Source organism: Dendrobates tinctorius, unplaced genomic scaffold (genome assembly GCF_039654945.1).
Source record: "Dendrobates tinctorius isolate UK_male_01 unplaced genomic scaffold, ASM3965494v1 ptg000095l, whole genome shotgun sequence".
NCBI lineage: Eukaryota > Metazoa > Chordata > Amphibia > Anura > Dendrobatidae > Dendrobates > Dendrobates tinctorius.
The window spans coordinates 1918522-2062700 of record NW_027361763.1 but is presented as its reverse complement, the minus strand read 5'-3'; positions in this window follow the sequence as shown (position 1 = coordinate 2062700).

Below are 144179 nucleotides of genomic sequence, written 5' to 3'. Positions count from 1 at the left end.
TGCTCATCTACACAAATTATTTATATACATGTGGTGTTTTACGGAAATGAAAAATCGCTGGTCAGCTGTAAACCCTTTTATCTTCCTAATAAAAAAAATAGGTTTCAAAAATTGTGCTGATATAAAGTAGACATGTGGGAAATGTTATTTAGTAACTATTTTGTGTGACATCACTTTCTGATTTAAAATAAGGACATACAAATAAAATTTTGAAAACAGCAAAATGCTCAAAATTTTCACCAAATATCTGATATTTTCACAAATAAACGCGAGACATCAAAGAAATGCCACCACTGTCAAGAAGTACAATATGTCACGAAAAAGCAAATCTCAGAATCACAGGATCGGTTGAAGTGTACCACATTTATAACCACATAAAGTGACAGTGGTCAGAATGGTAAAATTTGGCCTGGTCAGGAAGGTGAAAACAGATTTGGGGATGAAGGGGTTAATTTTTTGTTTGTTTTTTTCTGAAAACGGAATGTCTATAAAAACCCTTTATGGATGAGAAATAATACTATACGGATTACTAGTATGGTAAATGAACTCAACTAAAGGGATAATGGGACTAAAACTTGACTTTTATAGTAATGAATATGGTGTAACAGATAAAGATTCCGATACCTCTGGGGGTCTCGCTGTGCAGCATTGCTTTGTGACTCCTCTCTGGGATCTCACTCTCCTAACGCTAATATATCTCCTACCTAGATTAATGGCTGCAGTCCACTAGCCTGGAGAGATTTTCTCAGGACAGTTATAGATGTCAGTCCAGTTTCAGCAGCAGCGTCACTAGAGGAGATTAACATTCACTCATATCCTCCCCGACATGTTTCGCCATGACTGGCTTCATCAGTGTTATTCATGATTTTCATCATCGTGTTCTCATTGTCCATGTGTCATCACTGGCTGATCCTGACAATCCCACCCTTTCCTCCTCTTCCCTTGGATCTGACACTTTTCTTTAGGTTCATTATATTTTACATATGAAACTAAATGTGCGTTTTTTTTATGTTCATGTTCTACAGACGCCCTTGATAATGACCATTTATTGGGCGAAACCCTGGTCGGGATCTGTTTTTCCTTTCTTGCCGGATCCAAATAAAAATATATATTTGCAGCAAAAAATTGTCTCCTTGTGTCTCCTTTGGTGCCGAGGTCTTGGTTACACCACTCCGCACTATGTGACTTACTCTATTGTGACCCGCTGATTGGGAGTTTGGGGGGTCTGGCAGGTGCAGGAGCCCCCGATGGCTTCTCCTCAGTCTCTAGTTGATTTTCTCCCATAATCCTGACGGTATCTATAACAGATATTCGGAGAGATCAGTGATGTGTCTGTGATCCTATACCAGGCCGTCACTTACAGGTTATTCCTAACTTATATGTAACCTGTGAAGACGCCGCACAGATATCAGGTCACACAAAACCGCGATCCTGATGACTGGTGGATTAGCTCATGTGTTTATAGAGAGGAATGGTGAATTCTGCTGATTTTAGAAACAGATATTTATTTCCTCTGAATACAGAACAATATTTCATGAATATTTATATACAGATGGAGCCAAGCTAAACCTGATCATAAAAACCTATAACCATGGAAATTACAATTAATTATTAAAATACTCTTCTTTTTTTCTTAGATTTCATACAAGTGACATTAATTCTCCTCTAGGAGGAGACGCCGCCGAGCTCCGGTCTCTATTACACACCAGTAACCGTCACATTATAACCACAGAATTTACATGTCCCCAGTATTTCCATACACAGTCTCTGGGGTCTCCTGTGTCCCCCGTCACTCTCTATATAGATCTCATTGTACAGATTGTCTCATCTTATAGTTTCTCTCTGACGCTCCAGACACATCAGGATGGTTTCTCGCAGTTATCTGCTGGCTGTGATCTTCATCTCTATTCAGGGTGAGAGATTCGGATCCTTCCATGATTGTGTGTAGAGAAATCTCTACAGTGGATCCCTCATCAGATCAGGATTTCTAGGAAGATCCCGACATTTATCAGTAATGAATCTGTCTCTTCTAATCCTCAGGATCCTGTGGAGAGATTGTGATGACCCAGACTCCAGATTATGTCTCTGTGTCCCCCGGAGATACAGTCACCATCTCATGTACGGCCAGTGCTGGTATAAGTAACAATTTACACTGGTACCAACAGAAATCAGGAGAACGACCAAAGCTTCTTATCTCTTATGCAACCACCCGATATACAGGAGTCCCAGACCGGTTCTCTGGATCTGGATCTGGAACTGCTTTCACTCTTACAATCCGAGGAGCGACAGAGGACGATGCAGCAGATTATTACTGTCAGCAGTATCAGAGCTATCCTCTCACACAGTGATACAGAGCCGTACAAAAACCTCCTCCTCATCCCCCATGATGTCGCTGTATTACAATGTTGTGTAGATGAAGGTGCAGAGAATTAGCAGAGCGCTCAGTGATGATTTCTGTCTTCTCTTCTTCCTCTGGGAATAGATTCTTTCTGTACAGATCATTGTATAAACCAGTCAGGTATAAACCAGCGCTGACATAATGATTACAGACTATAGGAACATCTGCACCGGAGGAGAAACTCTGAATGTGGCCGGACAGCGGAGCGAGCTGATGAGAAACAGCTTCCCCTCCGGTTCTCCTCCCACAGAGTATTCATTGCATAACAGTAATAAAACATTTATAAATTATATAAGTTTGGTATTGCTATAATCACACTTTCTCGCAGAACGAAGCTGACACTTTATTTCTACAGCACATGAAGAGCAGAAAAGGGAAAGGTGAAAACCCTGATGGAATACACCTTAAAGGGAATCTGTCCCCCCATTTTTGAGATATCATATAATGAGATCATTCAGTTGTGTGTCACATAAGGATTCTCTTAGTACTTTTGCTTCCCCCTGACCCCGCGCCTTTCATGCATAAATACCTTGCTTATATCGGTTCAGATGTATGTAAACTGCATTTGTCCGGTCCGCTGGGCGGGGCTTATTCACCTGCTCCACCCCTCCTTGTCTTGCTCTACGCTTGCTCTTGTCTTGCTCTACGCAAGACAAGGAGGGAGGGAGCAGGTGAATAAGCCCCGCCCAGCGGACCGGACAGCGGCAGTTTACATACATCTGAACCAATATAAACAAGGTATTTCTGCATGAAAGGTGCGGGGTCAGGGGGAAGCAAAAGTACTAAGAGAATCCTTATGTGACACACAATTGAATGATCTCATTATATGATATCTCAAAAAAGGGGCGACAGATTCCTTTTAATAAGTTGTAATATTCTCACAGAACTCGGAAGTTGTGACATTTACTGTTTACAGTCCGGTCTTGGCAGTGACGCCAAATGGTGGGATCATAGAATGAGCTATGTCCACCCACCAAAGTCAAGAAAAGATAGTCAAGAAATATTCTCCAGTCACTTCAGCCCATTTCTCGATCGACAGATGACAAGAGTTGCACCTATTTATTTAGGGGACGAGCACCTCTTAATGAATTAGGCAAATCATACTCCAGCGAGTTATTAACACTGACTAGCACAAAATCAGCCATAATGAATCACCCCATAGTGTCCTTCACAATAGTGTTACCCACTTACTGTCCAGACACAGTAGTGACTCCTCCTTAGTTAACCCTGTCCTCAAAATGATTGACCCCGATGCCATTGAGCATTGCACTTACACAAGCCATCCTGCAGGGGTCACTGTTCAGCATAATAAACTTTAATGCTCTATATTGCCATCTGGTGGATGAGAGAAGTAGTGCGTCACAAATTGTGGATGAAAAATGCAGCCTGACATGTAACAACACCCGATAATAACCATCATGGAGTGACTCCGCTCTGCTCTTCACCTGCTCATCTACACAAATTATTTATATACATGTGGTGTTTTACGGAAATGAAAAATCGCTGGTCAGCTGTAAACCCTTTTAGCTTCCTAATAAAAAAAATAGGTTTCAAAAATTGTGCTGATATAAAGTAGACATGTGGGAAATGTTATTTAGTAACTATTTTGTGTGACATCACTTTCTGATTTAAAATAAGGACATACAAATAAAATTTTGAAAACAGCAAAATGCTCAAAATTTTCACCAAATATCTGATATTTTCACAAATAAACGCGAGTCACATCAAAGAAATGCCACCACTGTCAAGAAGTACAATATGTCACGAAAAAGCAAATCTCAGAATCACAGGATCGGTTGAAGTGTACCACATTTATAACCACATAAAGTGACAGTGGTCAGAATGGTAAAATTTGGCCTGGTCAGGAAGGTGAAAACAGATTTGGGGATGAAGGGGTTAATTTTTTTGTTTGTTTTTTTTCTGAAAACGGAATGTCTATAAAAACCCTTTATGGATGAGAAATAATACTATACGGATTACTAGTATGGTAAATGAACTCAACTAAAGGGATAATGGGACTAATGGGACTAAAACTTGACTTTTATAGTAATGAATATGGTGTCACAGATAAAGATTCCGATACCTCAGGGGGTCTCGCTGTGCAGCATTGCTTTGTGACTCCTCTCTGGGATCTCACTCTCCTAAAGCTAATATATCTCCTACCTAGATTAATGGCTGCAGTCCACTAGCTAGGAGAGATTTTCTCAGGACAGTTATAGATGTCAGTCCAGTTTCAGCAGCAGCGTCACTAGAGGAGATTAACATTCACTCATATCCTCCCCGACATGTTTCGCCATCACTGGCTTCATCAGTGTTATTCATGATTTTCATCATCGTGTTCTCATTGTCCATGTGTCATCACTGGCTGATCCTGACAATCCCACCCTTTCCTCCTCTTCTCTTGGATCTGACACTTTTCTTTAGGTTCATTATATTTTACATATGAAACTAAATGTGCGGTTTTTTTTTATGTTCATGTTCTACAGACGCCCTTGATAAAGACCATTTATTGGGCGAAACCCTGGTCGGGATCTGTTTTTCCTTTCTTGCCGGATCCAAATAAAAATATATATTTGCAGCAAAAAATTGTCTCCTTGTGTCTCCTTTGGTGCCGAGGTCTTGGTTACACCACTCCGCACTATGTGACTTACTCTATTGTGACCCCTGATTGGGAGTTTGGGGGTGCAGGAGCCCCCGATGGCTTCTCCTCAGTCTCTAGTTGATTTTCTCCCATAATCCTGACGGTATCTATAACAGATATTCGGAGAGATCAGTGATGTGTCTGTGATCCTATACCAGGACGTCACTGACAGGTTATTTCTAACTTATATGTCCGCGGTGAAGACGCCGCACAGATATCAGGTCCTACAATACCGCGATCCTGGTGACTGGTGGATTCTCTCAGGCGGATTATAGAGAGGAATGGTGAATTCTGCTGATTATAGAAACAGACATTTATTTCCTCTGAATACAGAACAATATTTCAGGAATATTTATATAGAGATGGAGCCGAGCTAAACGTGATCATAAAAACCTATAACCATGGAAATTACAATTAATTATTAACAAACTCCAAATCTTTTCTTAGATTTCATACAAGTGACATTAATTCTCCTCTAGGAGGAGCCGCCGCCGAGCTCCGGTCTCTATTACACACCAGTAACCGTCACATTATAACCACAGAATTTACATGTCCCCAGTATTTCCATACACAGTCTCTGGGGTCTCCTGTGTCCCCCGTCACTCTCTATATAGATCTCATTGTACAGATTGTCTCATCTTATAGTTTCTCTCTGACGCTCCAGACACATCAGGATGGTTTCTCGCAGTTATCTGCTGGCTGTGATCTTCATCTCTATTCAGGGTGAGAGATTCGGATCCTTCCATGATTGTGTGTAGAGAAATCTCTACAGTGGATCCATCATCAGATCAGGATTTCTAGGAAGATCCCGACATTTATCAGTAATGAATCTGTCTCTTCTAATCCTCAGGATCCTGTGGAGAGATTGTGATGACCCAGACTCCAGATTATGTCTCTGTGTCCCCCGGAGATACAGTCACCATCTCATGTACGGCCAGTGCTGGTATAGGTAACTGGTTACACTGGTACCAACAGAAATCAGGAGAATGACCAAAGCTTCTTATCTATTATGCAACCACCCAATATACAGGAGTCCCAGACCGGTTCTCTGGATCTGGATCTGGAACTGCTTTCACTCTTACAATCCAAGGAGCAACAGAGGACGATGCAGCAGATTATTACTGTCAGCAGTATCAGAGCTTCCCTCTCACACAGTGATACAGAGCCGTAAAAAAACCTCCTCCTCATCCCCCATGATGTCGCTGTATTACAATGTTGTGTAGATGAAGGTGCAGAGAATTAGCAGAGCGCTCAGTGATGATTTCTGTCTTCTCTTCTTCCTCTGGGAATAGATTCTTTCTGTACAGATCATTGTATAAACCAGTCAGGTATGAACCAGCGCTGACATAATGATTACAGACTATAGGAACATCTGCACCGGAGGAGAAACTCTGAATGTGGCCGGACAGCGGAGCGAGCTGATGAGAAACAGCTTCCCCTCCGGTTCTCCCCCCACAGAGTATTCATTGTATAAAAGTAATAAATAGTGTTGAGCATTCCGATACCGCAAGTATCGGGTATCGGCCGATATTAGCGGTATCGGAATTCCGATACTTAATTCCGATACTTTTTTCATATCGGATTCCGGGATCGGAATAGGAAGTTCCCATCATGCTATGAGCCTGCTTGCTTTGATTAAGCCAATGGGAATCCTCCGAAGTGTGGGCACATCCTGTTAGGCATGTAGGCATGTTAACTATTGGCATGGCTGTGATTGGCTGCCGAAATGATGTCATGATGCACTATAAAAGCCACCGCAGCTGCCATTTCTGGTCACTCTGCTGTGAATTCAGTTAGGGACAGGCTGCTGTAGAAGACTGTGAGGGACAGTTAGAAATAGCGATTCCACCAAACATCTAGTGCTTTACCCAGGCTACATAAACCACCACTGTAGCCTTCTTTGCCCTAGCAGCAGTGTTCACAGCTGTCTGCAAGGGCTGTGTGAGTGCAGCTCACGCTGTGGAGTGGGTCCTGCAGCCACGTCAGGCTGTAGGCCACCCAGTGTGATCACTGCTGCCTCATACATCTTTTATTTTTTGAGCTGCATTTTTTACATAATTTCAATCTAGTGTGCTTCCATCCGTATCCATATACGTTGGTTGCAAACACTAGTAGTAGACAGCGGAGCCTTTCTGCAGCCTTTCAGTGCTAGTGTCCACTTTGCTGCACTGTTCACGGCTGTCTGAGAGGTCTCTGACTGTGTGTGAGTGCAGCTCACGCTGAGTAGTGTGTCCTGCAGCTACGTCTGGCTGTAGGACGCTCAGCGTGCGTCAGTGCCTCACACATATTTGTATTTGAGTGCAGCTCATTTTTTCTTCTATTAGTGTGCATCCATCCGTCTCCATCTACGGTGGTTGCAAACACTATATAGGAGTACACAGCGGAGCCTTTCTGCAGCCTGTCAGTGCCAGTGCCCACTTAGCTGCACTGTTGACGGCTGTCTGAGAGGTCTCTGACTGTGTGTGAGTGCAGCTCACGCTGAGTAGAGTGTCCTGCAGCTACGTCTGGTTGTAGGACGCTCAACGTGCGTCACTGCCTCACACATATTTGTCTTTGAGTGCAGCTCATTTTTTCTTCTCCTATTAGTGTGCATCCATCCGTATCCATCAACATTGGTTGGTTGCAAACACTATATAGGAGTAGATAGAGGAGCCTTTTTTTCTGGCTTGTGCCCTGCCGGCGCAGCCAGATTAGTATTACCCAATTTTTTGGGAGCCTCATCTTTTGCATTGTAGGTTACCTGCCTGCATTGTAATAGCTCCAAAAAGTTGGTGATACTATCAGTTTCAATTCTTTGTTCACATACTTTGAGTTTGTTTCAAACAAAGAAACCACATAAAAAGTTCACCAAACACTACATTTTGAACTTGTGTAGGCCACATCAGCTCCTATTAAAGTCTAGTCCACACACACACACTTCATAAAATTAGTGTTTCTTGTACCTGTAACCAGCTGTTCAGGAATAAGCACACTAAGGCCCCCCTTTGTACTTTTTTGCCTATCTTAAGCAGTCTTGCAAGATGAAGAAGGCAGGGAGTAAGGCGCGGGGGTGTGGGCGTGGGCGTGGAGTTTCAGCAGGGAGAGGACGTGGGGATTCTGCAGGGAGAGGACGTGGGGATTCTACAGGTAGAGGACGTGGGGATTCTGGGCCTGCTGCGGGCACCAGTGGATCAGCATCCCCCAGTTTTAGCAGGCAACAGTCCTTTATGCGCAGCTTTGTAGGACCTCAACGTACCCCACTGCTGCGGGAGGAACAAATTGAAGCCGTTGTCGGATGGATGGCAGCTAACGCATCGACTTCAATTACTTCCGCATCCTCTCAGGGTCAGAGCACCGAAGAGCAACCATCTGTCTCTTCACCACCTGCCAAAGTGCCCAGGCAGTCAGAGAGACATGGACAGGAGCCATCACAGTCTCTACTTCTGTTCTCGGAATCTGTTGGCTTGGAAAGAGGGGGCCAGCCAAGCAGCATTCCTGAATGTGAAGAAGAGGGAGTATGCAGTGATGCGCAACTTCTTTGTCCCTCTGAATCTGAAGAGGCGAGTGGGCCAGTGCCTATGGTCAGCACACCTCAGTACGCATCAGATGATGACGAGACTCAGTTGCCACTTTCTGGTGCGTACGGTGCTGGCGAGACAACCCCGGAGAACCAGCTGTTTGAAGAGGGGAGGGAAGATGATGAGGTCCTTGACCCATCATGGCGTGAGCAACAGGAAGGTGGTGGGAGCAGCTCTGAGGAAGAGATTCCCCTACCGGCCAAAACAGGAGGCAGAGGGAGGGGGAAGACTTGGTTGCCTGTACCCTCCACTTCGGCACCCGTTAGGAGCATTCCTCCTTCCAAAGGCAAACCGGGCGCTCACAAGAGTTGCAGTGCGTGGTCCTTTTTTGACACAGTTGCAGATGACATTTGCTTTGTCAAATGCAAGCTGTGTCATCAGAGAGTCAAAAGAGGGAGAAATGTCAGCAACCTCAATACCACAAATATGTGGAAACATGTGCGCACCAAGCACGAGTTGGAGTTGCAGAGACACCCTGAAGACGTAGGCCAACGTACAGCACCACCTACCACCTCTTCAGTTCGTGTTGGGCCCTCTTCCTCCAGCTCACACACTGCTGGTTCGGCTTCCTCACAGGATCGCCAAGGAAGAACCTCTGCCACTGTTGTCCGGAGACCCTGTCAGATTACACCCATAGCAGCACGTTCCCATCCATCACAGCCATCGGTAGCACAGGCATGGGATAAAAGGCGCCCTTACTCGGCAAACCATCCCCGAGCACAGTCTCTGAATGCTGGCATTGCCAAACTTCTGGCAGTTGAAATGCTGTCATTCAGGCTGGTGGACACTGACACCTTCCGGGACTTAATGGCATTGGCAGTCCCCCAATACAACGTGCCCAGCCGCTTTTATTTCAGCAGGCGAGCCGTCCCTGCCCTGCAGAAACATGTTGAGGGCAAAATAAAACATGCGCTACTAAACGCCGTTAGTAGCAAGGTCCACCTGACCACCGATGCGTGGACCAGTAACCATGGACAGGGACGATACCTTTCCCTCACTGCCCACTGGGTCAATGTTGTGGAGCCGGGTACCGATCTGGAGAGTGGCGCTGTACGTGTTCTTCCAACGCCACGGATTGCAGGACTCCAGTCTGTACACATAGACTCCTCCTCCTACTCAAGTTCCTCAGAAACAGCAGAGCAGGAGCCTGTTACGACCAATATGAGCACAGCCGTGGCCAAACGTCAACAGGCTGTACTCAAATTAATTTCTTTGGGGAATCGAAGCCACACAGCGCAGGAGCTCTGGAATGCTATCAAGCTGGAGAGCGATGTGTGGTTTGGGCCAGCGAATCTCCAGCCGGGCTTGGTAGTGTGTGACAATGGCCGAAATCTGGTGGCAGCTCTTGGCCTAGGCAACCTCACACACATCCCATGTCTGGCACATGTTCTTAACTTGGTCGTGCAGAGCTTTCTGAGGGACTATCCGGATCTTGCTGCACTGTTGCACAAGGTCCGCATAGAGTGCGCTCACTTGCGACGTTCCAGCACGGCAAGATCGCGCCTCGCTGCTCTGCAGCGACGATTTGGCCTTCCGGAACATCGCATCATATGTGACCTACCCACCCGGTGGAATTCAACGTTACATATGTTGGAGCGGTTGTGTGAGCAGCAGGCAGCAGTCATGGAGTACCAGCTGCATCAGGCGCAAACAAGTCGCACTGTGCGCCGTTCACACTTCAGCACCATTGAGTGGGCCTCTATGAAGGACATCTGCCTCGTTTTGCGTGCCTTCGATGAATCCACGCGGATGGCGAGTGCAGATGATGCACTAGTCAGCATGACTGTCCCCCTTATCTGCCTGCTTCAACAAACACTGCAAGCACTAAGGGATGAGGTTTCAGAAGAGGTGGAGGATGAGGAGTCCCAAATGCCATCTGCTTCTGGACAGTCTGCGCTACGTGTTTCCTTACAAAGGCCTAGGCAGGGGACACTTTGTGAGGAGGATGAGGAGGAGTCGATGGAGGAGGAAGACATCTCTCCAGAGGAGGGAGGTACACAAACCTCTACTCAGTATGTACAGCGAGGGTGGGGTGATGCAGAGCAGGCCGAGGTCACGCCTCAAACAGGGGACAGCGGTTCTTTGGCAGTTGGGAGTCTGCAGCACATGGTTGATTTCATGCTGCAGTGCCTGAGAAACGACCGCCGCATCGCCCACATTCTCGTCTCGGCTGATTATTGGGTGTACACCCTCCTAGATCCTCGCTACCGGGACAGCGTACAAAGGCTCATACCAACGTTGAACCGGGAGCGTAAAATGCGGGAGTACGAAGAGTCACTGGTGCAGTCCATAATGTTTTCCATTCCACCCGACAGCATTGTTGCTAGTGCTTTACAAAGCAGCTCTGTGCGTCGAGGCAGTGGAGGAAACTCTGCACAAAGAGGGAGCAGAGGCAGTGCCGCAGCACAAGGCAAGACCACTATGGCCCAAATGTGGCAACGTTTTGTGTGTCCACCACAATTGTCTACACCATCAGCGACGCCTCGAGTCAGCAGGAGGCAACGCTTCTGTCAGATGGTGTCAGACTACATGTCTTGCCCTGTCGCTGTACTCCCAGATGGCTCTTCCCCCTTCAAGTTTTGGGTCTCAAAGCTGGATACATGGCCAGAGCTTAGCCAGTATGCATTGGAGGTGCTGGCTTGCCCTGCTGCCAGTGTATTATCGGAACGTGTCTTTAGTGCCGCAGGTGGTGTACTAACAGACCGTCGCACGCGACTATCTTCCGATAATGTTGACCGGCTGACTTTTCTGAAAATGAACAAGGCCTGGATCTCCAAAGACTTTGCCATTCCTCTTACAGACTAAATTAGTGGTTGGCAACTGTATCCAGGTCTGCTGGTGTGTTCATTTTTCTACCACCTGAACTATAATCCCTGTGCTTCAACACAGCCAGTTGTCGCTCAGATGTGTCGTCTGCACAGAGAAACACACTAGCTCCTGTGTTAGTGGGGTTCAGTAATGCCAGCTGATCCCCTGCTGTGTGGACGGCAGAGTCACCAGCTCCATCAACATTCAAACCACTACTGATTTTTAACCGTGCCCAACTTAGGTCTCTGGCTCCACTGTCTCTACTATTTCCCCTGACCTCCAACCCCGCCATCTACATCTCTGAAGTGGCGTCAGCACAATCTACACTTGTTCCTGTGTTCCTGTGGCTCAGTCCCATCAGTTTATCCCCTGATGTGTGTCCGGCAAGGTCTCCTGCTCTGTCCACATTCCCATAACCAGTAGTGGGAATGAGGACAGAGCTGGCGAACTTGCCGGACAAACATCAGGGGATCAACTGATGGGACTGAGCACCAGTAACACAGGAACAAGTGTAGATTGTGCTGACGCCACTTCAGAGATGTAGCTGGCGGGGTTGGAGGCCAGGGTAAATAGTAGAGACAGTGGAGCCAGAGGCCTAAGTGGAGCATGGTTAGAATCAGTAGTAGTCCACAACCTCCATAAAAACCGCTGCCCATTGGCCTCTGCATGCGGCATGCGTAATCCTGGGCTCCAACAGCGTCAGTTGGTGTTCAGAAGTGTCGTCTCCACAGAGCCAAACACATTCGTTCAAGTGTTAGTGGGTTTCAGCACTGCCAGCTGTTCCCCTGCTGTGGAGATGGCAAGTCTCCTGCTGCCTTCACCTGCCAAAATCCAGTAGGCCCCAGCCTGCTCCTCGCCTAATCCTGGGCTCCAACAGCGTCAGTTGGTGTTCAGAAGTGTCGTCTCCACAGAGCCAAACACATTCGTTCAAGTGTTAGTGGGGTTCAGCACTGCCAGCTGTTCCCCTGCTGTGGAGATGGCAAGTCTCCTGCTGCCTTCACCTGCCAAAATCCAGTAGGCCCCAGCCTGCTCCTCGCCTAATCCTGGGCTCCAACAGCGTCAGTTGGTGTTCAGAAGTGTCGTCTCCACAGAGCCAAACACATTCGTTCAAGTGTTAGTGGGGTTCAGCACTGCCAGCTGTTCCCCTGCTGTGGAGATGGCAAGTCTCCTGCTGCCTTCACCTGCCAAAATCCAGTAGGCCCCAGCCTGCTCCTCGCCTAATCCTGGGCTCCAACAGCGTCAGTTGGTGTTCAGAAGTGTCGTCTCCACAGAGCCAAACACATTCGTTCAAGTGTTAGTGGGGTTCAGCACTGCCAGCTGTTCCCCTGCTGTGGAGATGGCAAGTCTCCTGCTGCCTTCACCTGCCAAAATCCAGTAGGCCCCAGCCTGCTCCTCGCCTAATCCTGGGCTCCAACAGCGTCAGTTGGTGTTCAGAAGTGTCGTCTCCACAGAGCCAAACACATTCGTTCAAGTGTTAGTGGGTTTCAGCACTGCCAGCTGTTCCCCTGCTGTGGAGATGGCAAGTCTCCTGCTGCCTTCACCTGCCAAAATCCAGTAGGCCCCAGCCTGCTCCTCGCCTAATCCTGGGCTCCAACAGCGTCAGTTGGTGTTCAGAAGTGTCGTCTCCACAGAGCCAAACACATTCGTTCAAGTGTTAGTGGGGTTCAGCACTGCCAGCTGTTCCCCTGCTGTGGAGATGGCAAGTCTCCTGCTGCCTTCACCTGCTAAAATCCAGTAGGCCCCAGCCTGCTCCTCGCCTAATCCTGGGCTCCAACAGCGTCAGTTGGTGTTCAGAAGTGTCGTCTCCACAGAGCCAAACACATTCGTTCAAGTGTTAGTGGGGTTCAGCACTGCCAGCTGTTCCCCTGCTGTGGAGATGGCAAGTCTCCTGCTGCCTTCACCTGCCAAAATCCAGTAGGCCCCAGCCTGCTCCTCGCCTAATCCTGGGCTCCAACAGCGTCAGTTGGTGTTCAGAAGTGTCGTCTCCACAGAGCCAAACACATTCGTTCAAGTGTTAGTGGGGTTCAGCACTGCCAGCTGTTCCCCTGCTGTGGAGATGGCAAGTCTCCTGCTGCCTTCACCTGCCAAAATCCAGTAGGCCCCAGCCTGCTCCTCGCCTAATCCTGGGCTCCAACAGCGTCAGTTGATGTTCAGAAGTGTCGTCTCCACAGAGCCAAACACATTCGTTCAAGTGTTAGTGGGGTTCAGCACTGCCAGCTGTTCCCCTGCTGTGGAGATGGCAGTCTCTCCTGCTGTCTCCGCATTACAAAGACAGTAGGCCTCTGCCTACACCCTCCTATTTCCTGGGCTTCAACACAGCCAGTTGTAGCTCGGAAGTGCCGTCCACACGGAAAGAGACACTTGCTCCCGTGTCTCAGTGGGGTTCAGTAACGTCAGCTGATCCCCTGCTGTGTGGATGGCAGTCTCTCCTGCTGTCTCCGCATTACAAAGACAGTAGGCCTCTGCCTACACCCTCCTATTTCCTGGGCTTCAACACAGCCAGTTGTAGCTCGGAAGTGCCGTCCACACGGAAAGAGACACTTGCTCCCGTGTCTCAGTGGGGTTCAGTAACGTCAGCTGATCCCCTGCTGTGTGGATGGCAGTCTCTCCTGCTGTCTCCGCATTACAAAGACAGTAGGCCTCTGCCTACACCCTCCTATTTCCTGGGCTTCAACACAGCCAGTTGTAGCTCGGAAGTGCCGTCCACACGGAAAGAGACACTTGCTCCCGTGTCTCAGTGGGGTTCAGTAACGTCAGCTGATCCCCTGCTGTGTGGATGGCAGTCTCTCCTGCTGTCTCCGCATTACAAAGACAGTAGGCCTCTGCCTACACCCTCCTATTTCCTGGGCTTCAACACAGCCAGTTGTAGCTCGGAAGTGCCGTCCACACGGAAAGAGACACTTGCTCCCGTGTCTCAGTGGGGTTCAGTAACGTCAGCTGATCCCCTGCTGTGTGGATGGCAGTCTCTCCTGCTGTCTCCGCATTACAAAGACAGTAGGCCTCTGCCTACACCCTCCTATTTCCTGGGCTTCAACACAGCCAGTTGTAGTTCGGAAGTGCCGTCCACACGGAAAGAGACACTTGCTCCCGTGTCTCAGTGGGGTTCAGTAACGTCAGCTGATCCCCTGCTGTGTGGATGGCAGTCTCTCCTGCTGTCACCTCATTCCAAATACAGTAGGCCACTGCCTACACCCTCCTATGTCCTGGGCTTCAACACAGCCAGTTGTAGTTCGGAAGTGCCGTCCACACGGAAAGAGATACTTGCTCCCGTGTCTCAGTGGGGTTCAGTAACGTCAGCTGATCCCCTGCTGTGTGGATGGCAGTCTCTCCTGCTGTCACCTCATTCAAAATACAGTAGCCCTCTGCCTACACCCTCCTATTTCCTGGGCTTCAACACAGCCAGTTGTAGTTCGGAAGTGCCGTTCACACGGAAAGAGACACTTGCTCCCGTGTCTCAGTGGGGTTCAGTAACGTCAGCTGATCCCCTGCTGTGTGGATGGCAGTCTCTCCTGCTGTCTCCGCATTTCAAAGACAGTAGGCCTCTGCCTACACCCTCCTATTTCCTGGGCTTCAACACAGCCAGTTGTAGTTCGGAAGTGCCGTCAACACGGAAAGAGACACTTGCTCCCGTGTCTCAGTGGGGTTCAGTAACGTCAGCTGATCCCCTGCTGTGTGGATGGCAGTCTATCCTGCTGTCACCTCATTCAAAATACAGTAGGCCACTGCCTACACCCTCCTATGTCCTGGGCTTCAACACAGCCAGTTGTAGCTCGGAAGTGCCGTCCACACGGAAAGAGACACTTGCTCCCGTGTCTCAGTGGGGTTCAGTAACGTCAGCTGATCCCCTGCTGTGTGGATGGCAGTCTCTCCTGCTGTCACCTCATTCAAAATACAGTAGCCCTCTGCCTACACCGTCCTATTTCCTGGGCTTCAACACAGCCAGTTGTAGCTCGGAAGTGCCGTCCACACGGAAAGAGACACTTGCTCCCGTGTCTCAGTGGGGTTCAGTAACGTCAGCTGATCCCCTGCTGTGTGGATGGCAGTCTCTCCTGCTGTCTCCGCATTACAAAGACAGTAGGCCTCTGCCTACACCCTCCTATTTCCTGGGCTTCAACACAGCCAGTTGTAGTTCGGAAGTGCCGTCAACACGGAAAGAGACACTTGCTCCCGTGTCTCAGTGGGGTTCAGTAACGTCAGCTGATCCCCTGCTGTGTGGATGGCAGTCTCTCCTGCTGTCACCTCATTCAAAATACAGTAGGCCACTGCCTACACCCTCCTATGTCCTGGGCTTCAACACAGCCAGTTGTAGTTCGGAAGTGCCGTCCACACGGAAAGAGATACTTGCTCCCGTGTCTCAGTGGGGTTCAGTAACGTCAGCTGATCCCCTGCTGTGTGGATGGCAGTCTCTCCTGCTGTCACCTCATTCAAAATACAGTAGCCCTCTGCCTACACCCTCCTATTTCCTGGGCTTCAACACAGCCAGTTGTAGCTCGGAAGTGCCGTCCACACGGAAAGAGACACTTGCTCCCGTGTCTCAGTGGGGTTCAGTAACGTCAGCTGATCCCCTGCTGTGTGGATGGCAGTCTCTCCTGCTGTCTCCGCATTACAAAGACAGTAGGCCTCTGCCTACACCCTCCTATTTCCTGGGCTTCAACACAGCCAGTTGTAGTTCGGAAGTGCCGTCAACACGGAAAGAGACACTTGCTCCCGTGTCTCAGTGGGGTTCAGTAACGTCAGCTGATCCCCTGCTGTGTGGATGGCAGTCTCTCCTGCTGTCACCTCATTCAAAATACAGTAGGCCACTGCCTACACCCTCCTATGTCCTGGGCTTCAGCACAGCCAGTTGTAGTTCGGAAGTGCCGTCCACACGGAAAGAGATACTTGCTCCCGTGTCTCAGTGGGGTTCAGTAACGTCAGCTGATCCCCTGCTGTGTGGATGGCAGTCTCTCCTGCTGTCACCTCATTCAAAATACAGTAGCCCTCTGCCTACACCCTCCTATTTCCTGGGCTTCAACACAGCCAGTTGTAGCTCGGAAGTGCCGTCCACACGGAAAGAGACACTTGCTCCCGTGTCTCAGTGGGGTTCAGTAACGTCAGCTGATCCCCTGCTGTGTGGATGGCAGTCTCTCCTGCTGTCTCCGCATTACAAAGACAGTAGGCCTCTGCCTACACCCTCCTATTTCCTGGGCTTCAACACAGCCAGTTGTAGTTCGGAAGTGCCGTCCACACGGAAAGAGATACTTGCTCCCGTGTCTCAGTGGGGTTCAGTAACGTCAGCTGATCCCCTGCTGTGTGGATGGCAGTCTCTCCTGCTGTCACCTCATTCAAAATACAGTAGGCCTCTGCCTACACCCTCCTATTTCCTGGGCTTCAACACAGCCAGTTGTAGTTCGGAAGTGCCGTCCACACGGAAAGAGACACTTGCTCCCGTGTCTCAGTGGGGTTCAGTAACGTCAGCTGATCCCCTGCTTTGTGGATGGCAGTCTCTCCTGCTGTCACCTCATTCAAAATACAGTAGGCCTCTGCCTACACCCTCCTATTTCCTGGGCTTCAACACAGCCAGTTGTAGTTCGGAAGTGCCGTCCACACGGAAAGAGACACTTGCTCCCGTGTCTCAGTGGGGTTCAGTAACGTCAGCTGATCCCCTGCTTTGTGGATGGCAGTCTCTCCTGCTGTCACCTCATTCAAAATACAGTAGGCCTCTGCCTACACCCTCCTATTTCCTGGGCTTCAACACAGGCAGTTGTAGTTCGGAAGTGCCGTCCACACGGAAAGAGTTACTTGCTCCCGTGTCTCAGTGGGGTTCAGTAACGTCAGCTGATCCCCTGCTTTGTGGATGGCAGTCTCTCCTGCTGTCACCTCATTCAAAATACAGTAGGCCTCTGCCTACACCCTCCTATTTCCTGGGCTTCAACACAGCCAGTTGTAGCTCGGAAGTGCCGTCCACACGGAAAGAGACACTTGCTCCCGTGTCTCAGTGGGGTTCAGTAACGTCAGCTGATCCCCTGCTGTGTAGATGGCAAAGTCTCCTGCTGCCTACACAGTCATACCACTACTGATTTTTAACCGTGCTCCAATTAGGCCTGTGGCTCCACTGTCTCTCGTATTTCCCCTGTCCTCCAACCCTGCCAGTTACAGCTCCGAAGTGGCGTCTGCACAATCCACACTTGTTCCTGTGTTACAGGTGTTCTGTCCGGTCAGTTAATCTCCTGATGTGTGTCCGGCAATGTCGCCTGCTCTGTCCACATTCCCATTATGGGAATGTGGACAGAGCAGGCGACATTGCCGGACACACATCAGGGGATTAACTGACCGGACTGAACACCTGTAACACAGGAACAAGTGTGGATTGTGCAGACGCCACTTCGGAGCTGTAACTGGCGGGGTTGGAGGACAGCTGAAATACGAAAATCAGTGAAGCCACAGGCCTAAGTGGAGCTTGGTTCAAATTAGTAGTCTACAACCGATCTTAAAATTTCTTCAATGCAGCCTCAGCCTGCTCCGTGCTTGTCCCTGGGCTTCAACACAGCCAGTTGTTGCTCGGAAGTGCCGTCTTCACAGAGTAAAACACTAGCTCCTGTGTTTGTGGGGTTCAGTAATGTCAGCTGTTCCCCTGCTGTTTTGATGGCAATCTGTCCTGCTGCCTCCAAATTGACAGCACATCAGGCCTCAGCCTGCTAAGTGCTTGTCCTGGGCTCCAACATCGCCAGTTGCTGCTCATAACTGACTTTGGCATGGGTACTCCCTCCTGCCCAGCTTGGTTCCAGCCCTGCCTGCTGTTTCCGGGAAGTGTCAATGTCAGTTTGCCACCCCAAGTTGCCATGTCGTGTTGCGGTTGGGTTAGCCGAGGCTAGGGTGCCAGCAGTTTAGGTGCTTCCTATGTGGACTGCGGGTTCTGGTAAGAAAGGCTTGTTCCATAGTGCCAGTAGGACAAGCACCCCCTGTAGGACTGTGTGATTCAGTAACTGCGGCCAGCTTGCGGCATGCCAACTTTGCTTTTCAGGGGTAACTTCTGATACCCCTCCGGGTTCCAGCACCGTCAGCTGGTTCTCGTCAGAGCCTTTGGCCTAGGTGCCTCCATCTCGGTATCCGAGTTCCGGCAACGTCTGCTGGTCCTTGGTAGTGCTTTGTAGCACAGGTACCTCCTGCTTAGTAACCGGGTTCCAGCACCGTCAGCTGGTCCTCGGTTGTGCCATTGGCTCTTATTCCTTCTGCTGCCCCTCCGGGTGCCAGCACTGTCAGCTGGTCCTCGCTATTTCCATTTGCTCTTGCAGCTTATGCTACCCCTCCGGGTTCCTGCACCGTCAGCTGGTTCTCGTCAGAGCCTTTGGCCTAGGTGCCTCCATCTCGGTATCCGAGTTCCGGCAACGTCTGCTGGTCCTTGGTAGTGCTTTGTAGCACAGGTACCTCCTGCTTAGTAACCGGGTTCCAGCACCGTCAGCTGGTCCTTGGTTGTGCCATTGGCTCTTATTCCTTCTGCTGCCCCTCCGGGTGCCAGCACTGTCAGATGGTCCTCGCTATTTCCATTTGCTCTTGCAGCTTATGCTACCCCTCCGGGTTCCAGCACCGTCAGCTGGTTCTCGTCAGAGCCTTTGGCCTAGGTGCCTCCATCTCGGTATCCGAGTTCCGGCAACGTCTGCTGGTCCTTGGTAGTGCTTTGTAGCACAGGTACCTCCTGCTTAGTAACCGGGTTCCAGCACCGTCAGCTGGTCCTCGGTAGTGCCATTGGCTCTTGTTCCTTCTGCTGCCCCTCCCGGTGCCAGTACCGTCAGCTGGTTCAAGAGGACAAAGAACAGGAAGACAACCACCAAGATGCAGAACAACAAGAGAGAGAAGACAAAGAAGCATAAAAAAAACAAAGCAGAAGAACATTAAGCATAAGACTAATACTCTGAGCAAATGATATTATCTTATTTATAAGCAGAAGAAGACTAAGCAGTGTATGGGGGTGAGTCCGTTCCTCCTCGTGGTGCCCCTGGAAAAGGCCTGCTGCTGCAGGCCAAACTGAACGCGGACAAATCCTGTTGTAAATCTTTTGTGACAGGCAGAACGGAAGGTGTAAACTTCTAACTTTTCCAGATAACAACTACAGGAATGCCTGACACAAACAAGAATATGATGAAGAAGAATAGGAAGAAGATGAAGAAGTTGAATATGTAGAATAATAATTGTTGAATAAGAAGAATATGAAGAATGTAAGAAAAGGAAGAAGAAGAAGAAGAATGTAAAAAAAGGAAGTAGAAGAATTTAAAAAAGGAAGAAGAAGAAGAATGTAAAAAAAGGAATAAGAAGAAGAATGTAAAAAAAGGAAGAAGAAGAAGAAGAATGTAAAAAAAGGAAGAAGAAGAATGTAAAAAAAGGAATAAGAAGAAGAAGAAGGTAAAAAAAGGAAGAAGAATAAGAAAGAAGAAGAAAGAAGAAGAAGACATACATGTCTGGCAAAATATAAATGAGGCTAACATAGTCAATATCTTTGTAACTCCTAACATCTTTAAAAAAAAAGTTTAATTCCTGCTATTCCATTTGATTGGGCTAAACCTCTATGGCTTTAAAGTCTCCTCCACCTCCCACAATACATTCTACATTATTCTTAGTTGTTTTTCTTCATGTAGAATTAACCTACAAGGAAAGAAAGGGTTTTTTTTAATTCCGATATTTTGGCCCCATTGACTTGCATTGGTTCCCGGTATCGGAATCGGCGATACCGATACTTTTTTTTAAGATCGGCCGATCCATTCCGATCCGACATTTTCAAGTATCGGCTGGTATCGCTCAACTCTAGTAATAAAACATTTATAAATTATATAAGTTTGGTATTCCTATAATCACACTTTCCCGCAGAATGAAGCTGACACTTTATTTCTACAGCACATGAAGAGAAGAAAAGGGAAAGGTCGAAGACACCTTAAGGCCGGCGTCACACTAGAGAGAAATACGGATGAGTGAGAGGCTCTAAATCCACGGATTGCACTCGGACCAATGTTTCTCTATGGGGCAGCTCCCATCAGCCGTATATTTCTCAGCCGTATTTAGCGGGCTGAGAAAATCTCAGCATCCTGCGATTGTCAGTGAATTCCTCCAAAAATATGCCAATGCAAGTCTATGGGGGGCAAGAAAAATACAGATTACACACGGCAAGACGTGTGACTTGCAGGAAATACGCAGCGGTGTTCTTTAACATAAGCCGGCAATTCATTTTGCGATACAGTAAAATCACACTGACTTGTTTAATAAAGAATAACAAGAATATATATAGACACATAGAATACATATATATATATATATATATATATATATCTGTATATAAAAGTGAATGTATGTATTTACTGTATGTTAGGGCAAATCCCTCAATGCTCTGATTCTAACCCCAGGGTTCATTGGTATGCAAGTAACAGCAAATCCACTCAGCGCTCTGGTTCTGACCCCAGGCCCCTCTTAAAGGGATCTCCGGTATGGAAGTTAGTGTAAATCCCTCAGCTCTCTGATTCTCACCCCAGGCTTCTATTAAATGGATCATTGGTATGGAAGTCAGGACAAATCCACTCAGTGCTCTGGTTCTCACCCCAGGCCTCTTTTAAAAGGATCCCCGGTATGGAAGTTAGGACCGTTTCACTCAGCTCTCTGGTTCTGACTCCAGGCTGACGGGACGATGTGGTATATTATGGGTAGTATTCCGGTGGCTCTGGCTGATGGGATGATGTGGGATATTATGGGTAGTATTCCGGTGGCTCTGGCTGATGGGATGATGTGGGATATTAGAGGTAATAGTCCGGTGGCTCTGGCTGACGGGATGATGTGGGATATTATAGTGAATGTGGCTATGCGGAGTGGGTCGGGGCTCTACTCTAAGCTTTATATATATAGATATAATCATAATTTGTTATAACTAACGGTAATTAGTTACTATGCCCGGGCAGCGCTGGGCTCTTCAAAAAGTATATATATTCATGTCATTGAGACACCTATATATATGTGGTGCCCCTGAGGGTTCTGTCGCCATAGAGGTACTGCGCCTCCTCCTGAGGTGTGGTACCCCACTATCCAGGTAAGGTGGAGACACCTGACCACACTCCAACACTCACATCCCACACACACACCAGTAGTGTAGCAGAGCAACTTTTGTGGCTCCCTGCTTGGAACACAAAGAGTGCTGGGAGGTGGGTGGAGCTTAGATTCCACAAGAGAGCGGGAAAATATTAGGAAAAGGTCAGTCTGTGAGAGAAGATCCCCTGAGAGGGATAGAGTGAAGGAAGTGCTGCAGCAGACTCCTGTGACCTGGAGCTGCTGGCACAGGAAAGAGCCATAGAAAGCCTGATTCTTCAGAAGGAAGATAGTTTAGTATGGAACGTAAAGAGAAGAGAACTAAGGACTAGGGTCAGAGCAGAGCCCTTCCTCAAGTTTGAAGCGCATGGCTGGGGTCCGGTCCCTGAGGTTGTATGGATACTGATGTTCCTGCAGCAGACACCGGAGGAATAGAAGTCATCACCACTTTATTCCCATCTAAGACTTGGGGGCACAACAGCAACGTGGGTGAGCCGGGACATGGTAGCAAGGAGTCCCCGAAGCAGGCTACAGTTGTCTGCCATACAAGTAGAGTTCTAAGTAACATCGAGAAGGAGGGACTTGAGTTTAATACGCAGCTACAAGTACTTCAGATTAGGCGCTAGTGTGGAGACGTTCAGAGAAGGCACATGTACAGGTGTACTTTACCTTGCCTGGGAGTTGGCTGAGCCCCTGACCTGGACGACATGGCATCGAAGTGGGCATCTGTGTGCACCAGACTGTGAGTAAAGCCTTGGAATTGCATGTCCTTGTGTCCTCCACTTATTCTTGCGCCTTACACCCGGCTCTGCTACATCTACTTCTTTACATCATCTCCCCACTTGCCAACCTCATCTACACTGCCCTGGGACTACAGGTCCACCTGTGGGGAGCTTCAACATCATTGCTGCACCACACCATCTGTCCCAGAGAAGCAACCCTGCAGCGCTGGTCAAACTGACCAGAAACCACAGGTGGCATCACGAATCATCTCAACAACTTTATCCCCATCACTCTACTCCTTTTACATTGACTGCCTGAGGCCACGGACCGGGTGACTGCCACTGTGACATCTCCCATTGTAATCAACGGGCCCGGCACCGAGTACCCCATGGCCTCTGGGGGCGAGTCATATATATATATATATATATATATATATATATCAAAAAAGGGCAGCACTACCAAAATTATACAATTGGTGCAAAACCTATTCAGCAGAGTCCAAACACCCAAGTTAATAAAAGTAAAAAAATAGGCGGCACACCATATTAAATGTGAAAAAAAAGTGGATACTTTACTGATCCTCAGGTGGCAACGTTTCAACGGTGACCATCTTTATCAAGCCTTTTTTTTCACATTTAATTTGGAGTGCTGCCTATTTTTTTTACTTTTATATATATATATTCAGACAATGTGAAAACCATATAGCCAGCTCACCATAAGGGAGTTCCTCTTGATGCAGTAATCGGTGTTCACCTTATGTTTTGCACAGATCCAGGCAGGGAGTATGCCCCGACAAATAGAAATATGAGAAAATTGGGATCCAGCAAAAGGATGAGAGTTCACCAGATTTGTAAAAACTTCTTCTTTATTAATCCATTATGTCATAAAAAGTATGAGGAACTCCAATCAATTAATAGCATTCCAGCAAGGGACTACATGTTTCAGCACTATGTGCCTTCCTCACGGTCCGTTAATATGGATGGTGAATAAGGATGGTTTCTCGCAGTTATCTGCTGGCTGTGATCTTCATTTCTATTCAGGGTGAGAGATTCGGATCCTTCCATGATTGTGTGTAGAGAAATCTCTACAGTGGATCCCTCATCAGATCAGGATTGTCACCATTATCTCTTCTCTTCTGCTCCCAGTTTCCTGTGGTGAGATTGTGATGACTCAGACTCCGGATTATCTGTCGGTGTCACCGGGAGACACAGTCACCGTCTCATGTAAATCCAGTCAAAGTGTCAATCATAGTGTAGTATTAAATGATCTCCTATCCTGGTACCAACAGAAACCCGGGCAGCCTCCCAAACTTCTCATCTATTGGGCAAACACAAGACAATCTGGTGTCCCAGAGAGATTCACTGGATCTGGAACTGATTTCACTCTTACAATCAGAGGAGTGACAGAGGACGATGCAGCAGATTATTACTGTCAGCAGGGTTATAGCGCTCCTCTCACACAGTGATACAGAGCCGTACAAAAACCTCCTCCTCATCCCCCATTACAATGTTGTGTAGATGAAGGTGCAGAGAATTAGCAGAGCGCTCAGTGATTATTTCTGTCTTCTCTTCTTCCTATGGGAATAGATTCTTTCTGTACAGATCATTGTATAAACCACTCAGGTATAAACCAGCGCTGACTTAATGATTACAGACTATATTTGTAGCAGAGTGCATCTTCTGAGAATCACCACCGGTACATAAGAGAACTTCACTGAGCAAGTTATCTTGAGTAAACAGTATTTACTTCATATGGGTAAACATGAGATAAGAACTCAGTAGAACACAGTCCGTGCTGCTGCCATAACATACTCAAAGCGAAAGTAAAAAATAACAACAATAGAAAACTTCCCTCTCCACAATACAGCAAACATATACTCATAACTTCACACTATCGCCATCTGCTGTCAGGCTAGTGAAAAGTCCTCCCTTCACTTACAATAAGTCCTGATCTGTTGCATATGTCAACACCCTGTTACGAGCTTGCGGAATTCACCAAATAATAAAGATGGAATAAAATGCGTTCGCAGCCCGGGATCCACCGTACAGAGATGACAAACTGCTGCTCGGTAACGGCGGACGCTATATGGAGTAGTACTAACACCGGCGGGCAACCACTGGCCCGGTGTGAAAGGAAGCGGACTCTGTTACCTCACAGAGCCGCACTACCACTCAACATAAATGCCGGAGCCTGTGAACCTCATAGGACTCGGAAAGGTGAACACTAGTTAAGAAACACAGGACTCTTCCCCAAGGACACAGGGTTAGAGTCCCTCTAGTCCCACTAGTGTAAGACACCGTAACTGCAATGCCAGAACTAATAATTTAATTGCATCAGTTCAGCGGATGCCACTAACCACCCTGAGCAGGGAGGTAAGCGCTTGACTTGTACACGGCGCCGCTGCGAGGAATGCTGCTGCTCTTGCGGTACAGTGGTGTTTTGTGCTGAATGGCACTATCTGGCGCTAATGCTCATGTGGAGATCGAGATGATCTGTGGCACGCAGCTTATGCTACTACTCGCGCTCACTCTATCACCCTAACCCTAACTCATACACAACCGAGGGTAGGGGTTTCATAATGAGTCAGTCACCAGTCTCATACATCTGTCATCACACACACACCTAGCCATCAGAGTCTATACTAGCACATGGACGAGCAGCCATGCGACTCTTTTATAGTGGCGTCTGTTGTGAATTCTCACTCTGGCTTCCCTTTGGTGATTACTGAAGATAGTGGAGCTGGTCAGATTGAGAGTTCTCTTTCTGGGCTCCCTCTGGTGGTTACTGGAGGTAGTGGAGCTGATCTGATTGACAGAGGCTGGTCACCTGATAATGAGGAAGACGATTGGAGATCTGGGGTTTCTGATTGGGATTTAAGACAGCTGACTCCCTCTATCCCTGCTGGTGGTTTTTTTTCCTGTGCCTCCTGAGGTCTGATGTCTCCGTCTCTTTCCCTGCATGTTCAGGTAAGTGTCCATTTGCTATTCTGTTAGCATTTGATCTGGTTTTGTTTATCTCTGCTTTGTGCCGGTCAGCTAGCTCCGGCTGGGGCTGTGCTGAATCACCATCCATATGTTACTGCATGTGCCAGTTTGTTTTGTCCCCTTTTATATTGGTTTCTTTTTGCTTTGCTTTGAGAATATACCAGAGTGCTGATATAGTGGGGGGGCGAAGTCGTGTGACTTCAGTGTTTTTTGCATCAGATGTGTTTTGCAGACTTTTGCAGGGTTGTTGCATGATTGCAGACAGTGCCTTTCCTTTCCTGTCCTGTCTAGTCATTGTGGGCCCAATCATTTGCTCAGTCTATTTTTCTGCCTGCATATGTGTTTTCATCTTGTCTCACTGACAATATATGTTTGGGGGCTATCTATTCCTTTGGGGTCTGCTCCGGGGCAGATTAGATTTCCCCTTTCTTTCTTTAGGCTTACTTAGCTCTCCGGCTGTGCCAAGGCTTCTAGGATCATCTTAGGTATGCTCCACGGCTACTGCTAGTTGTGTGGACAGGATCAGGGGTCTGCATCCGCTTAGTTACCAACCTCTCTGGTTATCTGTGGCTTAGCCTTGGCCTGCTATCCTCCTCGGTGACCCATTCATAACAGTCGTCCTTCCGGGACCTTCCCAGTGGACCAATCAGAGCAGGACCGAAACCTACGCATGTGACCTCCGACCTCCAATGAGAGGTCATTCCACAGGCATGCTCAGTAGGCAAAACAGAGGACTTAGTCCCTGGAGCATCTGCTTGCTGCTGACTCAAACATGGTGTTACAGCAGACCCTGAAGGAGCAACCAGATGCCTAGCATTAACCTGGGCAAGATGTCGGGACCGACGTCTCTGCTGAGCAGGAATCTTTGCGGCTGCAGAGCAATGGGAGACCGCAGAGGACATGGCTTCAGATTCCCCCTGTGCAGTGGGGAAAACTCGACGCCTAACATTACCCCCCTGAGCCTCGCTATGCTCAAAGGCCGGATCAAGTAGCGGAGCATGGATGTTCTCCACAGGCTCCCAGGTGCGATCCTCTGGGCCATGACCCTTCCAATCCACCAGATAATACTTTTTCCCACATATCATCCTGCACCCCATGATGGCATTCACCTCGAACTCATCCGAGAACAAGCCCGATGTCCCGCCAGATGACATGGAGAACCTGGACATGTGGACGGGCTTAAGGAGGGACACGTGGAACGTATTGGAGATACCCAGGTGTGGAGGAAGGGCCAGCCGGTAGACCACAGGGCTAACCTGTTCGAGGACCTTGAAAGGACCTATATAGCGAGGCGTGAACTTAGTGGACTCGACCCGCAGCCTGATGTTGCGAGCGGAGAGCCACACTAAGTCGCCAGGGGAGAAGGTCGGAGCAGGGCGCTGGTGTGCATCCGTGGAGACCCTCATTCTCTCCATGGAGGCCTGGATGGCATCCTGGGTGCGGTCCCAAATATCATGTGCCTCCACCGCCCAGTCCACCACCCTAGAGTCAGTGGAGGACACAGGTATGGGTACAGGGACGCGCGGATGCTGGCCATAATTAATGAAAAATGGGTTCTGACCGGTGGAGTCAGCCACAGCATTGTTCAAAGCAAACTCCGTCCACGGCAGCTAGGATGCCCAGTCATCCTACCTGGCCAAAACAAAATGTCATATGTATGTGACCAGGGTCTGGTTGGCCCTCTCTACCAATCCATTTGTCTCGGCATGATAGAGAGATTCAGCTCCATACTTAGCAAATGACAGAGCTCTCTCCAAAACCGAGACTCGAACTGAGGAACCCAGTCACTGACAACCTTGTCGGGTATGCCGTGTAGGCGGAAGACATGTTTGATGAACAGTGCTGCCAGGCCCTGTGCAGAAGGTATCCGAGAGAGAGGCACCAGGTGCACCATTTTAGAGAGATGGTCGGTGACGACCCAGATGACCGTGCTGCCACTGGACTTGGATAGGCCCACCACAAAGTCCATGCCGACCATTTCTCAAGGCCTGTCTGCCAGTGGCAGGGGGTAAAGCAGCCCAGCAGGCCGTTGCCGAGGACACCTATTCTTGGTGCAAGAGACACATGCGCGAATGTAGTTTCCAACATCACAGGCCATATGCAGCCACTAGTGCATCCTCGCCAGGAGCTCAGATGTCTGCTTTGTCCAAAAGTGTCCACCCACCCTGGACATGTGAGCCCAAGAGAGAACCTCCGGTCGTAGACGGGCAGGAACAAAAGTCTTGCCCGGAGGTACTGACTTGAGAGCGACCAGAGCCACGGTCCTCAGGCTCTCGGATGGGACAATTAGCCAAGGCTCTGTCTCCTCCGATGACACTACGGAGTGAGAGAGAGCATCGGCCCAGACATTGTTCTCCACCGAGAGAAAATGGAGGGTAAAGTGAAATCGGGAGAAGAACAGGGACCATCTTGCCTGGTGAGAGTTTAGCCGCTGGGCTGTCTGCAAGTACACCAGGTTTTTGTGGTCGGTATATACCTGAAAGGGGAACCGAGCCCCCTCCAGGAGATGTCTCCACTCTGAGAAGGCCAACTTCATTGCCAGCAACTCCCTGTCCCCGATGGAATAGTTCCTCTCCACTGGCGAAAAGGTCTAGGAGAAAAAGAAGCAGGGTTGCTTCCGACCTTGACTGTCCTTCTGGAAGAGGACCACTCCAGCACCAACAAAAGAGGCATCCACCTCTAAGATAAAGGGTTTGTCCACATCTGGACGACGTAGAATGTGACCGCTGGCAAAATAAGTTTTGATGGAGGAGAAGGCCTTGTGACCTGTTCCGACCCTGCCTTGGGATTGGCTCCCTTCTTGGTGAGGGCGACCAAGGGAGCCACCAAGGTGGAGAAGTGGGAATGAAGTGGTGATAGTAATTTACGAACCTCAAAAAGCGCTGCACCGCTTTAAGGGAATGCGGTTCTTGCTAGTCCATTACCGCCTGCGGTTTGGCAGGATCCATAGCCAAACCCTGGACCGAGATGATATAGCCCAGGAAAGGCAAGGACTCCTGCTCAAACAGACACTTCTCCAACTTGGCGTAGAGGAAGTTAGCTCGTAAGCGGGTGAATACTTTGCCAATCTCTGTCCGGTGGGAGTCCATATCTGTAGAGAAATTGAGAATGTCATCCAGATACACAACCACCGAGGTGGAGAGCTTTTCCCAAAGATCTCATTGGCAAAGTCCTTGAAGATGGCCGGAGCATTACAAAGGCCAAAGGGCATGACCAGATACTCATAAACGCCATCCCTGGTGTTAAATGCCATCTTCCATTCGTCCGCCTCACGGATGAGTATCAGGATATAAGCCCCCTGCAGATCTAATTTGGTGAAAACTCTCACTCCCCATAATCTATCAAACAGTTTCGATATCAGGGGCAGAGGATACTTATTCTTAACTGTGATAGCGTTAAGACCCCTGTAATCGATGCAGGGATGTAGTTCTCCATTCTTCTTTTGGACAAAGAAGAATCCTGCCCCTGCAGGTGACACTGACTTCCTAATGAATGCTCTTGCCAGATTCTCCCTGATATACTGGGACATGGCTTCTGTCTCCGGGAGAGATAAGGGATAGACTCGACCCTGGGGAGGCTCAGCACCAGGCAAGAGGTCAATAAGACAGTCATAGGGGCGATGAGGCGCAAGTGTCTCCGCCGCCTTCTTGGAGAACACGACTGAAAACTGGTGATAGTGTTTGGGGAGAGAGGAAAGATCTGCGGAAACCTCGGTGGAGGTAACCTGAATGTACTCCCTCAGACATCTACCCTCACAGGACTTACTCCATCCGAGAATTCTCCCCAAGGACCACTCTATATGGGGAGAGTGGCAACGCAACCAGGGGACCCCTAGGAGGACCTGGTCAATACCCTACCCTATACAGCAAGAGCCTCAGTGGAGCAGTCTGATGAGTAATTTGTGAGGGTAGTGTCGCACCGTTCACCACTCTGATAGTGACTGACTGAGGTAGCAAAACCTCGGGGATTGCATGCCATTGGGCGAAGGCTGATGACTAGAGATGAGCGACTTTGCCTTTTTTAGGGTCGAGTCGGGTTTCATGAAACACGACTTTCTCAAAAGTCGGGTCGAACGAAATCGGCCGATTATCGTGAAAAGTAGAAGGCCGACTGAAACACGAAACCCAATGCAAGTCAATGGGGAAGCAAAGTCGGCAGGGAGTGTAGGACATTAAACACACCTACAGTGCCCATTTGAATGCCAAAAACATAAATTTTTATTACTGAAGCTTGTCAATCTTAATTTACTTCATAGTAATAGTTACGCACTGAAAACTGGGGGTTATTTGGCTAAAGTTGTGGAGGGGAAGGGCTGGCTCCAGGTTTTCATGTGCCCTGGGCCAAAGAGCGCCCCTTCAACACATACCACAGCTCATGATGCTCCGATACGGCAGAGGAATAGCGGTTTAGTACAATGAAAAATACTTCACTTTTTACATCTCATGACTGATATCGATTTTAAATTCTCCAATAGCTCCAAAAACGGAGAGTATATAACTCCATACAGTATTATGGGCACCGCATAGTGCGCTATACAGAGTAATGAGGCCCATATATTTCTCCATACAGAATCATTGGTCCCATATAATGTTTGAAGCAGTATATGATGAGCTCCACGTAATGCTACAGTATATGCTGGTCCTCATGGGTGAAGCTCCACTGTCTTATGGGCCCAAATAATGCTCCATATATAATGGGCCCCATTTCTAATGCTCTAGTGTATAATGAGCCCTGTAAATGCTGCTCCAGTGTCTGATGTCCACCTTTGGAATGCTCCAGTGTACGGTGGGCCCCATATATCATTCTCCAGAGTATAGTGCTCCCCAAAAATTGCTGTCCCAATATTGAAAACAATTAAATAAGTCTCCTCACTAGGGAATCCCTGTACTAGTCTGGACTCCTCATTGTCCCCATCTTCCATCTCACTGCACATGGCTGTTTAGGCAGAGGGCGTACAGACGTGATGTCATTGCGCTCTCTGATCAGAATATCACTGTCAAGACACGCGGAAGACTTCATGGTGGTGGAGCAGGGAGAGGTAAATATTTCAACTTTGCAAGTGCTGTGATCCTGAGCAAGCAGGGGGGGCCCACTCGTTGATTACTGCACTGGCACAGGGCCCCTCATAGTACGGTGGTGTGTGTCGGTGTGTCTGAAGGCGGGTGGGGGTGGGCCCCTCCCCTCCCCACCCCTCCCCACCCCTCCCCCTCCCACTGGCAGAGACACTTTTGCGCACTATGAGTGGCCCTGTGCCAGTGCCGTCGCCCATGAGTAAGCCCCCCACCTGCTCAAGGAACCTGCACTTTCTTCTGCACCTTCCTCTTTGTCACCGTGTAAGGTGGTATACTATGCGTGAAGGGAACCTGAGTTACCTCAGGGTCAGATTCTGGCTGTGTAGAGTGTGAGGGGAATGTAGTGGTCTGGGTCAATGTACCAGCAGAATCATCTAGCAGTAGCTGGGCATCAGTGCACTTGTGGCGTCCCCAGGAGTACGGTCGCCACAGTGGCATTACCTTCCTCCTAGGGAGTGTGATGTCATGCTTTGGAGCAACGAAGGATCTCTCTAGCAGTTCAACCAACACACAACACATTTCCCACTCCAGGCCAGCAGGGAGACCTCTGAACCTGACTGCTGAGGAGCTACTCTCTGTGTTCCGGAGAAGGTAAGTTAGGGCACTCTGTGCAGGTTAAGGGGAAGTGTGTGGACGTGAGAAGGTGAGCTGGAGGATGAGCAGAGTTAAGGCTCACTCCTAGCTGGAGCGCATGGTCCGGATTCCGGTCTCTGAGTTTGTAGGGACACTGACGTCCCTGCAGCAGAAACCGGAGGAAGTAGCAGCTGTAAATGCTCTGTACCCAACTAAGGCTCGGAGGCCCCAGCATCAACGTGTGGGAGCCAGAAGGAAAAGGCTATGGCTGCCTGCCATACGAGAAAGATCCAAAAGAGAGTCAACAGGGGAACTTCATTGAACTCAGCACTGCGAGTACCTCAGATAAGCGCTAGAACGGAGGCCACATTACCTATCTGCAGAGAGAGAATTCCAAATTGGCTTCCAGGCTGACCAACTCCTTCTCCATCTGTACTCTGGGTCCTGGACGGCACGTACCAAGTACAGGTAAAGGAACTGCATGACTGTGTCTGTCATCTTTCTCCTGTGCCTAGCGCACGGCTCTGCTACATCCTGCACTGCACACCATCTACCAACTGTTTCATCTGCCCTGCGACTACGGCCCTACCTGTGCAGGGCTTCTACATCTTAGCTGCACCACAACATCTGTCCCAGAGAAGCGACACTGCAGCGCTGGTCAATCTAATCAGAAACCACAGGTGGCGTCACGTATCATTCACCTATAAACGTAATTCACCCCTTTGCATGGACGCCTAGGGCCACGGTCACCACCACCGTGACACATCCCTGTGAGACACCGGCCCGGTACCGATTAACCCCACTGCCCTGGCTGGCCACCCACACTCCATGTCAGATTCATCTTGGACTTGGGAATTCACGATTTGACTTGATAACCCAGGCATGGTATGATAGAAAGAGCTACATGGACTAATGTGAAGTGTGGCTTCTGCATCATTCACTTTTGGTGGGGGTGAAGGGCACAAGGAAAGGGGTTTTTCCTGACCAGGAGCCAGCACTTGATGACTCAGTGCTTGCATTTTTTGAAACTTCAGAAGAGGAGGGCATATTTGATGGAGTCTGTTTCGGCAATGTAAGCTAAAACCAGCTCCTCATGCTCCGCCTTTAAAAGCGGTTAACATACTCCCAGAAAAGGTAGCCTGCCAGGCGTTCTGGAGCCAGACCATGACGCAGGCTCAACAGCTCCTGCCTTAGCTACTATTGTGCTTTTGCCACTACCAGGAGATGCACCACCACCATCAGCACCAGCTGGCTCCCCCACTCCCACGTCCGCGGCCTCTTCCACCAAACTTCAAAATTTAGCAAAAAATAGACCCAAAATAACATCAGATATATGGCACTGTATCAGAAGCGTATAGCTCTATTCAGTCAAAGGATAATTGCCAATCTCCCTATATATTCCATCAGTCACACAGAGACGCTCACAGGCTCAGTATGGATTAGACAAGAATATAAAAAGTAGAAAAAGTGTACATTATCATCACATAGCAGGTATATATAGTATAGTTTAAACATTCTAAATCTCTGTAGATATTTGAGGAGGCACACACAGACACTCTCAGGCTCAGTATTGGATTACAACACAATCTAAAAAGCCGTAAAACGGTAATGGATCTTAAGAGTACAGCTGTACACAGTGTAGGTGTCATTGTTGTCAATCTCAGTATTTATTTCCACAGTCAGAAAATAACTCTCACTTGGTCAGTTTGGATTAGACCAGAATATAACAAGCAGTAAATGGGTAATGTATCACAAGTGTAGAGCTGTATACAGTGTTGGGGTAATTTTTAAATGTACTTCTAAATTGCAGGAGTAACCCATAGACACTCACATGCTCAGGATGGATCACACCACAATATAACAAGAAGATCCGCAAGAAATAATCACACATGTGGGACAATGTTCCAGGTGTCATAGAATCATAGAATCGTAGAGTTGGAAGGGACCTCCTGGGCCATCTGGTCCAACCCCCTGCTCAAAGCAGGATTCGCTAAATCATCCCAGTCAGATGTCTGTCCAGCCTCTGTTTGAAGACTTCCATTGAAGGAGAACTCACCACTTCTCATGGCAGCCTGTTCCACTCATTGATCACTCTAACTGTCAAAAAGTTTTTTCTAATATCTAATCTGTGTCCCCTCCCATTCAGTTTCATCCCATTGCTTCTAGTCTTTCCTTGTGCAAATGAGAATAAAGTTGATCCTTCTACAATGTGACAGCCCTTTAGATACTGTATTTGTAGACAGCTATTAAGTATCCTCTCAGTCTTCTCTTTTGCAAACTAAACATTCCCAAATCCTGCAACCTTTCCTCATAAGACAGGGTTTGCAGACCGGTCACCATTCTGGTCGCTCTTTTCTGAACTTGCTCCAGTTTGTTGATGTCTTTTTTAAAATGTGGTGCCCAAAACTGGACACAATATTCCAGATGAGGTCTGACCAAAGAGGAGTAGAGGGAAATAATGACTTCACGTGATCTAGACTGTATGCTTCTGTTAATACATCCTAGAATTGCATTTGCCTTTTTTTCTGCTGCATCACACTGTTGACTCATATTCAGTCTGTGATCTATTTGTATACCCAAGTCTTTTTCACATGTGCTGTCACTTAGCCCTATTCCTCCCATTCTATATATGCTTCTTTCATTTTTATTGCCCAGATGTAGTACTTTGCATTTCTCCCTGTTAAAAACCATTCTGTTAGTTGCTGCCCACTTCTCCAGTTTATTTAAATCTTTTTGAATCCTCTCTCTCTCTTCTCTAGTATTAGCTATCCCTCCTAGCTTTGTGTCATCAGCAAATTTAATCAGTTTACCCTCAATTCCTTCATCTAAATCGTTGATAAAGATGTTGAACAATACAGGGCCCAGGACAGAGCCCTGTGGTACCCCACTTGAGACATTCTTCCAACTGGATGTGCAGCCATTTACGACCACTCTTTGGGTCCGATCACTAAGCCAGTTATGAATCCACCTAACAGTTGCCTTGTCCATTCCATACTTAGTCATTTTTTCAATAAGGATTGTATGAGAGACTTTGTCAAATGCTTTGCTGAAGTCAAGATATACTATATCTACAGCATTTCCTTGATCCACCCAATCAGTGATACCGTCATAGAAGGAAATTAAGTTAGTCTGACATGACTTATTAGTTACAAACCCATGCTGACTCTGTTTAATCACTTCATTCTTATCCAGGTATTGACATACATGTTGTTTAATAATTTGTTCAAAGATCTTTTCTGGTATAGAAGTCAGACTCACCGGCCTATAGTTGCCTGGGTCCACCTTCTTCCCCTTTTTGAAGATAGGAACAACATTTGCTCTTCTCCAGTCTTCTGGCACTTCTCCTGTTCTCCAAGAATTTTCAAAGATTATGGAGAGGGGTTCAAAAATTTCTTCTGCTATCTCCTTCAGTACTCTGGGGTGTAATTCATCTGGACCTGGAGACTTGAATTCATTTAGGTTAGCTAAGTGTTTCCTCACTATCTTTCTGTTTATAGATATCCTGGATTCTTCTATTCCCTTAATAGGACAGTGAATAACAGTTGATGTTACATTTCCTTTCTGAGAGAAAACAGTTGCAAAATAGGAATTTAAAAGTTCAGCCTTCTCAACATCCTGTCTTACCATTTCATCATTTTCATCCTGTAAAAATCCTATAGCATCTTTGACTTTTCTTTTACTTTTGACATATCCCCAAAATCCTTTATTATTGCTTTTGACATATCTTGCAAGCCTCAATTCATTTTCAGCTTTAGATAATCTGATTTGTGCCCTGCAGGTTCTGCAGACAGCATTATATTCTTCTTTAGATATGCCTCCCTCTTTCCATTTTATAAACATTTTTTTCTTCCTTTTTAGCATGTGCTTAAGTTCTGTGTTCATCCATCCTGGTTTCCTTAAATGCTTCCTATTCTTCCCTCTTTTCGGAATTGTTAACAACTGTGCTTTGAGAATTTCATTTTTCAAGATTTCCCATCCCTCCTGGACATTTTTGTCTTTTAGGATATCCAGCCATTGGATCCCTCCAATTCTCTTTCTGAAGCCCTTAAAATCTGCCTTTCTGAAATCTAACCTTGACGTCTGAGTCTTCACAGGTCTTCCGCCTCTAGTTATCCAAAATTCTAAAATAGCATGGTCGCTACCTCCTAGGGTCCCAGCCACTTTTACCTCCTCAACCATTTCTTCCCTGTTTATAAGGATTAGATCCAAGGTAGTAGTTCCCCTTGTTTTCTCCCTTACCTTTTGGAAGATAAAGTTGTCAGCAAGAGAGGATAAGAATTTCCTTGACCTGTTAGTTTTGCCTAAGAGAGATTCCCAACAAATGTCTGGATAGTTGAAATCTCCTATGACAACTATGTCATATTTTTTGGAGAACTTGGCCATTTGATGCATAAAGAGTTCATCCATATCTTCAGCTTGCACAGGCGGCCTGTAGTAAATGCCTACAATGGTGTCCTTTCCATTGTTCTGTCCTTGTATTCTTACCCAAACAGTTTCCACAGAACTCCCAGTCTCTGAAGCTTCAATCTCTGTGCAGATATACGTGTTTCTAATATACAATGCGACACCCCCTCCTCGTTTATCAAGTCTGTTTCTTGCAAATAAGTTGTATCCTTCTAGTCTTGTATTCCAATCATGTGTATTGTCCCACCAAGTTTCAGTGATAACAATGACATCATATTTCTTTTCCTGTGTTAGTAGTTCCAATTCTCCTTGTTTGTTGCCCATGCTTTGTGCATTAGTATAGAAACATTTTAGTTTGTGATTGGTTTCTCTTTCTCCAATATTTTTATTAATTAGATTCTTTCGTCTTTGTTCTTAATGATACACTTAAGGCCCCGTCACACTAAGCGACTTACCAGCGATCCCGACACCGATATCAAGGTGTCAGGATCGCTAGTAAGTCGCTATGTGATCGCTGGTGAGCTGTCACACAGACAGCTTCATCAGCAATCAGCACAGCGATGCCAAGTGCCCGGCATCGCTTGCCACCGCTGTAAAAAATAGAATCAAAATAAAAAATATAGTTATTCTCACCTTCCGACGTCCCGTTCAGCCATCCTGCCTCCCTCCACGCTCCGGTCCCAGTGATCCTTTGCACGAATGACCGCGAGATGTCACGGTCTTGAGGGATAACAAAGTCTCGTGGTCATTCGTGCAAAGGATCACTGGGACCGGAGCGTGGAGAGAGGCAGGATGGCTGAACGGGACGTCGGAAGGTGAGAATAACTATATTTTTTATTTTTTTTATTATTTTTTACACCTGATCGCTGGTCTCCCGCCTGTCACACGCAGTGATGCGTGCTGGCCAGCGGGAGACCAGCGACCAAAGAAATGTCCAGAGGTTTCTTCCAGCGATCAGCGATACCGGCAGGGGGGCCGGTCGCTGATCGCTGTCACACACAGCGATCTCGCTGGTGAGATCGCTGTTACGTCACAAAAGTTGTGACTCAGCAGCGATCTCGCTACCGAGATCGCTTAGTGAGACGGGGCCTTTAGAGTGTTGGTTGGAGGAGGACTTCCTGGCAGAAAGGGTACAGTATCACCAGATACCAGGTATACATAGCATACTTTAAACATTAACAATGTACGTCTATATATCAGGAGTGGTGTTGAGCCACCCCGCTAGTGTTTTGGTTCGTCGCACAGGAGGCAAGTTCGTCGAATGTGGCAGGCAAACACAAACACATAGAAAACAATTACAAAACACCTTTAAAGGTGTCCCAAAGCAGACAAAATGCTCAGAAGACAAAAATAACATATGGAAAAGGGCAACTACATTTAGAAAAGAGATGGAGAAGTAAAAGGAGGAGGTGGAGGAGGTGGAGGAGACACAGATATAGGCTTGTCATGCCCTTATGAAGTCAAGAAAGGCTGGAATAAAAATGTAAAATACAAACCAAAAAAAAAAAATTCTGAAATCGAACACGATCGTATACCGTCGGACTTCCCACCAATAAATTATGCCAACAGCCGATGGGACGGCGTTATTCCCACGAACCTCCAAACTGCGTCCATGAAGGCAAAGTGTTTGGTTTCCGGGGGCTGTATGAAAGCAAAGCTGAACCTTAAAGGAATGTCCAAAAGGGCACCACCAGGAGTGGAGCCTGTGGCTTCACTGGACTCCACCCGGAAAACCACAACCATGCCACCTCAAAAATAGATGCACACATTGAAAGCTTTGTCGATTGTGTGTGTGTGGTGTGGTATGTCCGTTTGTAGTTGTGCTAGCGATTTGTCAGCTTTATTCCGTTAACGAATGAGACTCCGGCACGCCCATGCGATACGCGTAAAGCTTACTAGAGGGATACACGAGGCTCTGGCACGCACGATCGAGCAATAACAGGGCTATCATGGCCTTCCATGTCCAGGGCTACATGCGCGCTACACTGAAAGGACCATCTTTTGTCGCTTACAGGTGCAGATAACCCGCTGAACACTGTTTGTGATGGGGATCTGGGATTCCAATAATTCGCCGTGAACGATGATTTCCCAGTAAGTGCAGGTCAACCGCAATTACGGAATTAGGCCTAACCGCCATTCCTGACAAAATGAAAAAATTACGTGTCCAAACCACAGGTGCTGTAGCTTGCTTAACAGCTCGGCAGCCGTTCTCAGGCCCAGTATGGATTTGCCAACATTGTAGAAAGTTGATAAAGGGTACAGTTTCACCGGATTACAGGTATGTATAGCATAGTTTACACATTAAAAACCTATGTCTATAGATCAGGAGGCAGGCTCAGACGGTCTCAGGCCCAGTATGGATTTGACCAGATTGTACAAAGTTGAGAAAGGGTACATTATCACTGGATTGCAGGTATATATAGCATAGTTTAAACATTTAAAATCTCCGTGTTCTCAGTATGGATTAGACAAAAAGTAGAAAAAGGAAATGTATTTGAAGCGTACACCAGTATACACTTTTGGTGGTATTTTTAAATCTTCATATATATTTCTGTCTCAGTAAGACAGTCCAGCCTCTCCGCAATAGGAAATGAGATGCATACAATTACTGACATAAAGTCTGGTGATTGCAGAAATCTAGGAATTAATAATCACAGGAAAAACTTCCATCACAATTCTCAGAGGCGATGCTGACCCTCAATTAATTTGTGTGTGAAGACAGCAAAAACATTTCTTTGTGAAGAAAGTGTTGCTGTATCGCAGTACCATTGATCCCATCAGCGTTACTCATCTCCATCAAATTTTTATCACAGGGAGAGATGTAAACATGTTGCTCACTGCCTATCATGATCACGTAACTTTGGAGTGCAAAAGACAGAAGCCACAGGCCGTAGGTGATTCTATGGGATTGGCATGAGAGGGCACATTTAAAAATGGGCGCCGGAATGTCACACGTCTGTGAGTAGGAAAACTGTGAAAGCTGATGATAAACCACCACTGCAAGTCCCTGTGAGTCGACGTCCATAAGAAATGGAAGGCATTGATCATCTGAAGCTAGAGCCCCGCCAGCGGGACAGGGCATAGCTACGTCTTAATCATCATCTATCAGTTCAACAAAATTGTAGTGGCAGTCCCAGTGAAGGATTTGACAGCCCAGACTACACAGTGGAGGAGCAGGGAGAGGTAAACATTGCAAATGCTGTGGCCTTGCCCAAGCAAGGGGGGCACACTCGTGGGCGTCGGTACTAGCACTGGGCCACTCATAGTACGGCGATGTGTCTGACGGCAGGTGTGCACCCCCAACGTCAGAGACACTTGATTGCACTATGAGGGACCCTGTGCCAGTGCCCGCGCCCAAGAGTCGGTCTACCCACCTGTCCAGGGCAACGGCACTCACACGGTTGCATGCGCTGGCTGGTGAACCCGGCCATGGGGGGGAGGCAGCCCAGTTAGGGAGGTTTACAAAATGGCATATGTTGATGTGGGACATTCAGCTGCTGCTAAAGGCGAAATTGGTCAAGTCCGAGGAAGAGGAGGACCAAAGCAAGCCATTTTTCTGGCAACCTATGTGTCATCAGGGTAAGGTGGGATAAAATCCTTGGAAACCCATGCGTGGTTCATTTTAATGAAGGTTAGATCATCCACATTTTGGGTCAACAGACGGGTCCTTTTTTCTGTCAGGATCCAGCTGCACTGAAGACTCTTTCCGATAGCACACTTGCAGTTGGGCAAGTGAGTTCCTGTAAGGCATATTGTGCCAATTCAGGCCAGGTGTCCAGTTTAGCGGCCCAATAGTCAAATGGGAATGACCTGTGAGGGAGAACATTGATATGGGACGAGAAGTAGTTTGTAACCATAGTTGACAACTGCTGTCTCCTGTCACTTTCAATCGATGCAGTATTACCAGTTGTGTGAACGGGACTTGAAAAATCAGTCCACAACATGGTCATGAAACCCCTGTCTCCAATGCCACTTCTGATGTGTGCACCACGAACACCTCTTCCAAGCTGCCCCCGGCCCCTACGGCTTGTGTGAGAACCATCACCACTGCTGTGTGCTGGGAATGCCTCAACCAACCGGATTACAAGAGTTGCTTGTTTGTTAGCCAATATTAGGTCAAGGTTCTCCTGTGGCATTATGTTTTGGAATTTGCCTTTATAGCGTGGATCCAGGATGCTGGCCAACCAGTAGTCGTCATCGTTCATCATTTTGGCAATGCGGGGGTCCCTTTTTAGGATCTGCAAGGCATAATGTGACATGTGGGCCACTGCGAGTGCTGGGTGGAGGAGCACTTTCTGGCAAATCCACATCCCTCCAGTCACGCACAAAGCCTGTACCAGACCTTGCCACACCAACATTTTCTCTTGCCCCACGAGAAGCATCCTCCTCCCCTAAATAATCGTCCCCATCATCATCCTCCTCCTCCTCCTCTTCCTCTTCTTCCTCCACCTTGTCCAGGAGAGGTCCCGGAGCAGACAATGGCTGACTGTCATCAAGGCTTCCCTCCTCCTCAACCTCGCCTGCAGACGCCTGCTCCTTAATGTGCATCAAAGTTTGCATGAGCATATGCCTAAGTGGGATACTCATGCTTATGATGGCATTGTCTGCGCTTACCAGCCGTGTGCATTCCTCAAAACAATGAAGGACTTTACAGAGGTCTTTAAGCTTTGACCACTGCCCACCTGTCAACTCCATGTCTGCCCTCAAAGTGCCTGCCCGTGTATCCTCGCACAAATGCATTATGGCCTGCCTCTGTTCGCAAAGCCGCTCAACCATATGCAGGGTGGAGTTGCACCTTGTTGCAACGTCGATAATTAGGCAGTGCTTGGGTAGGTGGAGCAATCGCTGCAGCTTCTGCATACAACTGGAGTGAACCGGCGACCAGTGGATGTGCGAGCACAGTCTTCGAACCTTATGGAGCAGGCCTGTTAACTCCAGATAATTATTGAGGAAGCACTGCACCACCAGGTTCAAGGTGTGAGCCAAGCAAGGTATGTGTCTGTATTTTGAAAGGGCTATGCCTGCCTCAAAATTCCGGCCGTTATCACTAACTACCTTGCCTGCCTCAAGATGTAGACATCCCAGCCATGACTCAGTTTGTCGCTGAAAGTAGTCGGCCAGTACCTCCGCGGTGTGTCTGTCGCCCAAACACATCATCTTCAACACAGCCTGCTGACGCTTTGCACTAGCTGATCGATAGGGGGACACCTCGTGTGCAACACTGGCAGCTGCGGATGGAGTGCTCGTGCGACTGCGCTCTGTGGATGAGCTTTCGCTTCTGGAGGAGGAGGAGGAGGGCTGAATGCCTACAGCCAACTGTTTCCTATACCGTGGGCTAGGCAGCACAGTCCCACCACCGCTGTCCCCTGTGGACCCTGCATCCACCACATTAACCCAGTGCGCAGTGATGGACATGTAACGGCCCTGGCCATGCCTACTGGACCATGCATCAGTTGTGAGGTGAACCTTTCCACTCACTAATTGCTTGAGTGCATGGACAATGCGATCTTTCACATGAAGGTGAAGGGCTGGGATGGCTTTGCGAGAAAAGACGTGCCGACTGGGTAGGTCATAACGTAGTACTGCGTAGGCCATGAGTTTGCGGAAAGCTTCACTTTCAACCAACCGGTAGGGCATCATCTCTAACGAGATTAGCTTGGCAATGTGGGCGTTCAAACCCAGTGTACGCAGATGAGAGGATGAGTACTTTCTTGTCCTACTCATAGTCTCTGGTAGGGTGAGCTGGACTTGAGAGCTACATATGGTGGAACTAGCGGTGGACTTGGTGATGATGGAGATGGAGTTGTTGTTCTTTCTGATGGCCTAGATTCAGTCTTTCGTTGATATAACATTGCGATTCCCTGACTGTTTGGCCTTTCGATGACACCTCAATATTTGCTGCTGGTGGTGTGCTAAGCGGTAGGCTTACAGTGGGGGAAACAATGTAGCGTTGCTGACTACCTTCTTTGGGAGCAGTTGCACATGTGGTACATGAGGTTTGGTAGTCCGTCCACGCTTGCAAGTGCATGGTGGTTAAATGTCTAAGCATGCAACTGGTATTCAAATTTCTCAGATTTTTCCCTCGGCTAAAGGTCTTTGCACACTTCTTACAGATAACCTTTGCCTGATCATTAGGATTTTGTTCAAAAAAGTGCCACACTGCACTCTTCCTACTATGGAAGACATTTTGAGGCCTTGCACGCTGTGCTATTTTGACCATCTGGCCAAGCTGTCCTGCAACTCGTTTGGTTTTTGTAACCCGTTTTTGGACTGCTCTGGGCCTGCCAGATAACAGGTGTTGCAATGTCGATGCCTGCTGCGGATGCTCCTCCTCCTCTTCTTTGCTATTGGCAGCGGCACCCTCTGCCCCCAATGGATGCCAATCTGGGTCAACAACTGGGTCATCCATCACCTCCTCTTCAATGTCATGTGCACCTTCCTCTGTGTCACCGTGTATGGTGGTATAGTATGCGGGATGGGGCACCTGAGATTCATCAGGGTCAGATTCTGGCTCAGTACACGGCGAGGACAATGTTGAGCTCTGAGTGAATGTACCAGCAGATAAATCTAGCAGTGGCTGTGCATCAGTGCACTCCATGTTAGATTCATCTTGGCCTGGGGAATTCACGATTTGACTAGATAACCCAGGCATGGTATGAGAAAAGAGCTCCATGGAGTAATCTGTAATGTGGCCTGCCGCATCCTTCACTTTTGGTAAGGGTGAAGGACACAAGGAAAGGTGTTGTTCCTGACCAGGAGCCTCCACAGTGCTTTTATTTTTTGAAACTTCAGAAGAGGAGGCGATAGAGCTGGAGACTGTGTCAGCAATGTAAGACAAAGCTTGTTCCTGAAGCTCCGGCTTTAAAAGCGGTTTACCTACTCCCAGAAAATGTAGCCTACGAGGCCTTGTGGAGCCAGACAATGACGCAGGCTCACCACCTCCTGCCTTAGGTGCTATTGTGCTTTTGCCACAACCAGCAGAAGCACCACTACCAACACCACCGTCAGGACCAGCTGGCAACCTCCACCCATTTCCACGGCCTCTTTCACCATACTTCTTCATTTTTTTGAAAAAGGTAACGAAAATAACAACAGCTATATGGTACTGTAAAACAAGGTAGAGGGTCTATATAGTATTGGTGAGAATTTGAAGCTCACTGCAGATTGGAGGGCGCTGAACTATTGTCTCAGACCCAGTAGAGGTTATACCGCAATGTGATAGGCAGAAATTGGCTGGTGTATGAGAAGGCAGAAGCAGTATATAGTATTGGTGAGAATTTGAAGCTCACTGTAGATTGGAGGACGCTGAACTATTGTCTCAGGCCCAGGACAGATTACAACGCAATGTGACAGGCAGAAATTGGCTGGTGTATGAGAAGGCAGAAGCTGTATATAGTATTGGTGAGAATTTGAAGCTCACTGTAGATTGGAGGACGCTGAACTATTGTCTCAGGCCCAGTAGAGATTATACCGCAATGTGTCAGGCAGAAATTGGCTGGTGTATGAGAAGGCAGAAGCAGTATATAGTATTGGTGAGAATTTGAAGCTCACTGTAGATTGGAGGACGCTGAACTATTGTCTCAGGCCCAGGACAGATTACACAGCAATGTAACAGGAAGAAATTGGCTGGTGTATGACAAACTACAAGGTGTATATAGAATTGGGCAGAATTGGAATCTCCCTAGAGTGTAGGTCTGTAAGAAAGGGCAAACTCCTTGGCTTTTTCTTACAGAGTCACACACAGATAGCTTCATTTTGGCCGCTGACCTAGTATCAAGCGCAGTTGAGATTACACCGTAATGTCACAGGCAGAAATTGCCTAGTGTATGACAAACTACAAGGTGTATATAGAATTGGGCAGAATTGGAATCTCCCTAGAGTGTAGGTTTGTAAGAACGGACAAACTCCTCGGCTTTTTCTTACAGAGTCACACACAGATAGCTTCAATTTGGCCGTAATAACAGCCGGTACACGGTACTGTGTGAGGAGTGTACACCGCTGTACGGTGTGTCAAAAAAAGAACGCTCAGTAACTCACCAGGACAAACAATAAAATTTGGATTGCTTTGAAAAAAGCAGTTTGCTCAGTAGTGTGAAAACAGCAATGCAGCTATCAGGGAGCCTTAAAAGGCAGCCTAATAACCAACAGAGCTAATGCACCAAAATATAGCCTCCCCTTGCACTGCACAGTAACTGGTGTGTTGTACAGGCAAAATCGCTAGCAGCAGAAGCAGTTTTTGGTATCTTCTTCCCTTCCCAGCGCTCTCCCTACAGAATCAGCAGCAGCAGCTCTCCCTATTCTGAGATCAGCATAAGTAAGATGGCAGTCGGCGTGCACGCCCTTTTATACCCCCTGTGATGCCACACAAAGCAAGCCAATCACTTGCATGCCCTTCTCAAACATGGTGGTGACCGCTGCCTATGTCATCATGCTGCCCACAGTGTCCGTTCTTCCTGATTGGCTGAAAAAGGGTGCTAAAGCATCTTTTGAAACGTGACTTTGGTGCTAAAGTCGCCGACCTCGTGGACGACCTCACGCTAAAGTCGGGTTTCGTTTCATGAAACCCGACTTTGGCGAAAGTCGGCGACTTTTGAATTTTTTCGACCCGTTTCACTCAACTCTACTGATGACATAAAATTACCCTCCACCCTGGAGTCCATGCAAACCTCCACTGCCGAGTGGAAGAGCCGAACTCAAGTGTCCCCTTAAAGGACAGCTTGGAGGAAAACTTTGCAGTATCTAGTAAGCCTCCTCTCACAGCCACTAGACGCGAGCATTTCCCTGCCGCTTGTGGACACTTGTTTGCAAGGTGACCAGGCTGCCAGCAATGGTAGCAGACCACGGGTGCTCGAGCAGACCGAGATTTGGACCCTGCGCAAGACACCTCCATGGCCTCTTGGGAGTCAGACACCTGATCGGAAGGTTCCAGAGGTCTATGAAAAGTCGGTGCCAACCTAAAACTCTGGCCAGACTGGGACCACTCCATCCCTCGTTCCGTAAAACGAAGGTCTATACGGGTGGAGACGGTAATGAGCTCCTCCAGTGTGGCGGGATCCTCCTTGGTGGCCAGGGCATCCTTTACATGGTCAGCCAGCCCCCTTCAGAACACTGGAACAAGGACCTTGTTGGGCCACTTCTGTTCTGAGGCCAGTGTCCGGAACTGGATGGCATAATGACGGACCAAGGACGAGCCCTGTGTCAATGCCAGCAGCTGGAGCGTGGAGTCATGGGTGACCCGTGGTCCCAAAAAGACCTGCCTCAGAGAGCCCAGGAAGTGCGAGGCACTCTGAACCACATGATCTCCTCATTCCCCCAGCAGTGTGGCCCACTCCAAGGCCCTGCCCGACAGGAGGGAAATAACAAATTCCACCTTAGCCCGCTCGGAGGGGAATCGTGTAGCCACTAGCTCTAGCTGTATAATGCACTGGCTCACGAAACCCCTACAAGACGCACCATCACCCGAGAACTTCTCGGCAGTGGAAGGCAAGACAAAGGCGGGGCAGGGATAGCAGTGGACACACGGGATAAAGCCTCTGTGGCTGCCCGAGCAGCGACCACAGCAACATACACAGCTGAGGTTGAGCGATTGAGAGCCGCCAACCTGCTCTCCAGCTTCTGGATGTACCTCTGGAGACATTGCTCGCCCGCCATTACTAGCCAGACCCTGGCGCTAGTATAATGTTATGGGCTTGCGGAACGCACCAAATAATAAAGATGGAATAAGGTGCATTCGCAGCCTGGGGTCCACCGTGCAGACATGACAAACTGCTGCTCATAATGGCGGACGCAATATGGAGTAGCACTAACACCGGCCGGTAACCACTGGCCCGGTATGAAAGGAAGTAGACTCTGTTACCTCACAGAGCCGCACTACCACTCAACATAAATGTTAACCTGTTAACCTCACAGGACTCGGAAAGGTGAACACTCATTAAGAGACACAGGACTCTGCCCAAGGACACAGGGTTAGAGTCCCTCTAGTCCCATTAGCGTTTGACACCGTAACTGCGATATATCAACAAATTGGTGAGATCCCTCACCCGATAGATATCATAAGAGGATATTCATAATACAAATTGTTACACCTACACAGATAAATGAATAACCCCAAATACAAATACATATTTGTACAAATTACAAATTTATGTACAAGTACAAATGTACAAATTTATGTACAAGTACAAATTTATGACGAACTTTGACACTCTCAGTGCTGGAATGAATGTGTCGCATGGATTTATGTCTTTTTACATCAATTAAGGAATTTCCTTTTAAAACCTTGCGGGGCAACACAGAACTAGACCCCAATCAGAGGACCATAAAACATCCAGACTCCTTATCTATGAACTGGTCCAATGTTTATATTTATGTTTCTCCCTCTCCCATATTGATAGTTCTGCTTCATGTCACTTGTCTTATCTATTGCATTTTTTCTAGGCTGTATTGTGCATAAATATGTGACTTCAGATTTTGTATTAGTCTAGCCTGATGAAGAGACCTGAGTAGTCTCGAAAGCTTGCAATGTGTTACCATCTTTTCAGTTAGCCATTAAAAGGTATCAACTACTGAGGACTCTCAATCCTGAATATTTTTCTATCCACTGGCTAACACGGTACAAAGATATACATCTTTCCTGTAACCCCAAATACAAAACCAAATGAATGGAAATATTAAAATATTTTATTGAATACTCTTATTAAAAAGACAAAAGGAATTAAACCAGCAACAATGGACATATATAATACCATAAACATTAGGCGTTACATGGTGGACATGGGGCAGATATAATTAGATAACATAAAATCCTCATGGAACAAAGCATAAAGTGCAATATAGTGAACAGATACATCTGAAAAAAATGCATAATATGTAAACAAGGTATATATACCAGTATAAAGTGCCCAATGCCTCTCCAACTCCAACGTACGTTTCGCCTGATGTGGCTTTCTCAAGGAGTGAAGTGACAATGAATATGGGGAGGTTTGTATATGTTACACGGTCCAATGAAGAACAATAGTTCCCACATATTTAATTAATTAAACAAAACGTTTATAATTTTAGTGATCAGGTCCCAAATATAGAGTTGTACGCCCCAATGGAATGACGCAGTCAGAACAAACTGAAAAAAATATATATATTAACAAGACACACATCACATCCCATATGATGCGTTCCACAGTGGAACGCACGCCACCGCCGATATCGCGGGACCCGGAAGCCACGTCATATGCTGCAATAGCAGGAAACATGTAGCGCAGACAGGATCAATGTACCCAAAACCGGAAGTTACGTTTCACTATCGATGCATCCCGGGATGAAGTGTGCATCACCAATATCTCCCCCGGAGGCGGAAGTTGTGGATACCATAGCAACACTCCCACTTAATAAATACACTAATAGAACAAATTAGAGCCAATGTAAAATACTAATACCAACGGGGGACACTAGAAGTGCATAAAAGAGATTGGTAATAGAGAAAAAATAATGATTATTGTAATACCGATAGACGGGAAACCGGATATGACGTGTCGCAACTTTTCAATGGCAGATGAGCAGACATATTATATGACATCTGAAGAGAACATATCTCCTATACCACAATATAGACACAATAAACAGGAATAGTCTATCGTAATCGATAGTAGATGTCAATACCTCAAGCATCTAAAGTTTAGTCTCATATCAATATACAACGGTGAATCACCGATGACATATGAACTGAAACCAAAAACCAAAGAAAAAAACTAATAAAACAAAAAATAATAATACATCAAATATGTGGGACAAAAAAACATAGGAAAAGGAATACAATAAGGTGAAAAAATACATATATATATTAACACTAAAATACCTATAGAAAACAAAAGTGCAAAGTGTAGTGATCACACGTGCGCTCGAGTGAACTAAAGTGAACACAAAAGTGATACCAAATTTTATAATTATCAATAATTTATTAATTTAATGAATAATAAATAAATACATAATTAATTCGTGCAAGGTACAATATGATAAAGATGCATTCCTTTTCAAGAAGGTCCAAGAACCGGGTACGAGCTAAAGCAGTTCCCCCGTTGGTATTAGTATTTTACATTGGCTCTAATTTGTTTTATTAGTGTATTTATTAAGTGGGAGTGTTGCTATGGTATCCACAACTTCCACCTCCGGGGGAGATATTGGTGATGCACACTTCATCCCGGGATGCATCGATAGTGAAACGTAACTTCCGGTTTCGGGTACATTGATCCGGTCTGCGCTACATGTTTCCTGCTATTGCAGCATATGACGTGGCTTCCGGGTCCCGCGATATCGGCGGTGGCGTGCGTTCCACTGTGGAACGCATCATATGGGATGTGATGTGTGTCTTGTTAATATATATATTTTTTTCAGTTTGTTCTGACTGCGTCATTCCATTGGGGCGTACAACTCTATATTTGGGACCTGATCACTAAAATTATAAACGTTTTGTTTAATTAATTAAATATGTGGGAACTATTGTTCTTCATTGGACCGTGTAACATATAAAAACCTCCCCATATTCATTGTCACTTCACTCCTTGAGAAAGCCACATCAGGCGAAATGTAAGTTGGAGTTGGAGAGGCATTGGGCACTTTATACTGGTATATATACCTTGTTTACATATTATGCATTTTTTTCAGATGTATCTGTTCACTATATTGCACTTTATGCTTTGTTCCATGAGGAATTTATGTTATCTAATTATATCTGCCCCATGTCCACCATGTAACGCCTAATGTTTATGGTATTATATATGTCCATTGTTGCTGGTTTAATTCCTTTTGTCTTTTTAATAAGAGTATTCAATAAAATATTTTAATATTTCCATTCATTTGGTTTTGTATTTGGGGTTATTCATTTATCTGTGTAGGTGTAACAACCGTAACTGCGATGCCAGAACTAATAATTTAATTGCACCACGTACGCACTGCACCGGTTCGGCGGATGCCACTAACCATCCTGAGCAGGGAGACAAGCACTTGACTTGCGGACAGCGCCGCTGCGAGGAATGCTGCTGCTCTTGAGGTACAGTGGTGCCTTGTCTTGAATGGCACTATCTGGCGCTAACGCTAGTGTGGAGAGCGGGATGATCTGTAGCATATAGCTTATGCCACTACTGGCGCTGACTCTATCACCCTAAACCCTAACTCATACACAACTGAGGGTAGGGGTTTCATAATGAGTCAGTCACCAGTCTTATACATCCATCATAACACACACCTAGCCATCAGAGTCTATACTAGCGCATGGCTGAGCAGCCATGCGACTCTTTCATAGCGGCATCCTTCCCAGTGGACCAATCAGAGCAGGAACGGGACCTGCGCATGTGACCTCTGACCTCCAATGAGAGGTCGTCCCACGGGCTTGCTCAGTAGGCAAAATACAGGACTTAGTCCCTGGAGCGTCTGCTTGCCGCCGACTCAAGCATGGTGTTACAGCAGAGCCTGTAGGAGCAATCAGACGCCTAGCATTAGCCTGGGCAAGATGCCGAGACTGACGTCTCTGCTGAGCAGGAATCTTTGTGGCTGCAAAGGAATGGGAGATCGCAGAGGACAAGGCTTGAGATTCCCCCTGTGCAGTGGGGGAAACTCGATGCCTAACACACCCTTTCTCAACAGTAAGGACTTATTCAATCGAACCCAGCTTTTTATTAGTCTCTGGTGTTTATCAGCATTCAACGCCTTCGTGAAGATGTCATTTCTTCAGTAGGACAATATTTTAACTTCAAGACTCCTTGTTCCTGATGATCTCTCAAGAAATGATACTTCACATCAATAATGCTTGGTTCTTGGATTGACTCTTTCCATCTGAGCAAGAACAAGACATCCTTGATTGTCCTCTTTCAATTTTGTCAGTTCCAACTGTGGTTGTCCTAAGTCTGTCAACAATTGCCTTAACCACAGAATTTCTTGACTTGCATGTGCCGCGGCAACATACTCTGCTTCTGTTGAAGACAGTGTCACAATTGACTGTTTCTTACTTGTCCAACTTATTGGCCCACCTGAGAGGAAAAAAATATGTCCACTGGTAGATCTTCTGTTAGTTGGATCTCCAGCCTAATCTGCATCAACTTATCCTGTTAAAATACAATTATCACTTGTGGGTAGTTTGAGCTTAACGTTAATAGTTCCTTTCAAATAACGCATTACTCTCTTCACAGCATTCCAGTCAGCTTTATTTGGTTTTGACACCTTTCTACTCAGGATTCCTACTGCTGCGATTTCTGGCCTTGTAACAGTCGCTAGATACAGTAGTTTTCCTATTGCAATTCTGTACTCTTCATTATTTGGTAACATATTTTTCTCACTATACATCTCTTTAAGATAATTAGTTTCCATTGGAGACTTTACTGTTTTTGCATCCTTCAATCCAAATTTTTCTGCTATGTCTTCAATTATGTTATTTTTATTCAGTAGGATACTTCCATCTTCTTCTCTTTCTACCTTTATTCCTAGGAACTGTTTCACATTTCCCAAGTCTTTGATTTTGAAATGTCGCTTCAGGATTTTTAGAATGTTTCCGTTATCCCTTTCTTGTTCAGAACAAATCAAAATGTCGTCTACATATATGAGTACATAAATCCATCTATTCATCAGCCTTTTTGTATACAAGCATGGATCAGCTTTGCTTCTTTGAAATTTTTCATTTGTGAGCACTTCCGTGATTTTGTCATTCCGTGCTTTACCTGCTTGCTTTAAACCATATATGCTTTTCTGTAGTTTGCAAACTTTGATTGGGTTTCTTTCATCTTTGAATCCTGGAGGTTGTTCCATGTAAATGTCTTCTGGTAAATCTCCATTCAAAAATGCTGTCTTTACATCCAGATGTATCAGTTCCATCTGTTTCATTGCTGCAACTGTAAGTAAAGTTCTTATTGTAGTATGTTTTACAGCTGGAGCAAATGTCCCATCATAGTCTTCTCCATATTTTTGAGAATACCCTTTAGCTACGAGACTTGCTCGGTATCTTTCAGGTGTGCTATCTGTTTGGTATTTTACTTTAAAAATCCATTTACATCCTATGGCTTTTCTTCCTTGTGGTAAATAAGTCAGTGTCCATGTATTTGAGTCATGCATGGATTTCATTTCTGTTTCTGTTGCTTCTAGCCATTAATTATCTTCTTCTTTAGGGAGTTTAGATATGTCTTCCCAAGAGGTAGGTTCATAAATTTTACTTGTGCTTGTCTTGTATGAGAGACGTTTTGGTGGTTTACCTTTGTTTTCTCTCATTGAACGTCTTGGTTCTATGTCTGTTTGTAGTTGTATTTCTTCATTTTCAGTATTCTGTTCTTCATCAATTTCAACTACTTTCTCATCAGATATTGCTTCAGCTATGTCACTACTGTTTCTCTAATTTTTTGCGTCAACTGAAAACATGACATCTTTATTTAAGTCTTCAAAGTCCGTGACTTTATCTGTGTTGTTTTGGGATCTAGGATTCTGTATCCTTTGCAATTTTCACTATATCCAGCAAATATTCCCTCCATGGATCTGTTTTGAAGTTTGGAACGTTTTTCTGTTGGAATGAATGTAAAAACTTTACATCCAAAAACTTTTAAATGATTGACACTTGGTTTCATACCTTGCCACAGTTCATATGGAGTTTTCTTCAGTTTTCTGGAAAAAAAAGTCTGTTCTGTAGATATGTAGCTGTCATTGCTGCCTCACCCCAATATTTCTCTGGTTGTTTTGATTCTGTCAGCATACATCTCATCATTTCTGTCAGAGTTCTGTTTTTCCTTTCTGCTACTCCATTTTGTTCAGGTGTGTATGGAACAGTTTTCTGGTGTTCTATTCCATTCTGTCTTAACTAGTTTTCTATTTTGTGACCTGTAAATTCACCTCCAGTATTACTTCTGATGACAATTGGCTTCCTTTGAAATTTGTTACTCGACCTTGTTATGTAGTCTACAAGTTTATCAAAAACTTCACCTTTGTTCTTAATTAAGTATGTGACTGTGTATCTTTAGTATTCATCTATGAAAGTCACCATGTATCAATTTCCTCCTGATGTAGTCACTTTCATGGGTCCACATACTTCAGTATGCACCAAATCAAGTGGTCTTTTGCTTTTCATCACACTTTCTTTTGGAATAGATATTCTTGTGGCTTTAGATTTGATACAACATTCACATCTTAGGGTGATTGAGCAATCTGATATCTTTAGATCTTTTGTCAATTCTTTTCTTTGTAGTTCCCTTATACTGTCAGGGTGACTGTGTCTGAGACGTCTATGCCAAACGTGAATACAGTTCTTGTGATCATGTGTACATACCTTCATCTGTTCCTTTGGTGTGTCAAGATGATATAATTGCTCATCTGCCTTGACATTGGTTATCACCTTGTTTCCTGCTAGAATTGCACACTCATTGTCTTTGAATTTTACAGTAAGTCCATTGGCTGTTAAACGCTTCACAGATAACAATCCGCCTTCCAATATTGGAAAATAGAACACATCCTGTACAAGTATCTTTGAATCTTGTCCGAACTTGTTTGAATAGTTTAGCATACCTTGTCCGATACCTTCTGCGGTTATTTTACTTCCATCTGCAAGATAAATGGCTTCTTTCTTATCTAAATCAAGATCAGTGAAGAAATTCTTGTCACTTGTCATATGACTCGCTACTCCTGAATCAATAAACCAACCAAGTGATGATTTCTTGTCTGTTTCTTTAAATTTGCCATTCCAATTATTCTCACATGAATCAGAAATTGTGTTTTTCACTGTCTGTGTATGCTCTTTATGTTGTAATTTTTGTTGTTCTGCTTTCCATATGGTACAGTCTTTCTTTAAATTACCTTTTTCCTTACATCTGAAACATTCTCTTGTCTCTTTATTATAGATTTTTTTAAATTCTGCAGCTTTAAGAGCATTTCCACTGTCCTTTTCAGTAGAAGAATCATTTACTTGTTCTTTTCTTCTCTGATATTCATCTATTAGTCTTGTTTTCACAAAATCTAATGTGATGTCCGTTTCTGGTCTTGTCTCAAGGGCATTTATCAAGGCTGTATACGAATCTGGTAAACTACACAATAATATTGCTGCTACATGACTTTCTTTAATGTCTTCGCCAATAGACCTTAGCTGTGATATTATTTTCATCACTGACAATATGTGCTTCTGCATGTCGTCATTTGCACTCAATCTCATACTGCAAAGCTTTCTTAATAGAAATAACTTGTGATTTAAGCTGGGTCTTTCATGTAATTTTCTTAATGCTTCCCACATTCTTTTCGCTGTTTCTTCTTTTCTTATGTGTATTAATTGAGCATCATCCACTAATAAGCTAATGGTGGCTCTTGCTTTTCTATTTTTCTTATCCCATATCTGATTATCTTCATCAGGTCTCTCAGTAATGATTACGTCCCATAAATCATCCTTAGATAACAACATATCTACTTTGAATTTCCTTAACTGATAATTTTCACTGTTCAGCTTAGCTACTGTGAGCTTCAACTCAGTGCTCAACATCATTTTTAAATAGTCTTACTTGTTTTAGAGAGTTGTAGTGAAGATATTCTTCTTTCTTCTTGACAGTTCATGTATATCCAGTGTGTGTGGTTATTCTCTGTAATTATCTTATCTCCAGTGTGCGGGCCTCCAGTTCCTGGGATCATGAATTCCTTTGTCCCTCTGTATCTGGATTTTTTCAGCCTCCATTCACTGGGTTTTATCTCCTTCTGTTTACAGAGCTTATCTGGTTCTCTGGTGTCCTTGGTTATTGCCTGGGGCTATTGCCTGGGATTTTTTGTGCCTGGGCCCATAACCTGTGGCAGAGTGCATCTTCTGAGAATCACCACCGGTACATAAGAGAACTTCACTGAGCAAGTTATCTTAAGTTAACAGTATTTACTTCATATGGGTAAACATGAGATAGGAATTCAGTAGCACACAGTCCGTGCTGCTGCTATAACATACTCAAAGCAAAAGTAAAAAAAACAACAACAATAGAGAACTTCCCTCCCCACAATATAGCAAACATATAACTTCACACTATCGCCATCTGCTGTCAGGCTAGTGTAAAGTCCTCCCTTCACTTATAATAAGTCCTGATCTGTTGCATATGTCAACAATATGAACATCTGCACCGGAGGAGAAACTCTGAATGTATCCATACATCGGAGTGAGCTGATGATAAATAGCTTCCCCTTCTGTTCTCCTCCCACAGAGTATTCATTGTATAAAAGTAATAAAACATTTATTAATTATATAACTTTGGTATTGCTATAATCACACTTTCCCACAGAATGAAGCTGACACTTTATTTCTATAGCACATGAAGAGCAGAAAAGGGAAAGGTCAAAACACTGAAGTAAAACACTTATTCTCACAGAACTCGGAAGTTGCGACAGTCCGGTCTCGGCAGTGATGCCAGAATGATGGGATCATAGAATGAGCTATGTCCACCCACCCAAGTCAAGAAAATATAGTCAAGAAATTTTCTCCAGTCACTGACTTCAGACCATTTTTGATGTGGACAGATGACAATTGGGGGATGCGCCTATATCTTTATCGGACGAACACCTCTTAATGAATTAGGTGAATTGTACGCTCGTGATTCATTAACACCTAATACCAGTCGTAATGAATCACTCTATTGCTTCCTTCACAATGGTGTTACCCACTTACTATCCAGACACAGTAGTGACTCCTCCTTAGGTAATTCCGTACTAAAAATGATTGACATCTAGTGCCATGGAACAATGCACTTACACAAGCCATCTTGTAGGTGTCACTGTACAGGATTATGAAGTTTAAAGCTCCTTATTGCCACCTGGTGGATGAGAGAAGTAGTGCGTCACATGATATTGTGGATGGAAAATGCAGTCTGACATGTAACAACAGCAGATAATAACCATCATGGAGTGACACCGCTCTGCGCTTCACCTGCTCATCTACACCAATCATTAATATACATATGGTGTTTTACGCAAATGAGAAATCGCTGGTCAGCTGTAAACCCTTTTAGCTTACTAATAAAAAAGTATATATTTTAAAAATTGTGCCGATATAAAGTAGGCATGTGGGAAATGTTATTTATTAACTATTTTGTGTGACATCACTTTCTGATTTAAAATAAAGGGCATACAAATAAGTTTTTGAAAACAGCAAAATGCTCCAAATTTTCACCAAATTTCTGATATTTTCACAAGCACATGCGAGTCACATCAAAAAAATGTCACCACTGTCAAGAAGCACAATATGTCACAAAAAAAAACAATCTCAGAATCACCGGGATCCGTTGAAGTGTTCCAGATTTATAACCACATAAAGTGACAGTGGTCAGAATGGTAAAATTTGGCCTGGTCAGGAAAGAGAACACAGGCTCGGGGGTGAAGGGGTTAAAATTATATTTGAGAGAAAACTGAGTAACCAAAATCCATTAGGGATGAGAAATCATAGAAAAAGATTATCCAGACTTGACTTTTATTGTAATTAATGAATATGGTGTAACAGATAAAGATTATGATACCTCAGGGGGTCTCGCTGTGCAGCATTTCTTTGGGATTCCTCTATGGGATCTCACTCTCATAAAGCAAATATATCTCCTACCTAGATTAATGGCTGCAGTCCACTAGCCAGGAGAGATATTCTCTGGACAGTTATAGATGTCAGTCCAGTCTCGGCAGCAGCACCACTAGAGGTGATTAACATTCACTCATATCCTCCCCGACATGTTTCGCCATGACTGGCTTCATCAGTGTCATTCATGAATTTCATCATTGCGTTCTCATTGTCCATGTGTCATCACTGGCTGATCCCGACAATCCCACCCTTTCCTCCTCTCTTTGATCTGACACTTTTCTTTAGGTTCAATTTATTTTACATATGAATCTAAATGTGTTTTATTTGTTATGTTCATGTTCTACAGACGTCCTTGTAAAGACCATTTATTGGCCGAAACGCTGATCGGGATCTGTCTTTCCTTTCTTTCCGCATCCAAATAAAAAATATATAATTGCAGCAAAAAATTGTCTTCTTGTGTCTCATTCCGTGCCGAGGTCTTGGTTACACCACTCCGCACTATATAACTTACTCTAACTGCACCCCTGATCAGGAGTTTGGGGGGTCCGGCAGGTGCAGGAGCCCCCGATGACTTCTCCTCAGGTCTCTAGTAGATTTTCACACTTAATCCTGACTGTATATATAACAGATATTTGGAGAGATCAGTGATGTGTCTGTGATTCTATACCAAGACATCACTTACAGGTTATTCCTAACTTATATGGAAGCTGTGAAGACGCCGCACAGATATCAGGTCTTACAATACCGCTGTGTTTCAGGAATATTAACATACAGATGTAGCAGAGCTAAATGTGACCATAAAAATCTATAACCATGGAAATTGCAATAAATTACTAAAAACTCTTATTCTGAAACTTCCGGGAGGTGGATCCTCGCGATGGCCGCGTTTTAGAAGAGCTCCCTGGCCGTGAGGAACAAATTGATCCCATATTCAGAGCGGGGACACTGATCAGCCGGGATAGGCACCGGACAATAGTCCTCATCTGAGGACACAGCTCTAAGGTTAATCTGGAGTCACAAGGTGCACACAGTGCCGCAGAGCTCCAAAGGACCAAGGAGTAGGGGACAGAGGAAGAGGCACAAGCTGCACGGCCCCTCACAGCTCCGGACGGAGCACACCTGTTGTGGCCCCAGACTCACCAGGGCCTACATACCTGACGGCAGCTTGAGGGAGCTTTGCCAACACCGGAGGAGACCAGGTTCAGTGGCAGTCCCAAGCCACTGGCAGTGAGTGTTGGGAGAAAGTCCCACGTGGGCTGACACCATCTTAGATTGGGAGATACAGTTTGCAGACTGCACGGAGTCTCTGTGCAGCGCTTCCTGTGTGGGGAGGTAGACCTGACAAAGGAATCTGCTTTTAATAAAAGGCAGAGGGAATAATTCAGTGTAGAAATAGAAGCACTGAGAAGGAAAAAGGGTGCCGTATTATTATCATTATTATTTATTGTTATAGCGCCATTTATTCCATGGCGCTTTACATGTAGGGAGGGGTATACATAAAAACAAGTACAATAATGTTGAACAATACAAAGTCATAACTGGTACAGGAGGAGAGAGGACCCTGCCCGCGAAGGCTCACAATCTACAAGGGATGGGTGAAAATACAGTAGGCGAGGGTAGAGCTGGTCATGCAGCGGTTTGGTCGATCGGTGGTTACTGCAGGTTATAGGCTTGTCGGAAGAGGTCGGTCTTCAGGCTCTTTTTGAAGGTTTCGATGGTAGGTGAGAGTCTGATATGTTGTGGTAGAGAGTTCCAGAGTAGGGGTGATGCGCGAGAGAAATCTTGTATGCGATTGTGGGAAGAGGAGATAAGAGGGGAGTAGAGAAGGAGATCTTGTGAGGATCAGAGGTTGCGTGCAAGAAAGTATCGGGAGACGAGGTCACAGATGTATGGAGGAGACAGGTTGTGGATGGCTTTGTATGTCATGGTTAGGGTTTTGTACTGGAGTCTCTGGGCAATGGGGAGCCAGTGAAGGGATTGACAGAGGGGAGAAGCTGGGGAATAGCAGGGGGACAGGTGTATTAGTCGGGCAGCAGAGTTTAGAATAGATTGGAGGGGTGCGAGAGTGTTCGAGGGGAGGCCACTGAGCAGGAGGTTGCAGTAGTCAAGGCGAGAGATAATGAGGGCATGGACTAGGGTTTTTGCAGATTCTTGGTTGAGGAATGAACGGATTCGTGAAATATTTTTGAGTTGAAGTCGGCAGGAAGTGGCAAGGGCTTGGATATGTGGTTTGAAGGAGAGATCAGCATCAAGGATTACCCCGAGGCAGCGAGCTTGTGGGACTGGGGAGAGTGGGCAGCCATTTACTGTAATGGATAGGTTTGTTGGGGGGGTCACGTGAGATGGGGGAAAGATGATGAATTAAGTTAAGATTCAGAAATCTGGTAGAGAAGAAGGATGAAATAGTGGACAGACATTGAGGGATTCTGGTTAGTTATCTGGTCCAGAGATGTAGATCTGTGTGTCATCAGCATAGAGATGATACTGAAAGCCAAGAGATTCTATGAGCTGTCCCAGGCCAAAGGTGTAAATGGAGAAGAGCAGGGGTCCTAGGACTGAACCTTGTGGGACTCCGACAGATAGGGGGCGAGGTGAGGAGGTGGTGTGTGAGTGGGAGACGCTGAATGTCCAGTCTGTTAGGTATGATGAGATCCAGGACAAGGCCAAGTCTGTGATGCTAAGGGATTAGAGGGTCTATAATAGTAGGGAATGGTCCACTGTGTCAAAGGCAGCCGACTGGTCCAGGAGGAGGAGGACAGAGTAGTGTCGCTTGCTCTTGTCGGTTAAGAGGTCATTGGTGACCTTAGTAAGGGCAGTTTCGGTGGAGTGGTGTGACCGGAAGCCAGATTGTAAGCGGTCGAAGAGGGAGCAAGAAGAGAGATGGGAGCACAGTTCAAGGTAGACGTGTTGTTCCAGTAGCTTGGAGGCATAGGGAGAAGTGATATAGGGCGATAGCTAGATACAGAGGATGGGTCAAGAGAGGGCTTTTTGAGGATAGGTGTGATTGAGGCATGTTTAAAGCTTGAGGGGAAAACACCAGTTGTTAGTGATAGGTTGAAGAGATGGGTTAGGGTTGGGATGAAGACTGTGGTGAGGTTTTGAGTGTGACCATTAGAGGGCAGTGTGGAGCACAGAAGAGAGTGGTTACATAACTGCCACAGGTCAAGTTCACACTCATTGGTCAAAGGTGACTGTCAGGTGACAGTGGGCGGAGCTACCTAGGCTGGTAGTAAAAAGGCTGGGAGAAGCTTCCAGAAAGTGTGTCAGCCAGGGAAGCTCACTAGAAAGGAGGGTCTGCTGCTCAGTGGAGAACCCTCAGAGAGCACCAGACAGTAGAGACGGTCACGGGGGGTGACCCAGGAACACAGAGGCACCAGATGGAGACAGTCTGAGTAGAATAGGTACCGGTGTACTTTTAACGGGGAAGCACTGTGTTGGAAGTGCCTAGGGCAGCCACAGCAAGGAGAACCACAGAGGACACTACTACAGTGACACAGAGCAAGTAAAGGTACCCGGGTCTGTGTGAGGAGGAAAAGTGAACAGTCCTGTATTCTAGTGTGAACGTCGGCAAAGTTGGTGAATAAAACCAGACCTGTAGAACTACAGTACTGTCTCATTCTCCAGTCTGTTTGCGTCAAGAAGTGGGTCACCCCCCAATTCTGTGGGATCAGCACACCTCTCCCGCCTATCAGCAGCAGCACCACCGCATCATCGCCTCATCTCCCTCAGCCCAGCCCTGAACCATACACCTGTTCTAGGGATAACACAGGCTAGCGTCTGTGAGGTGGAGGGAGAAGGGAGCTAAAGGTACCAGACAATAGGAGGAGAAAGAGACTGTGATAGAGGAGCTGACATAAGTAAAGTGCCGCCTTTTTCTTTGTCTCTGCGGGACATTTGCTTGAGAGCAGCAGTACTACCAGCATCCCCCTGTAGGGGGCACCGCTCATCATATTTCATATATTCTACCTATAAGTCCTCTGATTCTGGTCATTTCCATCACCAACTTTAATTGCTTGAGCTTGTTCTGAATTTGATCACTTTAATCCAGGAACTACTGTAAGTATTTTTTGAATAGCGACATAGCCGACCTCATCACATATTATTACTGGCACTCAGAATATCTTGGATATATTTGTGGGCAAAAATACTAAAGGTGGCAGGGGCTTCACACACACTCAGCCTGGCTCCTCTCCATCAATAACAGCCACTGACACCAATAGCGAGGACTCGCTATCCATAGCAAAAGCAATTTTAGACCGATTAATGCCTGAAATAGATAATAGACTCGCAGCTTTTCAATCTTACTTGGACATGATTGTCTCACAGGTCAATGCTCAGGGATCACGTCTTGACGAGGCTGAGCAGAGAATCTCAGACTTGGGAGGATGTCACTAAGGATCTTAAGGAAAAGTTAGAAAATAAGGAAAAAGATATCTCTAGCTTAATGGATAAGGTGGACGACCTTGAAAATAAGTCTCGACACAACAATTTAAGACTGGTAGGCCTTCCGGAGTCAATTCCTCCTTCTTATTTGATAAAAATAACTTCAGAATGGTTACCAAAAATGCTAAATTTACAACCAACAACAGGAAAAATAGCAATTGAGAGAGCCCACAGATTAGGTCCTCTCACAGGGGAGAAAGACAGACCAAGACCAGTCATTTTCAAACTCCTGGACTTCCAGGATAAAGTGCATATATTGTCGGCATATAGAAATAAACAATCCTTGTCCTACAACAACAATAAAATTCTCCTCTTCCAGGATTATTCGGGTGCCCTGGCGGCCAGGCGCAGAGCTTTCAACCCTGCTTGCAAAATTTTAGTGGACAAAAATATCCGCTTTGGGTTGCAATATCCTGCGGTCCTGCGCTTCAGCTTTTTCTGTAAAAAATTGGGTGTTTGAAGACCCGAAGGAGGCGCTAAAGTTTCTCCAGGGACAGTTTCAAGTAATGCGGTCAGAACATGGAGATACCTGAACTATTGGAGCCAACTCAGTTTAACTTAAATATGGTGATGTCGCTGTTTCTTATTCTTTTTTGTTTTCTTTTCTGTTTCTGGGCATGTTAGCCCTTCAAATTATGTTCATCCTGCTTTTGAGCAAGGCAGCTATAATTGAAAAGTTGAATTTGCTAAAGTTATGGGGGTTAGGGTATGGGAGGAACTCTGTGTGCACAATCATAAATCTGTTGGTTTGGGGTGTTTTGCGCCTACTCGCTGGGATAGGCGGAAATCTCACTTACAGATGATGGTATCTGGGCAATTGTTTCTGCGTATGGGAGTGGGTTAATGACTGACCAAACAACTTCGGTGAGTCAACGATTTGCTCTCTCGACTGGTGCTCGTCGAAAGTTAATAGGTTAAATTCACCGGTTAAGCAAAAAAAAGTTTTGAGTTATCTTTACGGGGCAAATTTTCATATTATTTTCCTACAGGAAACATATTGGATGAAGGATAATCACCCATCCTTTTACAGTAGGAGTAGGCATCATACTCAAAAAAATAGAGAGGAGTAGCCATACTGATCAATAAATGCATTAACTATGACATATTAGAGGTGCTGGAGGATCCAATGGGGAGGGTTCTCGTTAAGGTTACAATAGAGGGAACGATCTTTAGTTTGGTTAATATAAAGTATATGCCCCTAACTCCACAGACTCACAATTTAAGCCAAAATATTGGAGAGCATAGCAGGCAGGGACACATCCCAGATAATTGTGGGTGGTGACTTTAATGAGGCCCGCGACACTTCTATGGACAGGTCCAATGCTCAAACACAACAACAAACAACACAGGGTAGTTGTATACAATCACTCGTGGACCATTTTGGTTTGATAGACATCTAGAGAGTGCAACACCCATTAGAGAGAGATTTTTCTCACTACTCCCATGTACATGACACAAACGTTAGGACAGATTATTGGCTATTACCCTCATCATTATTATCTTCAGTACTGTAGTAGGATATTCTAAATATTCACATATCAGACCTTGCTCCTATAACATTCAAATCTAGTCTAATATAACCGATATATTGTGAGAAAAGGTGGCAGTTCCCATCGTATCTCTAACAATCAGACGACTTCAAAAAATACCTTCAACTTTCCAGGGATGTCTATAAGAATGACAATCGGATTCACTGTTATGAGGTGGATCTATTTTGGCCAGCCTCTAAGGCTGTATTAAGGGGGCAAATTATTTCCTACTTTAGCAACAAAAAGAAAAAATTATTGGAACGAAAATTGGTGGCGCAGAAAACACTAACCCAAGCATACAAAGAATTCAAAGCCAACAACACATTACTAACAAAACAGAATTTTTTAGAGACCAAAGAGGAAGCAGATGCATTGGCACACGAGATGGCCCTGTACAATCTGGACTACCAGAAACATAAATACTTCAAGTGGGGTAACAAAACAGGAAAGGTACTTGCCACCCTCACGAGGCCATACAGAACAGCCACAAGAATACATAAAATAGAACAACATAATGGCCCTATTCTAATTTAAAAGGAGGAGATGGTGAACGAATTTCGATCTTTCTTTGGGGACCTATATAAATTAGAACCAGGAGGTGGGGGTGAGCGCACAAAATTTTTACAAAAAGACGTAGCACCAAAACTTACTGAGGTTCAGAGAAAAATTCTTAACTCTCCTATCACTACTGCTGAAGTTCTTCAGGTCATTAATTCATTAAAAATAGCTACTGCCTCTGGTCCAGACGGGTTCAGCAATGAACATTATAAAATTTTGGGAGCCTCCGTGGCACCTCATCTTTGTGAAGTATACAACAATATAGTGGGTAATGGGCGCATCCCTGACAGGTTCAATGAGGCTGTTATCATTGTTCTTCCCAAACCAGGCAAAGATCACATGCAGTTCGAGGGGTATAGACCAATTTCATTACTTCATTCTGATTTCAAGATATTTACTAAGATTCTGGCCAACAGAATGCAAAAAATAATTCCAGAATTGATCACACCCCAACAAACAGGTTTTGTTCATGGTAAATCCATTACATATAACATTAGAACGGCATTGGGAGCCATGTCTTTCAGTAGAGCACATAAATGTATGCAAACCATTGTGGTCAGCCTGGATGCTGATAAGGCATTCGATAGAGTGGCCTGGGATTACCTACATGACATACTGGCATTTAGGGGGTTTGGCCCTTGGTTCTGTGATGCTGTTAAAGCAATTTATAGAGGTCCGATGTCCAGGCTGTCCATAAACAACACTCTGTCAGAGACCTTTGGGATTCAGCGTAGTACACGCCAGGATTGCCCGCTGTCTCCACTATTATTTAATGTGGTGTTGGACCCATTGTTGAGAACCCTCCAGAATCTGTCAATGCTTAAAGGGATAGGGGTTGGAAATATCTCAGTAAAAATCTCAGCCTTTGCTGATGACATACTTTTGTTCATCGCCAACCCAACCCAGGCGGTTCCAGTTATAATGGAGGTCCTGGGGGATTTTGGTGGATGTTCGGGCTTCAAAGTTAATTACAATAAATCTGAGACTTTGGCACTTTTCAGATCTCGTAGGCTGTCTGACCCTTTATTTCCATTTCACTGGAGCCAGGAGTCTATTAAATACTTGAGTATTCAGCTCCCTGCGGACCCATCAATCTTATACAGGATTAATTACAGACCACTAATTTCATCAATAACAGGCCTCTTAAATTCTTGGAAGCATTTCAAATTATCCTTTTCAGGTCGTTGCCACCTTATCAAAATGGTAGTATTCCCTAAACTGATGTATGCCTTTCAAATGCTTCCAATTCTACTGTGATGTACTGTGTGCGATTCATACAGCATCTTGTGCTTGGGTGCGAGGAAAACACAGGATACACAGGTGTGATTAGGAAGGACTTGTATTACTTCATACAAGTAAGCAAAAGGGTTCACACAGTTTGCAGATACAAAGGCAGGAGACACAGCAGGCAATAGTAAACTTTAAGCACAGCAGAACTTCCACAACAGGTTCATGGACTCTCTCTGTTACTTCCCTTGCAACTGTGGATTCAGCAGGCAGCAGGTTTCCAGTGTCCACAAGTGTTCCAAAGTTCATCAGCAGGAGATGGCTGGAGTACCAAGTCCAAGACTTCCAGGAGCCAGGTCACAGGCTATCTGCAGACTTGATTCTGAAGCACAGATTGCTCAGCTGAGGCTGCTTAACCCCTTCACCCCCAAGGGTGGTTTGCACGTTCATGACCGGGCCAATTTTTACAATTCTGGCCACTGTACATTTATGAGGTCATAACTCTGGAACGCTTCCATGGATCCCGGTGATTCTGACACTGTTTTCTCGTGACATATTGTACTTCATGTTAGTCATAAAATTTCATTCAAATAACTTGCGTTTATTTGTGGAAAAAACGGAAATTTGGCAAAAATTTAGAAAATTTCGCAATTTTCCAACTTTGAATTTTTATGCCCTTAAATCACAGAGATACGGCACACAAAAAAACTTGATAACTAACATTTCCCACATGTTTACTTTACATCAGCACAATTTTGGAACCAAAATTTTTTTTTCTTAGGAAGTTATAAGGGTTAAAAGTTGACCAGTGATTTCTCATTTTTACAACACCATTTTATTTTTAGGACCACATCACATTTGAAGCCACTTTGAGGGGTCTATATGATAGAAAATACCCAAAAGTGACACCATTCTAAAATCTGCACCCCTTAAGGTGCTCAAAACCACATTCAAGAAGTTTATTAACCCATTAGGTGCATCACAGGAATTTTTTTGAATATTTAAAAAGAAATGAACATCTAACTTTTTTTCACAAAAAAAATACTTCAGGTTCAATTTTTTTTATTTTACCAAGGGTAACAGGAGAAATTGGACTGCAAAAGTTATTGTGCAATTTGTCCTGAGTACGCTGATACCTGATTTGTGGGGGGAACGACTGTTTCAGCGCATTGCAGAGCTCAGAATGGAAGGAGCGCTGTTTGACTTTTTCAATGCAAAATTGGCTGGAATTCAGATCGGACGCCATGTCACGTTTGGAGAGTCCCTGATGTACCTAAACAGTGGAAACCCCCTACAAGTGACCCCATTTTGGAAACTAGACCCCCCAAGGAACTTATCTAGATATGTGGTGAGAACTTTGAACCCACAAGGGCTTTACAGAAGTTTATAACGTACAACGGTACAATTAAAAAATCATATTTTTTCCACAAAAATGATCTTTTCACCCCAATTTTTATTTTCCCAAGGGTAACAGGACCCTAAAAGTCATTGTGCAATTTGTCCTGAGTATGCTAATACCCCACATGTGGGGGTAAACCACTATTTGGGCGCATGGCAGAGCTCGGAAAGGAAGCAGCGCCATTTGACGTTTTTGGCTGGAATTGAGATCAGACATCATGTCGCGATTGGAAAACCCCTGATGTACCAAAACAGTGGAAACCCCCCACAAATGACACCATTTTGGAAACTAGACCCCCTAAGGAACTTATCTAGATGTGTGGTGAGAACTTTGAACCCCCAAGGGCTTCACAGAAGTTTATGACATAAAGCCGTACAATTAAAAAATCATATTTTTTCCACAAAAATGATCTTTTCACCCTCAATTCTTATTTTTCCAAGGGTAACAGCACCCTAAAAGTTATTGTGCAATTTGTCCTGAGTACGCTGATACCCCACATGTGGGGGAAAACCACTATTTGGGTGCATGGCAGAGCTCGGAAGGGAAGCAGCGCCATTTGACGTTTTTGGCTGGAATTGAGATCGGACACCATGTCGCGATTGGAAAACCCCTGATGTACCTAAACAGTGGAAACCCCCCACAAATGACACCATTTTGTAAACTAGACCCCCCAAGGAACTTATCTAGATGTGTGGTGAGCACTTTGAACCCCCCAGTGCTTCACAGAAGTTTATAACGCCTGGGCGTGAAAATAAAAAATTCATATTTTTTCCACAAACATGATCTTTTAGTCACCATTTTTTTTATTTTCCCAAGGGTAACAGGAGAAATTGGACCCCAAAAGTTGTTGTCCAATTTGTCCTGAGTATGCTGATACCCCATATGTGGGAGAAAACTACTGTATGGGCACACGTCGGGGCTCGGAAGGGAAGTAGTGACGTTTTGGAATGTAGACATTGATGGAATGGTCTGCGGGTGTCATGTTGCCTTTGGAGAGCCCCTAATGTACCTAAACAGTGGAAACCCCCCACAAATGACCCCATTTTGAAAACTAGACCCCCTAAGGAACTTATCTAGATGTGAGGTGAGCACTTTGAACTCCCAAGGGCTTCACAGAAGTTTATAATGCCAGGGCATGAAAATAAAAAAATCGTATTTTTTCCACAAACATGATCAATTAGTCCCCAATTTTTTTATTTTCCCAAGGGTAACAGGAGAAATTGAACCCCAAAAGTTGTTGTCCAATTTGTCCTGAGTACGCTGACACCCCATATGTGGGAGAAAACTACTGTATGGACACACGTCAGGGCTCGGAAGGGAAGTAGTGACATTTTGGAATGCAGACATTGATGGAATGGTCTGCGGGTGTCATGTTGCCTTTGGAGAGCGCCTAATGTACCTAAACAGTGGAAACCCCCCACAAATGACCCAATTTTGAAAACTAGACCCCCTAAGGAACTTATCTAGATGTGAGGTGAGCACTTTGAACCCCCAAGGGCTTCACAGAAGTTTATAATGCCAGGGCATGAAAATAAAAAAATCGTATTTTTTCCACAAACATGATCAATTAGTCCCCAATTTTTTTATTTTCCCAAGGGTATCAGGAGAAATTGGACCCCAAAAGTTGTTGTCCAATTTGTCCTGAGTACGCTGACACCCCAAATGTGGGAGATAACTACTGTATGGACACACGTCAGGGCTCGGAAGGGAAGTAGTGACGTTTTGGAATGCAGACTTTGATGGAATGGTCTGCGGGTGTCATGTTGCCTTTGGAGAGCCCCTAATGTACCTAAACAGTGGAAACACCCACAAATGACCCCATTTTGGAAACGAGAACCCCTAAGGAACTTATCTAGATGTGTGGTCAGCACTTTGAACCCCCAAGGGCATCACAGAAGTTTATAATGCCCGGGCATGAAAATAAAAAAATCGTATTTTTTCCACAAACATGATCAATTAGTCCCCAATTTTTTTATTTTCCCAAGGGTAACAGGAGAAATTGAACCCCAAAAGTCATTGTCCAATTTGTCCTGAGTACGCTGACACCCCATATGTGGGAGAAAACTACTGTATGGACACACGTCAGGGCTCGGAAGGGAAGTAGTGACGTTTTGGAATGCAGACATTGATGGAATGGTCTGCGGGTGTCATGTTGCCTTTGGAGAGCCCCTAATGTACCTAAACAGTGGAAACCCCCCACAAATTACCCCATTTTGAAAACTAGACCCCCTAAGGAACTTATCTAGATGTGAGGTGAGCACTTTGAACCCCCAAGGGCTTCACAGAAGTTTATAATGCCAGGGCATGAAAATAAAAAAATCGTATTTTTTCCACAAACATGATCAATTAGTCCCCAATTTTTTTATTTTCCCAAGGGTAACAGGAGAAATTGAACCCCAAAAGTTGTTGTCCAATTTGTCCTGAGTACGCTGACACCCCAAATGTGGGAGAAAACTACTGTATGGACACACGTCAGGGCTCAGAAGGGAAGTAGTGACGTTTTGGAATGCAGACTTTGATGGAATGGTCTACGGGTGTCATGTTGCCTTTGGAGAGCCCCTAATGTACCTAAACAGTGGAAACACCCACAAGTGACCCCATTATGGAAACAAGAACCCCTAAGGAACTTATCTAGATGTGTGGTGAGCACTTTGAACCCCCAAGGGCTTCACAGAAGTTTATAATGCCCGGGCATGAAAATAAAAAAATCGTATTTTTTCCACAAACATGATCAATTAGTCCCCAATTTTTTCATTTTCCCAAGGGTAACAGGAGAAATTGGACCCCAAAAGTTGTTGTCCAATTTGTCATGAGTACGCTGACACCCCATATGTGGGAGAAAACTACTGTATGGACACACGTCGGGGCTCGGAAGGGAAGCAGTTACGTTTTGGAATGCAAACTTTGATGGAATGGTCTGCGGGTGTCATGTGCGTTTGGAGAGCCCCTGATGTACCTAAACTATTGAAACTCCCCACAAGTGACCCCATTTTGGACACTAGACCCCCCCACAGAACTTACCTAGATGTGTGGTGAGCACTTTGAACCCCCAAGTGCTTCACAGAAGTTTATAACGCTCGGACGTGAAAATAAAAAAATCATTTTTTTCCACAAAAATGATATTTTTGCCCCCAATTTTTTATTTTCCTAAGGGTAACAGGAGAAATTGGACCCCAAAAATTGTTTTGCAATTTGTCCTGAGTAGGCTGATACCCTACATGTGGGGGTAAAACACTGTTTGGGCGCATGGCAGAGCTTGGAAGGGAAGGAGCACCATATGACTTTTTCAACTCAGAATTGGCTGGAATTGAGATCAGATGCAATATTGCATTTGGAGAGCCCCTGATGTGCCCAAACAGTGGAAACCCCCAATTCTAACTCCAACCTGAACCCCAACACACCCCTAACCCTAATCTCAACCTTAACCCTAACCCTAGCCCTAACCCAAGCCCTAACCCTAGCCCTAACCCTAACCCTAGCCCTAACCCTAACCCTAACCCTAACCCTAGCCCTAACCCTAACCCTAACCCTAGCCCTAACCCTAACCCTAATGGAAAAATGGAAATAAATACATTTTTTTATTTTATTATTTTTCCCTAACTAAGGGGGTGATAACGGGGGGTTTGATTTACTATTTATGGCGGTTTATATGTTTGGCAGCTGTCGCACGCTAAAAGACGCTTTTTATTGTAAAAATAGTTTTTGCATCGCCACATATTGAGAGCTATAATTTTTCCGTATTTTGACCCACCGAGTCATGTGAGGTCTTATTTTTTGCGGGACGAGTTGACATTTTTATCGGTACCATTTTCGGGCACGTGACATTTTTTGATCGCTTTTTATTCCGATTTTTGGGACGCAGAATGAACAAAAACCAGCGTTTCATGAATTTCTTTTGGGGGAGTGCATTTACACCGTTCCGCGTGCGGTAAAATTGATAAAGCGGTGTTATTCTTCGGGTCAGTACGGTTACAGCGATACCTCATTTAGGTCTTTTTTTATGTTTTGTCGGTTTTATGCAATGAAAACTATTTTATATAAAAAATAATTATTTTTGCATCGCTTTATTCTGCAAGCTATAACTTTTTTATTTTTTCGCTGATGATGCTGTGTGGCAGCTCGTTTTTTGCGGGACAAGATGATGTTTTCAGCGGTACCATGGATATTTATATGCGTCTTTTTGATCGCGCGTTATTACACTTTTTGTTTGGCGGTATGATAATAAATCATTATTTTTTGCTTCGTTTTTTATTTTTATTTTTTAAGGGGTTCGCTAAAGGGGTTAACTAATGGGACAGTTTTATAGGGCGGGTTGTTACGGATGCGGCGATACCTAATATGTGTACTTTTATTGTTTTGGTTTTTTTTATTATCAAAAAATGAATTTATTGGGGAATATTTTTTTTTTTTTTTACTAATTTATTTGGCGATTTTTTTAAAATTATTTTTACACTTTTTTTTTATTTTTTTTTACTTTATTACATAGTCCCAGGTGGGGCATCACTGTCCTGTGACAGATCGCTGATCTGTCACATCACAGATCACTGTGACAGATCAGCGATCTGTCACAGGCAGTGCCGAAGGCTTCCTCATGCCTGTGCTTTGCAGGCACTGAGGAAGCCAGCTTCCTGCAGGCCCCCGAAGGCCCCCGTCACCATCTTGGATTCGGGGGCCTGCAGGAAAGGAGCCCCCCGCAGCAGCGCTGCACATTGCGCTGCCGTGGGGGGCTCAGAGAAGCACGGAGGGAGCCCCCTCCCTGCCGATGCTTCCCTTTAACTCCCGGTACACCGCGATCATGTTTGATCGCGGTGTGCAAGGGGTTACCGTGTCGGGGGCGGTCCGTGACCACCCCTGACACATTGTGCCAGGTGTCAGCTGTGATAATCAGCTGACACCCGGCCGCGATCAGCGGCGCTCACCACGTGAGCGCCGCTGATCGCTGAGACGTACGATCCCGTCCATGGGCATAGGGGCCCAGGTCCCATGGATGGGATAGTACGTCGGATGGCAGGAAGGGGTTAAGAGGCAAGAGGGAGAGAATCAGGGTGGGAACATGAAAGCTGGAAACTCCATACTAACTGAGGGCAAGATAGCTGCACCAGGACAGAAAGCATAATGGCCGACGGAAAAAACTGAGTTTCAAAATACATCTACTATCTAAGTGAGGGGGGAACTAGGGGTATTAGGGAAATTCTCAATATTAGTTTCTTTAGTGTTAAATTGTTGAGATCTAGCATATTGATACCATTAAGGAAAAGCAGGTAAATGTTTTGTAAATGCTTGTCCCTTGGATGTGTCTCAATTAAGGATTGCAGGACCCCAGGACTGTATTACAAGTTACAGATAGACAGAACGCCTGTCGGCGGCCATTAGTGCCTGCTGGCTGAATCATAAATGGATCCTGCAGTCTAGAACATTTATAGATGTGGTTCAAGTGCTCATATTTTCTACTCTTGCAAATTTGTCATGAACCTGTAAGATATGTATGCATACCAAACCAGAGTAAATAAACTCCAGAGAGAAGAGATCCATTATTAAAATTCAAGTTATTTCAATATTTCTAAAAAAGACATACAAAATTAAAAAAAAAAAAATTAAAATAAAAACAGGATGTCGCCAAAAGGAGACGTCACCACAAAATCAGTATAAATAGGCCACAGCATATACAATTCATATGACAAAACAATTCATGTAAAAAAAAATCCCTCAATGTATATAGAAATGTGGCTATCATGGGTCAATCATATGCCCAATTATGAAGTGAACTGTGCTTAGATATAGCCGTAAAATATAGTTTATATAAAACGACATAATGCTAAGAATGTTAAACAGTATAGTGGGCTAATCAGAGTTTCTAAAGTGCCAGGTAGTAAAGAGATAATCTATTTCACCTAAATAGTAGAAAAAAAGCCCAGTTGGAAATAACCCAGCAATCGCATATATACTCACAGTGAGATACATAAAGCATATCAAGTGCAATATAAAGGGCTTCTTAAATTAAACATATTTATACCTGGCAGTGTGTAGTGGCGGCGTCTCCCATTCCCCGACGCGCATTTCGCCATCTGTTTCCGGGGGCGTGGTCTAGTGAGGGGAGGAGAGATATTTAAATGCCATGCTGTCCAATAGCGATGTCGGAATGATAAGTTTATGCTGGCAGCGTATTGACGCATGCACGCTAATGCCGCGCCCCATGGTAATCATCGATTCCCTGGAGACCGCTCAGTGAGCCGCATCTATAGAATACAAGCGGTCACATAATGAGTGCCTCCGGGAATCGGCCTGGGTCTGGGTAATCAGTGCATGCGTGCCACCGCTCAGCATATTGAAGTTGAAAGAAAAAATGCCCGCAGTGCGATTAAAGGAAAGACTATTTGTACTAGGTCCAGTGCAAAGGGCAAAATTTAATAAAGTGCAAGGTGATACAGAAATATTAATTGATATAAAATATTATGGACATAATATATTTCAACCATCCTTATTGTTAATAAAGTGACATCAATAAACATATTTTCGTTAAGGTGTTGATAACAATGTGTTATTACAATATAGTGCAAAAAATTGTATATAAGCACAAATATATAGTGACAAAATAGTCATAAATATGTACATATATATATAGATAAAAATAAATGTAGACAATAAAAATTAAAGTAGGTAAATTCTATAGATCGTCCATACTTATACGAAAGTTTAATGTTAAGATTTTTATTTGGCAAGGACCAGTGAGTCAATTGCAGAGTTTAATGGAGAGACTCAATCTCAATGATCTTAACATTAAACTTTTGTATAAATATGGACGATCTATAGAAATTTTGGATTTAAAAATAACAGCAGCAGCGGATGTAGTTTTACATACGGATATCTACCGTAAACCTACCTCTGCAAATTCATTTCTTCGAGCGGACTCTGCACATCCCAAATCATTACTACGTGGAATCCCAGTGGGACAGTTCTTGAGAGCAAGAAGAATCTGCTCCAATGACATTACGTTTGCACAACAATCACAAGATCTGGTCCATAGATTTCCACAAAGAGGCTATAGTAATCGAACCATCAGACGGGGTTATCACAGAGCAATAAAAACGGGCAGAAATGATCTTCTATATGGAGAAAAGAGTAAGAAGAAAGAGAAGGATGGAAAAACAATTAGATTCATCTCAACATATTATTCCGAGTGGCATGATCTAACGAATGTAATTAGAAAACATTGGAAAATTCTGGAAATGGATCCTACCTTAAAACAATTTTTACCTTTGACACCAGCATTTACAGCCGGACACTCTGCAAATTTAAAAGACCTCCATGTCCATAGCCACTATGATCCTAAAAAATCGCCCTCAAGAGCTGATGATGGGAATAATGGATTTTTTCCCTGTGGAATGTGCAAGGCTTGCACTAACCTTCTAAAAAGCACTGTCCCACATAAAAGATTGGTAAGTAAGATGAGAAAGCTTGGGCTAGGGGAAAATGTCTGTAGATGGGTAGGTAGCTGGCTTAGTGATAGAAAACAAAGAGTGGTTATTAATGGGGCATACTCAGATTGGGCCAGGGTTACTAGTGGGGTACCACAGGGGTCTGTATTGGGCCCCCTACTATTTAATATATTTATTAATGATCTAGTGGATGGCTTACACAGTAAAATATCAGTATTTGCAGATGATACAAAACTATGTAAGGCAGTTAACACAAAGGAGGACAGTTTGCAACTACAGACAGATTTGAGTAAATTGGAGAATTGGACTGAAAAATGGCAAATGAGGTTTAACACAGATAAGTGTAAGGTTATGTACATGGGAAGGAGAAACAGATGCTGCAATTACTTACTAAATGGGAAACTGCTGGGGAAATCAGACATGGAAAAAGACTTAGGCATCTTAGTCAATAAGAAGCTAAATTGGAGTGCCCAGTGTCAGGCAGCTGCCACCAAAGCAAATAGGGTCATGGGATGCATTAGAAGAGGTCTGGGGACACGAGATGAAAACATAATTCTCCCTCTGTACAAATCACTCGTCAGACCACACTTGGAGTATTGTGTGCAATTTTGGACGCCGGTGCTCAAGAAAGACATTACTGAACTTGAAAGGGTTCAAAGGCGGGCTACTAAAATGATAAATGGAGTTGGTTCACTACAATACCCAGAAAGGTTATCAAAATTAGGTCTATTTACTCTAGAAAAGAGAAGACTTAGGGGAGACTTAATATATATGTACAAGTATATCAGAGGGCAATACAGAGATCTCTCCAATCAACTGTTTGTACCAAGGACTGTGACAAGAGCAAGGGGGCATTCTCTTCGTTTGGAGGAAAGACAATTTCTGCACCAGCATAGAAGAAGGTTCTTCACGGTAAGAGCAGTGAGGCTCTGGAATTCTCTTCCTGAGGAAGTGGTGATGGCCAACTCACTGAATGAATTTAAGAAAGGAATGGATGCTTTTCTTGTGAGTAACAGTATAGAAGGTTACGAATAACATAATATTATAGGTAGATGGTTGACCCAGCTTAGGGGATGGAATTTTTTTCCCTATGGAGAAAATTGGCTTCTACTCTGTGGGTTTTTTGCCTTCTCCAGGATCAACAATGCAGAACAGCTGCACTAAAAATAGGCTGAACTAGATGGACATAAGGTCTTCCTTCAGCCTTCAAAACTATGTTACTATGTTACTATTTAAATCCTTCTAAAACCATGATGGATCCAGAACTTATCAAATTAGAAAGCACCTCACTTGCTCATCCAAAGCTGTCGTCTACCACGCTATATTCCCACGCAAAAAAGTTTATGTAGGGTTAACGACTAGGGAGCTTAAACTTAGAGTAAGAGAACATGTACGTGACATTGAAAAAGCTAGTACAATAACTGAAAATTCCCAATTAAAAACCATACCACGCCATTTTAAGGCTTACCATGACTGCAATCCTAGGGGTTTACAAATCAGAGGTATCGACCAGGTGGACCTGGGAATTCGTGGTGGAAATACTGCCAAAATTTTGGCACAGATGGAAAGTAAGTGGATATTTAGATTGGGTACCCTTAGTCCTCATGGTCATAATGAGAATTTTGGTTTTGCTGCATTTAGTTATTCTTCGTTATTCTGGCCACGCAATTCATTATTAAGGGGTGGGGTTAATATGGTTCTTGTTTTTAATATGTATCTTTTTTATACATTATATTTATATTCATTGTGTTTTTGTATGTTTTTGTATGTTTATATTTTTAGATGCCTATAGGTGTCCTCTTTATTCACATGGATATATCACATCTTGCTGTGTCCGGAAATCTATCATCGTTTTTGTGGAAGTTGAATTATTATAACCCTGACAGGAATATTTTACCTTTTGGGACTATATATTATATATATATATTTATCCATTTATTTTAATTTTTATTGCCTACATTTATTTTTATCTATATATATGTACATATTTATGACTATTTTGTCACTATATATTTGTGCTTATATATAATTTTTTTTGCACTATATATATATTATAATAACACATTGTTATCAACAAGATACACCTTAACATAAATATGCTTATTTATGTCACTTTATTAACAAAAAGGATGGTTGAAATATATTATGTCCATAATATTTTATATCAATTAATATTTCTGTATCACCTTGCACTTTATTAAATTTTGCCCTTTGCACTGGACCTAGTACAAATAGTCTTTCCTTTAATCGCAGTGCGGGCACATTTTTCTTTCAACTTCAATATGCTGAGCGGTGGCACGCATGCGCTGATTACCCAGACCCAGGCCGATTCCCGGAGGCACTCATTATGTGACCGCTTGTATTCTATAGATGCGGCTCACTGAGCGGTCTCCAGGGAATCGATGATTACCATGGGGCGCGGCATTAGCGTGCATGCGTCAATACGCTGCCAGCATAAACTTATCATTCCGACATCGCTTTTGGACAGCATGGCATTTAAACATCTCTCCTCCCCTCATTAAACCACGCCCCCGGAAGAAGCAGATGGCGAAACATGCGTCGGGGTAGGGAGACGCCGCCACTACACACTGCCAGGTAAATATATGTTTATTTTAAGAAGCCCTTTATATTGCACTTGATGTGCTTTATCTATGTCACTGTGAGTATATATGCGATTGCTGGGTTATTTCCAACTGGGCTTTTTTTCTACTATTTAGGTGAAATAGATTATCTCTTTACTACCTGGCACTTTAGAAACTCTGATTAGCCCACTATACTGTTTAACATTCTTGGCATTATATCGTCTTATATACCCTATATTTTACGGCTATATCTAAGCACAGTTCACTTCATAATTGGGCATATGATTGACCCATGATAGCCACATTTCTATATATATTGAGGGATTTTTTTTTAAATGAATTTTGTGTCATATGAATTGTATATGCTGTGGCCTATTTATACTGATTTTGTGGTGACGTCTCCTTTTGGCGACGTCCTGTTTATATATTTTTTTTTTTTATTTAAATTTTGTATGTCTTTTTTAGAAATATTGAAATAACTTGAATTTTAATAATGGATATCTTCTCTCTGGAGCTTATTTACTCTGGTTTGGTATACATTCTTGTTTGAAGTGCCATCTTCAATTCTTTCTAGAACAAATTGGATTAATTTATCTGTAAGATATGTATCTAAAATGCTTATAGTTTTTTTTGAGTCTTGTATTTATCATTACTGCTAGATACAGCTATCTTACCAATTTGTTTATGTATTGAGTTTGTTACTGAAAATTCAATAAAAAGAGTTATAAAAATAATAATAAAAAAAATCTCTTATTCTTTTCCTACATTTCATACAAGTGACATTAATTCTCCTCTAGGAGGAGACGCCGCCGAGCTCCGGTCTCTATTACACACCAGTAACCGTCACATTATAACCACAGAATTTACATGTCCCCAGTATTTCCATACACAGTCTCTGGGGTCTCCTGTGTCCCCCGTCACTCTCTATATAGATCTCATTGTACAGATTGTCTCATCTTATAGTTTCTCTCTGACGCTCCAGACACATCAGGATGGTTTCTCGCAGTTATCTGCTGGCTGTGATCTTCATCTCTATTCAGGGTGAGAGATTCGGATCCTTCCATGATTGTGTGTAGAGAAATCTCTACAGTGGATCCATCATCAGATCAGGATTTCTAGGAAGATCCCGACATTTATCAGTAATGAATCTGTCTCTTCTAATCCTCAGGATCCTGTGGAGAGATTGTGATGACCCAGACTCCAGATTATGTCTCTGTGTCCCCCGGAGATACAGTCACCATCTCATGTACGGCCAGTGCTGGTATAAGCAGCTGGTTAGCCTGGTACCAACAGAAATCAGGAGAACGACCAAAGCTTCTTATCTATAGAGCAACCACCCGATATACAGGAGTCCCAGACCGGTTCTCTGGATCTGGATCTGGAACTGCTTTCACTCTTACAATCCGAGGAGCCACAGAGGACGATGCAGCAGATTATTCCTGTCAGCAGGGTTGGAGCACTCCTCTCACACAGTGATACAGAGCCGTACAAAAACCTCCTCCTCATCCCCCATGATGTCGCTGTATTACAATGTTGTGTAGAGGAAGGTGCAGAGAATTAGCAGAGCGCTCAGTGATGATTTCTGTCTTCTCTTCTTCCTCTGGGAATAGATTCTTTCTGTACAGATCATTGTATAAACCAGTCAGGTATAAACCAGCGCTGACATAATGATTACAGACTATAGGAACATCTGCACCGGAGGAGAAACTCTGAATGTGGCCGGACAGTGGAGCGAGCTGATGAGAAACAGCTTCCCCTCCGGTTCTCCCCCCACAGAGTATTCATTGTATAAAAGTAATAAAACATTTATAAATTATATAAGTTTGGTGTTGCTGTAATCACACTTTCCCGCAGAACACTTTACTTCTTGACACTTTATTTCTACAGCACATGAAGAGCAGAAAATGACTCCTCAATGTCTCCTTCCCCCCTGACTGTCCAATCACAAGATTCACTTACCGCACCAACATTCAACACTTTATCGTATTGGCTCAGAGTTTTTTGTTTAGTTTTTTTTTGCATCATTTTTAATAAACTTATTTTGTGTAGTGGCCAATTCATATATTTTTTGCTTTGTTTGTTCTTCATTTTTCAAACCTCATATTTATTTTCTTTTCCTTAGATAGATATAGATGATAGATAGATAGATAGATAGATAGATAGATAGATAGATAGATATTGTGATATGATTGTGTCCTATTCATTGATTTTATATACACACGTGGTCAAAATTGTTGGTACCCCTCGTTTAATGACAGAAAAATCCACAATGGTCACAGAAATAACTTGAATCTGACAAAAGTAATAATAAATCAAAAATCTATGAAAATGAACAAATGAAAGTCAGACATTGCTTTTCAACCATGCTTCCACAGAATTTAAAAAAAATAAAAATTGGACAGAAATGATGGTCCCCTTAATTTATTATTTTGTTGCACAAACTTTTGAAGCAATCACTGCAGTCAAATGGTTCCTGTAACTGTCAATGAGACTTCTGCACCTCTCGACAGGTATTGTGGCCCACTCCTCAAGAGCAAACTGCTCCAGTTGTCTCGTGTTTGAAGGTTGCCTTTTCCAGACGGCATGTTTCAGCTTTTTCCAAAGATGCTCAAAAGGATTTAGGTCAGGGCTCAGAGAAGGCCACTTCAGAATAGTCCAATCTTTTCCTCTTAGCCATTCTTGGGTATTTTTAGCTGTGTGTTTTGGGTCATTATACTGTTGCAATACCCATGACCTGCGACTGAGACCAAGCTTTCTGACACTGGGCAGCACATTTCTCTCTAGAATCTCTTGATAATTTTGAGATTTCATTGTACCCTGCACAGATTCCAGACACACTGTGCCAGATGCAGCAAAGCAGCCCCAGAACATTACAGAGCCTCCTCCATGTTTCACAGTAGGGACAGTGTTCTTTTCTTTATATGCTACATTTTTCTGTCTGTGAACATAGAGCTGATATGCCTTGCCACAAAGTTTCATTTTTGTCTCATCTGTCCATAGGACATTCTCCCAGAAGCGTTGTGGCTTGTCATCATGTAGTTTGGCAAATTCCAGTCTGGCTTTTTTATGATTTTTTTTTGAACAATGATGTCCTCCTTGCTTGTCTCCCATGAAGTCCACTTTGGCTCATACAACGACGGATGGTGCGATCTGACACTGATGTTCCTTGAGCTTGAAGTTCACCTTTAGGCTGTGTGCCCACGTAGCGTTGTTTAAGTGTTTCTGCAGCGCTTTTAGTCAAGTGATTCTGCTGCAGAAACGCTTAAGAAAAGCATCCAATTGATTTTTAATGAAAAACGCACATGTTGTGCCAATGGTGCGTTTTTAACCGCTGCGGAAACGCTTAGCGGTTAAAAACGCAGCATGTTCATTAATTTTGCGGAATCGCACACGGTTCCGCATACCATCAATTATATTGGCAAAAACGCTTAGGAAAACGCATGCAAAAACGCTTGACAAACGCTTACAAAAGCGCGTCAAAAACGCATGCGTTTTCCCGGGAGCAGGGTGTGCGATTCTGCTCAGGTTTATTCTGCTTCAGAATCACTACGTGGGCACATAGTCTTAATGTGTTTAGAACTTTTTCTGGGCTCTTTTGTTACTATTCATATTATCCATCTCTTTGATTTGTCATCAATTTTCCTCCTGCGGCCAGGTCCAGGGAGGTTGGCTACAGTCTCATGGTGCTTAAATTTCTGAATAGTATGTGCAACTGTAGTCACAGGAACATCAAGCTGCTGAGAGATGGTCTTATAATTTTTACCTTTAACATGTTTGTCTATAATTTTCTCTCTAATCTCCTGAGACAACTCTTTTCTTCGCTTCCTCTGGTCCATGTTGAGCGTGATACACACCATGTCACCAAACAGCACAGTGAGTATCTGTAGCTCTCTATACAGGCCACTCACTGATTCCAAGATTGTAGACACCTGTGATGCTAATTAGTGGACACACCACGATTTATCATGTCCCTTTTGTCACATTATTTTCAGGGGTACCATCATTTCTGTCCAGTCCTATTTCATGAATCTTATTTTTTTTTAAATTCTGTGGAAGCATGGCTGAAAAGCAATGTCTGACTTTCATTTGTTCATTTCCATAGATTTTTTATTGCTACTGTTGTCAGATTCAAGTTATTTCTGTGACCATTGTGGATTTTTCTGTCATTAAAGAAGGGGTACCAACAATTTTGACCACATGTGTAAATATGTCTGAATCATCAGCATAGACACTTAATAAGTTTTTTTATAATTCTAATCAATATTGGACATTCATAATAGTTAACCGATAAATGAAGTAAAATCTATTGCATACCCAGGGTATGATCTCACAAAAATAATTATAACATTTCTTTAAAAAGAAACAATAAAAAGAAAAAGAGAAAAACTTTATTCTCTTTTTAGAATGTTCTCTGCTTGCAATCCCTGAGATCACCACCAGGTGTCACCCCAGCCCCTGTAATGAAGAACGGACAGTAAGATGGAACTTCCATACATGTAAGTGGCTGACATGGAGCGCAGACATATTCCCCCTCAGACGGCTGATCACGGCCCGCAGACATCTCACAAGACGCAGACCTGGCAGCATTGTCCATGAAGCACATATTGTCAAACTATGATATAGTGTGTAACGCTGCACTTATCTGCAGCCCCCGCACATACAATGCAGCCCCCGCACGTACAATGCAGCCCCCACTCCGCTGAGCAGCCTCGCTTAGATTCCCTGGAACTAGTAGCTCTACAACCACCAAGGTTGACTAATTTGCTGATGTCATTCTTGAAAAGTGAGAAGAATCCCAAGATTACATGATTGGGGCCGAGGTGCAGGTAACATAAACATAAATTCACCCTCGGGTATTAAGGGAGTTAAGTAATGAGATAGACAGGTCTCTATTCCTTATATTTGAAGGCTCTATAGAAACAGGGTCTGTTCCTTTTGATTGGCGGCAAGCAAATGTGGTACCAATATTCAAAAAGGGGTGTAAAAGGGAACCTGGAAACTATAGGCCGGTAAGCTTAACATCTGTTGTGGGTAACATTTTTGAAGGGTTTCTAAGGGATACCATTATGGAATATCTCAATGTTAATAAATGTTTAACTCCATATCAACATGGATTTATGAAGGATCGCTCCTGTCAAACTAACCTGATCAGCTTCTATGAGGATGTAAGCTCTCAAATGGACCAAGGAGAATCATTGGATGTCATTTATCTCGACTTCTCTAAAGCATTTGACACTGTCCCACATAAAAGATTGGTAAGTAAAATGAGAAAGCTCGGGCTAGGGGAAAATGTGTGTAGATGGGTAGGTAGCTGGCTTAGTGCTAGAAAACAAAGAGTGGTTATTAATGGGGCATCCTCAGATTGGGCCAGGGTTACTAGTGGGGAACCACAGGGTTCTGTATTGGGCCCCCTACTATTTAATATTTATTAATGATCTAGTGGATGGCTTACACAGTAAAATATCAGTATTTGCAGATGATACAAAACTATGTAAGGTAGTTAACACAAAGGAGGACAGTTTGCAACTACAGACAGATTTGAGTAAACTGGAGAATTTGGCTGAAAAATGGCAAATGAGGTTTAACACAGATAAGTGTAAGGTTATGCACATGGGAAGGAGAAACAGATGCTGCAATTACTTACTAAATGGGAAACTGCTGGGGAAATCAGACATGGAAAAAGACTTAGGCATCTTAGTCAATAAGAAGCTAAATTGGAGTGCCCAGTGTCAGGCAGCTGCCACCAAAGCAAATAGGGTCATGGGATGCATTAGAAGAGGTCTGGGGACACGAGATGAAAACATAATTCTCCCTCTGTACAAATCACTCGTCAGACCACACTTGGAGTATTGTGTGCAATTTTGGACGCCAGTGCTCAAGAAAGACATTACTGAACTTGAAAGGGTTCAAAGGCGGGCTACTAAAATGATAAATGGAGTTGGTTCACTACAATACCCAGAAAGGTTATCAAAATTAGGTCTATTTACTCTAGAAAAGAGAAGACTTAGGGGAGACTTAAGATATATGTACAAGTATATCAGAGGGCAATACAGAGATCTCTCCAATGAACTGTTTGTACCAAGGAATGTGACAAGAACAAGGGGGCATTCTCTTCGTTTGGAGGAAAGACAATTTCTGCACCAGCATAGAAGAGGGTTCTTCACGGTAAGAGCAGTGAGGCTCTGGAATTCTCTTCCTGAGGAAGTGGTGATGGCCAACTCACTGAATGAATTTAAGAAAGGAATGGAGGCTTTTCTTGTGAGTAACAGTATAGAAGGTTACGAATAACAGAATATTATAGGTAGATTGTTGACCCAGCTTAGGGGAAGGAATTTTTTTCCCTATGGAGAAAATTAGCTTCTACTCTGTGGGTTTTTTGCCTTCCCCAGGATCAACAATGCAGAACAGCTGCACTAAAAATAGGCTGAACTAGATGGACACAAGGTCTTCCTTCAGCCTTCAAAACTATGTTACTATGTTACTATGTCACTATGAGAAGTAGAGAAGCTGCCCCCTCCTCTGTCTGAATTGACTGATTTCAGGGAACAATAGATTATATTCCTTGTTGCCCAATATGAAGATATATCTTCCCTGCAGTCAGGGCCGATTTTAGGCAAAGTGGGGCCCTTGGAAAAAGTTTAAAATGGGGCCCCAAGTACAAACATATTGCACATCACACATAAGTATTTCTGATGTAGTTACATGGGCTGAGTTCAGGCCGCTAAATGAGTATGATCGACAATACTGAAGCCGTTGCTTCCCGGCCTCTTTCCACTATCTGAGAAAGAATGATGGGGACAGAACAATCACTATTAGATCAATCTGTCCCCATACAGTATCATGTTATCAGCAGCACATCTACAGTTTACACCGGGCGATGTGCTGCTGAGAACAATGATTTTTGTTCCGGCATAAGCAATCCAATCACTTGATGAATATGCAGCATTTTGCTTGTTTAGTATAATACACCCCACAGTCCTCTATATTGTAAAATGCACACCTTACAGTCCTCCATATAATATAATGTGCCTCATAGTCCTCCATATGGTATAATACACTCCCCATAGTCCTCCATATAGTATAATACACTCCGGATAGTCCTCCATATAGTATTAGACACTTCCCATAGTCCTCCATATAGTATAATGCACTCCCCATAGTCCTCCATATAGTATAATACACTCCCTATAGTCCTCCATATACTAAAATACACTCCTCAGTCAACCATATAGTATTATACACTTCCCATAGTCCTCCATATAGTATAATACAGTCCTCATAGTCCTCCATATAGTATAATACACTCCTCAGTCTTTCATATAGTATAATAAACTCCTCATAGTCCTCCATATATTAAAATATGCTCAGTCCTCCATATAGTATAACACAGTCCTCAGTCCTCCATATAGTATAATACACTTCTTAGTCCTCCATATAGTATAACACATAGCTCTCCATATATTAAAATACACTCAGTCCTCTATGTAGTATAATGCACTGATCGGTCCTCCATATAGTATAATACACTCCTCATAGTCCTCCATATATTAAAATACACTGCTCAGTCCTCCAAGTAGTTTAATACACTCCTCATAGTGCTCCATATAGTAAAATGCATCACCATAGTCACCCATGTAATGCAATTCACTTCCCATAGTACAATGCACCCCATAGTTCATCACATGGTATAATGTATTCCCCATTGTCCTCTATACAGTATAATGCAGCCAACATATAGTATAATGCAGCCACCCAATAGAGCATAATGCAGCCACCCCAGAGAATAAACTGTAGCCCCCTCAGAGTATAATGCAGCCCCGCCATACAATATAATGTAACCCCCTATAGAATATAATGCAGCCCTCCTCATCTAATATATAAAGCTCAAAGTGTGTATGTATGTATGTGTGTATGTATGTGTGTATGTGTGTATGTCCGGGATAGGCATCCGCACCGTCGCAGCTACAGCCACAAAATTTGGCACAGTCACACGTCTGGACCCCGAGAGCGTCCTAAGCTGTGTTCTGAGGTGAAATTTTAACCCCAATTCACCAAACAATTTTGCCCCTATCTACATACTGGGGAAAAAGTGTGTGCGTGTCAAGCCCCGCCCCTCATTATGATGTCATAATGCCCCTATTTGCATACTGGGGAAACAGTGTGTGCGTATCAAGCCCCGCCCCTCATTATGATGTCACAATGGTTGCTATGGCAACGCTGATGTCATCATAGGTTGCAAGCCCCGCCGCCGCTCATTATGATGTCATAATGGTTGACTATGGGATGGAGGATGTGTGATGGGTATATGGGCGCTTGACTATGGGATGGAGGATATGTATATGGGCATGGGACTATGGGATGGTGGATATGTATATGGGCACGGGACTATGGGATGGAGGATGTGTGATGGGTATATGGGCACTGGACTATGGGATGGAGGATATGTATGACGGATATATGGGTACGGGACTATGGGATGGAGGATATGTATGATGGGTATATGGGCATGGGACTATGGGATGGAGAATATGTATGATGGGTATATGGGCATGGGACTATGGGATGGAGGATGTGTGATGGGTATATGGGCACTCGACTATGGGACGGAGGATATGTATCATGGGTATATGGGCAAAGGCCTATGGGATGGTGGATATGTATGATGGGTATATGGGCATGGGACTATGAGATAAAGGATGTGTGATGGGTATATGGGTACTCGACTATGGGATGGCGAATATGTATGATGGGTATATGGGCATAGGACTATGAGATGGAGAATATGTATGATGGGTATACGGGCATGGGACTATGGGATGGAGAATATGTATGATGGGTATATGGGCATGGGACTATGGGATGGAGGTTGTGTGATGGGTATATGGGCACTCGACTATGGGATGGAGGATATGTATGATGGGTATATGGGCACGGGCCTATGGGATGGTGGATATGTATGATGGGTATATGGGCATGGGACTATGGGATGGAGGATATGTATGATGGGTATATGGGCACGTGACTATGGGATGGGGGATATGTATGACGCATATATGGGGACGGGCCTATGGGATGGTGGATATGTATGATGGGTATATGGGCATGGAACTATGAGATAAAGGATGTGTGATGGGTATATGGGTACTCGACTATGGGATGGTGAATATGTATGATGGGTATATGGGCATAGGACTATGAGATGGAGAATATGTATGATGGGTATATGGGCATGGGACTATGGGATGGAGAATATGTATGATGGGTATATGGGCATGGGACTATGGGATGGAGGTTGTGTGATGGGTATATGGGCACTCGACTATGGGATGGAGGATATGTATGATGGGTATATGGACACTGGACTATGGGATGGAGGATATGTATGATGGGTATATGGGCATGGGACTATGGGATGGAGGATGTGTGATGGGTATATGGGCACTCGACTATGGGATGGAGGATCTGTATGGTGGGTATATGGGCACGGGCCTATGGGATCGCGGATATGTATGAAGGGAATATGGGCATGGGACTATGGGATGGAGGATGTGTGATGGGTATATGGGCATGGGACTATGGGCTGGATGATGTATGATGGTTATATGGGCACTCGACTATGGGATGGAGGATATCTATGATGGGTATATGGGCACAGGCCTATGGGATGGAGGCTGTATGATGGGTATATGGGCACGGGCCTATGGGATGGAGGATATGTATGATGGGTATATGGGCACGGGTCTATGGGATGGTGGATATGTATGATGGGTATATGGGCACGGGACTATGGGATGGCGGATATGTATATGGGCACGGGACTATGGGATGGAGGATGTGTGATGGGTATATGGGCACTGGACTATGAGATGGAGGATATGTATGTTGGGTATATGGGCACAGGACTATGGGATGGCGGATATGTATATGGGCACGGGACTATGGGATGGAGGATGTGTGATGGGTATATGGGCACTGGACTATGAGATGGAGGATATGTATGTTGGGTATATGGGCACAGGACTATGAGATGGTGGATATGTATGATGGGTATATGGGCATGGGACTATGAGATGAAGGATGTGTGATGGGTATAAGGGCACTCGACTATGCGATGGCGAATATGTATGATGGGTATATGGGCATTGGACTATGGAAATGGAGAATATGTATGATGGGTATATGGGCATGGGACGAAGAATATGTATGATGGGTATATGGGCATGGTACTATGGGATGGAGGATGTGTGATGGGTATATGGGCACTCGACTATGGGATGGAGGATATGTATGATGGGTATATGGGCATGGGCAGCGCCAGGCTCTTCAGCTAGTATAGTATAAAGAAAGATCACAGTGAAGTGTAAAACAATTGTTCCAGAATGGGAAATCACTTACAAAGAAACTATAGATCTCTAGACTCCTTGGTGGCATCCTCCCCAACGTGAGTTTTGGCTCTATGCCTACGTCAGTTTTTTGTAAGTGATTTCCCACTTTGTAACAATTATTTTACACTTCACTGTGATCTTTCTCTCTCTCTTAACTATACATGTAGGTAATGATACTCCGGAAATGCTCTATTATCAAAGTATCCTTCTAGAACATTACATAGATTTTCATTCAATCACATCAATCAGGTCTGTGTAAGGCATGCTGTGGGTTTTTGACCCCCTCTCCTTCCCCCCTGTCAGCAGCTGCAGCTTTCTTCCCCTCTGCCTGCATATAAAACTATACTCCTTCCTTACCCCTCCCACAGGAATGTGGTAATTAGCAGAGGCCAGTTCTTTGTGTAAAAACCATTTCCTCTGGGTCTAAGATAGAGTTGATGTAAGATCTAACTATTAGAGCATATCTTGACTCCCAGTTGGTGTTACAAGTAAGAAAATTACATGTTTGGGTTGTGCTTTGATAGAGCTACCCGCCCTGTTGTTTTCTAGCCTACAGCGTCAGCAGAATCCAAGAAACAGATTCCTACTTAGCCGATTCATGCAAGCACCTCGAGTTTGAGCTTAAATGAATGCCAGCATCATGCTGAGTGAGATGATACTTTGTTTGTCGCTATATGAGTTTTCCTCTCCGAGATATGATTCTTTTGAACTATTAGGCATTGGTAAATGAGAGGAGGGCTTCCATAACTCAGACCCTTCTGTGATGTCACAACCAGGGGGTATAAGTTAGTATAAGCCCAGTCAGAAGCAGTTTTGCCTTGGAAACCTGAGATACAGAGAGGCTGTGATGCACTATGATGTATCAACCTTCCCCCCGACCGCATGGACTGTCTGAAATGACTTAAGCAAATGTAAGTGCTTCTCTACCTTTAATCCCTGTTATTTTGTAATTGTCTTGTACATAATTTCAATTGTCTCCCTTTTGTAATATCTTTTATACCTTTTGTGAACACTGCCTTCCTTTAGGAGTAAAATATATAAAATTACTAGTTCGTTTTTCCTTGCTCTATAACGTATCTGTACAACCTCCATAGTGAATAATGCTATTAAATTGGTTTTGCTCTGTACACGTGATTAATTAAGAATCAAAGCTGGTGGCAGCGAAGTGTGTTCTGGGCTGGTTAGGTAAAGCTGACAGTGATGGTGTGGGTTTTATAAGTGGAATTGTCTGACTGTGGCTAGGAGTAGTTATATTTCCCTCACTGCAGCTTGCCTAACAGTCAGGACACGTCTAGGCGGCCCATCCGGTGATTACCTATCCTAGGTGAAGTTCCCTGACTGACCTGAGGGTAAGGGAGGTGCCGGAGAGCTGCGAGCTCCAAACAGGAACTGGAAAGCAGGATATTCATAAATCCCTGCAGTTGGTGACATTTGGTGGCAGCGGTGGGATAGCTAAATTTGGCCCCCCTGAGAGATAGGTGTATTTTCCTGACAAGTGGTGGCAGCGGTGGGATAGCTAAAATAAGCCCCCCTGCGAAATAGGTGTATTTTTCATGACAAGTGGTGGCAGCAGTGGGATAACAGAGCATTAGTGATCTTGTCCGAGCATTCATTCTTCTCACTAAAGACTTGCACAGTTCTTCCGAGGACCCTGCAGCAACGTTTTGGAGAACGGACTCAGTGTTTATAAGTCCTGAGACAATTGTGTGTACTTGTGATTACCCCCTCCCTTTCTCTTTGTTATTCTATCCTATCTTTTATTTGGCAACCATGGCTATGATGGGAGAAGAGAGGTATAAGCAGCATACCAAAGACACTCTTGTTGACCTTTGCAGGATGAGAAGGATGGACTCCACGGACAAAATCAAAAAAGACTAACTGGTCGCGGCTCTGGTGCAACTTTAAAATGCCCAGAGCCCAGCGGGTGCAGAAGACCACCCAAGCAGAAATAGTGTTGCAGCAGAGATCCAACCACCGAATGCTGGCACCACATGCAACCAGGGTGGATTGGACCCCCACCTGCAGGCAGCCTTGGAACATCTCCCCGCCGAAGACCGTGATGGACGTCTGAGGCTGATCCAGCAATACCAGCAGGAGGCCTAACCTCAGAGAGACCACGAACTGCAGATGGCCTGGCAAAGTGTAGTACCCTCCACAGCATGGAGCAGTGAGCTCAGCAGCGAGTCCTAAGCCACAGCCAGAGCACTTTTCCATGAGGGAAAAGGATGGGGATGTGGACACTTTTCTGTGTGCATTTGAGAAAGCCTGCAGACTGTACCAGGTGCCTGCAAACCAATGGGCCAGGTACTTGATGACCCCAGGGCAGGGCTAAAATACAAAGCTCTGGAGGCATTTGCTTCTCTCCCGCCGGACCAAGATGACGACTATGAGACCATCAAGTAGGCCCTGATCACCAAATTCCAGCTTACACCTGAGGATTACCGTAAAAAGTTCCGGAACCTCCCACGTGGCCCACATGACGGCTATTTGGTGCATGGACTCAGGACCCACTTTGACCAGTGGACCCAAGGACTGTCAGTGACCACCATTTCACAGCTGCGGGACCTGATGATCAAAGACCAGTTCTTACATCTTTGCCCAGCTGAGGTCTGCCTGTTTGTGATGGACAGAGAACCCAAAGATGTGGCTAAAGCTGCGCAGATCGCCGACACCTATGAGGCCAACCGCAAATCGGACGTGCGGAAGTCAGTCACTGCCAGCTGGAAAGGGGGTAAGCCTGCAACCAACCCCAGTGCCCCTGCCAGCTGACACACCGGAGGCCCTGTCCCTGTTGCCAACAGCACCAGACCTACCACCGACCCTCGCCAGTGTTATTCCTGCAAACGGACTGGTCATATCAGCGCCAAACTGTCCGGAGAAGTAGAAGAACCCCACAGCCAATTCCTCTGGGCATAATGCAGCCATTCTTCCGGTGGGTGGCGTCAGTGGCGTATCCAGGGGGGGCAGCCGGGGCAGTTGCCCCGGGCGCAGGCAGCAGGGGGGCGCAGTCGGGCCGCCCGGCCGCCTAATGCAGCGGTCGGCAATGTCTCTCCCCCGGCGGCTGCGTTCTGCCGCCCCCCCGGCCTGAGAGTCGGTGGTTCTCTGTGTCGGCTGTCAAGCTGACAGCCGACGCAGAGAAAGACGCCACGCCGACTCCCAGGCAGCAATTGTACTGGCGTCTATACAGATGCCAGTACAGCTCTGACCGCCGGGTCAGAGCGACGTCAGCAGAGTGATCAGGTCATGTGATCACGCTGCTGACGTCACTCCCCGGCGCCCAGAGAGAATCCTGGTGGTAAGTGTGCTCCACTGTGGAGCTGAAGAACCACCGAAAATGGGAGATGGGGGGGTGTTCATGAGTGGAGATGGGGGGATTTGTAGAGGAGATGGGTGTTAATGTGTGGGGGCGTTAATGAGTGGGAATAAGGGTTAATGTGTGGGGGGTTAATGAGTGGGAATGGGGGTTAATGTGTGGGGGGGGTTAATGTGTGGGGGCGTTAATGAGTGGGAATAAGGGTTAATGCGTGGGGGTTAATGTGTGGGAATAAGGGTTAATGTGTGGGGGGTTAATGGATGGGGGTTAATGTGTGGGGGCATCAATGAGTGGGGATGGGGGTTAATGTGTGTGGGGGTTAATGAGTGGGGATGGGGGTTAATGTGTGTGGGGGTTAATGAGTGGTGATGGGGGTTAATGAGTCGGGATGGGGTTAATGTGTGGGGGGATTTGGAGTGGGGATGGGGGGATTTAATGTGTGGGGGGATTTGGAGTGGTGATGGGGGTTAATGAGTGGGGATTGGGTTAATGTGTGGGGGGATTTGGAGTGGGGATGGGGGGATTTAATGTGTGGGGAGATTTGAGGACACAAAATGAAGAGTATGTATGAGGAAACAGTTTGGGGGATTGGTGCTGACACAGTATGATGGGTGCAGACAGTATGGGGAGCGAACGGGTTAATGTAAGTGGACACAGTATGGGGAGTGAGGGTGATGGGATGAATGTGGACACAGTATGGGGAGTCGGGGATATGTGTGAGCAGACAGTATAGACAGCGAGGGGGTAAATATATGAGGAGACAGTATGGTGAACAGGTGGGATGTTAGGAGACAGTATGAGGAAGGAGGGGAATAGTGAGAGGCCACAGTATATTGCAGACATTTTTATTCAGGAGCATTATAATGACACTTCTATCTTTAAGGGTGTCGTGTGGAGAGTTGCTGCAGAAGACCGGAGAAGATGGAAGTCTACAGAGACGGCTGTGGATGAGAAAACTCATCATGGGGTCTGGACAAGAAGAAGAAAAGGAGAACGACTGCAGAGACGACGTCATCTATAAGGTACCTGGGTGTAAATGTTATTTGTGACACTGACTTATTCTCATGGTTTTATTTATATTAGGAACATTACAGGGGTTGTCCAGGTCGGTGATCAGACTGCAGACATTCTATGTGACTGCAGACTTCTGAGTTCTCACAGTGCTCACTGAACGCTGTCAGGATTCTCTCGTGCCGGTAATTTACATACATACGGTCACATGCTGACTAGACGTGTGTGGCCTCACTCAATGAAAATGAACAGAGCGAGGCCGGGCACGTTTAGTCGGAGTGTGGCCAGAAGTATACAAATCACATACTTGTGCTGACATGATTGTACATCGGCAAGGGAGAATCCTAAAAGTGTGCAGTGCATTCGTTGTGAGAATTCAGAAGCTGCAATGTCAGGATTCAGCTCTGCAGGTTCCAGTGTCATCACATGGACACTTCACTCATATGCGATTTTCATACTTGGTCATGTGACAGCGAGCCTCTCTTCCAGCTTCTCTCAGTTTTTTACTGAACATTGAGAGCATTAGGGAGAGCAGCTCGTGGGTACATGGCTAAGTGTGCAAGTAGCATATGTACTTGGGCTGGGGGGGGGGGCGCTGAACCGAATTCTTGCCCCGGGTGCCAGAAAGCCTAGATACGCCTCTGGGTGGCGTGGTTGGGAGGGTCGATGACAAAGTGCAGGAAGTCGGCATGGGGCCCATCTTGCTAGAAGCCTCAAGGACACCGGGGTGAACGGACCCTCATCCGACCCAGACTGGTGGCCCTGAAGAGATTATTCCAGGGAAAATCCTGACTGTCACCGAGATGGGGGTGTCCGCTGCCCCTTGCTGATTGACCAGGTTTTTATTGATTGGGGTGTCGGAAGCGGGGAGAAGGAAGTGGACTTGACTGAGAACTTGCCCACCAACATTTTATTGGGGACTGATTTGGGGAGGTTGGTTGCATATTACGTCCCTGACACCCCTCCCCAGTCTGATAATAAGGGTGATGCTAACATTGATGATGATAGGAAACTGCATGTTTTACCTGGCAATGCGTTACTGAGTAATGATGATTCTGATAACCATTTTTCCCCTAGGAATGAAGATGATGGTGATGTACATGTGCAAGCTGTATCTTCTAACAATTTTTCCGAGAATGTTGATGTGTCCACAGGTGCAGCAGCGCTCAACCACGTCACTCTGCGAGCTGAGACGGCTGAGGAGGCCCTAACAGGAGCAAGCGACGGTGCTAAAGGAAATGGGGAGGTGCATGGGAACCGTGAGGAAGGTGATGCCATGCAACTGACCAGTGCCACCGAGGAAGGTAACTGGCTCATAAGTAGCACTGCTCCTGAAGTGTTGGGGGTGGATGGGGCAGTAGAGCCCATTGCAGCACCAGCTGATGGGTCAGTGAAAACCTCCGGGGGGGGACAGCCTACGTAGCCGCTGTCACCCGCAGTCAGAGTGCCTGAAACGCAGGTAACGCTCTGCCTTCTGGACCCTCCTCAGTCAGAGGGTTGACTGAAACAGAGATGGACCCCGAGCAGGTCCCAGAGGGTTCCTGTGAGGCAGGAACATTAACGTCACTACTGGCTGCCTCCAGCCCAGAGATCCAGGCAGCTCTGCTCTCAGATGCGAACCTGGAGAACGTGAGACACCTCGCCAAGATGCCCACCTCCGTGACTGATAAGGAGAGGGTGTTCTTGGAACGAGGAAGGTTGTACCGGGAGACAGTACCCGGAGACTCCAAAAAGGAGTGGTTGAGGGAAGGACAGCTTGTTGTCCCCTATCAATGCAGGGGTGAGCTGTTGTGGATTGCCCATGAGATTCCACTTGCTGGACACTTGCGGATCAGCAAAACTAAGGCCCGGCTGTCTCAACACTTCTGTTGGCCCAAGATGGAGACAGATGTAACAAACTACTGCCGCTCCTGTATCACCTGCCAAAGAGTGGGGAAGGAGGAACCTGCTCTTAAGGCTCGCCTGATCCCTTTGCCAGAGATAGAGGAGCCTTTCCAGAGGATCGCAGTGGACATTGTGGGCCCGCTGGCCGTCCTTAGCAGCTCTGGAATGCAATATATCCTCACTGTGATAGACTACACTACCCGGTATCCAGAGGCAGTAGCTCTGTCCTCAACCAGGGCAGATAAGGTGGCGGATGCACTGGTGGCCATCTTTTCACAGGTAGGATTTCCCAGGGAGATGCTTACCGATCAAGGGGCCCAATTCAAGTCTCGTCTAATGGAGGCTCTCTGTAAGAAAATGCAGGTGAAGTGTCTGGTATCGAGTGAGTATCACCCACAGACCAATTGCTTGTGTGAGCGCTACAATGATACCCTCAAACAGATGATACGCATGCTGGTTGAGACCCAAGGATGTGACTGAGAGCGGTACCTCCCACACCTGCTATTCGCTTACCGAGCGGTTCCGCAGGCCTCGACGGGGTTCACCCCTTTCAAACTCCTGTATGGCAGGCGAATCCGGGGACCCCTTGGGTTGGTAAGGGCATCCTGGGAAGAGGAGCCAAACCCTTCAGAAGTGTCAATCGTGGATTATGTCATGCACTTCCGTGACAAAATGCAGACCTTGACGCAGTTGGTGCATGACAACATGACGCAGGCTCAGGCTGACCAAAAGCACTGGTACGACCAGAACGCCCAGAAGCGGACCTACCAGGTCGGTAAAAAGTTGTTGGTGCTGGCTCCGAATGTGAAGCCTGCGTCCTACCGGTCTGCAACCTGCTCAAGGATGGGGAGGAAGGCCCCCGTCGTGGACTTGCTGGCCCAAGCTAAGGCCGGTGGGTGCATTCAGGATGTGGAGGTAAGCGCCTTGATATCTGACTCCCAGCAGTCGCAGCTGCGGACCACGTTGGAACTCTTCCGGGCCGTGTTCTCCAACCGACCTGGAAGGACTGAGTTAGCGGTCCACGAGGTGGACACCGGGAATCATGCTCCATTATGGCGAAAACCCTATCGTATCTCTGACGAGGTGCAGCAGATTATGCGCCAAGAGATGGATGAGATTTTACAGCCGGGGGTGATTCAATGGTCCAAAAGCGCGTGGGCCTCACCTGTAGTTCTCGTGCCCAAGAAGGATCGGACCACCTGGTTCTGCATGGACTACTGGTGGATCAACGCCACCACTACCTCTGATGTGCACCCAATGCCGTGCATCGAGGAGCTACATGAGCGGTTAGCTGGCACCCAATATCTGTCCATAATGGATCTGAGTTGGGGATACTGGCAGATTCCCCTGATTTCCGGGGCGCAGGAGAAATCTGCCTTTATCACCCCCTTTGAACTGTACGAGTCCACGGTCATGCCCTTCGGCATGAAAATGCCCCTGCCACTTTCCAGCAGATGGTCAACCATCTGCTTCAGTCACTTGAAAAGAACCCAGTGGCACACCTGGATGACATTACCGTCTTCAGTTCCACCTGGAAGGAACACCTTCAGCATCTCCAGGAGGTGCTCTGGCATGTTCACCAAGCAGGCCTGACTATCAAGTCGGGAAAGTGCCAGATTGGCATGAGTGAGGTCCACTACCTGGGGCACTGGGTAGGCGGGAACTCCCTGGGACCAGAACCTGGGAAAGTGGACGCAATTGTGCCCTGGCCCACCCTCAGGACCAAAAAAGAGGTTATGTCCATGTTGGGCACTGCAGGGTACTATAGCCGGTTCGCACAGAACTATAGCAGCCTTGCAAAGTCCTTGATGGAGGTCACCAAGAAGAAGCTACCCCAAACAGTCGACTGGACGAACGGCAGTGAGGCGGCCTCGCGGGCTTTGAAAACAGCCCTGTGCAGCTCTCCCATTTTGAAAGCATTCGACAGCAGTCAGCCGTTCCTAGTACAGACCAACACCAGCGAGTTTGGCCTCGGTGCTGTGCTCAGCCAGGTCGACTCGGGGAAACAAGAGCACCCCATTTTGTACCTGAGCCGGAAGTTACTGCTGAGGAAAGTGGCCTATTCCACCATCTAGGAGTGCCTGGCGATGGTCTGGGCACTGCAAGGTTTGCAGCCCTACCTCTACAGTCGCACCTTCACTGTGGTGACCGACCGCAACCCCCTGAGCTGGCTGCACACTGTGTCTGGAACCAATGGTAAGTTGCTACGCTGGAGACTTGCCCTCCGGCAGTATGACTTTACCGTGATACACAAAAAGGGCAGCAAGCATGGCAATGCAGATGGGTTGTCCCGCCACGGTGAACCTGCCGAGGTGCGCATGGAGGAGTACCAAGAGGTCCTGTGTTGTGAGTTCATTTTCCCCTTTATTACTGAGGCCGAGGAACTCCCTCTTCTGGTAAAAGAAGGTAGTGAGCCTGATTGTCAAACACCTGAGGCTGATGATTGTGACTGGCTGAGTGGAGTTACGGACTGGATATAATGCTGCCGACGCCCTTCTGCCCTGCGGGTGATTTCTCTGTGGGATCCTTGGAGACCAGTCTGAATTCCTGCTCCTCCAAAGCTAAGTTTGCTGCTCGGCCTTTTGCTTTTGTGCTTTGACTTTGTTTTTGCTTTTTTTTTCTGAATTTCTGCCATTCCCTGCTGGGGTGTGCTGAATTCTTTTAGCTCTGTCTTCTGAAATTACCTGAGTGCTGATTCAGTTTTTGAAGCCTAGCTGCTTCAGGGCCTTTTTTCATATCAGCTGGTTGGCTTATGTCTTTGATAGGGTTTTGGCAGATTGCAGAAAGCAGCCTTCCTGTCCTTTGCTATCTAGGTAGTTTTGGGGACCCGTCTTTGCTCAGTCTATCTTTCTGTCTGTGTTAGTATTTTCATCTTGCTTCACCGTCATTATATGTTGGGGGCTGCCTATTGCTTTGGGGTCTGCTCTGGGGCAGTTTAGATTTCCCCTTTCTTTCTTTAGGCCTATGTATTTCTCTGGCTGTGATCGAGGGGTCTAGGGCATCGTAGGAACCCCCCACGGCTACTGCTAGTTGTGTTGATAGGTTCAGGGGTCTGCAATCTGATAGTTGCCAACTTCTCTGGGTTTCTGGACTTAGCTTGTATTTCTGCTTTTGCCTCCTACGGTGACTCATTCATAACAGAATCACCCGCCATACCGCAGATTCTAGGGTACTCAATAGCAGGAAAGAATTGTTAAAAAAAAAAAAAAAAGTGTGTATATTTTTTCCTCTATATCTCTGAGGCCGTAGGGGGAATTTTTTTTTTCTCTCAATGGAGATAAAGCAATTGTCTGATCGTGTGGAGCAGCTCGCTGCGGAAGTGTGGGGAATTTCCGCCTACCTTGCTCATTCACATGCTGCTGAACCAAAGATTCCTACACCTGATGTATTTTTTGGGGATCTGTCTAAATTTTTGAATTTCAAAAATAATTGTAAATTATTTTTTGCCTTGAAGCCTAACTCGTCAGGGAGCTCCACGCAGCAGGTTAAAATTGTCATCTCTTTGCTGCGTGGCGATCCCCAGGATTGGGCGTTTTCTTTGAAACCAGATGATCCTATTCTGACTAATGTGAACGCATTCTTTCAAGCTTTGGGGTTGTTGTATGACGAACCTAATGCCATTGATCAGGCTGAAAAGACCCTGCTGGCATTGAACCAGGGTCGTGATTCTGCAGAATTGTACTGTCAAAAATTCCGAAAGTGGGCAGTACTTACTACCTGGAATGATAATGCCTTGGCTGCTCTCTTTCGGAAGGGGTTGTCAGAAGCCGTAAAAGATACTATGGTGGGATTTCCTGTTCCCTCTGGTCTTGACGATTCTATGTCATTAGCCATTCAGGTTGATCGTCGTTTGCGCGAACGCGGAGCTGCACGAGAGGTGTTGCCACCTGTTGAACAAATGTCTGAACCTATGCAATGTGATAGAGTTTTTTCCAGAGAGCAGCGTCAGGAGTTCAGAAGGCGTAATAAGTTGTGTTTTTTCTATGGAGATGCCTCGCATATTATTTCTGTCTGTCCCAAACGAGAGAAACGCTTTGCACACACGTTTTCTGTTGGGGGTGTTCAACCTAAGTTTCTTCTGGCTATTACTCTGATCTGCTCCCTGTCCACATTTTTTGCCAAGGCGTTTGTGGATTCGGGAGCAGCCCTAAACCTAATGGACTTGGATTTTGCTAAACGTTGTGGATTTCCGATGACACCTCTGCAGACGCCTATCCCTTTGAGGGGAATTGATGCTACTCCTTTGGCTAAAAATAAACCCCAGTTTTGGACCCAGGTGGTAATGCGGGTCGCCCCAGACCATCAAGAAAATTGCAGATTTCTGGTGTTGCATAATCTGCATGATACTGTTGTTCTGGGGTTTCCCTGGCTACAGATTCATAATCCAGTTTTGGATTGGAAATCTGTGTCTGTGGTGAGTTGGGGTTGTCGGTGTGCCTTTAGTGAGGCTCCGGTGTTTTCCACCTCTCCTCAGTCGCATGATGTTCCTGATTATTTGGCAGACTTTTATGATGTATTTAGTGAGAATGAGTCTGTGTCTCTGCCTCCTCATAGGAGTTATGACTGTGCAATTGAACTGAGCCCGGGGTGTAAATTTCCCAAGAGTCAACTCTTCAATTTATCTGTACCCGAGCACGAGGCTATGCGATCCTATATTAAGGATGCGTTGGAGAAGGGTCATATTAGGCCATCCTCGTCACCCTTGGGTGCCGGGTTTTTTTTTGTAGCCAAAAAGGATGGATCATTAAGACCTTGTATTGATTATCGTGCCCTCAACAAAATTACTGTTAAATATCAGTATCCGTTACCCCTGATTTCTGATCTATTCTCCAGAGTTAAAGGTGCTTGCTGGTTTACCAAGCTTGACCTCAGGGGGCGTATAATTTTATTCGCATTAAGCATGGGGATGAATGGAAGACGGCGTTTAATACTCCGGAGGGACATTTTGAGTACCTGGTGATGCCTTTTGGGCTCACTAATGCCCCTTCTGTCTTCCAGTGCTTCATGAACGATATTTTCCGAGATTTTGTCGATAAATTTTTGATTATCTATCTGGATGATATTTTGATCTTCTCCAAGGATTGGGATTCTCATGTGGAACATATTCGGACTGTGTTCCGGATCTTGAGGGAGAATTCCCTGTATGTCAAGGGATCTAAATGCCTTTTTGGAGTACAGAGGATTTCTTTTTTGGGATTTATTTTGTCCCCGTCAACTATTGAAATGGACCCGGCCAAGGTACAGGCCATTCACGATTGGGTTCAGCCCACTTCTTTGAAGGCCCTCCAGAAGTTTTTGGGTTTTGCTAATTTTTATCGGAAATTTATAGCAAAATTTTCTAGTATTGCCAAGCCATTGACTGATTTGACTAAAAAGGGTGCTGATGTGTTAAATTGGTCTCCGGAGGCTGTTTCTTCCTTTCAGGAGTTGAAGCGAAGATTCACCTCCGCCCCGGTTTTGCGGCAACCTGATGTCTCACTTCCATTCCAGGTAGAGGTGGATGCTTCTGAGATTGGTGCAGGAGCTGTTTTGTCCCAAAAGGATCCTGTAACATCCAAAATGAATCCCTGTGCTTTCTTTTCCCGAAAGTTCTCTCCATCTGAACTTAACTATGATGTGGGGAATAGGGAACTGTTGGCCATGAAATGGGCATTTGAGGAGTGGAGACATTGGTTGGAGGGAGCTAAGCATCAAGTCGTGGTCCTCACTGACCACAAGAATTTGATTTACCTAGAGTCGGCTAAGCGCTTGAACCCTAGACAGGCTAGGTGGGCCTTGTTTTTTACACGTTTTGATTTTGTGGTTTCTTTTCTTCCTGGAACAAAGAATGTCAAGGCAGACGCCCTCTCTAGGAGCTTCCTTGCTGATTCTCCTGTGGTGACCAAGCCTGCTACCATCTTAGGCGAAGGGGTAGTTCTTTCTGCCATCTCGCCCGATTTGAGACGTGCTCTGGAAGAGTTCCAGGAGGACAAACCTGAGCGTTGTCCCAGTGGAAAGTTGTATGTTCCTGACCAGTGGAAGAAGAGAGTGATGTCTGAAGTTCATTGCTCTGCTTTGGCTGGTCATCCAGGTATTTTTGGTACTAGAGATCCGGTGAGTCGGTTTTTTTGGTGGCCCTCCTTGTCTCGTGATGTCAGGAATTTTGTGCAGTCCTGTGGGACGTCCTCCCGGTCTAAATCGTGTTCTCGCTCTAGTGGGTTCTTGATGCCTTTGCCTGTCCCCAAGAGGCCATGGACCCATATTTCAATGGATTTCATCTCTGATATGCCTGTCTCTCAGAGGATGACTGTTATTTGGGTGATTTGTGATAGGTTCTCTAAGATGGTTCATCTTGTACCACTCCCTAAGTTGCCGTCTTCCTCTGAGTTGGTGCCCCTGTTTTTACAACAGGTGGTTCGTTTGCACGGGATTCCTGAGAACATTGTATCTGACAGAGGAGTGCAGTTTGTGTCTAGATTTTGGAGAACTTTCTGTTCCAGGCTGGGAATTCAGTTGTCCTTCTCCTCTGCTTTTCACCCTCAGACCAATGGGCAGACAGAGAGAACAAACCAGACCTTGGAGTCATATTTGAGATGTTTTATTTCTGCTGATCAGGATGATTGGGTTTCATTTTTGCCCTTGGCCGAATTTGCTTTGAATAATAGAGCTAGTTCTGCCACTTTGATGTCACCTTTTTTTTGTAACTTTGGGTTTCATCCTCGATTTTCTTCAGGGCAGGTGGAGCCCTCTGCCTGCCCAGGTGTTGACACTGTGGTGGAGAGAATGCACCAGATCTGGGACCAAGTGGTGGATAAGTTATCTCTCTCCCAGGAGAAGGCCCAGCGGTTTTCCAACCGACATAGGACCATTGGTCCCCACTGGTTGGTGATATGGTGTGGTTATCATCAAAAAATATTGCTATGAAGGTGGCTTCTCCTAAGTTTAAGCCTAGATTTATTGGACCTTACAAGATTGTGGAGATTATTAATCCGGTCTCTTTTCGTTTGGCTCTTCCTGTCACATTTAAAATCCATAATGTGTTCCATAAATCTTTGTTGAAGAGGTTTGTTGAACCTGTTGTTCCGGGGGTGGCACCTCCAGACCCTGTATTGGTTGAAGGTAACATGGAGTATGAGGTAGAGAAAGTACTGGATTCCCGTCTGGCTAGATGGAGACTCCAGTATTTGGTTAAGTGGAAGGGTTATGGTCAGGAGGATAATTCCTGGGTCTCTGCCTCTGATATTCATGCCAAACGATTGGTGCGTGCCTTTCATCGGGCTCACCCTGATCATCCTGGTGGCATAGTTGAGGGTTCGGTGACCCCTCCTCAAGGGGGAGGTACTGTTGTGAGTTCATTTTCCCCTTCATTACTGAGGCCCGAGGAACTCCCTCTTCTGGTAAAAGAAGGTAGTGAGCCTGATTGTCAAACACCTGAGGCTGATGATTGTGACTGGCTGAGTGGAGTTACGGACTGGATATAATGCTGCCGACGCCCTTCTGCCCTGCGGGTGATTTCTCTGTGGGATCCTTGGAGACCAGTCTGAATTCCTGCTCCTCCAAAGCTAAGTTTGCTGCTCGGCCTTTTGCTTTTGTGCTTTGACTTTGTTTTTGCTTTGTTTTTCTGGATTTCTGCCATTCCCTGCTGGGGTGTGCTGAATTCTTTTAGCTCTGTCTTCTGAAATTACCTGAGTGCTGATTCAGTTTTTGAAGCCTAGCTGCTTCAGGGCCTTTTTTCATATCAGCTGGTTGGCTTATGTCTTTGATAGGGTTTTGGCAGATTGCAGACAGCAGCCTTCCTGTCCTTTGCTATCTAGGTAGTTTTGGGGACCCGTCTTTGCTCAGTCTATCTTTCTGTCTGTGTCAGTATTTTCATCTTGCTTCACCGTCATTATATGTTGGGGGCTGCCTATTGCTTTGGGGTCTGCTCTGGGGCAGTTTAGATTTCCCCTTTCTTTCTTTAGGCCTATGTATTTCTCCGGCTGTGATCGAGGGGTCTAGGGCATCGTAGGAACCCCCCACGGCTACTGCTAGTTGTGTTGATAGGTTCAGGGGTCTGCAATCTGATAGTTGCCAACTTCTCTGGGTTTCTGGACTTAGCTTGTATTTCTGCTTTTGCCTCCTACGGTGACTCATTCATAACAGTCCTGCCTCCGTAGTGCAATCCAAAAGAGGCAGGTGTAATGATACTCCGGAAATGATCTCCAGTTCTCCAGTTCTTTGTGTAAAAACCATGTGCTCTGAGTCTAAGATAGAGTTGATGTAAGATCTAACGATAAGGGCATTCTTAAGCCCAGTTGGTGTTACAAGTAAGAAAATTACATATTTGGGATGTGCTTTGATAGAGCTACCCACCCTGTTTTTTCCTAGACTCCAGCATCATCAGAATCCAAGAATCAGATTCCTACTTAGCCAATTCATGCAAGTACCTCGAGTTTGAGCTTAAATGAAAGCCAGCATGTTTCTGAGTAAGATGATACTTTGTTCGTTGCTATACGAGGTTCCCTCTCCGAGATATGATACTTATGAGCCATTAGGCATTGGTAAAAGAGAGGAGGGCTTCCATAACTCAGCCACTTCTGTGATGTCATGACCAGGGGGTATAAGTTAGTGTAAGCCCAGTCAAGAGCAGTTTTGCATGGGAAACCAGAGATACAGAGAGGCTGTGATGTATCACCCATTCCCCCCGACCGCATGGACTGCCTGAAATGACTTAATTTCATAATTTCATTTGTCTCCCCATGTAATATCTTTTATACCTTTTGTAAAAACTGCCTACCTTTTGGAGTAAAATATATAAAATTACTAGTTCATTTCTCCTTGCTCTATAACGTATCTGTACGACCTCTGAAGTGAATAACTAGGTTTGCTCCGGAGCCGTGATTCATTAAGAATTGGAGCTGGTGGCAGCGAAGTGTGTTCTGTTCTTGTTGGGTAAAGCTGGCAGTGACGGTGCGGGTTTTATAAGTGGAATTGTCTGGCTGCAGCTAGTCTGGCTATTACCTTTCCTAGGTGCAGTTCCCTGACTGACCTGAGGGTAAGGGAGCTGCCGGAAAGCTGCGAGTTCCAAACAGGAATTGGAAAGCGGGATATACATAAATCCCTGCAGTTGGTGACAGCGGTGGGATAGCTAAATTAAGCCCCCCTGCGAGATAGGTGTATTTTCCTGACAAGTGGTGGCAGCGGTGGGATAACTAAAATAAGCCCCCCTGCGAGATAGGTGTATTTTTCATGACAATTTGCTTGTGCTACAATCTGGCATTTAGACCATTACATGTGACACACTCACATCTTTTAACCGCATCATCACAGTAAAATTTTGTTTTCATATACCTTTTGTTACACCTGGTCCCTGTCCTGGCGCGGCGCCCACGTCTGCCACTGTTACACCTGGTCCCCATTCTGGCACTGCGTCCAGGTCTACCACTGCCCCCCTTTCTGGGCACTCACCTCCAGCCTTGCACGCTGTCCTTAGGCAGCAGCCGGCCTCCTCTGGGTCTCATACTGCTGTTTTGCATTCAGGCCTCCCTCCTGCCTCCACCTCCTGGCATCCTGTAGGCAGATCTGTAACTAAAGCTATTAGGGCACGCCCGCCCGCTCTCCTGCCTTCTTAAAGGGATGGCGTGCATTTTTCAAAAAGTGCAATTAACCAATGGCAGCACACTGGCTGCTATTTCTGGCCTCTCCTCCATAGGGAGAATGCCAGAGCAACGAGTATCAATCATTGCTGCATCCAGTTCTCATGCTAACCTGTCTGTGCTGGGTCAGCAGTCTCTGTGCATTCTCTAATGCTCTCTGTCTCCACAGAGTATCAGTATCCTGTGCTTCCTGGTTATATCTGCAAACCATCTGGGCGGAAGCCATTCCGTTCCGCCAACAGCCATCCGAGTCCGAGGACTGTGTGAAGGTCACTGGAACCGACTCCTTACAAACTACCCGAATCCAGGACCCGTCTCATTACGAACTCTGCTGTAACCACTGTTATCCCTTTTGGTCCCGCTGGGACAGCTGCCACGTATTCGGGGTCTAACTGGAGGTAGCACCTGTGTCCTCCGGGTATTCCATTCTCGCCCTGTCTGAGGGGCTTTACTACGGGTACCCAGGGCTCATTAGTCACGCCCCCTTCGGAGCCCCCCCGGACCGTGGTCCCGAGGTTCCACTTTAAAAATAAAAAACGAATGTGAACTTCACCATCTCTGCCTCCACTTCCATTCATTACACCTTTCTTTTTGCTCCTTTTCTTTGGATTGATATGCAATAAAACTATATTCATGTTTTTTTTTGCCATGATAATATTTTTTATTATATGGCACTAGCACTTTTCTATATAATAGAAGCGCACTAGCACTTTTCTATATGTATTTATTACATGATCATTAGTTATAAGGCTTACACTTTTTTATCGCATTGCACTAGCACTTTTTATATGTATTTATTTACTATATGATCATTAGCGTCCAGGTTTTTAAGTGTGTATGTATTATTTTCTTTTGACCCTTATACCATATACACTGCTGTGTTACTCTTCACCCAGTTCCATCTTGTCTCCCTGGGTGTGCGTCCCTTCTGTATAATTATATTATTTTTGCCCTGCGGTCCATACAGTTATTTTCTACCTGCATTTTATTTTTACCAGAATTACTAATAAAATTATTGTGTTTTTGGACTTTATGGACGGTTTTGTGTTCCTTTTTTTCTGTGGTCCCCATAGAATAAAGTACAGCCCACCTCCCCATAGAATATAATGTAACTCCCCCCCCCAGAATGGCTCCACAGTCCAGTACTCACTCATTGATATAATAAAAAAGAAACAAAGAAACACAATGCTCACCTTTCCTCGTGCCACGCACTGCTCCAGGCTCAGCTCCGGTCACAGCAATGAGGTGATGTTGTCGCGCACCTGCAGTGTCAGAGGCAGAGGGGAATGATGGGAGAGGAAGGGTCATCTGACACTCTCTTCTCCATCATTGCTTTGAACTGTAACAAGAAAAAAGGAAATAATCTCTCAAGTTGATTAACATATACAGAAGCCCAATGATTCATCTCCTCCATTATAAAGAAGAAAATAAAGCGAGCGCCAAATTCTAAGACAAGGGGTACATTTGCGTTTTGACATTGGTAGATCCTTTTTTAGGTACAGACATTGAATAATAAAAGTGGATCTGACAACAGGAGCAGGGGGACCCCACTGGTTATTATGGGGTGCAACTGGTTTCTATTTGTGACCATTTTTATACAGGAAGAAAAAAAATGCGTGTTGTTCTAGAGATGGAAACAATGATAGAAAAAAGGCATTCATAATCAATGGAGTCCTCATGCTTCTATTTGCATCACTTCCATTTTTAGACAATTAAAGGGAACATGTCACCCCCCTGGGTGTTTTTAACCCCTTTACTCCCAAGGGTGGTTTGCATGTTAATTCCTGGGCCAATTTTTACAATTCTGACCACTGTCTCTTTATGAGGTAATAACTCTGGAACACTTCCATGGATCCCGGTGATTCTGACATTGTTTTCTCGTGACATATTGTACTTCATGTTAGTGGTAAAATTTCAATCTTATAACTTGCGTTTATTTGTGAAAAAAATGGAAATTTGCAAAAATTTTGAAAATTTAGCAATTTTCCATCTTTGAATTTTTATGCCCTTAAATCAGAGATATGGCACACAAAAAACGTAATAAGTAACATTTCCCACATGATTACTTTACATCAGCACAATTTGAGAACAAAACTTTTTTTTGTTAGGAAGTTATAAGGGTTAAATGATTTCTCATTTTAACAACACCATTTTATTTTTAGGGACCACATCACATTTGAAGTCACTTTGAGGGGTCTATATGACAGAAAATACCCAAAAGTGACACCATTCTAAAAACTGCACCCCTCAAGGTGCTCAAAACCACTTTCAAGAAGTTTATTAACCCTTCAGGTGCTTCAAAAGAATTTTTTGAATGTTTAAAAAAATGAACATTTAACTTTTTTTCACAAAAAAATTACTTCAGGTCCAATTTTTTTATTTGACCAAGGGTAACAGGAGAAATTGGACACAAAAGTTATTGTGCAATTTGTCCTGAGTACGCTGATGCCTGATATGTGGGGGGAATCACTGTTTCAGCGCATGGCAGAGCTCATAAGGGAAGGAGCGGCGTTTGACTTTTTCACTGCAAAATTGGCTGGAATAGAGATCGGACGCCATGTCACGTTTGGAAAGCCCCTGATGTGCCAAAACAGTGGAAATTCCCCTCAAATGACACCATTTTAGAAAATAGACCCCCCAAGGAACTTATCTAGATTTGTGATGAGAACTTTGAACCCCCAAGGGCTTCACAGAAGTTTATAACGTTCAGCTGTACAATCAAAAAAATCATATTTTTTTCACAAAAATGATCTTTTCACCACTAATTATTATTTTCCCAAGGGTAACAGGACCCCAAAAGTTATTGTGCAATTTGTCCTGAGTACGCTGATACTCCATATGTGAGGGTAAATGACTATTTGGGCGCATGGTAGAACTCTGAAGGGAAGTAGCGCCAATTGACTTTTTTGGCTGGAATTGAGATCGGACGCCATGTCGCGATTGGAAAACCCCTGATGTACCTAAACAGTGGAAACCCCCCACAAATGACCCCATTTTGGAAACTAGACCCCCCAAGAAACTTATCTAGATGTGTCGCTAGCACTTTGAACCCCCAAGTGCTTCACAGAAGTTTATAACGTAGAGCCATAAAAATAAAAAATCATATTTTTTTCCACAAAAATTATATTTTTGCTCTCAATTTTTTATTTTCCCAAGGGTAACAGGAAAAAATGCACCCCAAAATGTGTTGTGCAGTTTGTCCTGAGTAGGCTGATACCCCATATGTGGGGGTAAACCACTGTTTGGGCGCATGGCAGAGCTTGGAAGGGAAGGAGCACCATTTGACTTTTTGAACACAGAATTGGCTGCAATTGAGATCCGACGCCATGCTGCATTTGGAGAGCCCCTGATGTGCACAAACAGTGAAAACCCCACAATTCTAACTTCAACCCTAACCCCAACACACCCCTAACCCTAATCTCAGCCCTAACTGTTGTGAATTCTCTCTCTGGCTTCACTCTGGTGATTATTGAAGGTAGTAGAGCTGGTCAGATTGACAGAGAGGTTGTGAGTTCTCTTTCTAGGCTCCCTCTGGTGGTTACTGGAGGTAGTGGAGCTGATCTGATTGACAGAGGCTTGCCACCTGATAATGAGGAAGATGATTGGAGATCTGGGGATTCAGATTGGGATTTAAGACAGCCGACTTCCTCTATCTCTGCTGGTGATTTTCTTCCTATGCCTCCTGAGGTCTGATGTCTCCTGCTCTGTCCCTGCTTGTTCAGATAAGTGGTTCATTTGCTACTCTGTTTGCATTTGATCTGGTTTTGTCTATCTCTGCTTTGTGCGGGTCAGCCAGCTCAGGCTGGGGCTGTAGTGAATCACTGCCCATATGTTACTGCTTGTGCCAGTTTGTTTTGTCCCCTGTTATATTGGTCTCTTTTTGCTTTGCTTTCAGAATATACAAGAGTGTTGATATAGTGGGGGGCGAAGTCGAGTGACTTCAGTGTTTTTTGTGCATCAGACGTGTTGGACTTTTGCAGGGTTTTTTTGCGTGATTGCAGACAGTGTCTTTCCTTTCCTGTCCTGTCTAGTCAGTTTGGGCCCCATCGTTTGCTCAGTCTATTTTTCTGCCTGCGTTTGTGTTTTCATCTTGTCTCACCGACAATATATGTTTGGAGGCTATCTATTCCTTTTGGGTCTGCTCCGAGGCAGTTTAGATTTCCCCTTTCTTGCTTTAGGCTTAGTTAGCTCTCTGGCTGTGCTGAGGCGTCTAGGATCATCGTAGGTGCGCTCCACAGCTACTGCTAGTTGTGTGGACAGGATCAGGGGTCTGCAATCCACTTAGTTACTAACCTCTCTGGTTTTCTGTGGCTTAGCCTGGGCCTGCTATCCTCCTCGGTGACCCATTCATAACACCTAAGCCTAGCCCTGACCCTATCCCTAACCCTAGCCCTAGCAATAACCCTAACCCTAAGCCTAATGGGAAAATGGAAATAGATACATTTTTTTTAAATTTTATTATTTTTCCCTAACTAAGGGGGTGATAAAGGGAGGTTTGATTTACTATCTATGGCTTTTTTATGTTTGGAAGCTGTCATACGCTAGAAGATGCTTTTTATTGTAAAAAAAAGTTTTTGCATCACCACATTTTGAGAGCTATAATTTTTCCGTGTTTTGACCCACCGAGTAATGTGAGGTCTTATTTTTTGCAGGACGAATTGACATTTTTATTGGTACCATTTTCGGGCATGTGACATTTTTTGATCGCTTTTGATTTTGATTTTTGGGACGCAGAATGAACAAAAAACAGCATTTCATTAATTTATTTTGGGGGATGTGTTTACACCGTTCCACGTGTGGTAAAATTGATAAAGCGGTTTTATTCTTTGTTTCAGTATGATTGCTGCGATACCTCATTTATGTCTTTTTTATGTTTTGGCGCTTTTATGCAATGAAAACCATTTTATATAAAAAAATATTATTTTTGCATCGCTTTATTCTGTGAGCTATAACTTTTTTATTTTTTTGCTGATGATGCTGTACAGTGGCTCGTTTTTTGCGGGACAAGATGATGTTTTCAATGGTACCACGTTTATTTATATTCGTCTTCTTGATCGCGCGTTATTGCACTTTTTGTTCAGCGGTATGATGATAAAGCATTGTTTTTTGCTTCTTTTTTTGAAGGGGTTAACTAAAGGTGTTAACTAGTGGGACAGGTTTACAGGGCGGGTCATTACGGACACGCGATACTAAATATGTGCATTTTTATACTTTTTTATTTATGTGCAAAAAAAGAATTTATTGAATTTTTTTTTAAATTTATTTTGGGATTTTTTCTAAATTATTTTTACACTTGTTTTTTTACTTTATTACATTGTCCTAGGGACATCACTATCTAGTGTCAGATCGCTGATCTGACACTTCACACAGCGCTTTGTCAGATCAGCGATCTGACAGGCGCTGCAGCAGGCTTCCTCGTGCCTGCTCTTAGCAGGCACTGAGGAAGACGGCTCCCTGCAGGCCCCCGAAGGCCTCCGCAGCCATATTGGATCTGGGAGCCTGTAGGGAGGACGCTGGCAGCCTGGGCCGTGCGCTTGGTCCCCCCAATGATTTGTTCAGGCAGCAGGCACTTTTATTAAGAATGCCCCAGGCCCGCCTGGCAAAAAGTAAATGGGCAAGTACTGTAGCTTTAAGCTATGGCCCGCCCCAGTGCATTATGGGTCCCGTCCAGCCAGCCTCTCGTGATGTCACACGCTGCTCTGCAGCTCTGCTCCATTTCCTCATTTCGGAGCAGATCTAGCAGCGTGTGCAGTGCCGGTGTGCATGCCGAGTGGGTGGCTGGGAGCAGTGGACAGGTGGCGGACACCAGGAGAGAAGAGGCGGCAGCGTGCGCAGCGGACCATAGAATCATAGAATCATAGAATCGTAGAGTTGGAAGGGACCTCCTGGGCCATCTGGTCCAACCCCCTGCTTAAAGCAGGATTCGCTAAATCATCCCAGTCAGATGTCTGTCCAGCCTCTGTTTGAAGACTTCCATTGAAGGAGAACTCACCACTTCTCGTGGCAGCCTGTTCCGCTCATTGATCACTCTAACTGTCAAAAAGTTTTTTCTAATATCTAATCTGTGTCTCCTCCCATTCAGTTTCATCCCATTGCTTCTAGTCTTTCCTTGTGCAAATGAGAATAAAGTCGATCCTTCTACAATGTGACAGCCCTTTAGATATTTGTAGACAGCTATTAAGTCTCCTCTCAGTCTTCTCTTTTGCAAACTAAACATTCCCAAATCCTGCAACCTTTCCTCATAAGACAGGGTTTGCAGACCGGTCACCATTCTGGTCGCTCTTTTCTGAACTTGCTCCAGTTTGTTGATGTCTTTTTTAAAATGTGGTGCCCAAAACTGGACACAATATTCCAGATGAGGTCTGACCAAAGAGGAGTAGAGGGAAATAATGACTTCACAAATCTAAATTGCTTGGCGCATCATATCAATTAGAAGATCACCATTCACAAATCTCTTATATAACAGCACTTATATTTACTAGAGTTGAGCGAAACGGGTCGAAAAAATTCAAAAGTCGCCGACTTTTGGCAAAGTCGGGTTTCATGAAACGAAACCCGACCCTAGGATGAGGTCGGCCACGAGGTCGGCGACTTACGCGCCAAAGTCGCGTTTCAAAAGTTTGTTTTGCGCTCTTTTTCAGCCAATCAGGATCCACGGACACTGTGGGCAACGTGATGACCTAGGCACGGGTCACCACCATCTTTCAGAAGGGCATGCAAGTGATTGGCTTGCTTTGGTGGGCGTCACAGGGGGTATAAAAGGGCGTGCACGCCGACCGCCATCTTACTTCTGCCGATCTTAGTATAGGGAGAGGTTGCTGCTGATTCTGTAGGGAGAGCGTTAGGCAGGGAAGAAGACAAAAGAACTGCTTCTGCTGCTAGCGATTTGGCCTGCACAACACACAAGTCACTGTGTGTGCAGTGCAAGGGGAGGCTATATTGTGGTGTATCAGTGGTGTTGGTTGTTGGGCTGCCTTCTAAGGCTTCCTGACACGCTGGCATTGTTGTTTACCCACTGCTCCGCAAACTGCTTTTTTAAAAGCAATCCAATCTCCCTTATCCTCTAGTCACTTTGGTCACAGCTGTGCCATCGAGCGTGTCACATAGCGCTCAGATATCAGTGGGCCTCACACAATCTACAAGTGTCCAGTGTCCAAAAGTGTACGCAGAGATTCAAAATCTCCATTATCCTCTCGTCACTTTGGTCACAGGCAGCTGTGCCATCGAGCGTGTCACATAGCGCTCAGATATCAGTGGGCCTCACACAATCCACAAGTGTCCAGTGTCCAAAAGTGTACGCAGAGATTCAAAATCTCCATTATCCTCTCGTCACTTTGGTCACAGGCAGCTGTGCCATCGAGCGTGTCACATAGCGCTCAGATATCAGTGGGCCTCACACAATCTACAAGTGTCCAGTGTCCAAAAATGTACGCAGAGTTTCAAAATCTCCATTATCCTCTCGTCACTTTGGTCACAGGCAGCTGTGCCATCGAGCGTGTCACATAGCACTCAGATATCAGTGGGCCTCACACAATCTACAAGTGTCCAGTGTCCAAAAGTGTACGCAGAGATTCAAAATCTCCATTATCCTCTCGTCACTTTGGTCACAGGCAGCTGTGCCATCGAGCGTGTCACATAGCGCTCAGATATCAGTGGGCCTCACACAATCTACAAGTGTCCAGTGTCCAAAAGTGTACGCAGAGATTCAAAATCTCCATTATCCTCTCGTCACTTTGGTCACAGGCAGCTGTGCCATCGAGCGTGTCACATAGCGCTCAGATATCAGTGGGCCTCACACAATCTACAAGTGTCAAGTGTACGCAGAGATTCAAAATCTCCATTATCCTCTCGTCACTTTGGTCACAGGCAGCTGTGCCATCGAGCGTGTCACATAGCGCTCAGATATCAGTGGGCCTCACACAATCCAAAAGTGTCCACTGTCCACAAGTGTGTGCAGAAATTCTAAATCTCCCCTGTCCTATAGACACCTTTTACCTTAGTTTACATTACTATATAGTTTGTTGGATTTTGTCTACATTTCTACCAAAAATGAGGAAGGCTGGTGGAAGAGGCCGTGGAATTGGGCGGGGGTTGGCAGCTGGTAATGATGGTGTTGGTGGTGGATCTGATGGTAGTGGCAAGAGCAAAATAGGACCGAATGCAGAAGGTGCTGACCCTGCGTCATCGTCTGGCTACATAAGGCCTCGAACGCTTAGTTTTCTAGGAGTTGGCAAACCGCTTTTAAAGGCAGAGCATCAGGAAAAAGTTTTGTCTTACATTGCTGACTCAGCCTCCAGCTCTATCGCCTCCTCTTCTTCAGTTGTAAAAAGTAAAAGCACTGAGTCGTCATTGGAGGCTCATGTTCATGAACCACACCTTTCCTTGTGTCCTTCACCCCAACCAAGATTGAAGGATGACGCAGACCATACTACTGATTACTCCATGGAGCTGTTTTCACATACCATGCCTGGATTATCAAGTCAAATGGTGAATTACCCAGGCCAAGATGAATCTGACATGGAGTGCACTGATGCACAGCCGCTGATGGATGATTCTGCTGGTACATTCACTCAGAGCACTACATTGTCCTCGCAGTGTACAGAGCCAGATTTTGACCCTAATGAGACTCAGGTGCCCCTTCCCGCACACTATACCACCATACACGGTGACACAGAGAAAGGTGCACATGACATAGAAGAGGAGGTGATGGATGACCCAGTTGTTGACCCAGATTGGCATCCATTGGGGGAAGAGGGTGCTGCTTCCAATAGCTCAGATGAGGAGCATCCACAGCAGACATCGACATCGACAGCTGTTATCTGGCAGGCCCGGAGCACTCCAAAGACAGGTTCCAAACATCAAAAGAGTTGCTGGACAGCTTGTCCAGAGGGTCAAAAGATCACAGCGTGCTAGGCCGCAAAATGTCTGCCAAAGTAGGAAGAGTGCAGTGTGGCACTTTTTTTACCAAAATCCTCATGATCAGGCCAAGGTTATCTGTAAGAAGTGTGCAAAGACCTTTAGCCAAGGGAAAAATCTGAAAAATTTGAATACCAGTTGCATGCTTAGACATTTAACCAGCATGCACTTGCAAGCGTGGACACAACACCAAACCTCAAGTGCCACATGTGCAACTGATCACAACGAAGGTAGTCAGCAACGCTACATTGTTTCCCCCACTGTAAGCCCACCGGTTAGCACAGCAGCAAATGTTGAGGTGTCGTTGCAAGGCCACAGCAGTCAGGGAATCCCACTGTTATATCAACGAAAGACTGATTCTAGGCCATCAGAAAGAACATCAACTCCATCACCATCATCAACCCTCTCTCAGTCCGCCCTGTCCACCGCTACTTCCACCATATGCAGCTCTCAAGTCCAGCTCACCCTCCCAGACACTATGAGTAGGTCAAGAAAGTACTCAGTCTCTCATCCGCGTACACTGGGTTTGAACGCCCACATTGCCAAACTAATCTCGTTTGAGATGATGCCCTTTCGGTTGGTGGAAAGCACAGCTTTCCGCGAACTCATGGCCTATGCAGTACCACGCTATGACCTACCCAGTCGCCACTTCTTCTCTCGCAAAGCCATCCCAGCCCTCCACCATCATGTGAAAGACCGCATTGTCCATGCACTCAAGCAGTCAGTGAGCGGAAAGGTGCACCTCACAACTGATGCATGGTCCAGTCGGCATGGCCAGGGCCGTTACGTGTCCATCACTGCGCACTGGGTTAATGTGGTGGATGCAGGGTCCACAGGGGACAGCGGTGGTGGGACAGTGCTGCCTAGCCCAGGGTATAGGAAACAGTTGGCTGTAGGCGTTCGACCCTCCTCCTCCTCCTCCTCCAGAAGCGAAAGCTCGTCCACAGAGCGCAGTCGTACGAGCACTCCACCTGCAGCTGCCACTGTTGCACACGATGTATCCCCCTATCGAGCAGCTAGTGGAAAGCGTCAGCAGGCTGTGCTGCAGATGATGTGTTTGGGCGACAGACACACCGCCGAGGTGCTGGCCGAGTACTTGAAGCGACAAACTGAGTCATGGCTGGGCAGTGTACATCTTGAGGCAGGCAAGGTAGTTAGTGATAACGGCCGTAATTTTGTGGCAGCCATAGCCCTTTCAAAACTCAGCCACATACCTTGCTTGGCTCACACATTGAACCTGGTGGTGCAGTGCTTCCTCAAAAATTATCCGGAGTTAACAGCCCTGCTCCAGAAGGTGCGAAGACTGTGCGCGCACATCCGCCGGTCGCCTGTACACTCCGTTCGTATGCAGAAGCTGCAGCGATTGCTCCACCTTCCCAACCACCGCCTCATTATCGACATTGCAACAAGGTGGAACTCCACCCTGCACATGGTGGAGCGGCTGTGCGAGCAGAGGCAGGCCATAATGCATTTGTGGGAGGATACACGGCCAGGCACTTTGAGAGCAGACATGGAGTTGACAGGCGTGCAGTGGTCGAAGCTGAAAGACCTTTGTAAAGTCCTTCAGTGTTTTGAGGAATGCACACGGCTGGTAAGCGCAGACGACGCCATCCTAAGCATGAGCATCCCACTTATGCGTCTGCTCATGCAAACTTTGACGCACCTTAAGGAGCAGGCGTCTGCAGCCAATGTTGATGAGGAGGAAGAGGAGGAGGGAATCCTTGATGACATTCAGCCATTGTCTGCTCAGGGACCTCTCCTGGACGAAGTGGAGGAAGAAGAGGAGGAGGAGGATGATGGGGATGATTACTTAGGGGAGGAGGATGCATCTCGTGGGGCAAGTGAAAATGTTGGCGTGGCAAGATCTGGTACAGGGTTTGTGCGTGACTGGAGGGATGTGGATTTGCCAGAAAGTGCTCCTCCACCCAGCACTCGCAGTGCATCATTGACACCGGGAACATTGGCCCACATGTCAGATTATGCCTTGCGGATCCTAAAAAGGGACCCCCGCATTGCCAAAATGATGAACGATGACGACTACTGGTTGGCCAGCATCCTGGATCCACGCTATAAAGGCAAATTACAAAACATCATGCCACAGGAGAACCTTGACCTAATATTGGCTAATAAACAAGCAACTCTGGTAAATCGGTTGCTTGAGGCATTCCCAGCACACAGCAGCGGTGATGGTTCTCACACGAGCCGTACGGGCCGGGGGCAGCTTGGCAGAGGTGTTCGTGGTGCACACAGCAGAAGTGGCGTTGGAGACAGGGGTTTCATGACAATGTTGTGGACTGATTTTTCAAATACCGCTCACACAACTGGTAATACTGCATCGATGGAAAGTGACAGGAGACAGCAGTTGTCAACTATGGTTACAAACTACTTTTCCTCCCATATCGATGTTCTCCCACACAGGTCATTCCCCTTTGACTATTGGGCTGCTAAACTGGACACCTGGCCTGAATTGGCCCAATATGCCTTACAGGAGCTCGCTTGCCCAGCTGCAAGTGTGCTATCGGAAAGAGTCTTCAGTGCAGCTGGATCAATCCTGACAGAAAAAAGGACCCGTCTGTCAACCCAAAATGTGGATGATCTAACCTTCATTAAAATGAACCACGCATGGGTTTCCAAGGATTTTGTCCCACCTTCCCCTGATGACACATAGGGTGACAGAAAAATGGCTTGCTTTGGTCCACCTCTTCCTGGTACTTCACCTATTTCGCCTTTTGCATCAGCTGAATGTCCAACATCAACATATGCCACTTTCTAAAACTCCCTAACTGTGCTGCCTCCCCCCCCATGGCTGGGGTCACCACCTACTGCACGACACCGTGCGAGTGCCGTTGCCCTGGACAGGTGGGTAGGCCGACTCTTGGGCGCGGGCACTGGCACAGGGTCCCTCATAGTGCAATCAAGTGTCTCTGACGGCGGTGGTGCACACCCACCGTCAGACACACCGCTGTACTATGAGGGGCCCAGTGCCAGTACCGACGCCCACGAGTGGGCCCCCCTTGCTTGGGCAGGGCCCCAGCATTTGCAATCTTTACCTCTCCCTGCTCCTCCTCTGTGTAATCTGGGCCGTCAAATCCATACTGTGCCTGACACCGTCTGAGCCTGCCTCCTGAGACATATATTTTGAATGTGTACGCTATCCATACATGTTATCCGGGGATACGGTACCCTTTCTAACCTTTGTGCAATGACGTGCAATCCATACTGGGCCTAACACCGTCAGTGCCTGCCTCATGCTGTATAGACATATATTTTGAATGTGTACGCTATCCATACATGTTATCCGGGGATGCGGTACCCTTTCTAACCTTTGTGCAATGACGTGCAATCCATACTGGGCCTAACACCGTCTGAGCCTGCCTCATGCTGTATAGACATATATTTTGAATGTGTACGCTATCCATACATGTTATCCGGGGATGCGGTACCCTTTCTAACCTTTGTGCAATGACGTGCAATCCATACTGGGCCTAACACCGTCTGAGCCTGCCTCATGCTGTATAGACATATATTTTGAATGTGTACGCTATCCATACATGTTATCCGGGGATACGGTACCCTTTCTAACCTTTGTGCAATGACGTGCAATCCATACTGGGCCTAACACCGTCTGAGCCTGCCTCATGCTGTATAGACATATATTTTGAATGTGTACGCTATCCATACATGTTATCCGGGGATACGGTACCCTTTCTAACCTTTGTGCAATGACGTGCAATCCATACTGGGCCTAACACCGTCTGAGCCTGCCTCATGCTGTATAGACATATATTTTGAATGTGTACGCTATCCATACATGTTATCCAGGGATACGGTACCCTTTCTAACCTTTGTGCAATCACGTGCAATCCATACTGGGCGTGAGAACGGCTGGCGAGCTGTTAAGCAAGCTACAGCACCTGTCCAGACAAGTACAGGGATTCCCTAGCGAGGAGACTTATTTGATTGTTTTCAATGTTGGGACAGCAATTTTTGGGGAGCACTATACTCTGGAGAATGATAGATGGGGCCCACCATACACTGGAACATTCCAAAGGTGGACATCAGACACTGGAGCAGCATTTACAGGGCCCATTATACACTAGAGCATTAGAAATGGGGCCCATTATGTTTGGAGCATTATTTGGGCCCATAAGACAGTGGCATTATGTGGAGCTCATCATATACTGTTTCAAACATTATATGGGACCAATGATTCTGTATGGAGAAATAGATGGGCCTCGTCATGAGATGTAAAAAGTGAGGTATTTTTCATTGTACTATACCGCTATTTCTCTGCCATATCGGAGCATGATGAGTTGTGGTATGTGTTAAAGGGGCGCTCTTTCGCCCAGGGCACATGAAAACCTGGAGCCAGCCCTCCCCCCCCACAGTTTGTAGCCAAATAACCCCCATTTTTCAGTGCGTAACTTGTAATATGAAGTTAATTAAGGTTGACAAGCTTAAGAAAGAAGAATTGATGCTTTTGGCATTCAAATGGGCACTGTAGGTGTGTTTCCTGTCCTCCTCTCACTGCCGACTTTTATTCCCCATTGACTTACATTGGGTTTCGTGTTTCGGGACGACCCCGACTTTTCCCTATAATCGGACGATCTTGCTCGACCCGACTTTTGGAAAAGTCGGGTTTCACGAAACGGAACGCGACCCTAAAAAACCAAAAGTCGCTCAACTCTAATATTTACCTTTCTGTATTAATCTTTCGTTCAACATATTATACTTTTACTTTCCTTATATTTCAGGCAGATGATCATACACTAATTAATGCATGTGTTCCTATGCGGATTAGATCCTGCACGGCAGACCCATGCTCTACACTCAAGAAACTTTTCTGTTCTCTCAGCCATAGGCTCCACACCTCCAGAGCTCTCTCAGCCATAGGCTCCACACCTCCAGAGCTGAGACCAGACGTGGAGGTGGCAGGCGAGCGAGCAGGTGAGTAGTCTCAGGGCAGGGGGGCCCAGCACAGCCAGCCATACTGCAGCAGTCCCACCACAGCCACAGGGCCCCAGGACAGGCAGGGGCCAGGGGGGCCCTGCGCAGTCAGCCACACGGCAGCAGTCCCACCACAGCCACAGGGCCCAAGGACAGGCAGGGGCCAGGGGGGCCCTGCGCAGCCAGCTGCACGGCAGCAGTCCCACCACAGGCACAGGGCCCCAGGGCAGGCAGGGGCCAGGGGGCCCTGTGCAGCCAGCCGCACGGCAGCAGTTCCACCACAGCCACAGGGCCCCAGGGCAGGCAGGGGCCAGAATGTGAGACATGGGGGAAGAATGAGACACTGGGGCATGAGGGCAGAATGTGAGACATGGGGGCAGAAAGTGAGACATGGGGGCAGAATGAGACATGGGGGGCCGGGGGCAGAATGGACACGGGGCAGAATGTGACAGTGAGACACAGGAGGGGCAGAATGGATACGGGGACAGAATCTGAGACACAGGAGGGGGGCAGGATGGGAGACACATGGGGCAGTATGGATACGATGTAGACAGATGGGGCAGGATCGGAGAATCATATGGGGGCAGAATGGATACTCATGAGGGCAGGATGAGAGAAAATATGGCTGGAGCCAGGAATGAGACAGGATGGGGGATATTGGAGCCTAGGAGGGGGGATATTATTACCATAAGGACTAATTAAGGGATATTATTACTGCAGTGATGTACTTATTTTATTTTTTTGAGGATACTGTTTTAAATGGGGGGAGGTCCTGTTACTGTGCAGAGCGACACTATATCACCTTTTTTTCTTCATCTGGTGTAGTGTGGAAGTTGGGAAAAAAATTAAGTAATGTGTTCTGCAAATGGAGCTCTAGATAACTGTGTTATTTCCTGCAGAGACGAGCCCTGGCTGGAAGATGTGATGGCGCTCTGTGCTGGATGAAAGATAAAAAGAGAAGATAAAGGACTTCACCTAGACACGACACTGGTGAGTCAGTGTGTTCCCTGTACACTGACACTATATACAGAGCACCTTTGTACAATGTCACCAGTGATCACTGTTTTATCTGTACACTGGCACTACATACAGATCTCCTGTGTATAATAGCACTTATGGTGATAATATTATGTTTTTTAAATAATGATCAGTATTGTAGTATTCTGTAAGTGTAGTGGTAATATGTGGTCTGGTCATGGTGTGGTCGTGGTGGCAGATTTAAAAAATCTTTTGGCCAAAACAAGAGCTGCTGGCTATGTGTGTGATCGGGAGATGGGAACTGTTAAAGTGTGATTGGTGAGAAGTGGAGTTTTTCCAAGAAAGAGCAGTGGGACTGTGGACAGTTTGAGGGGTGGAAGGCAGGGCTGGGGTGGAGCCTGGGAGGAGTCTCAAAGGGGCCCCGAAAATTTTGGCAGTACGGGGCCTCGAAATTCCTAGTGGCAGCCCTGGACGTGGTTAAAATTATCTTTAACAGAAAACTGAGTGACCAAAAATCCTTTAGGGATGAGAAATCATAGAAAAAGAATATTCAGAGGGTAATGCACCCAACTTAAGGGATAATGTCAGTAAAACTTGACTTTTATTGTAATTAATTGATATGGTGTAACAGATAAAGATTACGATACCTCAGGGGGTCTCGCTGTGCAGCATTTCTTTCAGACTCCTCTCTGGGATCTCACTCTCCTAATGCTAATATATCTCCTACCTAGATTAATGGCTGCAGTCCACTAGCCAGGAGAGATTTTCTCTGGACAGTTAGAGATGTCAGTCCAGTCTCGGCAGCAGCACCACTAGAGGTGATTAACATTCACTCATATCCTCCCCATGTTTCGCCATCACTGGCTTCATCAGTGTTCTTCATGATTTTCATCACTCCCACCCTTTCCTCCTCCTGCCTCTCTTTGACCTGACACTTTTCTTTAGGTTCTTTTTATTTCACATATGTGTTTTATTTGTTATGTTCATGTTCTACAGACGTCCTTGATAAAGAACATTTATTGGCCGAAACGCTGGACTGTCTTTCCTTTCTTACCGCGTACAAATAAAAAAAGATATAATTGCAGCAAAAAATTATCTCCTTGCGTCTTCTTCAGTGCCGAGGTCTTGGTTACACCACTCCGCACTATGTGACTTACTCTAACTGGACCCCTGATCTGCAGTTTGTATCTATAACAGATATTCGGAGAGATCAGTGATGTGTCTGTGATCCTATACCAGGACGTCACTGACAGGTTATTGCTAACTTATATGTCAGCTGTGAAGACGCCGCACAGATATCAGGTCCTACAATACCGCGATCCTGGTGACTGGTGGATTCTCTCAGGCGGATTATAGAGTAATGGTGAATTCTGCTGATTATAGAAACAGACATTTATTTCCTCTGAATACAGAACAATATTTCAGGAATATTTATATACAGATGGAGCCGAGCTAAACGTGATCATAAAAACCTATAACCATGGAAATTACAATTAATTACTAAAAACTCTTATACTTTTCCTACATTTCATACAAGTGACATTAATTCTCCTCTGGGAGGAGACGCTGCCGAGCTCCGGTCTCTGTTACACACCAGTAACCGTCACATTATAACCACAGAATTTACATGTCCCCAGTATTTCCATACACAGTCTCTGGGGTCTCCTGTGTCCCCCGTCACTCTCTATATAGATCTCATTGTACAGATTGTCTCATCTTATAGTTTCTCTCTGACGCTCCAGACACATCAGGATGGTTTCTCGCAGTTATCTGCTGGCTGTGATCTTCATCTCTATTCAGGGTGAGAGATTCGGATCCTTCCATGATTGTGTGTAGAGAAATCTCTACAGTGGATCCCTCATCAGATCAGGATTTCTAGGAAGATCCCGACATTTATCAGTAATGAATCTGTCTCTTCTAATCCTCAGGATCCTGTGGAGAGATTGTGATGACCCAGACTCCAGATTATGTCTCTGTGTCCCCCGGAGATACAGTCACCATCTCATGTACGGCCAGTGCTGGTATAAGTAGCTATTTAGCCTGGTACCAACAGAAATCAGGAGAACGACCAAAGCTTCTTATCTATTATGCAACCACCCGATATACAGGAGTCCCAGACCGGTTCTCTGGATCTAGATCTGGAACTGCTTACACTCTTACAATCCGAGGAGCGACAGAGGACGATGCAGCAGATTATTACTGTCAGCAGTATCAGAGCTTCCCTCTCACACAGTGATACAGAGCCGTACAAAAACCTCCTCCTCATCCCCCATGATGTCGCTGTATTACAATGTTGTGTAGAGGAAGGTGCAGAGAATTAGCAGAGCGCTCAGTGATGATTTCTGTCTTCTCTTCTTCCTCTGGGAATAGATTCTTTCTGTACAGATCATTGTATAAACCAGTCAGGTATAAACCAGCGCTGACATAATGATTACAGACTGTAGGAACATCTGCACCGGAGGAGAAACTCTGAATGTGGCCGGACAGTGGAGCGAGCTGATGAGAAACAGCTTCCCCTCTGGTTCTCCTCCCACAGAGTATTCATTGTATAAAAGTAATAAAACATTTATAAAATTATATAAGTTGGTATTGCTATAATCACACTTTCCTGCAGCATGAAGCTGACACTTTATGTCTATAGCACATGAAGAGCAGAAAATGACTCCTCAATGTTTCCTTCCCCCCAGACTGTCCAATCACAAGATTCACTTACCGCACCAACATTCAACACTTTATCGTATCAGCTTATGGTTTTTTGTTTAGTTTTTTTTTTGCATCATTTTTAATAAACTTATTTTGTGTAGTGGCCAATTCATATATTTTTTGCTTTGTTTTTTCTTCTCCATTTTCCAAAACTCGTATTTATTTTCATTTGCTTAGATAGATTGATAAATATTGTGATATGATTGTGTCCTATTCATTGGTTTTATATACACCTATGGTCAAAATTGTTGGTACCCCTCATTTAATGACAGAAAAACCCACAATGGTCACAGAAATAACATGAATCTGACTAAAGTGTCTAACTATCGCCCGATATCTCTTCTCCCTTACGCCTCAAAACTAAGGGAACAGCATGTATATCTTGCACTGTCCTCTCAACTCTCCTCCTGTTCCCTCTTTAACCGGTTACAATCTGGCTTCCGACAGCATCACATAACTGAAACTGCCCTAACTAAAATCACTAACAACCTACTAACCGCCAAGAGCAAGCGACACTACTCTGTTCTCCTTCTCCTTCACCTGTCTTCTGCCTTTGAAACTGTGGACCATTCCCTGCTGCTACAGATTCTCTCATCTCTTGGCATCACAGACTTGGCTCTATCCTGGATCTCATCATACTTAACAGACCAAAACACTTAGTGTCTCCCTCTCACACTCCACCTCCTCAAGTCGCCCCCTGCCTGTCGGTGTTCCTCAAGGCTCAGTCCTAGGACTCCTACTCTTTTCCATCAACACCTTCGGCCTGGGACAGCTCATAGAATCCCACAGTTTGCAGTATCACCTCTACACCGATGACACGCAGATCTACCTATCTGGTCCTGACCTCACCTCCTTACTGACCAAAATCCCACAATGTCTGTCTGCTATTTCAGCCTTCTTTTCTGCTCGCTTTCTCAAACTGAACATGGACAAAATAGAATTCATCATCTTTCCCCTATCTCGCTCTACCTCTCCTCCCGACCTATCCATCAATGTCAATGGCTGCTCACTTTCCCCAGTCCCGCATGCTTGGTGCCTTGGGGTGATCCTCGACTGCCCTCTCTTTCAAACCACATATCCAAGGCCTTGCCTCCTCCTGCCGCCTCAAACTCAAAAATATTTCTCGGATCCGCGCATTCCTCATCCACGAAACCACAAAAACACTAGTGCACACCCTTATCATCTCCCGCCTCAACTACTGCAACCTCCTACTCTCCTCCAGCACTCTGGCATCACTCCAGTCTATTCTACACTCTGCTGCCCAACAAATCAACCTGTCTCCCCGCTATTCTCCAGCCTCCCTCTATTCCAGGCCCTTCACTTGTCCAAAGACTCCAGATCAAAACTCTAACCATGACAAACAAAGCCATCCACAACCTGTCTCCTCCATACATCTGTGACATGGTCTCCCTATACCATCTCTTCTTCCCACAACCACATACAAGCCTTCTCCCATGCTTCCCCCATACTCTGGAACTCTGCCGCAACACATCAGACTCTCACCAAAAATGGAAAACTTCAAGAAGAACCTGAAAACCCACCTGTTCCGGAAAGCCTACAGCCTGCAATGATCCTCAGTCTACTGAAACACCGCACAACCAGCCCTACCCTCTCCTACTGTATCCTCACCCATCCCTGTAGACTGTGAGCCCTCGTGGGCAGAGTCCTCTCTCCTTCTGTACTTGTGTGTCCCTTGTCTTGCACATGTTTATTGTACTTGTCTATATTTTCCCTTTTCACATGTAAAGTGCCATGGGATAAATGGCACTATATAAATGTATAATAATAATAATAATAAAAAGTAATAATAAATCAAAAATCTATGAAAATGAACAAATGAAAGTCAGACATTGCTTTTCAACCATGCTTCCACAGAATTTTTAAAAAATAAAACTCATGAAATAGGCCGGACAGAAATGTTGGTACCTTAAATTAATATTTTGTTGCACATCCTTTTTAGGCAATCACTGCAATCAAACGATTTCTGTAACTGTCAATGAGGCTTCTGCACCTCTCAACAGGTACTGTATTTTGGCCCAATACTCAAGAGCAAACTGCTCCAGTTGTTTTGTGTTTGAAGGTTGTCTTTTCTAGATGGCATGTTTCAGCTCTCTCCAAAGATGCTCAATAGGATTTAGGTCACGGCTCTTAGAAGTCCACTTCAGAATAGTCCAATGTTTTCCTCTTAGCCATTCTTGGGTGTTTTTAGCTGTGTGTTTTGGGTCATTATCCTGTTGCAAAACCAATGACCTGTGACTGAGACCAAGCTTTCTGACACTGGGCAGCACATTTCTCTTTAGAATCTCTTGATAGTCTTGAGATTTCATTGTACCCTGCACAGGTTCTAGACACCCTGTGTCAGATGCCGCAAAGCAGCCCCAGAACATAACAGAGCCTCCTCCATGTTTCACAGTAGGGACAGTGTTCTTTTCTTGATATGTCACATTTTTCCATCTGTGAACACAGAGCTGATGTGTCTTGCCAAAAAGTTCCATTTTTGTCTCATCTGTCCATAGGACATTCTCCCAGAAGCTTTGTCGCTTGTCAACATGTAGTTTGGCAAATTCCAGTCTGGCTTTTTTATGATTTTTTTCCAACAATGCTGTCGTCCTTGGTGGTCTCCCATGAAGTCCACTTTGGCTCATACAACGACGGATGGTGCGATCTGACACTGATGCTCCTTGAGCTTGAAATTTACCTTTAATCTGTTTAGAAGTTTTTCTAGGCTCTTTTGCTACCATTCGTATTATCCATCTCTTTGATTTGTCATCAGTTTTCCTCCTACGGCCACGTCCAGGGAGGTTGGCTACAGACCCATGTAGCTTACATTTCTGAACAATATGTGCAACTGTAGTAACATAGTTATTAAGGTTGAAGGGAGACTTTAAGTCCATCTAGTTCAACCCATATCCTATCCTAACTTGCCCTAACATGTTGATCCAGGGGAAGGCAAAAAAAACCCATGTGCCAAACAGTAAGCTTCACATTGGGGAAAAAAATTCCTTCCCGACTCCACATACGGCAATCAGACTAGCTCCCTGGATCAACGCAATATTAAGGAAACTAGTGTATATACCCTGTAATATTATACTTTTCAAGAAAGGCATCCAGTCCCTTCTTAAATTTTAGTAGGGAATCACTCATTACAACATCATATGGCAGAGAGTTCCATAGTCTCACTGCTCTTACAGTAAAGAATCCGCGTCTGTGAGTATGCTTAAACCTTCTTTCCTCCAGACGTAGAGGATGCCCCCTTGTCCCCGTCACAGGTCTAATAGTAAAAAGTTCATTAGAAAGGTCTTGGTATTATCCCCGTGCAGGGTCGGTGGGCCGAGCTGGGGGATGGTCCCTCTCTTATCGAGCAGAGATGTAATAGAGACACAATGGAGGTAAATATCGGGTACAACAGGTCCAAATTTTATTCTCTTTGCCGTCCACCTGATGGCCTCCGCAGTACACGGCACTTCAATACAGTTTACTTCACTTGACCTCACTTCACTTATCGGCTCTCCATTTCCAGAGCCGTTTCACGCATACAGCACTTTACACCGGGGACGTACATATACGTACTGGCCCTCTTCACTTGTTGATGCTCCTGTCAGATCCGTCACTGTGGCCACTTTAGGCCCATAAACCAACAGTACTTCTACTGAACAGTCGTCTCCCTCGATCAATACGGTATGCTTTACCTCAGTGCCTCGTCTATACTGCGGTATTTTCCTGTCAGGACCACCCCCCTGACATAATCTCTCCTCAGTCCCCCTGGTTTGGTTTTCCTCAGAGTGCACAAACTGTCATAGTCCTCCTGTCACTCGAGCTCCCCCTGGGGACTGGAACTTTCTGGAACCCTCCTTCAGTATTTATATCATTCCCGGTTCCCTGTAACTCCGCCCCCTATGACCAACGGTTTCCTAAGCCCTAAGCTGATGTCAAGTCCTTTGCTCACACTCCTCCCTGCCCTCTAATGGTCAATCCAAGGTACTGCATGTCCACTACACTTTCTCAGCTGTTTCCCCACTGTAGCAACTGACACCTATCTAAACTGTGCAAACCTATCTTTCTCTATTCTAAAATGTCCGTCCGTCAGCTCACCTTCCCTACGCTCGCATATACTGTATTTATACATTGTAATAAGATCACCCCTAAGACTTCGACTCTCCAAACTAAATAACCCCAAGTGTAATACCTGTCTTGGTATTGCAGACCCCCCCAGTTCCTTAATAACCTTGGTCGCTCTTCTCTGCACCCGCTCCCGTTCAGCTATGTCTTTCTTATACACCGGAGACCGGAACTGTACACAGTATTCTAAGTGTGGTCGCACTAGTGACTTATATAGAGGTAAAATTATGTTCTCCTCATGAGCATCTATGCCTCTTTGAATGCATCCCATTATTTTATTTGCCTTTGCAGCAGCTGCCTGACACTGGCCACTAAATGTGAGTTTGTCGTCCACACATACACCCAGGTCTTTTTCAGTGACAATTTTGCCCAGTGTTTTACGATTAAGCACATAATTATACATCTTGTTCGTTCTACCCAAGTGCATGACCTTACATTTATCCCCATTAAAGCTCATTTGCCATTTATCAGCCCAAGCTTCTAGTTTACATAAATCCTCCTGTAATATAAAATTGTCCTCCTCTGTATTGATTACCCTGCAGAGTTTAGTGTCATCTGCAAATATTGAAATTCTACTCTCTATGCCCCCTACAAGGTCATTAATAAATATGTTAAAAAGAAGCAGGCCCAATACTGACCCCTGTGGTACCCCACTGCTAACCGTGACCCAGTCCGAGTGTGCTCCATTAATAACCACCCTTTGTTTCCTATCCCTGAGCCAGTCATAGGAACATCAAGCTGCTTGGAGATGGTCTTATAACTTTTACCTTTAACATGTTTGTTTATCATTTTCTTTCTAATCCCCTGAGACAACTCTTTCCTTCGCTTCCTCTGGTCCATGTTGAGTGTGATACACACCATGTCACCAAACAGCACAGTGAGTATTGGAGCCTCTATACAGGCCACTCACTGATTCCAAGATTGTAGACACCTGTGATGCTAATTAGTGGACACACCGCGATTTAACATGTCCCTTTTGTCACATTATTTTCAGGGGTAACCATCATTTCTGTCCAGGCCTATTTCATGAGTTTTTTTTTTTTTAATTCTGTGGTAGCATGTTTGAAAAGCAATGTCTGACTTTCATTTCGTCATTTTGATAGATTTTCTATTTATTAGTCAAATTCTAGTTATTTCTGTGACCATTGTGGGTTTTTCTGTCATTAAAGAAGGGTTTTCAACAATTTTGACCACGTGTGTAAATATATCTGAATAATCAGCATAGACACTTGATAATTTTTTTAAAATTCTAATCAATATTGGACATTGATAATATTTAACCGATGAATGAAGTAATATCTATTGCATACCCAGGGTATGATCTCACAGAAATAATTATAACATTTCTTTTAAAGAGAAACAAAAAGAAAAAGAGAAAAACTGTTTATTCTAATTTTAGAATGTTCTCTGCTTGCAATCCCTGAGATCACCACAAGGTGTCACCCCAGCCCCTGTAATGAAGAACGGACGGTAAGATGGAACTTCCATACATGTAAGTGGCTGACATGAAGCGCAGACATATTCCCCCTCAGACGGCTGATCACAGCCTGCAGACATCTCACAAGACGCAGACCTGGCAGCATTGGCCATGGAGCACATATTGTCAAACTATGATATAGTGTGTAACTCTGCACTTACAGTGGGGCAAAAAAGTATTTAGTCAGTCAGCAATAGTGCAAGTTCCACCACTTAAAAAGATGAGAGGCGTCTGTAATTTACATCATAGGTAGACCTCAACTATGGGAGACAAACTGAGAAAAAAAAATCCAGAAAATCACATTGTCTGTTTTTTTTTCATTTTATTTGCATATTATGGTGGAAAATAAGTATTTGGTCAGAAACAAGCAATCAAGATTTCTGGCTCTCACAGACCTGTAACTTCTTCTTTAAGAGTCTCCTCTTTCCTCCACTCATTACCTGTAGTAATGGCACCTGCTTAAACTTGTTATCAGTATAAAAAGACACCTGTGCACACCCTCAAACAGTCTGACTCCAAACTCCACTATGGTGAAGACCAAAGAGCTGTCAAAGGACACCAGAAACAAAATTGTAGCCCTGCACCAGGCTGGGAAGACTGAATCTGCAATAGCCAACCAACTTGGAGTGAAGAAATCAACTGTGGGAGCAATAATTAGAAAATGGAAGACATACAAGACCACTGATAATCTCCCTCGATCTGGTGCTCCACGCAAAATCCCACCCCGTGGGGTCAGAATGATCACAAGAACGGTGAGCAAAAATCCCAGAACCACGCGGGGGGACCTAGTGAATGAACTGCAGAGAGCTGGGACCCATGTAACAAGGCCTACCATAAGTAACACACTACGCCACCATGGACTCAGATCCTGCAGTGCCAGACGTGTCCCACTGCTTAAGCCTGTACATGTCCGGGCCCTTCTGAAGTTTGCTAGAGAGCATTTGGATGATCCAGAGGAGTTTTGGGAGAATGTCCTATGGTCTGATGAAACCAAACTGGAACTGTTTGGTAGAAACACAACTTGTCGTGTTTGGAGGAAAAAGAATACTGAGTTGCATCCATCAAACACCATACCTACTGTAAAGCATGGTGGTGGAAACATCATGCTTTGGGGCTGTTTCTCTGCAAAGGGGCCAGGACGACTGATCCGGGTACATGAAAGAATGAATGGGGCCATGTATCGTGAGATTTTGAGTGCAAACCTCCTTCCATCAGCAAGGGCATTGAAGATGAAACGTGGCTGGGTCTTTCAACATGACAATGATCCAAAGCACACCGCCAGGGCAACGAAGGAGTGGCTTTGTAAGAAGCATTTCAAGGTCCTGGAGTGGCCTAGCCAGTCTCCAGATCTCAACCCTATAGAAAACCTTTGGAGGGAGTTGAAAGTCCGTGTTGCCAAGCGAAAAGCCAAAAACATCACTGCTCTAGAGGAGATCTGCATGGAGGAATGGGCCAACATACCAACAACAGTGTGTGGCAACCTTGTGAAGACTTACAGAAAACGTTTGACCTCTGTCATTGCCAACAAAGGATATATCACAAAGTATTGAGATGAAATTTTGTTTCTGACCAAATACGTATTTTCCACCATAATATGCAAATAAAATGAAAAAAAACAGACTATGTGATTTTCTGGATTTTTTTTTCTCAGTTTGTCTCCCATAGTTGAGGTCTACCTATGATGTAAATTACAGACGCCTCTCATCTTTTTAAGTGGTGGAACTTGCACTATTGCTGACTGACTAAATACTTTTTTGCCCCACTGTATCTGCAGCCTCCGCATGTACAATGCAGCCCTCGCACGTACAATGCAGCCCCCGCACGTACAATGCAGCCCCCGCACGTACAATGCAGCCCCCACACGTACAATGCAGCCCCCACACGTACAATGCAGCCCCCACACATACAATGCAGCCCCCGCATGTACAATGCAGCCCCCCACACGTACAATGCAGCCCCCACACATGCAATGCAGCCCCCACACATACAATGCAGCCTCCGCACGTACAATGCAGCCCCAGCACATACAATGCAGCCCCAGCACATACAATGCAGCCCCCGCACGTACAATGCAGCCCCCGCACATACAATGCAGCCCCCACACGTACAATGCAGCCCCCACACATACAATGCAGCCCCCACACGTACAATGCAGCCCCCGCACATACAATGCAGCCCCCACACGTACAATGCAGCCCCCCGCACATACAATGCAGCCCCCCGCACGTACAATGCAGCCCCCACACATACAATGCAGCCCCCACACGTACAATGCAGCCCCCGCGCATACAATGCAGCCCCCACATGTAAAATGCAGCCCCCACACATACAATGCAGCCCCCACACGTACAATGCAGCCCCCGCACGTACAATGCATCCCCCACACGTACAATGCAGCCCCCGCACGTACAATGCAGCCCCAGCACGTACAATGCAGCCCCCGCACGTACAATGCAGCCCCCGCACATACAATGCAGCCCCCACACGTACAATGCAGCCCCCCGCACGTACAATGCAGCCCCCCGCACGTACAATGCAGCCCCCACAGATACAATGCAGTCCCCCGCACGTACAATGCAGCCCCCCCGCACGTACAATGCAGCCCCCACACATACAATGCAGCCCCCACACGTACAATGCAGCCCCCGCACATACAATGCAGCCCCCACACGTACAATGCAGCCCCCCCGCACGTACAATGCAGCCCCCCGCACGTACAATGCAGCCCCCACACACACAATGCAGCCCCCACACGTACAATGCAGCCCCCACACGTACAATGCAGCCCCCGCACGTACAATGCAGCCCCAGCACGTACAATGCAGCCCCCGCACGTACAATGCAGCCCCCGCACATACAATGCAGCCCCCACACGTACAATGCAGCCCCCCCGCACGTACAATGCAGCCCCCCGCACGTACAATGCAGCCCCCACACACACAATGCAGCCCCCACACGTACAATGCAGCCCCCACACGTACAATGCAGCCCCCGCACGTACAATGCAGCCCCAGCACGTACAATGCAGCCCCCGCACGTACAATGCAGCCCCCGCACATACAATGCAGCCCCCACACGTACAATGCAGCCCCCCGCACGTACAATGCAGCCCCCCGCACGTACAATGCAGCCCCCACACATACAATGCAGCCCCCCGCACGTACAATGCAGCCCCCCGCACGTACAATGCAGCCCCCACACATACAATGCAGCCCCCACACGTACAATGCAGCCCCCGCACATACAATGCAGCCCCCACACGTACAATGCAACCCCCCGCACGTACAATGCAGCCCCCACACATACAATGCAGCCCCCACACGTACAATGCAGCCCCCGCGCATACAATGCAGCCCCCACACGTACAATGCAGCCCCCACACATACAATGCAGCCCCCGCACGTACAATGCAGCCCCCGCACGTACAATGCATCCCCCACACATACAATGCAGCCCCCACACGTACAATGCAGCCCCCACACATACAATGCAGCCCCCGCACGTACAATTCAGCCCCAGCACGTACAATGCAGCCCCAGCACATACAATGCAGCCCCCGCACGTACAATGCAGCCCCCGCACGTACAATGCAGCCCCCACACATACAATGCAGCCCCCACACGTACAATGCAGCCCCCACACGTACAATGCATCCCCCACACATACAATGCAGCCCCCACACATACAATGCAGCCCCCGCATGTACAATGCAGCCCCCCCACACGTACAATGCAGCCCCCACACATACAATGCAGCCCCCACACATACATTGCAGCCTCCGCATGTACAATGCAGCCCCAGCACATACAATGCAGCCCCAGCACATACAATGCAGCCCCCGCACGTACAATGCAGCCCCCGCACATACAATGCAGCCCCCACACATACAATGCAGCCCCCACACGTACAATGCAGCCCCCGCACATACAATGCAGCCCCCACACGTACAATGCAGCCCCCCGCACGTACAATGCAGCCCCCCGCACGTACAATGCAGCCCCCACACATACAATGCAGCCCCCACACGTACAATGCAGCCCCCGCGCATACAATGCAGCCCCCACACGTACAATGCAGCCCCCACACATACAATGCAGCCCCCACACGTACAATGCAGCCCCCGCACGTACAATGCAGCCCCCACACATACAATGCAGCCCCCACACGTACAATGCAGCCCCCACACATACAATGCAGCCCCCACACGTACAATGCAGCCCCCGCATGTACAATGCAGCCCCCACACATACAATGCAGCCCCCACACGTACAATGCAGCCCCCACACATACAATGCAGCCCCTGCTATGCTGAGCAGCCTCGTTTAGATTCCCTGGAACTAGTAGTTCTACAACCATCAAGGTTGACTAATTTGCTGATGTCATTCTTGAAAAGTGAGAAGAATCCCAAGATTACATGATTGGGGCCGGGGTGCAGGTAACATAAACATAAATGAGAAGTAGAGAAGCTGCCCCCTCCTCTGTCTGAATTGGCTGATAACAGGGAACAAGAGATTATATTCCTTGTTGCCCAATATGAAGATATATTTGTCCCTGCAGTCAGGGCCGGTTTTAGGCAATGTGGGGCCCTAGGTAAAAGTTTAAAATGGGGCCCCAAATGCTAACATATTGCTCATCACACAGAAGCATTTCTGATGTAGTTACATGCGCTGAGTTCAGGCCGCTAAACGAGTGTGACCAACAATACTGAAGTCGTTCGCTTGTTTCCTGGTCTCATTCCACTATCTGAGAAAGAATGATGGGGACAGAAAAATCACTATTAGATCAATCTGTCCCCATACAGTATCATGTTATCAGCAGCACATCTACAGTTTACACCGGGCGATGTGCTGCTGAGAACAATGATTTTTGTTCCGGCATAAACAATCCAATCACTTGATGAATTTACAGCATTTTGCTTGCTTAGTATAATACACCCCACAGTCCTCCATATTGTAAAATGCACACCTTACAGTCCTCCATATAATATAATGTGCCTCATAGTCCTTCATATAGTATAATACACACCCCATAGTCCTCCATATAGTATAATACACTCCCCATAGTCCTCCATATAGTATAATACACTCCCCATAGTCCTCCATATAGTATTATACACTTCCCATAGTCCTCCATATAGTATAATACACTCCCCATAGTCTTCCATATAGTATAATACACTCCCCATAGTCCTCCATATAGTATAATACACTCCCTATAGTCCTCCATATACTAAAATACACTCCTCAGTCAACCATATAGTATAATACACTCCTCAGTCCTTCATATAGTATAATAAACTCCTCATAGTCCTCCATATAGTATAATACACTCCCCATAGTCCTCCATATAGTATTATACACTTCCCATAGTCCTCCATATAGTATTATACACTCCCCATAGTCCTCCATATAGTATTATACACTTCCCATAGTCCTCCATATAGTATAATACACTTCACATAGTCCTCCATATAATATAATACAGTCCTCATAGTCCTCCATATAGTATAATACACTCCTCAGTCTTTCATATAGTAAAATAAACTCCTCATAGTCCTCCATATATTAAAATACACTCAGTCCTCCATATAGTATAATACACTACTCAGTCCTCCATATAGTATAATACACTTCTCAGTCCTCCATATATTATAACACACTCCACATAGCCCTCCATATATTAAAATATACTCAGTCCTCTATATAGTATATTGCATTAGTCAGTCATCCATATATGTGCTGGTCAGGCAGTGTGGAGGTTGGACCTGAAATGTCTGCATGGACCTGGCTAACCTTTATCTGCGCTTGTCCTCTGGTGCCATAGGAACGATTTTGAAATGCTTGAGGTACAGTGTGCATGTAATGAGGTCTTGCTTTTATACATTTAGGAGGCCGCAATGGCACAGCGAACATAAAAAACGTAGAGTAGGACTCCCCATACGAGACTGCCTTGACGTGGCAGGGTAGCTCAAACAATTGATCAATTTTTTGCTAAATGTCTCATTTTTGAATACAGATAGAAACCAATGTGTGTTTTCACACTTTATGTATTACGTTCTGACCACAAGCAGCGCTGGCTTCTCCCCCTCTTTTTTCTTGATATTGGTTTTGTGGCTGACCACCACTGTAGCCGTGCGCGCTGGGTCATGTACGCTATTCTTTCTGTTTTCTTAGTGATTGATCTAGGCTGCTGTTCACATTAACAGCGGCCCTGCCCTGCCCTAGGCTTTATTTGATTACGCACCTGTATCTGGGCCTGGATCGTCCTTTATCTGTGGTGCTGGTCAGGCAGTGTGGAGGTTGGACCTGAAATGTCTGCATGGACCTGGCTAACCTTTATCTGCGCTTGTCCTCTAGTGCCATAGGAACGATTTTGAAATGCTTGAGGTACAGTGTGCATGTAATGAGGTCTTGCTTTTATACATTTAGGAGGCCGCAATGGCACAGCGAACATAAAAAACGTAGAGTAGGACTCCCCATACGAGACTGCCTTGACGTGGCGGGGTAGCTCAAACAATTGATCAATTTTTTGCTAAATGTCTCATTTTTGAATACAGATAGAAACCAATGTGTGTTTTCACACTTTATGTATTACGTTCTGACCACAAGCAGCGCTGGCTTCTCCCCCTCTTTTTTCTCAGTCCTCTATATAGTATATTGCATTAGTCAGTCATCCATATAGTATAATACACTTCTCATAGTCCTCCATATATTAAAATACACTGGTCAGTCCTCCAAATAGTATAAAACACTCCTTATAGTGCTCCATATAGTAAAATGCATCACAATAGTCACCCATACAATTCACTTCCCATAGTACAATGCACCCATAGTTCTTCATATGGTATAATGTATTCCCCATAGTCCTCATCAACACAGTATGATACAGCCCACATATAGTATAATGCTGCCACCCAATAGAGCATAATGCAGGTACCCCAGAGAATATAATGTAGCCCCCTCAGAGTATAATACAGCCCCGCCATACAATATAATGTAACCCCCTATAGAATATAATGCAGCCCTCCTCATATAGTATAAAGAAAGATCACAGTGAAGTGTAAAACAATTGTTTCAGAATGGGAAATCACAAAGAAACTGTAGATCTCTAGCATCCTCCCTGTGTTTCGGCTCTATGCCTTCTTTGTAAGTGATTTCCCACTTTTGGAACAATTGTTTTACACTTCACTGTGAACTTTCTCTCTCTCTCTTTGCTATACATGTAGGTAATGATACTCCGGAAATGCTCTATTATCAAAGTACCTTTTCAGAGCATTACATAGCTTTTCATTCACACACATCCATTAGGTCTGTGCAAGGCATGCTGTGGGTTTTCGACCCCCCTCTCCCCACCTTCCCCCGTCAGCAGCTGCAGTTTTCTTTCCCTCTACCTACATGTAATACTATACTCCTTCCTCACCCCTCCAGAAGGAATGTGGTAATTAGCAGAGGCCAGTTCTTTGTGTAAAAACCATTTGCTCTGGGTCTAAGATAGAGTTGATGTAAGATCTAACTATTAGGGCATATCTTGACCCTAGTTGGTGTTACAAGTAAGAAAATTACATATTTGAGATGTGCTTAGATAGAGCTACCCGCTCTGTAGTTTTCTAGATACCAGGATCAGCAGAATCCAAGAAACAGATTCCTACTTAGTCGATTCATGCAAGTACCTCGAGTTTGAGCTTAAATGAACGCTAGTGTCATGCTGAGTAAGATGGTACTTTGTTTGTCGCTATACGAGGTTCCCTCTCCGAGATATGATACTTATGAGCTATTAGGCATTGGTAAAAGAGAGGAGGGCTTCCATAACTCAGCCCCTTCTGTGATGTCATGACCAGGGGGTATAAGTTAATGTAAGCCCATTCTGGAGCAGTTTTGCCTGGGAAACCTGAGATACAGAGAGGCTGTGATGCACTGTGATGTATCGCCCCTCCCCTGACTGCATTGACTGCCTGAAATGACTTAAGTAAATATAAGTGCTTCTCTACCTTTAATCCCTGTTATTTTGTAATTGTCTTGTACATAATTCCAATTGTCTCCCTTTGTAATATCTTTTATACCTTTACAAAACACTGCCTACCTTTTGGAGTAAAATATATAAAATTACTAGTTCGTTTCTCCTTGCTCTATAGTGTATCTGTATGACCTCCGAAGTGAATAATGCTACTAAATTGGATTTGCTCCAGACTCGTGATTAATTAAGAATCAGAGCTGGTGGCAGCGAAGTGTGTTCTTGGCTGGTTGGGTAAAGCTGGCAGTGACGGTGTGGGTTTTATAAGTGAAATTGTCTGACTGTGGCTGGGAGTAGTTATATTTCCCTCACTGCAGCTTGCCTAACAACCAGGACACGTCTAGACGGCCCGTCCGGCGATTATGTATCCTAGGTGAAGTAGCCTGACTGACCTGAGGGTAAGGGAGGTGCTGGAGAGCTGCGGGTTCCAAACAGGAACTGGAAAGCGGGATATACATAAATCCCTGCAGTTGGTGACATTTGATGGCATCAGTGGGATAACTAAAATAAACCCCCTGCGAGATAGGTGTATTTTCCTGACAAGTGGTGGCAGTGGTGGCATAACTAAAATAACCCCCCCTACGAGATAGGTGTATTTTCCTGACAAGTGGTGGCAGTGGTGGCATAACTAAAATAAGCCCCCCTACAAGATAGGTGTATTTTTCATGACAATGTACTCGTGCAACAATGTGGCATTCAGACCATTACATGTGACACAATCACACCTTTGAACCCCATCATCACAGTAACATTTTGTTTTTCATAAACCTTTCTTTTTGCTACTATTCTTTGGATTGATATGCTATAAAACTATATTCATGTTTTTTTGCCATGATAATACTTTTTGTTATATGGCACTAGCACTTTTCTATATGTATCTATTACATGATAATTAGCTATAAGGCTTACACTTTTTTATCGCATTGCACTAGCACTTTTTATATGCATGCATTTACTATATGATCATTAGCTTCCAGGTTTTTAGGTGTGTATGTGTTATTTTCTTTTGACCCTTATACCATATACACTGCTGTGTTACTCTTCACCCAGTTTCATCTTGTCTCCCTGGGTGTGCGTCCCTTCTGTGTAATTATATTATTTTGCCCTGCGGTCCATACAGTTATTTTCTACCTGAAATTGTTTTTACTAGAATTACTAATAAAATTATTGTGTTTTTGGACTTTATGGTCAGTTTTGTGTTCCTCTTTTTCTGTGATCCCACCTCCCCATAGAATATAAGGTAACCCCCCACCCCCGAGAACGGCCCCACAGTCCAGTACTCACTCATTGATATATAAAAAAAACAAACAAAAAAACACAATCCTCACCTCTCCTCGTGCCCTGCAATACTCCAGGCTCAGCTCCGGTCTCAGCGATGAAGTGACGTCATCGCGCACCTGCAGTGTCAGAGGCAGAGGGGAATGATGGGAGAGGAAGGGTCATCTGACGCTCTCTTCTCCATCATTGCTTTTAACTATAACAAGAAACAAGGAAAGAATCTTTCATGATCATTAACATTCGTTGTATTCACATATACAGAAGCCCAATGATTCATCTCCTCCATTATACAGAAGAAAACAGAGCGAGCGTCGAACTCTAAGACAAGGGGGACATTTGCATTTTGACATAGGTAGATCCTTTTTTTTTAGATACAGACAATGAATAATAAAAGTGGATCTGACAACAGGAGCAGGGGGACCCCACTGGTTATTATGGGGTGCAACTGGTTTCTATTTGTGACCATTTTTATACCGGAAGAAAAAAAAAGTGTTCTTCTAGAGATGGACACAATGATAGAAAGAAGGCATTCATAATCAATGTGGTCCCCATGCTTCCAATTGCATCTCTTCCATTTTTTGACAATTAAAGGGGTCTATGGTTTCAGGGGAAAAAAACTGTCCTCCAGCTGCAGTTAAAAAAAAAAAAAACTAAAATAAATAATCACCCTCCCACGGTCCACTGCTTAATCTGCATCACTGACCGTGGAAATGTCTTTAACGCTGCAGACAATCAGGGAGCTTTGTGCTGCTTGTGCCATCAAATTGAGAAGAGCCACTGATTGACCGCAGCGCTGCACACATTTCATTGGCACTGCAGACAATAACGGAAGCAGGAACATTGGAGAGATTCATATGATCTTATGTCAGTGCACAGGTCAGGTGAGAAGGGGGCACACAGACACATGGGTCCGGTCTGCAGTCACATCCTCCTGTCTGACCCCTCAGCCTCCCCAGGGGATGTATTAGGCTGCCTGGCCTGCACACTATTCCTGGGCACTCCTCGCCTCTGACTATATTCTCTTTGAACCATTCCCCTGACGCAAAACACCGGCTGACTGCTCCCGATATATCCAAGAACCGCGCATGTGCAGCAAAACGTTTAGCCAATGACTTGTCCGCCGCTCCCAGTCACCGTCCTCCTCACTCAGTCTCCACACTAACGTTCTCGCTCAATATTGAATTTGCAAGCTCCGCCCACTGTTGCCATGAGAATGCGATGACAGGTGGGCCCCCCTGACACACGGGCCCCATAGCGGCTACATGCCACTGGCTGTGGGCCCCTGGGAGAGGGAGGCCCTAGGCAGCTGCCTGGTCTACCTGCCGCTAACGACGGCCCTGCCTGCAGTAAACTCATGCAGTGATCTCTCCTATTAGTCATTCCTCCCTGTATATAAGTGCAGACATTGCTGTGTATCAGTCTGACCTCCGCTGAGTCCAGTATCTCATTCAGAGAGCTCTGTGCCCTGCCCACCTCTAGGTATCCCTTCCTTATCCCCTGTCACTCACAACCGGCAGCTCCTCCTGGAGATGACAAATGCTGCTACATCCTGGATGACTAAGCTGAGATAAGAAGCCTGTGAGCAGTCACTGGGGTTAGCGGTGGGGTGGAGGACATGATTGTGGCCGGGTGCAGGTAACTGTATTACCTTACAGCTGTAAGAATGCATGTGCCTACAACTCTGAAGCTACAAGAGGCTCCTCTAGGGAGCGCTGTGTATACATCTTACATACTGACAGCTATATGCAGCCTCTCTTCTTGGTTTTTGTATACTGCACTCTGATTTGCTGACATTTCTGACTAATCTGTTGAACTGTACATAATTCCCTCCACCCTGAATAAAACTCCATTTCCAGCTACTCAATGCTGCCTCCACCATGCTTCACTTTGGGTATGGTCTTGTTTTGGTGATGTTCAGTGTCAGCTTTACAACAAATATATCTTTTGAAATTACAGCCAAAATTTTCAACCTTTTCTTCATCAGCCCAACATGCTTTTGACAGACTTGATGTAGGTTTTGGAAAAAATGTTTTGTGTTGCAAGAATACAGGAGATTGTTGTCACATGCAGTATACAACCAGGACTTTCTAGAAATTCATGCAGCTTCTCTAGTGTTGCTTAAGACCCTTTGGCACCTCTCAGACTAATATTCCACTTGTCTTTTACATTAATTTTTGAATGACAGACAGCTTAATTAGTGTAACTGTTGTGCTAAATTTAAGCCACTTCTTGATGACGTCTTCACAGTGTCCATGGTATATCTAATGCCTTAGAAAAAAATTATACTGTTCTCCTTACTGACAACTTTCAATAATGAGATCCCTTTGTTGTGTTTTAAGCTGTTTACATACTGTTCTCCTTACTGACAACTTTCAATAATGAGATCCCTTTGTTGTGTTTTAAGCTGTTTACAGACTGTAGCTTTTATTGACAAATGCAACTAAAAAATGCCAGGAAAACCTAACTAGAAGAGAAAAACTTTCTATGGGATTAATCAGAATGACTGCAAATGATAGCGGCCATCTACTGATTACTATGTAATATGAGTTTCAGTGTGATTGGCTAATTTGGAACACAGCCATATCCCCAATTATAAGAGGGTGTTCGCACTTTTGCAACCACATTATTTTAGTTTTTGTTGTTTTTATTTTCCCCCTAAAAATGATTTCCTTTGTTTCTCAATTTTTTTTTGCAGATTATCGATGACATTAAAGGGAAGTTCACAACTTTCTATAATTAGTTGGATAGCATGAAAATTAGCAAGTTTTCAATTAACTTTCCTTTTCTAACTGCTGTAATTTTCCTACCATGAGAGATTTTACCTTTTATAGTGGACACGTGTGTAATGAAACTGCGGAGCAGTTGGGCACAGCCTCTACCAGGGGGCGCTGTTACAGGAAAAAGGGTTGCACTTACTGTGTAGCACCTCAGAGCAGAAGTGCAGGCCGCCACCAGGAGGCGACAGAGTAGTCAGATAGGCCAGAGTCAGCAACAAACAGGAAGACGAAGTACCAGAGGTCAAAGCAATGCACGAGGTCAGAGACGAGCCAAAAGTCAGAGCCAGATGGGAGCACGGTTTCCAAAGCGTGAGATGGAAAAAGGAGTCGAGGTACAAGCCAGCAGGTCAAAAGCCGGTCAGAGAATGTAGTAGCAGATACAGTAAAAACCAGAGGCGGCCTTCAGAGACAAGCCGAATCATACACTGTGGGGAAATCACCAAACGCATTCAAAGTCAGGGATAGGGAACGGGTCAGACACACACATGAGAAGTAAGAAGCAGAAGGATCACAAGGATATACAGATCAGGCGCTCAAGCCAAGGACCAGAACTGTTAGGGCTGGCAGAGCACACCAAATAATAAGGATGGTAATAAGGTGCGTTTACAGCCCGGGGTCCACTGTGCAGTGGTGGTAAACTGCTGCTCAGTAATGGCAGATGCTATACTAGAGAAACACATGCGGGTTAACTCGGCTATAGGAGCACTAGTGTATGGTCACAGGACTCGGCCCCTGAGACGCTGGGAAGAGTCCTTCTAGACCCATGACTCCATGAGTGCTCGACACCACAACTGCAGAGTCAAGAAATGATGAATATTAATTGCATCAGGTGTGCACTGCACCTCCTCGGCAGATGCCACTAACCTCCAGAGCGGGGGAAAGCGCTTAACTTGCGCACAGCGCCGCTATAAGAAACGCGGCTGCTAGTGCGGTGCAAAGGTGCCTTGTGCTGAATGGCACTGTGACGCTAATGCTTGTGTGGAGAGCGGGGGGCTCAGTGGCACATAGACTAAGCCACTGCTGGTGCTGACTCTGACTTCTAATTCCCTAACCACATTCATGATATCCAAGGGAGGGGAATCATAATAAGTCAGTCACCAGTCTCATGCATCCATCTTCACTCACACACATAATAACAAGAGTCTATACTAGCGCATGGCCGAGTGGCCATGCAAGTCTTTTATAGTCGAGGCCTTCCGGAACCTTCCAGATGCCCCTGATGAACCAATCAGAACTGGAGAAGGACCTGAGCATGTGACTCTCGATCCCCATTGAGGAATTGTCCCATGAGCATGTTCAGTGGAGCGATGGAGGGACTTAGAGTCTGGAGTCGTTTGCTGCTGGCCAGGCTGCATTGTCAAACCTGAACCAGAGGTGGCAGCAGCAACCGATCCTACACTGCTGGACTGGGCAGAGCACCGGGACCAACGAGTCTGCTGAGCAGGCTCCACTGCGGACGAAGGAAAATGGGAGACCGCAGAGTGCAAGGCTCTGGATTCCTGCTGTGCAGTGGCAGGAAACTGACTCCTAACAAGAAATATCACTGACAAAGGCTACCAAAAACAGCACCAATACATAGCCACCAAAGAGAGGCAGGAAAGGTTAACTCCTCCATGACCAGGCTGACAAAAGAAAAGCAAGAAGCAAACCCCAACCTGGATCATGACAACCTGGTTTCCATGGAGCCCAGCTTCTAGAGCCTGGTCAAGAGTGTGTAGTAATTAAATACCATGGTTGAGGTTAATTCTTACCACTCCCACACCTCTCTCTAGCACATTGGTTTTGATAGAGCAGTTATTGCTCACCTCCCTCCTCTTACCTCTTTCTCTCTAGCAACATCCCCAGCTGGCAGCTTCCAGAGCCGGTCTCCTGCAGAGCTCCCTGTTCACGATAGGGGCTGTGTGCTTGTTTAATTTTTTTGCTGTCTCTGTGTGTAAGGATAGTGATAGCAGTGTAGACTCAGAACAACCATTGGTAGCTTAATGTGTTACAGAAGTTGTGCTGAAGTTTTACTCCTCACCATACTTGCCACTCAAGGAGGAGAGCCTGCCCTACCAGAAACGGGAAGTAAGGAACTGCACTTTTTAAAGGGTGAACTTGTGTACACTTTTTGCATCCATTGTAAATATATATATTATGTAATACGTGTGTGTGTGTGTTATATAAGAGGAGGTGGTATATTCCCGGATGCGAGATATGTGTCACCAGGGTGGCTAGCCTAGGTTATGTAGATCCTGGTGATGAACTTTCCAGAAAAAATAGGTTGCTGAGAAGTTTTTTAATGAGACCTGATTTGGGGTCTGTCTCCAGTCCGGACTTTGCGGCTCCTACAAATGGCGGCTGAACTGGCTCAGTGTGTCTGAGATAGCTATAATAGAAAGTGATTTCTAATGGTAAACATACATTTTTTGGCACTGGTGTGCCACACGGCCAATCCCTGATTGTAGGCTGGCTGTTTCATTAGGTATTATTGTGTTATTGTGAACAGTTAAGCAATTTGAAGATTAAAGGATCTCTTAAAATCCTGAAGTTAAAGATGACACGTTTCTTTTGCATTTTAGGCAAAAAATTATTTTTTTTTCATCTTTTACATTTTAATGACAAAAAGGAAAATGGGCCAATGCAAAAGCTTGGGCACCCTTAGCGATTTGTGTGCTCAGATAACTTTGACCAAGTTTTCAGACGTTAATTAGCCACTAAGGGTTATTTCTTGTTCACTATCTTTATTAGGAAATGCCAGGAGATGCAAATTTCTCAGATTTGTATAAACCCATCCTGCTCTCATCTTTTGACAAAAGACAGCAGCCATGGGTTCTTCTAAGAAGCTGCCTAGCTCCCTGAAAATTAAAATGGTGGAGGACCACAAAGCAGGAGAAGGCTATAAGAAGATAGGATCGTTTTCAATTTGCCCTTTCCTCCGTTTGAAATGTAATAATGAAATGGCAGTTACTAGGAACAGTGGGGTTAAGATAAGGTCAGGAAGATCAAGCAAAATTTGAGTGCTCGTGGAATGGCTATTATTTCAAATCAGATCCCTTGCTTGACCTCAAAAGACCTTCAGAAAGATTCAGCAGACTCCGGAGTTGTGGTGCATTGTTCTACTGTTCAGACACACCTGCACAAATATGGCCTTCATGGAAGAGTCATCAGAAGAAAACCTTTTCTGCATCTTCACCATAAAATTCAGCTTCAGAAGTATACAAAATAATATCTGAACAAGTCTGTTGCATTTTGGAAACAAGTCCTGTGGACTGATGAGATAGAATCGTAGAGTTGGAGGGGACCTCCTGGGCCATCTGGTCCAACCCCCTGCGCAAAAGCAGGATTCGCTAGATCATTCCAGACAGATATATGTCCAGCCTCTGTTTGAAGACTTCTATTGAAGGAGAACTCACCACTTCTCATGGCAGCCTGTTCCACTCATTGATCACTCTAACTGTCAAAAAGTTTTTTCTAATATCAAATCTGTGTCTCCTCCCATTCACCCATTCAGTTTCATCGCATTGCTTCTAGTCTTTCCTTGTGAAAATGAAAATAAAGATGATCCTTCTACAATGTGACAGCCCTTTAGATATTTGTAAACAGCTATTAAGTCTCCCTTCAGTCTTCTCTTCTGCAAGCTAAACATTCCCAAATCATGCAACCTTTCCTCATAAGACAGGGTTTGCAAACCAGTCACCATCCTGGTCGCTTTTTTCTGAACTTGCTCCAGTTTGTTGATGTCTTTTTTAAAATATGGTGCCCAAAACTGGACACAGTATTCCAGATGAGGTCTGACCAAAGAGGAGTAGAGGGCAATAATGACTTCATGTAATCTAGACAGTATGCTTCTGTTAATACATCCCAGAATTGCATTTGCCTTTTTTTGCTGCTGCATCACACTGTTGACTCATATTCAGTCTGTGATCAATTAGTATACCCAAGTCTTTTTCACATGTGCTGTTGCTTTGTCCTATTCCTCCCATTCTGTATATGCTTTTTTCATTTTTATTGCCCAGATGTAGTACTTTGCATTTTTCCCTGTTAAAAACCATTCTGTTAGTTGCTGCCCACTGCTCCTGTTTATTTATATCTTTTTGAATCCTCGCTCTCTCTTTTCTAGTATTAGCTATCCCTCTTAGCTTTGTGTCATCAGCAAATTTAATCAGTTTACCCTCAAATCCTTAAGCTAAATCATTGATAAAAATGTTGAACAATACAGGGCCCAGGACAGAGCCCTGTGGTACCCCACTTGAGACTGTCTTCCAACTGGATGTGCAGCCATTTACGACCACTCTTTGGGTCCGATAACTAAGCCAGTTATGAATCCACCTAACTGTTGCCTTGTCCATTCCAAACTTAGCCATTTTTTCAATAAGGACTGTGTGAGATACTTTGTCAAATGCTTTGCTGAAGTCAAGATATACTATATCTACAGCATTTCCCTGATCCACCCAATCAGTGATTCTGTCATAGAAGGAAATTAAGTTAGTCTGACAGGACTTGTTAGTTACAAACCCATGCTGACTTTGTTTAATCACTTAATTCTTATCCAGGTAATTACATACATGTTGTTTAATGATTTGTTGAAAGATCTTTATTGGTATAGAAATCAGACTCACCGGCCTATAGCTACCTGGGTCCACCTTCTTCCCCTTTTTGAAGATAGGAACAACATTTGCTCTTCTCCAGTCTTCTGGGACATCTCCTGTTCTCCAAGAATTTTCAAAGATTATGGCGAGGGGTTCAAAAATTTCTTCTGCTATCTCCTTCAGTACTCTGGGGTGTAATTCATCCTGACCTGGAGACTTGAATTCATTTAGGTTAGCTAAGTGTTTCCTCACTATATTTCTGTTTATAGATATCCTGGATTCTTCTATTCCCTTAATAGGACAGTGAAGAACAGTTGATGTTACATTTCCTTTCTGAGAGAAAACAGATGCAAAATAGGAATTTAAAAGTTCGGCCTTCTCAACATCCTGTCTTACCATTTGATCATTTTCATCCTGTAAAAATCCCATAGCATCTTTGACTTTTCTTTTACTTTTGACATATCCCCAAAATCCATTATTATTGCTTTTGATGTCTCTTGCAAGCCTCAATTCATTGTCAGCTTTAGATAATCTAATTTGTGCCTTGCAAGTTCTGCAGACAGCATTATATTCTTCTTTAGATATGCCTCCCTCTTTCCATTTTATAAACATTTCTTTCTTCCTTTTTAGCATGTGCTTAAGTTCTGTGTTCATCCATCCTGGTTTCCTTAAATGCTTCCTATTCTTCCCTCTTTTCAGAATTGTTAACAATTGTGCTTTGAGAATTTCATTTATCAAGATTTCCCATCCTTCCTGGACATGTTTGTCCTTAAGTATATCCAGCCATTGGATCCCTCCAATTCTCTTTCTGAATCACTTAAAATCTGCCTTTCTGAAATCTAACCTTGATGTCTGAGTCTTCACAGGTCTTCCTCCTCTAGTTAGACAAAATTCTAAAATAGCATGGTCGCTACCTCCTAGGGTCCTAGCCACTTTTACCTCCTCAGCCATTTCCTCCCTGTTTATGAGGATTGGATCCAAGGTAGCAGTTCCCCTTGATTTCTCCCCTACCTTTTGGAAGATAAAGCTGTCAGCAAGAGTGGATAAGAATTTCCTTGACCTGTTAGTTTTGCCTGAGAGAGATTCCCAACAGATGTCAGGATAGTTGAAATCTCCCTTGACAACTGTGTCATATTTTTTGGAGAACTTGGCCATTTGATGCATAAAGAGTTCATCCATAGCTCCAGCTTGCACAGGCGGCCTGTAGTAAATGCCTACATTGTAAATGCCTTTCCATTGTTCTGTCCTTGTATTCTTACCCAAACAGTTTCCAGAGAACTCCCAGTCTCTGAAGCTTCAATCTCTCTGCAGATATACGTGTTTCTAACATACAATGCGACACCTCCTCCTCGTTTATCAAGTCTGTTTCTAGCAAATAAGTTGTATCCTTCTAGCCTTGTATTCCAATCATGTGTATTGTCCCACCAAGTTTCAGTGATTCCAATGACGTCTGTTATGATTGAGTAACCGTAGGAGGCAAAAACAGAAATGCTAGTTAAGTCCAGAAAACCAGAGAAGTTGGCAGCTATCGGATTGCAGACCCCTGAACCTATCAACACAACTAGCAGTAGCCATGGGGGGTTGCTACGATGCCCTAGACCCCTCGATCACAGCCGAGAATTAAATAGGCCTAAAGAAAGAAAGGGGAAATCTAAACTGCCCCAGAGCAGACCCCAAAGCAATAGGCAGCCCCCAACAAATAATGACGGTGAAGCAAGATGAAAATACTAACACAGACAGAAAGATAGACTGAGCAAAGACGGGGCCCAAGCTAACTAGATAGAAAAGGACAGGAAGGCTGCTGTCTGCAATCCGTGAAAAACCCTATGAAAATAAGAGCCAACAGACTGACAGTGAAAAAGGCCCTGAAGACGCTAGGCTTCAAAAAAGCTATGTCAGTACTCAGGAATATTCTGAAGACAGAGCTACAGGCAAAAGGAGATTCAGCTCACCCCAGCAGGGAATGGCAAAATACAGAAAAGCAAGGACAACAAAAAACAAAGCAAAAATGCTAACATGCAAAACAGAAAACTTAGCTTTAGAGGAGCAGGAATCAGACTGGTGTCCTAGAAGTCCACAGAGAAATCACCCGCAGGACAGAAGGGCGTCGGCAGCCTTATATCCAGTCCGTGACTCCACTCAGCCAGTCATCCTCATTAGGCTCAGGTGCCTGATAATCAGGCTCATTACCTTCCTTTACCAGAATAGGGAGTTCACCAGACCTCAGTGACGAAGGGGAAAATGAACTCACAACAGACGTCATATTTCTTTTCCTGCATTAGTAGTTCCAATTCTCCTTGTTTGTTGCCCATGCTTTGTGCATTGGTATAAAAGCATTTTAGTTTATGATTGGTTTCTCTTTCTCCAATTTTTTCATTATTTAGATTCTTTTGTCTTTGTTCTTTCCTCCCACTTCTAATAGCAGAGTTCTCAATAGCATTTGTCAGGTGTATGGCTTTTTTTGGCCTTTTGCTTCCCTTCCCACATTGTTCTAGTTTAAAGCTCTCCTTACAAGTGTAGCAAGGCAACTTCCAAATACATGTTTTCCAGTCTTCGTAAGGTGCACCCCATCTCTAGCAAGTAGTCCATCGTATAGGTAATTCTCTCCGTGATCCATAAATCCAAATCCTTCCTGACAGCACCATCGATGTAGCCAGTTGTTCACCTGCAGAATCTTACTCCACCTCCTTGTTCCATGGCCATCCACTGGGAGGATGGAAGAGAAGACCACCTGCGCTCCCAGGTCTTTCACTTTGTTACCTAAGTTTTCAAAGTCACTGCAGATGGTTTCCAAGTTGTTTCTTGCTGTGTCATTTGTCCCCACATGTATTAGCAGGAATGGGTAGTCATCTGCAGGTCTGAAGAGTCCTGATATCCTGTCGGACACATCTTTAATTTTTGCACCTGGAAGACAGCACATTTATCTTGAGGTTATATCCGGTCTGCAGATAGCGGCCTCTGTTCCTCTCAACAGGGAATCCCCCATGACCACCACTCTCCGTTTCTTCTTCACAAGATTTTTCTTTCTCCATCCAGGAGGATTCTGAAGGCGTACAAGGTTGTTCTTTGTGGGTAAAGTCTTATCTTGATGTATTTCTTCATCATTCTCCTGTGTAAGAGCCTGGTACTGGTTCCTTAGCAGTATGGGCGCTGACTGCCTCCCGATCCTCCTGCTTCTCTGGGTCACATGTTTCCATTCCTCTGTTTCTTCAGGTGCACTTCGAATTTCTTCTCTTTCTGTAACATGAAGAGATAATTCTGCTCTGTCTAAGAACTTTTCACCTTCCTTAAATATCTTCATTGTAGTTAACCTCTCTTCGAGATTTTGCAACGTTTTCTCCAACAGGGGCACAAGCTTGTATTTGTGGCATGTGAAATTTGGCTTTTCCACTGGTAAGTCTGTGAACATGTAGCAAGAAATGCAGCTCACTAAATGGCTCCAGGCCTCTTCCATATTGTTATTGTTATTGTCAAACAGATTTCAAAGCGATGAAAAATGAGCCAAAATTCCGATTTCCTCTTTTCAGCTGCAACGGCCAAAATCCAGTGATCGTTGAGCTCGCGGAGACTCTTCACTTATCCCAGAAGGCACTGGGAAGAATGCAAATTCTCTCCTCAGGACTCTTCCCCTGAGCTGAAAGTATCCAAGGAGTATTTTGAAACCTCCCAACTCAGGGATTTATTATGTCTCTTGAGAATGTGACAGTATTTAATGGTGTCCCTCAGGAGCAAGAGGCTGACAATTGGTTCCCATATTTACTCATGAATGGGGATCTATTATATAGAGTGACCATAATAAGGGGTGAGGTAATAGAGCAGTTAATAGTGCCAGGGCCCTACAGATGAGGGTTTTAGACTTGGTTCTTTCTCATGTGTTGGGTGATCATCAGGGAGTAGACAAGACCCAGACAAGACTCCAGAAATTCTACTGACCAGGGTGCAACAGAGAAATCCTGAGCTACTGTTGTTTCTGTCTCTGCCTTTATAATCCTGTTTCTGCCTTTATAATCCTTAAATGGAAGAAGATTGTGGCCACCAGAAGTCTTACTAGACCTCGCCGTCCAGCCAAACTGAGCAAATGTGGGAGAAGAGCCTAAGTGAGAGAGGTAAAGAAGAAGCCCCAAGATCACTGTGGCTGATCTCCACAGATGCAGTAGGGAGATGGGAGAAAGTTCCACAAAGTCAACTATCATTGCAGCCCTCCATCCGTCATGCCTTTATGGCAGAATGGCCTGACGGAAGCCTCTCTTCAGTGCAAGACATATGAAAGCCTGCAGA